Below are 144179 nucleotides of genomic sequence, written 5' to 3' on the forward strand. Positions count from 1 at the left end.
CTGTCCAGAATGATATGAATAACCCCGCATTTATGTCGTTTGCAAAGCGCTTCCGCAGCCACCAGCTCATGTCATCCTCAGAACAATCCTGAGAGTGGCTGTCATTTTCAGTGGATAAAGCAGCTCAGAGGGGTCAAGCCACTTTCTCAAAGGTTTTGATTGGGAATTAGCGGAGGACCAATTCTATCCCACACACCAAGTTGCTTCTCTTTAAAGACAAATAAGTAAATAAAATAAAGAAAAGAAAAACTGGAAGGAGTCCGGATTCCAGGTGGAGTTGGAAATCAATTAGAGCAGTTTTGTTTGCTTTTTCAAAAAAGTTTCTTCCCTTTCAACGCATCACCCTTCCCTTTTAAATTTAATTCCCTGCTAGTGTTTGAGTAAGGTCATTTTTCATTTTAGAAAGGTGAGAAAACCCATCCTCTTGTTAAAATCTCTCTCCCACACGGAAAGCCTCTGTAGGTGAGCTGGCCAAATCTCGACATGAGCTGCTGCTGGCAATGCCTCGCTGGGCAATATGAACCTGTTGTGGTTTTAATGACTGTAGTCTTTCCAAGGACCATCTTGTCCTTCGTGTGTGGATTCCAATGCACGACTTTTAAGTTGTCTGTTCCTGTAATTGACCGAAAGGTCTCAGCCCAGAAGGCAGGGATCTTCTGATGACCACGTGGCTGCCCTTCTCACTGCGTCTAAACAGCCGCCACTCCCGCGTCTTCTTTTTAAAAATTTCTTAAGTGTTTGGTTTGCTTTTGTCCTCCACTGATTTGGACACATATGTCCTTCCTGGAGAGGTGTTTGAACCATTTGTGTTGCGGGTTTTGTTTTATGTTTTCCTGGTGTCCTGTCAACAGCACAGTGAGACTATAATCTTAAGAACTCAAAACATGTTGACACACAACTTAGTACGTGTTATCACTCATTATTCGGCATTTGACCTTTGCAATTTCATTTTATACAATGCCGTAATCGATGTTCTTGCTTTGAAATACTTCCTAAGTTTGATTTCTGTCTTGAAGGCAGTATTTTTTTTTTAATATACCCCATTCAACTATGTTCTAATAATACTCCCCCTCAAAATATAGTGGGTTTCTATGGTAGTTCATATCTATTTATGTGTCTGTCTGCCTATCTACCTACCTACCTATCATTATCCATATAAACTAAAATTGCTTACTCTGGGGGGGTGCCAGGACAGATTAGCCTAGTGTTCATTAGCCCCCAGAAGTAGTCTCCTGTCATATGGCCTCTGGCGAGGATCACATGATTATGTCGCCAAAGTGAGACAGCCAGTCATTACTCACTAACATGCTCAGCCTTTCATGGAGTAATTTTGCTGCCTCTCCACTTCTCTCAGACTTGAGAGAGTTAATAATTTAATATGTTTGCCAAGTACATTGAGTTCCCCAGAGAAAGTGTGTCATGTAAATATCTATAAATGAATAATTAAAGTTGAAGCAGATTACTTGGTGACTTCTTCCTTAACTGCCCCATTTTGTTAATGAGGTGTTTTGAAGTTACAATCTAGTCTTGGTTTCTTTCCGCCGCCTTCTCCTTCTTCCTTTTCTTGGTTTCTCTCTGTTTAATTCTTTTTCCCTTCTGTCAATTCTATCAGTGCCTGCCATATTGCGAACACTCGGTCAATCACAATGATTTAGCGCCAGATCCGTAGGTAAAAGCCTTCATTAACTTCAACGGGCGTCATAAGCTCCTCAGAACATGAGGGTGAGATTAATAATTAGATAATGATTCTCATGCGCCTTGAAAATGAGAAGCCGGGCTTATGAAATGCTGAGCACGGCATAGTGACCGGTAGTGGAGAAAACCCTTGTTAACTGACCCCTTTTCTCTGATCTGCTTCAAGTAAAACAAGACATTCTGATGCTCTAAAAATTAACATAAATGAAATCAAATCCTTCTTACAACCTCTGCTTCTCTCAGGGGTCAGAAGGAAAGAAAGGAGGCTGCGATTGAACGGCATGGTTTGGAGGTTCTTGGGACTAATTTAGATCATGTCTGAAGGAATGGCATAAGTGTGTTGATTGAATGTTGACGTCCAAATCCTAGTTATTCCTTTACCGAAGATTAAACCTGCTAAACCTGACCCAGTTTATTTACACTGTAATCTTACTTCAGAGTGTGAAAGATAAAATGAGCCACTCTTATCAATTAATAGCTGAAGAAAAATGTAGATTTCAAGTTCATTGTAAGAGCTATTTATTCTAAAGCACTAGAGAAACGAAGAGATGAAGAGATGCTCTCTATTATGCTGGGGAGTAGGGCAGTGGGGGAGAGAGGGGGGGTCCCAAAGATAATTTTTTTCTTCCTCTCTTAAGAGTTTGAATTACTGTGCAATCTTGGATTTTCTAGTGACCTGTGTTAAAGCCCTAGGGCTAGAGCAGACCTGTAATGGATCTATTTCTGAATTGTTCAGCAGTATTGGAGTTTAAAACAGCAGTCATGGTACATGCATATAATGAGGACAACGCTTCCCCGTGAATCCAGGAAGCTACTGGTCACAGTGCTGCAGTCTCCCAAAGTACAGAGAAGAGCAAGAGCTTCCTCAGCCTACTTCCAGAAGACACAGGAGTTGCTTCAGGGATGAGACAAGGGTCAGTAAAACACTCTACCCGCACCCCCAAACCTCCCTGCCCTGCTTTGCCCACCCCCACTCCCATCCCACTTTCCACTATCAGAAATTCACTTCTCTGGATTAAGGTATTGTTCCACGTTCAAATACCTCTGGGAGGTATAACACATTCTCTTTACTAGTCATTAATAATTTAGTGTTCATACCGCAGACATTTGTCGTTTGTTGAATTTATCCATAACAGGAATTCATTAGAGTCAGGGAGTGAGCAGGTGTGCTGGGGTCCAACGCTGCCTTTCTGCAGGTAGCAACACTCCTCTAAACCTCCACTGGCATGGCTGGAAAAGCACAGGGACAGACCGAGAGACTTCCTAAGGCGCTTGCAGACCCAGCACTGTCTCCTCCTAAGACAGCTGTGGGAACGGGCAGTGATGGGTGGGAATGCCTGAGAGAACCAGAGACATGACGGAATGAGCACTGAAACTCATCAAAGGGCGCAGGGCCTTTGATCGGCTTTGTATCAACCCGAAGCCTTGGGTCCAGTTTCCAGAATTCAGTACAGAGCCTGGCACACAGCGGATACCCTGTAACACTGGATTCAAAAGTACAGGAGAAAGCACAACACCTACATAGTTCTCTAGGGCTGCTAGAACGAAGTGCTCTGACCTGGGTGGCTCGAAACAACAGAAATTTAGTGTCGTATATAGTTCTGGAAGGTGGAAATCCAAAATCAAGGCATTGGCGAAGCCATGCTCCCGCTAAAGCCTCTAGACAAGGATCTCCTCTGGCCTCTTCCAGCTTCGGGTGGTAGCCCAGGCGCTTCCTGGCTCGTGGCAGCAAAACTCTAATCTCTGTGTCCGTCGTTACAGGGCCGTCTTCCCTGTGTTCACTGCCATCCCTCTGTGCATGTACATGTCCAGATGTCCTTCCTCTTATAAGGGCTTCACTCATATTGGATTAGGGCCCATCCTATAATCTCATCCTAACTTGGTTACATATGCAAAGACCCTATTTTCAAATAAGCTCCTATTCACAAGTACCAGGAATTAGAATACAGTTCATCCCATAATTTACAATGAACTGGTATGTGGGTGTGAAAGCTCTTGCAGATTGAAAAGTGTTTACGCAAATGTAGGCCAAGGACCTCAGTCTGGTCCTTTCTCCCAACCATTAGGCTACCTACCCACAAAGAGTTTTCAGCATAAGGACTATGAAGTCCAGTTAAGGGCTGTGAAGACAAATGAAGGGAAAGATTACAGAAAATGAGGTCAAAGGCACAAAAGGACAAAGTTTACTGTCTTCACATGGTTGCCTGGACTGTATTCAGACCCCAAGTGAGGTGACCTCAAATACCCATGTGCAAACCCAGACATCCTAGAATGAGACCAGCAGGCAGGTGATGCCCATTCAGCAAGGCCACTCTGGAGAGAATGGAAATCACTGGTTCACACTTGTCTTTATGTCTCTTATTATCATAGACGCGGAAGGTCAGTTAATGAAGAAAAGCTTTAGTAAGCACCAGCAAGGTGCTAAGCATCACACTATCCAGAAGACAGATATGGTCCCTGACCTCCAAGGCTCAGGTTCTAAAGGGCACAAGGACAGGCATGTACATACTGGGTTCGCCAAAATGTGCACTTGTTTTTTTCTGTAAGATGGCTCTAGTAGCACTTAGCTGTCTTTAACTTCATTTGAAACAATTTCGTTAGATTGTATTGTGACAGTTGTCATATCAACATGCATTTTTAAAAAACTTATCAAAATCAGTGAATTTTTGTGTAGCCATTTTAATACTGAAGATGGAAGAAAATACGCAACATTTTTACCATATTATGCTTTATTATTTCAAGAAAGGTAAAAATGCAACTGAAATGCAAACAAAGATTTGTGCAGTATATGGAGGAGCTGCTATGACTGACCAAACGTGTGAAAAGTGGTTTGCTCCACGGATGCCCCATGGTCCGGTAGAGTAGTTGAAGTTGATAGTGATCAAATCAAGACATTTATTGAGAACAATCAACATTCTACAATGCAGGAGATAGCTGACATATTCAAAATATCCAGATCAATAAAGTTATTGGTGCAAATGAAAAGTGTGTCTTTTATTTTATGGGAGAAAATATACAGACTTTTTGGCCAACCCAATATTTTATGTCTTTCTTTCCTTCCTCTTTTTGGGGGTTACCACCAGGGAAGTATTGCATTCTAGTTGATTAGGAACCACAAGTCTAAATTTCAATTCCAGGCTGAATAGTAATTTTTTCCTGAAGGTTTGAATAAATCATCCAGTCTGCTTAAGTTTCAACTATATTCAGCATTTCTATTTTAATCACTAGTTTGGGCTGCTTAGGACTCTGGAGTCACCAAACCCTTTGTGACTTAATTTGGGATGAGAATTAGGAATGAGGCAGAAGATGCCCTGAAAACCAAACAGGAGGAAATGTGCTTGAGCTACAGCCTGAAAGATCTGAGTAGATGCGAGGGACATTTTCTTGTTAGTGACGACCGCAGTTCTTTGGTTGGCAAAACTGTAATTTTGGTAAAGGTAAGAGAGATTTTCATGGGAGGATGATTGTTTAGTTTTCTCTCTGATTAGACTGCAAGGAGGTGAGTCAGATAAAACTATCCATTCAGGGAAACCATTGTATCTTAAGATAATAAGTGCATATAATCCATCCTGCTCCCCTTTTCACTTTGAATGCCAGGAAGCTCAGAGCTAACTATAACATTCAGTTAAAATATTGATATTAGTCAAGGGCACTGTTTCATAGTTAGTTATTGCTGTGAGCATACTACCCCCAAACTTAGTGGCTCAAAACAACAATTTACTTTTATCTTTCACAGTTCTGTCAGATGGCAGGACTCAGCCGAGCAATTCTTGCTTGGGGAGTCACATGCAGCTTCAGTCCAATGGTGGCTGGGGATGAATCACCTAAAGGTCCAGCTATGCTAGATGCTGAAGAGGGTTTGCTCATTCACATGTCTGGTCCCCAGGTTCGGATGGCCGGCGCGGCTGGAGGCTGGCCGAGTATCTCTCTCTCCCTCCACATGGTCAGCTGGAGCTTTCTCACAGTTCACACATGGCAGCTGGCTTCCCCCAGGGGAAATACCTCCTTGAGGGTTATCATGGGAGATGTGGTTCATGGGTGGAGTCTATGCTCCCACAGGTATTTATAAACATCCTTCTATTCTCTATGGTGTTATCAGGAGTGTATTTTCTTTGCGAGCCTTTTTTGGAAGCAGGCAAGCATGAATAATATACAAGCGGTGTTTTACTTTTGTCTAGGGCTTGATAATTTACCATGCACCTACCTATGGTACCTTATCTGGCCTTCACGCACCATGGAAATGGGCAGATCAGTGGCTTTATCCCCATTTTCATAGACCTGGAGGCTGAGGTTCGAAAAGGATCACTGAGCCGCCCAGGTAGCGTAGTCGGGAAGTGCTGGGCTGGGCCCTGAACAGGTGTATCAGATATGACAGTATGTCCTCAGCACCTGGCAAAGCACGGATAGAGACCTAGGTCTAAAACCCAGGTGGGATTCCCCCACGTGCTGCACACACCTGCCTGCCTCTCCACCACCCCGTTTCACAGCAGCAGCTCAGGGCAGTGGTGTGAGCTCGAGTCCTAGAGCGAAGTGCCTACTCCAGACTGGCCCTGCCCCCTCCGGGACATGGGTCTCGGGTCTTTACAATGACTCAGTTTCTCTACCTGTAAAATGAGGCTGCTGTTGCTGCTGCTGTCATAAGGATTGAATGAATTAAAGGAATACTTGCTAAGGACTTTAAAAAGAAATCTCAGGAAAAGCTGTAGAGAGAAGTAGCTAAGAGAACCCTGGTCTAGCTTTACCTTTTACACGCCTTTCTTGATTTTATACGGCCCTTGCTAAGCATCCATACAGGTACAGATGAGGTTGGCATTTCATTGTACTTGATATTGCATATTAGCGATAGACTGAAGGCCCTAACTCAACATCAGTGTTTGCCTGAGCATCCTGATGTCAGGGGCAGGATGCCGTTATATAACACTCTCAGGGCTTGTAGGCACAACTGGCATTCCCCAAGCTGTCACACGCACTCACTCTCTCTCCTCAGTTATTTAGAGTGACATTCCCTCCCTCGGTGCCCTGCCGCTCTCTCCTCTCACTCCCTGTTGCAAGTGGATCTGCACACTCACAGCCAACTTCTCTTCACTATACTCCTTTTCACACACACGTTCTTCTCAACGCACTCACCCAAAGGTTTCCTTCCACCTATGGACACACGCCCTGACCTTCTGCCTTCTGGGTAACTTCCTTCCTCACACCCTCAATATACAGATCTTTCTGTGATCACTGAACCTGAAATGCCCCCCTTCCCATCCCAGGTCCCACAGGGAGAGCAGGAGAAGTCTCTGCAGCCATGCCCAGCAGGGCAGGATGCAGACCTGTGTTTAAATGGGGAGGCTGTGGACACCTGGCTGCACCTGCCCAGGGGTGGTCAGCTCCCAAAACTCTTTATTAGTGACCAGAGAGTGAACTGCCCTGCTGCCCACCTGGACACAGCACAAAGAGCCCATGAGCAGGCTGGAGGGCATTTGATAGCCATGGCTTGAGGCGCAAGTGCTCCGGGCACAAGACAAGGCTTGGTGAAGGGAAGCTGCCTGCCTTTTCCCACCTCAGGCCGGGGAAGAAGCGAGCTGAATATACACCTATTCAGAAAGGCAAAGAGCCAAAAATAACCAAGAGCAACAGCATTTCATCTGACAGGCCCAGGAATACAACTTGGAGCACACCGGGGCTACAGAGACAGTGAGTCTCAGACCTTTAGCATTCCCACAGAAACACCCAGAAAAACTCTTAGGTTTCACAAGAGCGCCCATTCCCTCCTTGCTACAGTTTCTCAAAGCGAGGGCCCTGTGGCCCATAGACTAAGAGAGTGCAGAGCCAGACACTTGAGGCTCAGAAGATGGAGTTTTTGGACCAGGACCTGAGGATGGTATCCAATAGAATACCATCCTCTCTGTAAGGAAGAAAGAAATAGGAAGTGATGGATGAATATGGAGGATGCAAAACAGACTGGCAGTGGGTATAAGGAAGGGAAAGCCAGGGTGTCCTGAGAAAAATGGAAGCACTGAACATTATGCTTGGCGTGTAGGACGTAGCTAGATCCCGAAGGGCACCCTGGGCAGGTAAAAAGGGCCACAGTCTTCCCATCAACATGGAAAGTGTGTTGTCTGACAGCAGTCTTCTCTTCTATTTCTGTTTTATTCTCTTCTATTTTGATGTAAAAGGCAAATGTCATAGTTCATTCATCTTTATTCCGAACAGCTGAAATTGCAGAAAGGGAGGAGGGGGGCGGGTGAGAGGGGAGGGCGCCAGGATTCCTGAGAACAGTGACCGTGGGAAGAGCATGGAGGAGACGACCATGAATTAAAAAGGAAAAGAAGGAAGATAAGACGGGAGACAGGAAGGAAGGATGGAAATAAAACTGGAAAAGGAAGATGATATTTCCAATTTTACTTAGTGAATAAGAACTTCTACACACAGCATGAAGGGAATACACAGAGCAGATTAAGGAACAACCTCTGGCCCCTGTCGGTGTGACCCAGTTCGCTGGGCAAACCAAAAAGTCACCTGTTCCATTCCCAGTCAGGGCACATGCCTGGGTTGCAGGTTTGGACCTGTTGTCAGGGCCCGTATGGAAGGCAACTGACCAGTGTTATCACTCTTGCATTGGTGCGTCTCTCCTTCTCTTTTCCCCTCCCTTCCCCTCTCTCTAAAATAAAAAATAAAGAAAAAATTTAAGAAACCACCTCCGCTTTCAAGGAGCTTAAGGTCCACTTGCAAGAGGAGATGAGGCCAACAAACTGACCGAGATGTAAAGCAAGATCAGCCAGTTGCCACATGGGCCACAGGCAATGCTTGGAGGAACAGAGAGAAATGACCAATGAAGTTTGAACCTGAGGTCATGCGGGAAGGCTCCCTAGAGCTGGTGGCTTTGCTGGGGCCCCAGTCATTTATGCAGGAGAGACATAGGAAGAATGAGCATTCCTTACTCACAAATAGTGCCTTCCCTTCCCCTCCTGTAACCCCTAGAATTCAGTTGTCTCTGCAGGGTCACATCTCTGTACACCACACATCCTTAGTCCCTACAAATGCAGTTTCCAAGTATCAGCATGGACAGTGACCGTCCAAAGGGACATTCCCAATGCTGCACATCAAAATGAGACTAAGACCAGTTAGGAGTTTTTCACAAGCAAATTACATTCAGCCCCAAGAACTGTCTTTTTTTCTGCTATTAGGTCCTTCCTCATTTTTGGATGGTAGAAATGCCCTGACTTTTTAAAGAAATAATATTGATAGAAGATACTATAAGTGTATCTGGGGATTGTTTTTGCTTGTTTAAAGTTAATAGTTGGTCAACTACATTGGTCCCCAAGATTTTACTGATTTTAAACCATGTTTGCCTCTAAGGATTACAGGTCTAAGATGTCATTCAGTGCCCTTGTTTCTCCAGCCCCTCCCCCTCCAGGCTCTGGATGCTTCTCCACTGAACTTCCATAAGGGAGTTCACCATCCTCCCTAGGACCGCGTTGCCTTTGTCCTCTTCCTCGTCGAGGTGTGGAGTTCAAGGGGATGTGACAAAGTGACTCACTTAGGGAGTAATGAGAGACACCAGATTAATACAGTGTCCCCAGGGGCATTCACATTTTAGTGGAATATTAAAACTTAATTCACACCAATACATTAGAATGGTAAAATTTAAAGTCCTTCTACACATCAATGGGAAAGCACGATATTTTTAAAATAAAGGGCCTTCTTCTGAAATCTGACCACACCCTTTAAATTACTGACACAAGTGGCTAGAGAGGCAAGGGCAATAACATTCTGTCTTCTGGATCAAAATGTCACACTCCGCTGTGAATAGAAATCCTGACCTTCTCTTCCTCTGGCCCTCTCTAATACAGAATTAATCAGTCATCCTGCCACCCCCTGCCCTGGACCACAGAGCAGCCTGCAGGTGACTTTTAGAGAACCAAATCATATTTTAGTCAGTTTTCTGCATTCCTGCAGCTCCTCGATCCCATGGAAAGGGATGGTCCCGTCACCTCTGGGTTCCTGGGGCCCTGGGTGGTGCCTGAGCACAGTAGGAGTGCAATGGAAGATGAGAAAGTGAGAGACTGGATATGCCAGGTTAAAAATAGCCCAGTCCCCTCTCGATGGGGGGGAGGGGGCGGCGGAGCCTCCGCATTGACTACAGTTAGGTAAATTCAAACCCTTAAAGCTCACAAGGCTTGAAAGACTACAATTCCATGAATCCTGATTACAAACAACCTAAGGGAACCATTCAGTTCCCTGAAAACCAACCAAGTCTGTGTGCAATGAAGGAGAGAAACTCTGCAGAAAGGCCCACGAACACCAGTGGGAATCCCACGGCTATGTGAAGCCCCATTCTCCCAAACTGGCCAACAATTTTCCTTCCACATACATTAAAAAGTAGAGTTTCTATTTTGGCCTGACAGAAAAAATATGGACATGATCTTGACTGAAGTCCCCAAATCCTTTATCCGCTTGTGCACTTGATAGAATAAATGGTTTTCCACATCACACAGCAGTATTTGAATTCTTCGGGTCTGCAGAAATGGGACAGGGCAGTGGTGCCATCTGTCCAACAAGGAAAACCTCAAATGCTTTCATGTGGTGACTGCTAGGTGTGAGAGGAGCAGAAGTCACCCTTTCCTATAAGCCAGTGGTTCTGGAAATAGGGTCTCTGGATCAGCAGCACCAGCATGACCTCGGAGCTTGTTGGGAAGGCAGCTTCTCAAGCCCCACCCAGGACCCACCGGCTGGGAAATTCTAGGGAGGTCATTCAGGCTCCTGTGTTCATAAGCTTCCCAGCAATTCGGATGCAGGCTGGAGTCGGAGAACCACGGATATATGGCGTCCTCTGGACCAAGAAGAGCCTGACCCAGGGCCACAGCCCTCAGGTGACCTAAAAAAACCTAAGGGATGACTCAGTGGAGGAGCTGAGTGTGGACAGCCTTGTGAGATGGCTGAGGGTGTATCCAGGCCCAGGGGATCCCGAACTGGTCAAACCCAGCCCCAGGCATCCCATATTCACCACCAGTCCCTTCCCATGTCTTTTGTGACTTGACCCACTGTGCTAGCACCTCCACAGGAAAGGGCTGCGTCCTCTCAGACTCCCAACCTATTATTAGTTCCAATCCGCGCAAATCCACCAGGGCCAAAGGGAAGCTTTTGCTAACTTTCCAAGGTGGGTTAGCTCTTCCAGAGCAGCAGCCACGGGCCCAAGCAATCATCTGAGCCGTTAGGCACAGCTGTGCCCTTCCCTGAGCGCCAGGGCGCGTCTACAGTTGGGGTTCCCGCTTTGGGCTGAGGGGCCTCTGGACACAACCCTGATCAGCAAGCAGCCAGTCCCAACCTCAGTCCCTAAAGCCAAGCTGTGCCTGGATTTAAAAAAAGAGAGAGAGAGAGAGAGAGAGAGAGAAAGAAAGGGGGAAAAAAGCTGTTGGTGCACTTGAAGCGCTTTACCCTCTCTTTTGGAGCTTGAGTACAATTGCATTGGCCTAATTAATTCATTTTCTTTTCCGTCCAAAGTGGAAACCCGGGCACATTGATACAAATGAAATACAAACCCGCTTTGGTCGCCGATACTCTGGACAATTAAAACAAAGAGCACCGCGGCTGGGGCGGCGGCAGCACCGCACAAAACCCTCGGGAAGCATCCAGAACCGGCCGCGACCCAGCAGGCAGGGTTCGGCGCAACCCGGACTCATAATGTACCAGCAGGGAGGCTGCCCCACCCCTGCAGGTGGACAGGTGGAGGTTGGCTGGGGTCAAAATCCATCCTTAAGGGCTGGAAGCTGGGTCGCTGCGTGGCGCAACTCCAGGGGGCACACTCGCCCGGCGCCCAGCGGGAATGGCGCCCTGGCCAAAAAAACAACCCAACAGAACCCATTGCACCGGCGGGAACTGGGCTGCGCGCCCCGCAAAAGGAGTGGGTGGGATTGGGAAAATGCCGGAGGGTGGAAGAGAATGAGATGGGGAGGGAGAAAAAGAGAAAGTGAAAAATGGATGGGATTAGGAAGAGAGGAGAGAGAGAGAAGGGGGGAGAGGGAAAAAAGGGAAACGGAGGGAGGGGAGAGGATCGCCAAAAGGAAGAGCGGGGATGGGGGGCGGGGGAGGAGAGGAAAGAAAGGGAAAGGGGAGGCGGGCCCGGAGCGGGGCCACTCGGGCGGGGGAGCGGCGGCCGGAGGGCGGGCCCGGGATTCATCCCCACCTGCTTGGGCGCCGGCTGCTGGGAGAGGTGGAAGCCTGGTGGCCGGAGGGAGCGGCCGGGAGGCGGGCTGGGCAGGGAGCAGAAGGGAGGGAGGGGACGGGGACTGGGAGGCGGGGAGGAGCCGGCGCTCGGCTGGGGCTGCGGGGGCGGCGACGGCGGGAGCGGCAGTGGCGGCGGCGGGTCCGGCAGCGGCGGCGGCAGGTGGCCCCGCGCGCGGCGGCCGGCCCGGCCGGGGGCGGGCGGGAAGGTGGCGCCTCGGGCGGGGGCCGGTCCCTGCACCAGGTGACCTGTTCCGGCCCGGATCCGGGCGGCCTCGCCATGAAGCGGCGCGGCGCGTGGCTCGGGCGGCCGCGGCAGCAGCAGCAGCACCAACCTCTGCCGCCCGCGGTCAGCTCCCGGACCGTAGCCATGGCCCCCCCAAGCGGCGGCGTCCCCCCGGACCTCGGCGGCCGCCCTGCGTGCGCGCTGTTCCTGCTCTGCTACCTGGTGAGCACCGGACCCTGCCCGGGTCCCCCCTTCCGCGCGGGCACCCGGGGACGCCAGTGGAGGGGCTGGGGACCTCCGTTACGCGGAGTGGGTGCGGTGTTGCTAGTTTTCTCTTTTTCCGGGCTGCTGTGCCCCGGGCGCTCCCAGCACCTGGGATGGGTACCCGAGGCGCATAGAGCAGTGCGTGGACCGGACTTGAGGCGCTTCGCTTTCTCTCGTGTCCCTTCATCTCCCTTCCAGACTCGCTCTAGACCCGAGTCAGATTTCCCTCGAGACCCGGCCTGTCCCCCACTCCACCTGGGATCTTTGCTAAACCGAGTTCCTACCCCACCCCGCCGCTCTCGGCTCTCCAGCCCTCTCCCTACCGGTCCCGGGCTTCCTTGACAATCTTCTCTCAGCTCCTATTTTTCTGGTGCCCAACTTAGCCTCTTGCTCTCCACGAACGGCAGCCGCCTCGGCCCTCCTTTGAGTTTCCACCCTGTCCTCATTACCCGGACCCTTTTCTGCCAATGCACCTGGCGATGAATCTCGCGTTTCCAGCGCGCTTCAACTCCTTCATGGTCACTCTAGCCAAGTTGCGGATGCCAGAAAGAAATCTAGTTCTTAACACGCTTGCCGCCAGAGTGATGACTTTAGCTGCGTCTTGAACATTGTCATTTCTGAGAATACGCTTGGGTTATGCATGTCGGTTACAATTTTCACACTTTTTGGCTTCTGCTTTTTGTCATCAACTAAATGGCAGTAACCTATTTTTCAAAACCAACTCATTTAAAAGACCAGAGTAACTTAGATCCTCAGAAAAAGATGGGAGAAATATCTCTCAATTCCTTTGATGGCTTTTCTTCCTTATGCTTTGAGTCCTAAACAATAGTAAATTTACAGAAGGTAACACCCTTCCTGTCCAGCCTACCTTCTGTTCCAGGATCCTGCAGAGACCTTGGGTTATCTCGCCACATATAAAACCGTACGTAAATGAAATGGAAAATGCTGAATCATGAAACTGATGTAATAGGAAATTCACAGAATGAAAAAAATTGAGCAGTGTCATTGTCCAGAATTATTTTCATTTATGTGGCATTGTCATTATTTGGAGTGTTCCTTCTCAGAAGCTAAAAATTGCTTAGGAGACACTTGCAGAACTTAGAGTTTGATTCCAAGGAAATTTGCCACCCAGCCCAAGTTTCTTTTAACGTTCTTTACTTCTTGGATGCTTGATTTCTTGAAGCAAGGGAGTGTAAGAATGCAAATTGTATTTCTGCTTTTGCATGTACCTGTTGAGCAATCCGTGCTTTTCTTAATATTTTAAAATCAGCCAGTACCAAATTTTGTGGTTGGATTTACTTCATATTTTTCATAAGGAGTTGTCAGTTAACATGAATGATTTTTTCACCCAAGAGATATTATTATTTAATATTTATGCCACAGGGTTATGGCACACAGGTTCATAAATAAAACTGCCATAACAAATGACAGGGCTCCAGTTTAAACAGATGGCCCTGTCCACAAGGCACTGGTTAGCCACACAGGCAGAAATGATGTAGTAGAGTATTGGGGAAAACATTAATGTACAGGTGGTCTGGCAAGTTCCATGTAGAAATCTTAACAACTGGCAGAAAGGGACCACTTCTTGACAATTCCAAGAAATGAGAGTAACAAGAGCAAAGCCTAGAGGCCTCGTGGTCTGTGGGAACAGAGACAGATGGTAGACCGGGTATTAAAGTTCCAAAGTTCCTTACGGATCAAAGGGGGTGGTCTAAGAGAATATCACAGAGAGGGGGAAATGACACTGTCGGGTAGACCAGAGTGAGGTAGAGAAGTGGTGAGGTAGGACTTCAAAACAAAAAGGGAGATTATAGAAAATACCGTCGTGTTGGAAATAACTAGAGCATGGATGAATGTCTTGGCAAAGGGACGGAATGGCTTTTGGAACCAACACGGAGAGGGAAATGTCATTGCTTCCTGACTATGTGTGTTCCCTTCAGATGGGCTTCAGATATGCTGCTGTAAAAGAAAGGCTTTGATAATCAAGAAAGCCATTTTTGCAACTGAATGAGAAGCTTTTGCAAAACCCAAGGAAGCAAAAGTGTGACTTGGAAGGTGGGCTTCCCCTTTTTTTCCTAAAGGTCTAGCTGCTTGCTATGGATTTTGCTCTAGAGGTTATGTGCTGTCTGAGATCCTGCCATTAGGTAAGGAAGGCTTCTTGACCTTGGAGAGGTTTGACCTGAAAATTGGGGGAATTATAAGCACCTGTGTGGAAAACATGACTCAACCAAGAAAAAAATCATAGTTGTTTGCGTCTTGGTCATCAAAGCATACTTCTTAGAGGAAATGCGATCAGTCTGTGGAGGGGGCATGGGCAAGAGGAGGGTAGAGGTTGAGCAGAATAGCTAGGGTCTCAGGAATATGTGGACACTAGAGGGAGAAAGTGACCCCCTAATTTGGAAGGCTAAATAATAACAGTAATAGTAACAGTGCTAAGTTGTTTATATGCATTATCTAATGCTAATTTTAGCAATGACCCTCTGAGGGAGGAGCTATTATGATCCGCATTCAGGTGAGGTAACTGAGGCTCAGAGAGGGTAAGTAAGTTGTCCTGGGCCACATAGGTAGTCCCACCACTGAGACCCAAATCTATCTACTTCCAGAGCCCCAGTTCTTAGCTATGCTAGCTAATTGCCTTCTGGATTTTGCTGCTTGTAACCCATTCTCCCCGTGCATAGATGTGTGGGCCATTAGCAAAGCTTTTGCAATTAGCAGCTACTGTGCAATTGGCCAGGATGTGAGGTCATGTCTAAAGTACCCTAAAATACACAAAGCAGGAAGCACAGGCCGTGGAATAGAAGCAGGATGTTAAAGAGGAAAAAAAAAAAAAAGATTAAACCAGAAGGTATTTGCCATCCATGATGGAGAGATAAGAGAGTGGGTCTTTATACAGTCCAGAGGCAGCTGGTTGGCGAAGTTTAGCACTTGAGTTTGTATCAACGTGTGTCCAAGTGGAGAGCTGAGTGTGCCCAGGAATCCATTCCAAAGCCGATTTTCTGTGATTTGTGGACCAGGTCCCAATTTGTGTTGTCCCCACCAATCTGCTTGTTCACAAAGCTGGAGGTTGAGAACGGCTTTCTGAACAGATGCCTTTAAGCCCCTGCCCTAGTGGGAAGCATGTGTTCTGGAGCCAGAGTCCAGAGGCGATGGGTTCCTCCTTCTCCATTGGCTGGGACAGAGTAACCTTCCGTTGCAGCCCAAGAATGTAACTGTGTCTGTAGCTAGGATACTGCCAAAGCATGAATAATTGTGACGAGGCCTGAAAGATAAGTCACGGAATGGTGCCAAGCAGATTTCTGAAAAGATGATCCTTGGTTCTAGCAGCTGCCAGAAAATTCTGAGGTCACCAAAGGTCAAAATACAGAGAGCTTCCCCAGAGAAGGTGAGGGCCTCAAAAGCAAAAGGTAATGAGATTGATTCCCCTGAGGTCACTGGTGCCAAGCAGTGTGGTCCACACAGGATTTGCTCTGCCCAATAGACCAACCCCTTGCCATTCTCTTAAATCATTAACTCTTACCTTCCTCCAGACTTGGCTAGAACATCCTGAGGCTTCCCTAGCCCCATCTGTAACAATGACACTCATAGAAGGCAATTTTGTCCAGTCTGAACTCTGGTCTCAAAGATATAATTTTTTTTTTTAAATGAGAAAACAGATCTCATAATGGCTAGTATTATTGATGGTGAGCCGTAGACATTTGCACTTGTTAGACAACAAGAGGACAATGCCGATGTATGTGAGGATCACTGGCAGGTGGTGGTGGGGACAGTCTTGTGTAGACTTCTCTGCTGGCCATTGGTTTTCCCTCTAGAAGTAACCATGTGAGTCACACAGGACCTGGACAAGCAAAACAGAGTAAAGAAGCCTCAGTTATCCAGCTTGCACAAGAGTGATTATGAATATTTGAAATACAGAGATCATCCTCAAACATGACATCAGCCAATAGCTTCCATGTTCATCCTGACCAGAGCTCCTAAAATCTTCCACGCGATGGTGTTTCTTCTTGCCTTCTGATCCTTCTATTCTTGTTGGTAAAAGTGTAGGAGCCATGAATCGGCTGACCAGAAGACGTAAAGAACCCAGGCATTTCACAGAGAAGATGGATAGACTCTAGTAGATCAGAAACAGAGTACAGTGGATTCAGTTACCCTGTTCATTGGCTCACCCCATTCCCCTGAGAAAGGAGCTGAGGGGCAGGAGGACTATGCAGGATGTGAGGAATGGCTGAGGAGATTCTGACTTGGCAGCTCTTGTCTCCCATCCTCACCTGAAAAAGAGCTGGGGAGGTGGTTCCATGTGGTGTGTGTGTTTGTGAATTACATCTGTCCTCCCCAGAGATAAGGTGTAGTGACCCCATAGAGTCTTAGCCATCCCTGCCCACTTCAGGATGGGAGTAAGGCAAGTCCTGAGACTCCCTCACCTGTAGCCAGAAAGTGGTGAAGGTGTAGAGGTCAGTGGGTGAGTTGAGGGTATCATTTGGGGTGTTTCTGGAAGGCAAGAGGAATACCATTGCCGACTTTGGACTTAACAGATGTGGATTTGAATTTTTGGTGCTGCTGGTTGACCTTGGGGAAGCTACTCACCCTCTCTGCCTCCATTTCATTTCCTCAGCTGGACTTCTCTGTCCCTCACAAGGCTGTTGTGAGGATTAGGTCTGAAGGGAAGAGTTCTATGAAGTCGTGTGTGAAACGGCAAGGCTGGACTTGAGTGGGAAGGACTGCACCTGTCCCAATGCCCAGCACACAGGAGCTACTCAAAGAAATCAAACCAAACCAAACCATGGTTACCTTCATATGATTTGAATTAGAAAGAAATGGTATATTTAACCATATTAAAGAGGGGAGAGGCTCCAGCACAGTAGGAGTATTTATCATTACTGTGACGGTGTATCCCTAGCCAGCTCTCAGGTTTGGGAAGTGGTACTTGGTGACTAGGAAATGTTACCCAAGGCATATCTTGATTTTGAAGTCCATATTGATACCATCACCCATTCTGCTTAATTGCATGTTTTGTTGACATAAACAAATTTATGCTAGTCAGCAGAAATTGGAAAAGTAGGCTTTTTAAGCCAATACAATTATCCTTTTGACCTATGGAAAGTTTGAGCCAGCCAGTTTGGAGAGGAAGCCCTCAGGAGCCAAGGTTTTCTTAGGTGACCGATGGGGCAGAATGGGCAGGGATGAGAAAAACAGACAGTTGGTTGTGGTTTGCATATCAGACGTACCCACGTACACATGTAAGTGTGCGTGAACTTCCCATCGTAAGATGTGAATGATTTAAAATTTTCCAATCTCTGTCCCTCCTTAGATCACAAGTGGATCATGTAGAGAAAGGAGCCAAGTTTTCTCAGCTCTTTAGAATAAGGGGGGGTTATTTGAATAGAGTTTCTTCCTATTGATTTTGTTTAAAGAAATCAGATGCAGTCATCCTGAAAGAAGTTTAGGCAGTATTGATAGATTTTTTTTTTCCCCCTCCATCCACAAGATGCATAAATTCATCTGTTTCTAAATTCCCAGGCTGAACTGAGTGCATTGAGATCTTCAGTTTTGGGTCTTTGATCATGAACATGCATGAACTGACCCATTTCTTTTTTTCATAAAAAATTTCAATAAATACACAGTTACACAAAGACAAAGGAATCTGTGTTCTGTGATTGTGTGTGACACTAACAAACTTGGCTTTGATTAGGGCTTACTTCTGGCCGAAACAGATGTTTGAGGGCTCGGACGTCTCTCCAGAGCTCAGCTTTGCTGTGTGTCGAGCAGAGCAGTAGCTTCCGAGGTGGAACATCTATCTATGTGTCTGCCTAAATGGCATAACCTGAGGGGCACAGAAGTGTCCCCCACCCCCTCCAATAACCTGCTTACAGCTGCAGTGCACTTGGCCTTTGCATTTAAGGCACTGTTTCCAAGAGGCTGGCATAGAAATGCATATATGTGACATTACTGCAGTATTTTGTCATTATCACATTAACATGGGTAAACTTGCCAGATGAACAGCAGTCCAATGGGGGTGGAGGGAGAAGACATTTTAAAAATTTACTTTATATTTTTGGTGTGGAGAAATGAAAGAATTCTAGAATATAGGATGGTCATCTGAAGGTCTAGAGGGATTGGACAGCTGGGAGAAGTTCACCCCATGGAGGGTATGGTGGGTGCCAGAGCGTCACCTTGCCTGACCTCACTCATGGGTCCCCCACCTCAGCGCTGACCCCCAGGGGCCCAGTGAGATGCTGGTGGGAAAGAGCTCTTCCAAAGGAGGTTGTGGAGGCTGGATGGAAAATAGAGAATTGTCGAGCCTCCCCTGCCCCCCACACAAAAGAACTTGTGAATGTCAGGAAAGGATGGTAGGGTAACTCATGGTTGGATCAAGTCCTTTTGTTTATACGCAGGGTCACCAGAGCACCTGGTAGAAATGCCCATGCCCAGTACTTTATTTCAGCAAGAAACACCAAAAACCTATGTACCAAGCCAAGAGACACAGCAATGAATACGACAAGAGTTCTGATCTCACAATTTCTAAACACAGGAATGTTTGGGTAGCTGTTAGCTTATGTGAATGCAACCTGGCCGGTGAAAACACCTCTGAAGGTTGGACACGTGTGGTGCCTAGAGCTGGAACTCTTCAAGTTTAATCGCCTTGTTTTCCTGGCAGGAAACAGCTCATAGCCACACACATGACTTGATCCAGGAAATCGACTTCAGCTTAATCAATATTTAGAGTCTGATGTGTTGATAATCGTTGTTGGTTTTGTACATAACAGGTAGCCGCAACTCACAATGTAGCAGCTGCCCGCTGGGTCGGCTCCAATGCGCGAGCTGCCAGCTCCCTGCACTGCACAGGTGCCCAAAGGACTGAAGGTTGCAGCACCTTCTTGAGGGATTTAGTTAGACCCGTCCTCCTTGGGGCCAGCACACCCCCCCATCATACTCAGAAAACACCGCCCAATCCCTGAAGGTTTTTCTCTAACACCCTAGCTGTCACTCATGTTTTTCCCACTTCTCAAAGAATCTTTCTCAGTCCAGGCAACTCTTTCTCTTTGCCCAGCCTAGCTCCAGCTTCTCATCCCGCTTAGATCCTTCTTGAAAGAAACAACAGCAAGATGCCACCACCACCACTAGGGAACCTTAGCAAAATAACAAAGCAGCCCCATCAACTACACATGTGTGAAATCATGCCTCATTGGGTGATTCATCTCATTTCTCCAGAACGATAACTCCTTTAAAAGTGTATCTTCTGTCATTGTGTGGTCTTCAAAACTCTATCTAGAACAAGAGTTTGATCATCTAGAACAGTGGTGGGCAAGCTATGGCCCACAGGCCCATCCAACCAGCCCCCAGTTTTCGTAAATAAACTTGTGCTGGATGACAGCAAACTTAGCCGCTCACAAGCTGTCTATGGCTTCTCTCGATACCACAGCCAAGGTGAGTAGTTGCAATGGACACCAAGGGGCCTGAAAACCTAAAATATTTGCTGTGTGGTCCCTTTTGACAAAAAAACCTACTGACCTCAAATCTGGAATAGTGCCATCCAGTAGGAATATGATGTGAGCCACAAATACAAGCCACATATGAAATTTCAAGTTTTCTCGTAGCCGCATAAAAAGATAAAAAAATAAAAAAACTGAAAAAGGTGGAATTAATGGTAGTAACATATTTTACTTAACTCACTGTATCCTGATATCCCTTCAGCATGCAGTATAAAAATTATTAATGAGATACTCTGCATCCTTTTTTTTCTTTTTTTTTAAGATTTTAATTATTTTTAGAGAGACGGGGAGGGAGAAAGGAAAAGATGGAGAGAAACATCAATGTGTGGTTGCCTCTCATGTGCCCCTCAACTGGGGACCCGGCCCGCAACTCAGGCAAGTGCCCTGAGTGGGAATCGAACTGGTGACCCTTTGGTTCACAGGCCAGTGCTCAATCTATTGAGCCACACCAGCCAGGGCTGCATCCTTTTTTCATATCGAAGTCCCGTGTATATTTTACACTTCCAACATTTCAATTTGGACCAGCCATATTCTGAGTGCTTAATATGACTCCTGGCTACTGTACGGGATAGCACATATCCAGAATCCATAAACTTTGGCTTTCCTTTTACTGCACTTTGAAGCAGGTGAAAATAAAATGATATCCATATAAGTATATGGAGGTTCCCTTTAAAGCAATTTCAAGAGAAGGCCCTGGAGAGGGTGTGCAGTCAGGTGTCCTGTACCTTCTCCCTTCTCATCTGTCACCACCGACCTCTGCAGTGATGGAAAGTTGTGGGCCGTCAAGCAGAACTGAAACCTTGCTCAGCGCGCTTCGCTTCCTAGCATGGAAAAGTGGGCTGGTGCGTTTTTAACAATGAGATGTAACTATTGACCACGATTATTACGAACTGCACTTTGCAATGAAACCTAGTGAAATCGAATAGCCCCTCCCCCAGCATCCTGGTTTTCACTGGTGTTCCTCGCATCAGCAATAAAAATGGGATTAAAAAAAGAAAATCAAAGTGGAGAGCTGGGCCTGGGTGACTGTGCACAGAAAGAATGAGGAAGAGGTTTGAAGTCATTCTTTAAAAAAAGAACACAGTGTGATATTTAATATACCACAAGGTACCCCGGACCCTGCTCCCCACTGTCTCACTAACTAAGCACATGTCTCCTTCCTGTGAAGCAGAGCGTCAGGGTGTTAAGAGTGAGACGTGCCAGCCACCCATCAGCCGCTGTTCTGGTCCGGCTTCCACCAGCACCAGCTTCTCTGGCTTCTGCTGAACTCTGCTATGGGCTTAACCAGCTTGATTCCCCTTTAGAGAAGGGGGCTGCACCTTGGCACATCTGCCAAGGGAATAAACCGATGCTTGTGGACAAATGCTTTGTGTATCTATTCATGAGAAAGCAGAATTCAGCCTGGAGTCCTCAGGCAGCCGTGAAATGGCAAGTCTGCAGTCTTGCTGTGGTGTGCTGTGGTGTGGAGAACATGGACAGGGGAGTCAAGAAAAGGAGCCGGGCTTTTGCGCTTGCTTCTGCTAAAGCACCAGCTGGGGCATGTGGGAGACTGTCACCTTCTTGTTATTCCATTGTCCAAAACACGGGGTGGGCCAGCTCGTCATCCAGGGCTCGTCCGCTCTCACAGTCTCTACTCTAATTATAAGATTATTTTTATATTTATTTTCCCCCTTGTAATTTGGAAGTATAAGTGAGAACATAAAACAATTCAACCTCTCTCCGAGGGGTGGACAGTTTGGATGTTACATATTCCTTCCCACGGGTTTCCCATCACTAACCAGCAACAATGGCCAGCCCCGTAGTCTCCCTCTGCAATTTAGAGAAGCTTTATTTTTCATTTTTAATTTTTTAGGACTGATGCCTCCCTCCCCACCCTATTTTTGGGGGAATATTCATGTACTACAGAATTCAAACGATAAGTAGGAATGGCCAGAGCAGGTCTCTCTCCTACCTTGCCTCCCGTATGTGTCCTCAGGAAAATACGTATTTCTTTCTTTCTTTCTTTCTTTTCTTTTTTTTTTTTTTTTTAACCCAAATTGTACTTCTGAACTTTGAAGTTCAGGAGGAAAAAAACACAAAAAACTTTAAAGATCATTCCATTATCTGTGCATGAAGATCTTTCCCGTGTCAATAGCTGTATTGTACTCCAAGAGCAGATGCACTGTAATTTATCAAACCAGCCCTGTCTTGACGGGAATTTAAGTTTTCCATCTTTTGCTGTTATAACCAGTGCTGCAGGGAAAAGCTGTATATACATGACTTTGCACAAATTTGAGGATATTGTAAGATAAAGTTATAAAGAGGAGTTATTGGGCCAGAGGGTGGGTGCGTTTATACTTTTGCTAGTATTGCCTGATTGCAGTCCACTGAGATCACGCCCACCAGCAGGGCGTAAGAGGCCAGGACCATGTGTTGTTGGGCTTTTTGATGTCTGTGACTCTACTAGGTTCAAGATGGCATCTCAGTACAGTTTCAATGTGCATTTCTCTTAATACGAGTGAGAATTTACTTGCCAATGAATTCTGTTGTTTGCTCAGTTCTCTTGACCATCAGCTTTGTTTCTGATGGACTGTGTCATTGCTTTGAAAGAGAAACGCGATCCCCTTTGACAGAAACGTTCATTGATTCTTTGCCGTCAGTAGAATAAAAGTCAGCATTGTTTGGGCAGGGATCCAGTGTCCTCCAGAACCAGGACCTGCCTTTTTTTCAACCTCATATATTTACATCCTTTTGTGTATTTTACCCCCTTTCTATTCTCTGGCCAAACCAAGCTGTTCGCTTGCCCCCCAGTGCACCTGCGTTTCCTTGCCTTCCTGCCTCTACTTAAGCTGTTCACACCGCTTGCTGTATCTCTCGTTTGCTTCTCTAGTTAAAGAACTTCTCTTCATCCCTCAAAGCCCAAGTGATATACCATTCCTTCCATAACACCTGTCCTAGATTCCCCGGTCAGAAATACTCTCGCCTGGGGCTGTGCTCCCTTAGGGCTGGTTTATAGTTTAACGTGCTGCTGTTTGTAAACATGATTCCTCAATACCTGTTCTCCTGTCTTAGCCACCTGGGTCTCTCCTACAGCCTTCAACCAGAAGTGAAGAAAGGATTCCTTATTTCTCTCTTCATTGGAGAAGACTACAATGACCTTTAAAAAAAAATTTTTTTTTTGTAAAAATATTCGTAGCATAAAATTTAACCATTTAACCACTTTAAGTGTACAACTCAGTGACATTAAAGTACAATCACAGCACTGTGCCACCATCACCACCATCTGCAGACTCTTTGCATCTCACAGAAATTAAACTTTGTGCCTATTAAGAATAACTCCTTTTTCTCCTCTTTTTTCAGCTCCTGACAACCACCAATCTACTTTCTGTGTCTATGAATGTGACCACTCTAGGGACCTCACATAAGTGGAATCATACAGTGTTTATTCTTTTGTGACTAGCTTATTACACTTAGCATAATGTCTTCAGAGTTCATCCAGTTGTAACATGTGTCAGAGTTTCCTTTTTCAAGGCTGACTAATGTTCCATCACGTGTATATACCGCATCTGTTGATCCATCTATCCGTTGATAGGCTCTGGGTTGTTTCTACCTTCTAGCTATTATGAATGATGCTGCTCTGAACATGGGTGTGTGTCTATGGACATGTCTCTCTGAATCCTTGCTTTCAGCTCTTTGGGGTATAGTAGACCCAGAAGTGGAATTGCTGATCATATGGTAAATCTCGTTTAATTTTTTGAGGAACCACTGTACTGTTTCCCACAGTGGTTGCCCGTTTTACATTCCCACCAGCAATGCACAGGGTTTGCTTCTCTACATCCTTTGCAACACTTGTTATTTTGTGTGTTTGTTGCTATAATAGCCATACGAATGGGTGTGCAGTGGTCCCAGGTAACCTTTTTGCGGCTGTGCTTTGAATGCCTGAGTCACAAAGTCAGATTGAGGGGATCTCTCTTGGCACTCATGCATCATACCCAAAACATTGCCTTGACTTCATGACCAAACTTGACAGAGTTCTCCTGGAACCAGCATCCCCATGGAGATCGCTTGGTCATTTAGAGAACTAGATAAATAAACAGGCCAATAAAATCTTCCCTGGCCCATGTTTGTGCCATCCATGGTGAAAAAATCAGACGACACATCCCGTGGTCCCAGCCTGCCTGTGCGTGATTTGGAGCAACATAAACCTCCTGCTGGGCCATCTATCACTCATGCTGGTTTTGGCACAGAGCTTACCGGAGAAAATGAGGCCCGGGTGATGTCCCTGTCAGGTTCCCTCTTGGGTGCACTTTGAACTCTTCTCCCGCCCTCTGATTTGGCTGCCTCTCTCCAGCATTTGAAGTCAGGACAATAGTTTGGAAATGTCTGAAGTCGGACTGTTCTCTTTTTCGCTGGAAGGCAGATGCATTGTGACGGGATGTGTTATGAACTAGCTCCTCCATTTGGAAACCAACACTGGAATGACTGCCACATAGTTTCAAAGTCACGTTCAGATCAGCAGATGCTACTGAGTCTGGGGAGAGAGTTAATGTGGCCTAATCTTCATTTGTGTGTGTGTGTTGGTTTTTTTCCAATTGTTCAGTAGTGGTTTCGACATCCTTTATCTTCTGCATTTATTGCTTTATGGAGATGGATTTTTTTTTATCCTGGGAAAATCATGATTCGCATGTCTGTTAATACGATAATTTTTTTAAAAATAATTTGTTTATTTATTTTTAGAGAGAGGGGAAAGGAGAAAGGGAGAGAAACATCACTGTGTGCTTGCCTCTCACTCACGCCCCCAACTGGGGACCTGACGTGCAACCTAGTTATGTGCTCTGACTGGGAATCGAACCAGTGACACTTGGCTCGCAATTATGATAATTTTTTAATCCTTATCTGAGGACATATTTACTGATTTTTAGAGAGAGGGGAAGGGAGGGAGAGAAACATTGATGTGAGAGAGAAACGTCAATTGGTTGCCTCTTGTAAACACCCCGACCAGGCCCCAAACCCGTAACCCAGGCATGTGTCCTGACCAGGCATCAAACCCGTGATCTTTTGGTTTATGGGACGACTCTCCAACCAACTGAGCCACATTGTCCAGGGCAATATGATAATTTTAAAACTTCCTATACATGCTTTTTCTTTTCAGAATTTTGTACCATCCTGGGGCCGGCAGACCTCTCTGACGACGACGGTGATTCCCAAAGCGGAGCAGAGCGTGGCTTACAAAGACTTCATCTATTTCACGGTCGTTGAAGGAAACGTTCGCAACATTTCTGAAGTCTCGGTTGAGTATTTGTGCTCTCAGCCTTGTGTGGTCAGTTTGGAAGCCGTCGTCTCATCTGAGTTCAGAAGTAGCATCCCTGTGTACAAAAAGAGATGGAAGAACGAGAAACATCTTCACACAAGCAGGACACACCTAGTCCAGGTGAAATTTCCAAGCATCATGGTGTACAGAGATGATTATTTCATCAGACACTCCATATCCGTGTCGGTGGTGATACTCCGAGCCTGGATTACTCACACATACAGTGGCGGAGACGTGAATGTTAAATGGGACGAAAACCTGCTACATGCTGTTGCAAAGAATTATACTCTGCTGAAGACAGTCCCACCTTTTGAACGCCCTTTCAAAGACCATCAAGTGTGCCTTGAGTGGAACATGGATTATATTTGGAACCTTCGGGCAAACACGATTCCCCAGTGTCCTCTTGAAACCGGTAGGTCATTTGCCTTGCTGGGAACCTGATCCTCATTTCTTCAGAGAGCCTGTATTGTCAGAGAGGGGCAGGAGAAAATTCTTATATTAGCAGTGGGGGAGACAAGGAAAATGGAGCCTGTAATTTTAGACTTTGGGGACGAGAGGGGAAAAGTAAAAAGGTGAGGAGAGGAGAGAGAGAGAGAGAGGACAGGACTGAAGATGAAAGTGAGGGAGGGACAGAGGGGCCACGGAAGGGGGACCTTGAGGGATTGGATCTGCTTTAAGTTGGGAAGGAGCATCAAGGCCACGAAACAAGCATTGGGGAAATCTTCCTCCCATTTCCCCTCCACAGTCCCTCCCGTGTTAGTTCTAGTACAGCATTGCGGCCCTTAAGTCCTGGCTCCTCCGCTTCCTCTCTGCCTGTGTAATTTTGGAACTGTCTGAGCCTCGGTTTTCTTCTCTGTAAAATGGGAATAATAAACAACAGTTCCCTCAGGGCAGCGTTGTGAGAATTAAATGTCATGGACTTTGCTTAGCACAGAATCAGCACTCAGGGAAAACTAGCCCTGATGATAGATGATACGGTCCGAGCTCTGCCTTTTATCCTAAATGCCCTATGGTCACAGCCATCGAGGGATCCATATAGGAGGCTCCCGGGGCCTTCATCCATCTCCCTTATGCACTGGGCTTGGAGCTCTCTGGCTGTCTGCCCTCAGAAGGAGGGGGTCTGAAGATCTCTCTGTTGATGCGGGGAGGCACCTTGCTCTGTGGATGCTGAGCACCTGCCAGCTCTTCTCCTTGCCTTGCAATGGGGAGCCATCCTGGTCATGCTCTCAGGAACCACCCACTTCTGGTAGTGTTTCCCAAAATATGGCACCGGGACATGTAACAAAATCTTCTAGGACTCCTGTTGCAAATACCAATTCCCAGGCCCCATCCATTAACTACTCAGTCAGGATCTGTGGGAGCAGGGCCCTGGAATCAGCATTTGCCCATGCCCATGACTGAAGTGCCCTAAAGCTCAAGAACCGCCCTGTCAGGGGCAGGGCTGGTGGAACTTTGATCTTAGAAGTACTGTGGTCAGACCACCAGGCAGGCTTGGTGGGTGGAGGACACCCATGGGTCTATGATAGCAGACCCTTCTGCAGGAAGGGCATGACATCTCCTAATCTTCAAGAGAACTGGCTTGGGGCAAGGTGCCTTAAGTATACGGGGAAAACGATGCCAGTGAATATTTCCTGGGGCCACCCCAAAACAGCCCCACATATAATGAAAACTTAAAGGCCTACCCAACTACATACCATCGCTAGGCAGAAGCCACTTGCCATAGAATCAACACATTTGGCATTGAAAAAAAAAAAGCTATTTTGAAAGAATCATAGATTCATTGGAAGTTGCAAAAATGGTAGCGAGTCCTGCGTATCTTTCCCCCAGGGTCTCCTAATGGTGACGTCTTCCGTAACTAGAGTAGGGGACCCAAACCGGGAAACTGACATGGGCCTAATACTGTTAACTCGACTATCAACTTGATTGAGATTCTGCCACTTTTTACAGGCACTTCTGTGCCTGTGTCGTGTTCTCTACAATTTCATCCCACATTTTGTTTTAATAGCTGTGCTCTGTGTCTGGCTCATCCCATGTTTGAGTGGTGCTTTAAGTCAGAGATATCCAGAAGCAGAAGGCAAATTCCTTTCCTGTGTGTGCGCGTTGGGTGGGGAGCGGTAATTAAATGTCTGGAATCGCTGAGCTGCATGCATTTGGATGATCTGTGTGCATCCGTCCCTCTTCCAGGCCGAAGCCGTGCTAGCGTCCGCCTGGAACACCTTCCACACAGGGACCTGATGTGTCCAGAGGAGGGAAGCACAGGGCACACACAGCCACAGTTTTGCTTTGCCTCCTATTTTGTCAGGGCTTAATGATCCCATTTCATGTTTGGCCAGATCACATATTTCTCATTAAAGAGTGGCTGAACTGCGAGCTGGAAATTTTCAAATGAAGTCATTTGGCTGAGTTCTTGGGGCACCTGAACATACCCTTGAAATGTTCTTTTTTTTCTTTTTTTGTCCCTTCCCATATTCACAGGGCTCAGGGTTCCTCCCTATCTTCAGACCATTACTTTTGGGTCGAGAACCAATCTTAACAGAAACATAACGCAGAGGAAAACCTTTTCTAAGCGTGAGAGTCACTGAAAGTAGAGGGGAGCTTTGTGCCACCTCAAAACCAGCTCTGCTTACACGGCTGTGATTTGTTCCCTCTCCTTAAAAGACAAATCAAAAGAGCGTCGGCCGCAGCCCTGTGGGAAGTGTCCACGACCTTTGTTCTTGACATCGGCTGTGAGGTGGACAGAGGCCAGGCCTCTGGCTTGTTCTTAGCGGGGACTCTTGATGAACAAGAGTCAAGTCAGAACAACAAGATGGCATTAGGCAGCCGTGGGGGCGCCTTTCATGTCCAGTCCCCGTCTGCAGCACTCACTGGTAGCCGGTGCAGAAGAACGTTTTCTGTGTCAAGTGCCTGGTATTCTACAAGGGACCCTCATCTGAACTGAAGTACTGCCTGACTTGCTTTCATTTTCTTTTTCCTTTATAAAGTGAGCCAAAGTCCCTGTGCACAGAGGCTCCGTGAGCTCGGCGGGAGTGGCCGTGTGACAAAGGCTAAGTCTGAGGCTAGGCTCCCAAGGCAGGGCTGTGTTCCTGCACACACACCTCTGCGCCCCACCCGCTTTGCCTGGGCTCGTCCCAGGCCAGGTTGGGGATCTGATTTTCAGAAGTGCAGTAGTAGACTTTTGTCTGGCGCTGCTGCATAAACCTCTCCCAGGTCAGAAGTGGGCAGCCTCTCAGGACACGTGTGTGCCCTGGCTCGGCCACCTGTCCTCCTCTGCACCTGTTCATGCTGCATTCCAGGTGCGTGGGCCACAGGTGGCCAGGCACACTTTGCCTGTGGCTCTACTTACTGTTGTCCGTTTCCTTGGGGGAGGGGACTGGGCCTGAGCTGTGGTTCCTCACCTGTCACACATGTGCCTGACTGACTCATAGGTGAACTCACTGAGAGAAAGAAATCAGCCTCCAGTCCAGTAACTGTAGGCCCGTCAGACTTCTCTTCCTGGCCCGTCCTGTTGTGAAAGGCCAGCCAGTCCTGCTGGCTCTGTCTTCAGACGAGAGCACATGTTCAGTCGCCTCTCACCACGTGTTGCTGTCATCTGGCCTAAGCCACCCTGGTCTCTGTCAGGACTCTGTCTGCAGGTAGCTGCCCAGCTCTGCGTCCTCCCCCACACAGCAGTCATTGCAAGCAGGTTACCTCAGCTCCTGCAGGCAGTCACTTCCACAGCTTACAGAAGGTCATCCCGTGTCCCATATTGTGGCCTGTGGAATCTGTCCCTGTCCCCTTCCCGGCTCCATCTCCTGCCGTGCTTCTCTGGCCCACCTGATGTAGCCTGTTTGCTCTCCTGTAGTGTATCAAGTTCATCCCCACTTTGGGCCATTCGCGTTACTGTCCCTCCTCCTGAGAGTCTCCTCTCTCGGCTCACCTGTCTTACCTCACTTCTGCCCTCGCCAGATGCGACTTCTCTGACCATCTTATCTAAGACAGCAGCCCCACGCCGGCCACCCCCATGCCATCGTTATCACCTTTATTTTCCTTCAGAGCCTTAGTGTCACTGAACGTTGTCGTTAACTATATTTAATCGGGTTTTTTGTTTTGTTTTGTTTTGTTTTGCTGGTTGAGTGTCTCCGTCCTAGCAATGCAAACCCCATAAGGCCAGGGTCCTGGGTGTGTTGCTCTAGTGCCTAGCACAGCGCCTGCCTGTGTCAGGGGTGCAGTGCCCGTCCACTGAGTGATGAGATTGAGTAATAAATGCTCTTAGCCAAGGGCAAGGACCTTTCTGTTTCTGTGTCTTGTGCTTATGTGTGACCGTCACACTGGGACAGCATCGTCCCATTGCTGTGTTGCCACATTAGAGAGCATGTGGGGGTAGCTGGTGGCTCTGGGCCTTCTCTGGAGTGCACACACGTGTGCACGCGCATGCACGCACACATACGCACACTGCCGTTTCCCAGGTAGAGCCCATCTGGGCTGGGCTGGTTAAGGCCGCAGCCTCCCCATCAGCGACTCTCCTTTGCAGCCACTCACGAGCTTCCCTTCACCCTGTGTGCCTGCCCTTGTGGCCCGAGTCTGATCAGTTTGCTTCCACACCCCTGTGCCTTGGCTACAGTAGGTCCTTTTACCGGGGATAGCTGCTGTCCCTGACTCCCACTCCCCACCAACATCTCCCTACCACTGCCACCTGCCTTATCTGCCTGGCAAAAATTATACCCTTAGTCAGCAGCCAGCTCAGATTTCAACCTTTCCCCAACGCCATCTCGAAGCCTTTTGTTCCCCCTATTTTTGATCCCCACGATCGTAAACTAACTCTCTGCCCTTTGGCCTCCCTTGGCCCCCTATTGTTACCCACCATCCCATATGTGTGTCATATTTAATTCAATTAAACAAAGATGGATTGAGCACCTACTATATACTGATTTCTTTACTAAATCTGGACGCTCAGAGATGCAGACATGATCCTTCCCCCTCTTTAGGTGGTTATGCGGGAGGTAAATACAGCTGCCAACGGGAAGAGCCACTTACCATTACTGCCAGGCACTGTGCAAAGTGCTTTTGGTGGGTGTCTGATTTAGATCTGCCCAGTGTTCTAGGTCATATTTACTTACAGAGGGGAATACTTACTCAGAGAAGTAGGGTAACTTGTCCAAGGTCACACAGCTATCCATGATAGAGCTGGAGTTTGAACCCAAGTAGTTTGGTTCCCAAATGCCACACTTAACTATTAGTCTGTACTGTGGGTGATGCCATGAAACTATTTATTTAGTTCATTAGCTCATTGAGAAACAGTTATTGCGTAGCCTTTATGTGTTAGGTGCTTTGCTAGGCTTCTTCACAGAGGACGTGACATTTGAACAGGGAGTTGAAGGCTGAGTAGAGTTTTCTCCCCCCCCCCCCCCTTTTTAAAAAGTATTTTATTTATTTATTGTCAGAGAGAGGGGAAGAGAGGGAGAGAAACACTGGTTAGTTGTGTCTCACACTCCCTCAACCAAGGACCTGGCATGCAACCCAGGTGTGTGCCCTGACTGGTTATCGAACCAGCGACCGTTTTGTTTACAGGCCAGTGCTCAATCCACTAAGCCGCATCAGCCAGGGCTGAATAGAGTTTTCATAGTCAGAAAAGGAGCACAGGGAAGGGTGTCCAGGAAGGAGGGAAAGCATGAGCCAAGGCACCCAGAGGAGGAACCGCAGCCTGATGGGGGGGCTCCTTGGACGTGAGGGATGGCAAATAGGTTTCGTCTTGCATGCCGACCCAGAGTGATGGGTGTGGCTCCCCGGAATGTGGTGTTGAGAAGGATTCTGAGGCTGAGTTTGTGCCTAGAGAGAGAGCCACGTGGATTGATCACCCATGTCTACCACAAAGTGGGAGCGTAGTAGCAGCCCTCGAGCTATGTGTTTGTTCAGGTAGCATCTCAAGTGGAGATGAGCAATTCAGGAAGTGAGACTGGAGAGGCAGGTGGGAGCCCCGCCGAGATGTGTCGAACATGCTGTCCTAGTGTTTCGCTCTATGGCCATTTTTCTAACCTTTCCTCTTAGTTCAGAAACTGGGGGACGTGGCGGTTTCCTCCTTTTCTGCTCTCTTCTCCTTTCACGAAGAATTTATTCTCATCTGCAGACCTGTTGGACTGGAAGAATGATTTCTTAGAACAAAATTCCATTATAACAAACTAATAGAAGATTAAGTCAAATATTGGAGCCAGATTTTATCTTTGCAAAAATATCAGTTTATGCAGCAGGACTATTCAAATCAATGACATGTTGAGACTTTTTATTATTATAAGAACTATATATTTGGCGCTTTTAGGAAAAAAAAAAAGACTTAGTTCCTTTTTTACCCCCAGTTAATCACAGAAGTCTGAATTTTTCTATAAGAACACTAATTAATGTCTTGTATCTACACTGCCCTTTCCGATTTTCAGCACACTTTTGCCATGCATGTTATCTCATTTAAGCCTCATAACATGGCCAGGGGAAAGGGTTTTATTTCTCATCCTCTCTTGCAGAGGGGGATGCCAAGGCTCATGGTGCTTGTTTAACAGAAGTCCAGGTTTCCTGATTCCTTTGACTTTGCTGTTTCAGTCTTTTATTGAAACATGTTAATACGGTTCTAACCCAGGTTCTAAATGAGAAGAAATGCCATTTTTTTAAGTTGAATTTTTACCCATGGGAATCATCCTGTTTTCCTCCCCCAGTGAACTCTGTCTCTTGGAAGCAGACGGCACATTCGTGGAGGCCCAGGGCAGGACCACTTCTGAACGTGGGCAGCTCCTTCTTTCTGTCTGCACAGAAATGCTCAGGAAGGGTTGTGCTCCTCCCTTTTAGCCAGAACAGTAATGCGTGTACCTGGTTTAAAAACTTCAGATCGTGTAAAAGGGTTCATGCCACCCCCTACCATACTCTTCTAGTGCCATTTCTAGAAGTGAACTCCATAACACTCATTCCTTGTGTCTCCTTCCAGAAAGTTCTCTACATCTATACACATTATGTTGATGGCCTCTTCTCTTCATACACACAAGGGAGGACACTATAAACTCTGTCCCGCGCTCATTAAAAGTACAGCAGAGGTTTTTCTATGTCAGTACGTGCTACACAACCTCATTCCTTTCGATCGCTGCTTAGCATTCCATGGCCCAACCGCCTATAACGTAACTTGTCTCCTGACGGTGGTCATGCAGCTCGTTTTTAGTCTTTTACTATTCACAACAAGCTTTGGCCAAACATCTCTGTACATGTATCTTTGTGCACACAAATAAGTACGTCTGGAGGAAAAACCACTGGGAGTGGAATTTATTTAATTCTTCAGACTCTTAGTACTGAATATTCTATAGACTTTCTTAGTCACTCGCTTCCCTGCCTAGCATCTTTATCTTTTGGAGGGAAACTCTGACCTAAATCCTACTTACTAGAGAGTAGAGTGTTTGTTCTCAGTCTGTGGCTTTAAGGAAAACAAAACTCACTGTCACCACTGTCCTTTTAATGTTCTGTGTTTGGAAAGCATGTTGAGTTGCCTGCATCTAGCTTTCCCTTCTCCTGGTTGGAACATCTTAACTTGTCCTCTAGGTTCTGTTTATAGATTTATTGTCACAGTTACTCCTTGCAACAAGACTATCTTTAACTTCTCCACACACAGGCCGAGGAGCCCAGCTGCATCCTTGTGACACTCTGACGCACACCGGAGCAGGGCTTTGTTACGTGGGAAGGGGACCTTCCCTGGGGCGGGTGTCTGTGTCAGGGCTCTGATCGCTCAGCCGAACTGGCCGATGGATGGGCTGTGTGACCCTCCCAGGCACCTCACTCAAGAGTGATATTCAAAGTACCTAGCAACCAGAAGGGGAGGGGGGCACTCAGCCAGTGTCCCCAGGTGCTACCCCCAGCACTGAAACAGCATGGTGCTGGAGGTCCCTGCTGAGCCAGGCTCCACCCGGATGGAGAGGCCAGGGGGTAGGTGGCGGTTGGTGGGACCCTGGAGGTTCAAGGTCGCACCATTCATTGACCCAGTGTGGACAGATTTCCGTATTTAACAACCAGTGTGGCGTCACAGGCGCGTGCCCGCTGAACATCAGCCCCAGTCCTCAGGGAGGCCTGGTGGTGTGGGACGAGGTTTAAGGAAAAGCTCGTTGGTCTCTGTGAGAGACTCTGGGTCTCTCGGAGTGGATGAAGAAACTACTCAGACACTCACCATCTGAGGAAAGAAGGGAGGAGGTTTCCTCTGAGGAAAACCGCCCCCGTTTCTTTATTAGCCAGGGTTTTTATCCACTTTCCACACGTGGAAATGCATAAGGAAAACATGCAGCCCTTCCCCAAATGGTAGGGAGTGAAAGGGAAATGCAGATCAATACAGGGTTGAAATGTCCAGGTATTTTACACAAGGTCAGAAACATTTCCTCTTACTTAATCAGTCTGTTCTTCACATTTTACTGACAAGGATTTGAGGCTATTCAGAGAAAAACAGAGCAGGTTCCCTTTTCCTTAAAAGCCACATTGTATTTCCATTCTATCTTTAAAATCCCCCCTGAGGGTAGGATTCACAGTGGACATGAAGGATAAGAAACCTGCTGGTTAAGACCCAAGTTCCCTTTTTTGGGCGGGCTCCACACAGTGAGTGACAAAGTCTTTCAAACCATGCCTGCCTGTCTCCCACAGGTCTGTAGTGGGACACCAGTTCTGAGTCATACCTGGGTGTCTTATGAGCTATAGAACCTTCAGCAACACCTACCACTTTTCCTGCCTCCAAAGGGAAGGGTTTGCACCATGTGATTGATATCTAATGCCGCTTCTGGCTCTAAAAACAGAGGAAACACAGCAAAACAGTCAAGGGGGGGAGTGCTGAACCTGAACTTTTCCTGGCATTTTATGTTTGTGTCATAATGATGCCTTTATCCTACCTAACTTTCTCATTCGGGAAAAGCCAAAGAAATGGACTTGGGGAAAAACCTGAAAGGAAGAGACTATTATTTGGCTTAGGTAGCGTGGGGCACATTGTAGAACTGTGGAAAGTGTTGGGCCAGAGAGAGGCTCAAATCCTGGCTTGGCCACTACGATATTCATTTGTTAGTTAATTCATTTACTCACTCGCTAAATATTTCTGGAGCCTCTCTCGAGTGCTGGGCGCTGTTCTGGGCTTTGGGAATGGAACAATGAATAGAGTAATGTCCCTGCTCTCTTAGAGCTTACATTCTGGAGAAAATTGGGCAAGCCAGTTCACCTCTTTGGACCTTGGTTTTCCTGCCTGTGGATTTTTTTTTTTTTTTTTTTTTTAAGATTGTATTTATTTATTCTTAGAGAGAGGGGCAGGGAGGGTGAAAGAGAGGGAGAGAAACATCAATGTGAGAGAGAAACATCGATCAGTTGCTTCTCACATGTGCCCTAACCGGGAACGGAACCTGCAACCCAGGCATGTGCCCTGACCAGGAATCGAACCGATGACCTTTTGCTTTGCAGGATGATGCCCAACCAACTGAGCCACACTGGTCAGGGCCTGCCTGTGACTGCTTTCTTGCTGATTGGCAATGGTTGTTATTCCCCATTCTAGTGCCTAGGAGAGCCATCACTAACCAATTATAGCACTCCAGGCAGCAACAGTCAGTTACTAGAAAATAAGCCTGTATGTTTTCCTAGGCTAGATGAATTCTGAAGTCCTCTCCTGCTACAAAATTTTATTCTCATTAATTATTTCTAATTAAGTGTAAAACTATAACACGGAGGGAAAATTGCAGTAGAACTCCTAATCATAGAACTCTTGAAGCTACAAATTTCACAGGAAAACCACCATCACTTTGGTCTTGTTGGCTACAGAAGGTATATGTTCTTGTAAATTGATTTTAGATCTTTGGGTCTTAGATTTTCCCTACACTGTCCTTTGCTGCAACTTCTCCTGCTCAACTTGCTTTCCTCTGATCCCCAAATAAGGGAGAGGCTTGTCAGCATTCACTTTTCATTCCTTTCCCTTTGGAAATCTCCTTTACGAAGCCTCCCTTTACGGGAGTCAGGTTGGGCAGAATCGAATCCTGCTCATATTGATAGCTGCTTCTAATGCACACCGGATAACTCAACAGCAATCGCCAGCACAGGGCCTCCTGGGAGGTGGGGGCTGACATGGCCATCTGGTCTGTTCTGTTCCACTCAACACCGCAGAAGCCAAACCAGGGTTGGGCTGGTCTCAACCTCTTGGTGACTTTTTTTCCTCCCAGATTCCAAAGACACACTTGCAGTATTTTCATTTGTAATCCCCTCTCCCAGGCCCCGTTATAGGCCAGCAAAGGCAGTGTGCCCAAATTGAGCTCAAATTGTAAAGAAAAAATGTTTGAAGTGTTTCTATTGGCAGGGATAACGCCACCCTTTTGAGTTTCAAATGCATCTCTACATAACAAAACAAATAGATCTGTGGGCCCTGGGGAAAATTTGGCTTACTTAACTCTATTAGACGTATACACAGAAGTCTGAGATGCTGTAAACTTTGCTCCTGTGATTTCCAGGTGATAATGAACCAGAGGTACCTCTCTATATAATAAAACACTTTTTTTCTTGTAGAGAAACGAGAACTGGGGCATTCCCGTAATTTGTGCCCTTATTGGAATTTGGTAACTGGCACAGAAATCAACCCTTCCGTCTCCAAGAAGCCCAGGGAAATAGATTATTTCTACCATTTAATCATGGACGTTTAAACCAAGGAACATTTTAAAGAAGAAGAAAAGTGATTATTATTGCTAGGTTGAGTTCAGTGAATTCGTTTCTCTTTGGGGGGAGGGAGGCATAGGAAGTAAGAAATTGACCTTAGCCTTGTTTAAAGCCATAGGTATTAAATACAGTCGGAATAACTCAGTTCTCTCTTTAAAATGTGTTATGTACACCCTCTTTTCTAGAGCTTACAGAATTGGTCCACATTTGCAAAATAAAAAGGAAGGCTCTTTCTCTAGTTTTAAGGGGTATGGTTATTAATATTTGCATATGGTATTATGTTGAGTATAGAAGGAAAGTCTGCACAGAAAGAAAAGAAAACTCTGCAAATTTATGAGCCTGGATTCTGAAACCAAACTGCTTGCATTTGAATCCTAGCTTCACTTTTTATTATGCAACCTTCTCTAAGACTCGGTGTTTTCATCTATTAAATGGGGATAATAATAGAACCCATCTCGTAGATTGCTGTGAAATTAAATGAGATTTTTCCTGAAATGTACTTAGCATACCGCCTGGGCATAGTCTATGTCAGTGGTTCTCAACCTTCCCAATGCCGCGACCCTTTAATACAGTTCCTCATGTTGTGGTGACCCCCAACCATAATTAAAGCATAGTGATTAATCACAAAAACAATATGTAATTATATATGTGTTTTCCGATGGTCTTAGGCGACCCCTGTGAAAAGGTTGTTCAACCCCCAAAGGGGTCGCGACCCACAGGTTGAGAACCACTGGTCTAAGTGTTAAATAAATATGAATTATTATTTTGGAAGCTATCCTTCTGTTTCTTCCTCTGTAAACTGGGAATAATAATGAGGATTAAATGAATTTATATATATTTTTTATATTCAATTACTATTTTACAGTAGTGTGGACCATAGTGTGTGCTACTGAAGTGTTAACTTACTCTTACGACACAAATTTAAATGCTTTGCTTCATGTTAGAAAGGCAGCATGTAAAATGGTTAAGTACATAGAAGAAGGTGGGCTTGAATTGGGCCCGTTGGATCTACTGTGTATTAGCTGTGTGACCTGCGGCAAGCTATTTTACCTCCGTAGGCCTGGGACTTCTCTGTAGAATGGGACTAATAATAGAATCTAGTTTATGGAGTTGCTATGAAAACTAAGTGGGATCGCTCTGTAAAGCGCTCAGTACGCGTGCCTGGCGTACGCATATATTCCATGTTCAGTACGTGTTTGCTAATATTTGCAGACTGTGTCATTTCAGTGTTTGAGGGCCGCTAGCAGAGGGTTCTGGAGAGAATGGGATTTGGGAAGCAGTGCTTTTCTGGAGATAATTGAAAGGCAACCGTCTTGTTGTTGGCAGATGTGGTCACCCTCCTGGGCTTTCTCTATGCCTCCAGTGGAGAGAACACGGGCATTGTGAAGAAGTTGCCGAGGTTTCGGAACCGTGAGCTGGAGGCTACCCGACGCCAGCGGGTAGATTACCCTGTGTAAGAATGGACAGACGATCGGGGCTGGTGGGGACATGCTTTTATTTATTTATTTTTTTTTCCATCTGAGGCCCAGAGCAGACTGGTAGAATCCCTTAACAGGATAAACCTTCTTCATATGCTTTGAAAAACGTTGAGACCTACATGGCTGAGGCAGAATTTGTGGACCTGAAAACCCCAGAGCATTCTTGAGTTATATTCTGGTGCTTAGCAATCCTCAATGTGCCTAGGACTTGCCCTGTCACGGTCCCAGGAAGGACACCAGATGGGGCAAGGTGTTGGAGCCTGAGGCTTTTGCAGGGCTCCCAGTGTGGCCGGCCAGCCAGCCAGCCAGCCAGCACAGACTGCAGCCTTTGCCCTGTCTTTTCTGTCTTGCAAGACTGGGTGAGCTGCTGGAAATCTCAACCACATCTGATCTTCGTTGATTTCAGCAAAACCCCAGTATATATTTCTTTTTCCCTTCTGCTGAATTAAAGATGCTAAAAACGGTTCCTGGTTCACCTCAGACTGGATGGATTTAGCAGAGTGATTTAATTCTTCCCATGCTGCTGGCTGTAGGAAGATCTTGAGTCACTTTACTGAGCGTATGTTCTTGCTAAGCTTCCTTGTAATAACTTATTTTCATGAGCTTGCTCAGCTGGGTGGGTCAGGAGGGAGCTGTGTGGCACCATCTGTCTGAGTATCTTACCACTGATTTGGAGGCCACATGATGAAGCCCAGAATATTCTACAGGACTTATTTGGTTATATCCCCAAAGAACCTGAGGCCACTGCCACTTGAACCCCAAACTGGGAATTGGTTACTGGAGTGATAGAAAGAACTCTGCATTTGTTTTGACCTTGATTCCTCTTTCATGAGCAAATTGCAGTTACTCCCAGTGCCTCATCTCTGAGCTGCTGGTCACTCACAGTGTACGACGCAAGGCAAGTGCTCAGCAAATATTTGCTGAGTGATTGATGGAACATATATCTCGGCTAAATCTGTCCTAGTTAAGTTGAAGACTGTTACTTTATTCTCACTCCACAAATCACAGGTATATTATATCTTTTTTTCAACTAAAATAGCTCCAGACCAGAAATGGAACAATTAGATTAGTGGTTCCATATTGATTAGCCAGAACTGTGATATTCAACCTAATATATGCCTTAAAATAGTGTATATGTGTCCCAGTTAGTATATAGTGGTGCCATTTGCAGATTATGACTTTTTTTCTACCCTACCCTTTTATCTTTGAAAGAAATAAAATTGCTCAAAAAGCCCTAATTATGTTTTTTTCTTTTAATCATCGAAATTAGAATAGCTTCTTATCAAATCACCTATTAGACTCCAGATTTTCATTCTGTGTCTGGCTTTATAAGCCTTAATCACGAATTCAAATGGCAGGCACGTGAGATTCTCCGAGGGGTGCAGAAGCAGAGTTTTAGGTGCCAGGTTGAACGTCTGCTAGTTTTGATGCTTAACTCCTGTCTTTTACAGTTACTATAACTACCTTTGTCTCAAAAATCAAGCTTTGCGAGCTGATCTCCCATGATGAACACGAAGGCATATTCATCCCTTCGTTGGAAAGAAAGCAATTTACTTGGTCATTGTTAAACTATAATTACCTGTTCTTGGATGATATCAATCTGCAGAATTTTTTCCCCCTTGCTCTTATAGGTTTACTGTTTCATTGTGGCTTTATTTACTCCATTATTGCAAGGCCAATCTCTGCGGGATTCTGTACTTTGTTGACTCTAATGAGATGTACGGCACACCTTCTGTATTTCTTACTGAAGAGGGTAAGTATGAAACAGAACCTTAAAACAATATATTGCCATTTTGTATGTCCTGTCTATGGGCAAATAATGTCTGAACAGAATAAGGAAGATACTGTCCACATGGCAATTTAGTGAGAGTGATGGTTTTCAAATGGGGGCTTCAGATTAAACTTTTTATTTTTTTCCTGGAAGCTTAAAATAGCTGTATTTTTTTACAAAGGAATGCATTTCTGTGATTTTTTTGTTTTGCTTTGTTTTTGTTTAAAGGAAGAAGGAACATAATCTAGTCTGGTAGCTCCTTAGGACAGTGGTTGAGAAGGTGTAGCCACTTCATTCACTCCTTGTCAGTTTCACGAGGTTTCATTTTCCTTTTAGGCCACTTGCATATCCAAATGCATCTTGTCAAAGGAGAAGACCTTGCTGTCAAAACTAAATTCACGCTACCTTTGAAGGAGTGGTTTCGCCTGGATATCTCGTTCAGCGGAGGCCAGGTATCTATGTGCACTCGCTCCTCCATCAACCATGGCCATGTCCCCATGTCCAGTTAAGCATTGTTGAAAAGTCAGGAAGCAAGAAAATCTCTAAAAACAAATTTGTGGTAAAACGATAAATGCTTTACAGCTATACACTTTTTCAATCAAACTTTTATAGATGGAAGTTTAAATCATAAGACTCCCATTCCATTTAATTGGCTTTTATAGTGCTGCTTTCGACCATATTGTGACTGAGTAAATAAAATAGCCAGCTCTATAGCCACAGTTATCTGAAGAGTTCAGTGTTTTTCCCTTGGTGAGAGAGGCTTTGTAGAGATAAATGGTAAAGCAGCACCAGCCAGGTTTATATAGTGTTATCGATCTACAACTTTATTTTTTCCAGGAAATTTATTAGTTAGTTGAGTTGAGAAATGGTTTGCTGTGTTTGGTGGTTGAAACAATTGCTTCTTTTTGGCATAAACAGGCAAATGATAATTAACAAACCTAAGTGATAATTCTGGTGGGACGAAGGGTCTTTATCTACTTTGTGCTATAAAACACTACGCATAACTGTTTCAAACTGTCATAACACAGATTTTATGGATTATAGCAAATCTGTTGTTATAATTGAAGGCAATTCCATTTTTCAATCTACACAATGTCAGTCTGCTCCTTTTTCTCTGGTGACTTCATTTTCTCATCAGCTTTTCCTATTGATTTGTGATTTTCCAGCTACAAAACTGGAAGAGACGCTTTGTTTGTCTTGTGTATTATTAGATAACACACAGACTTCCCTTGGTGGGTACGTTTATCATGTTTCCTTTTTCTGAAGAGAAAAGAAATCAGGTCAGTCTTTGTTGCTTTCCTGAGAAGAGTGTGTGAAACGGTAGTGGGAATTGTTTGTATGTTCGTTTGTTCCCGTAACGATGTTAGGGGACAGAGCTGTGCTTCGTGTTTTAGCTGCTTATTTACATGACGATTATGATGGCATTCTAGCCTGGTTGCTGTTTTTCTCTTAAGAAGTCAGCTTAGCCGTGTCACTTAGACAGGTATGAGATCATCAGAGCAAATCCAAGATCTTATTTGGCACCTGCTGTATGCAAAGCACTATGCTCAAGGAACTTAGAGACTATTTAGGGAATTAACATTGAGCAGGTGAAGGAATGTCATAAAGTTAGCTTCATTGCTGAATGATTCATACGGATTCAGAGAAGAGAGACAGCACTTCATGCTGGGATGCTCGGGGGAAGGTTTCAGAGAGAAGGATCCTACGGATGGGCAGAATTGAGAAGAGAGCCGGGAGCATCTTAGCACATCACTAGGTAGGGGAGAGGATAAACCAGCTTGACCTTAGTAGAAATTTGCAGACTGTGGAACACTAATCGAAGAAAAAAACTGTCTTCAGGGCTAGAAAGTGGAAAATCTTGAATATCATGGAATTTAGATTTCTACTTGCAAAGCAGCGGGGTGTCACGGAAGCTTCTGGAGCAGAAGAATTGTAAATCAAAGTAGTTCTTTAATTAAAGAGAGGAATTCAATGGCAGAGCACATGATCTGATAAAGCAGGAGGGAAGAATTACGCAGACCAGATGGGGTAGAAAGAAAAGAGATTTTTTTCCATCCCATCTGGCCTGCCTAAAAAATATAGGTCCCAAAACAATACTTAATTGTTTTTCTGCACAAAATCCACCTCTGTGGTGGGACTACCGTATTCATTGCTTTGACAAATTGACTGACTTAACGTGAGTGGCTGGTTTAGAGAAACAACTGGTTTGAGTCACTTCCTTCATACTGTATATGGCTGGATTGGGTTTTTAAAAATATTTTATTTATTTGTTTTTAGAAAGAGTGGAAGGGAAGGAGAAAGAGAGGGAGAGAAACATCCATATGTGCTTGCCTCTTGCAACCCCTCAACTGGGGGCCTGGCCCACAACCCAGGCATGTGCCCTGACTGGGTATTGAACTGCTGACACTTTGGTTTCCAGGCTGGTGCTCAATCCACTGAGCCACACCAGCCAGGGCTTAAATTGGGTTGGTTCTTACAGGTTAGTTTGTCTTTCATAGACACAGTGTTGCAGGCACACCTTTGAGAATCTAGTTGGGCCAGCGCTTGTTTGGCAAACACTGGCTCTGGCCTAGCCTTGGGAGAGTGAAAAGAGCCCCTTAACGGTAACCCAGGACACTGAGAAGAATACGTGACAACTAATGACAGCTAATAATATCTGGGGCAAAAACATTGTCACCATCGAAATGACAGTGACGATTCTCAGTGCTTAGGGAAAGAGGGTGGAAAACAGTAGGGCTTGAAGAAAGTTCGGCACCAATCGTTTTTTTCCTCCCTACGTCTCTCATGGAATTCGAGTAAAATTTCAGAAACTCCTTGTTTCTTACACGTTTCCTTGTCTTTCTACGCAACACACTTTGAAGCGCAAATCTACCAAATGAACCGCTGGCTTGTCATTTGGAAATATCTGAAACCCACTGCTTTATAGGTCTTTTTTACCACAAATCACTTGGAGAAATTAAATGTATTAAGTCCAATATACACAGGGTTAATAAAGTGTTGATTCTGTTTTTGCCAAAACCGATCAAAAAAGTCTGTGCAGCACGCTCTGAGCAATGTATACCCAGGACTGTATTTATGATATGGGGCGTTGAGGCATAAGTGATTCTTTTATCTCTCTCCCCCCGTAGATCGTAGTAACCACCAGCCTCGGACAGGATTTGGAAAGATACCACAACCAGACCATTAGGTAAGTGATTGAAAATGTCGTTGGTGTGGCGGAAGGTTAAGGAATCTTCATGCCTTAGACGTCTACCCTAATGTCATTCCCACAGCTCCTTGCTCAGCTTTTCCAGCATGGACTAGTCTGCCCTGTGGCTGGTCTTTGTACTTTTTTCCCCCTTTTTACTGTCCGCAAACTCCCCTGTTTCCCTCATCACCTTTTTTTCTAAGCCAGAGAAACGACTTCTCTCTCCAGATCTCATTGTAAATTCTTTTCTTTCGTGGCACTTCGTATAATTCATTTTCTTTGAAAATTATCTTATACAAAGGACTCTGAAAAATAAATCAAAATATTAATGTTGCTTATTGAGAATAGTTGGTAATGTTGGCCTAGCATAAAACATAAAAGCAGACAGTCCTCATATTTATGTTTATAATCTAAATTTGAAATGTATGCAACTATTGATATTGGTGTAACTTTTCATCTTTATAGAACTGTTCTCTACAAGAGGTACAGAAACTGAGAATTGGGTTTCTTGCCTTGTATTTCATAATTTTTTGAATTACCTTCTTTATCCCTGTATAATAGTGGGTTTTATAGTGGCAGAACGAGAGATACCTCATCACAGCTTGATATTACACACACACATGCGTACGCACACACACACGCACATAAGCAAATGCTTAAGGAAAGTCTAAAGAACAGAAACAAAAATTACTAGTTTCGTGTGTATAATTTTTTTGAAATGTATCAGGACTTCTGGGCACTTCAGCTAGGCTGGGGTTCAGGGGTCATTCCTCCATCCTGTAGTCATTTGACTCCACCAAGCACAAAGCTGCCTTTCCAAATAGGCTCCATTCACTCATAGTCCCCTAACAACCCACATTTCCTTGAAAACCAATTATTACAGAATGGAAAGCAAACAGGGGAGGGGCCAGAGGAATAAAAGGGCAGACACTCAACACCCCCCCCCCCCCCCACCGCCCCCGCCCCCATCCCCGCCATTTCTGTTTACTTTGAAGCCAAGCTGATTCCTTTTAGCCCTGGGCACATAGAATAATTCTTATTTTCATGGCTGGATTAAAGGATTAGAGTTATACAGAAAGGCTAAAGAAGTGTCCTTCCTTAGCCTACAAAGAAAAGGTCAGTGGTAACTTGATAGCTATATTGTAGCGTGGACACCAAGCCCAAGATCAGCAGAAGTCTTCTAGTGCACCAAGTGGATTTAGACCAAAAGAAGTGGACAGACGGGAGTGTTATTGACAGGTAACTGGCGGCTGTGGGCTCTTCTCTGAGGAGTTTGAGAATAAGAAGCCCTGGGAGTTTGCTTTGGTGAAACAGATGATTGTAGCTCTTTGGAAAGCCCCTGAAGTGCCTTATTTCACAAAGGGGACCCCAGAATTTAAGGGTTTGCATTTCAGGGTATGGAGTCTAAAATAATACCTTCCCCTTTCTCCCTCGACACCCAATTCCAGCCCCAGGACATCTATGACAACCAATTGAATTTCATAGGCTCGCTTTCTTTCTTTCTTTCTCTCTTTCTTCCTTCCTTCCTTCCTTCCTTCCTTCCTTCCTTCCTTCCTTCTTTCCTTCCTACCTTCCTTCCTTCCTTCTTTTCTTTCTTCTTTCTTTTTCTTTTTCTTTCTTTCTTTCTTTCTTTCTTTCTTTCTTTCTTTCTTTCTTTCTTTCTTTCTTACTTTCTTTCTTTTTTTCTTTCATTCTTCCTTTTTCTTTCTTTTTTAATGTGAGAGCTTCCTTTTCTCCTAAATCCCAGAAATCTAGAGGCTAACATGGGTGAATAGTGGTTGGAGAGATCACAGTATGATCCAGGACTGGGATCAGGGTGAGGTGAGAGAGGCAACCATTTAAACAACCCTTTAGGATTGTATCAGTTTTCTGGGGCTGCTAGAACAAAGTACCATAAACTAAGTGGCCTCCATAACAGAAATGTATGGTCTTGCAGTTCTAGATACTAGAAGTCCAAGATCAAGGGGTTAGCAGAGCCCTGTTCTTTCTGAAGGCTCCAGAGAAGGGTCTGATCCCAGCCTCTTTCCCAGCTCCTGGTAGTTCTTTGACTTGTGACAGCATAACTCCAGTCTTCGCCTGGCGTTCTCCCTATGTGTGTGTCGGTCTTTGTCCAGATGTCCTCAAATTATAAGGACACCAGTGATATGTGATTCAAGACCCCCCCAGTATGGCCTCTTCTTAACTAACTACATCTGCAATGACCCTGTTTCCAAATAAAATCACATGATGAGGCCCTGGGAGTTCAGGCTTCTACATATGAATTTTCAGGTGGCACACAATTCAATTCATAACAGTAATCATGATAAATAACATTTACTGTACTACAATATTTTTTTACAGTCAAAATTAATGTAAAGAATCCATGATGGAAAAAAAAAATCACCATGTTAAGAAAAGACAAAATCAGTATGGTCATAGAGGATGGCAGAGATGAGGACTGACTTCCAGGGACATGGCAATTCAACATCCCAGTGAAAGCATTGAGGTGACTCCTTACCTGGTGATCTGGGCAATGCCCGGATTCAAGGTTGCCCTCACCACCACCTCAGCGGCCCTTCCCCGATCCCTGGAACCTCCCCCATCAACAGAATGACTAGAGTTCACACCAGGCCCACTGGGGTCCCTGAGGTTAGATATTTGGAATCCCACTGTCAGAGTGGGCCAAGGCAGTGAACTAAATATCCCAGATGTTTGTAGGTGATCCAAGGAAAACCTTTTAACCTCCTTTGTATTTGTTCTCAAAATGCAGACATAATGGTAGCAGCTCTCCCACAACGTTGGTATAGGAAGATCAGTAGCTAAGTGCTCAGAAGTGCAGTGTTATCAAGAATGAGAGGCTGTCAGCAATGCTGCTGACAGGCAGCAACTGCAGACCTGTATGGCACTGAGTTCCTCCATCCGTCTGTTTGTCCGTCCATCCATCCATCCATCCATCCATCCATCCAGGAAATATTCACTCACCCGGCGCATCTGCCACATGCCAGGCACAGTGCTAGACTCTTGGATTAAATACAGTCAATCCCTGCTAAAAAGTCTTGTGGGGGAGATAGATCTTAAACAAACAAACTCACAAATAAGTATAAATTACAAATAAATATAAATTACAAATTGTGGTGAGTGCTGGGAAGGAAAGGAAAGAGGCAGCCTGAGAAGATGACGGGGCCAGCATTTAGAGCAGGTCCTGAGGGAACGACATTAAAGATGAGAATGATGCGAAGTGAAGGGGACAGCTATTTCCTAATTCTGAGTGAGGTCTGCTAAACAATGTTGCCTATCGTCCCTTATTTCGGGCTGCCGGTACTCCACAGTAATAAACCAGGACACGCTCCGATGTCCAGATAAAAGACAGTGTGTCAGCGTGTCAGAGGTTTTCGAAAGGGACCATCCTGGGCTTTGGAAGAGTCTAGCTCAGCTTTTCTGTCAGCAAAATGGATGACCATAGAGCGGTGTGCACAGGGCAAGGAATCACAGTGATCTTTGTGCAGCCACTGAGAATTTTAGAGGAGAGAAATGTTGGAGACCATCATAGAGAGATCTATTTGGTTATATCCTGAGAACGAGGAGAAAAAGCTATAAGTACAATCCAGTACCAAAGGGACCAAGTAATTTATTAGTCAGTTGAAAACCTCAGTTAAAGCAAAGAGCATTTAAAAATGATCCGTATTTTGTTTTAATTAAAAAGTAGAAATGTACATTCCCTTGCCAGTCTTTCTACATAGAGCTTTTCCTTTGAGTATGAATCTCTTGATTGACATACTCTCTGATCTCCTTGCATAAAGAGCATGCAATCTCTGTTTCTTCCAATGAAAAGAAAGTGAGGATATTTGTGAAGTGATCAGAGCCCAAAATCCATCTAGATGTCTTCACTTACTTTTTCCAAACAGTTGTCTTAATTCCATGACACATTTTTTAGTAACCATTTTTTACTGAGTATACACGAAGTATTCGACTCAATTTTTACAGAATGAACAACTTCTGCCCCATCCAGATTTTATTGGGTAACATAATATTTAATTAAGTTGTACGAGTAAATGATCATACAGTTGGCATTAACAACAGGTTTGGGAATAAACACATCTTAGTCATACTAAGCATGTAACTCAAGAGATGGCAGCAAAAGTTCAACATTGGACTAGGTTAGTAATAATAATCATAAACTATGGAGCCTGCTATGTGCCAGGAACTGTTCTATGCTTTGTTTAAATACTAGTTCATTTAATGCTCACAGCACCTGTAGATAGGTACTGGGATTCTCTCCATTGTTAAAATGATAAGGCTAAGGTTCCAGTAAGCAAGCAGCCAGCATGTTGTGGGGATTGGCCATTGGGGGAGCTCGTAGGTTGGTTAAGTGGAGTTCTGTTAAGAGAACTTCCACTGCAGAAACATTGCTTCCTCTCCACTGAGGGCCAGCTATGGTCTCAGGAGGATGGTTCAAGTCTTTCCAAGGTCTTGAAAAACAGAATCGATTCACAGCTCTGAAAGAATAACTTTGAAGTTCCACCTGAAAAAGAAAAGGGTGGGGGTGGGGGGAGACCATCATCTCTTCTCCTGGCCTTTCAATTCCGAGATTCTGCAAAGAGGACTATCAGGAGATGAAACCCTTTTTTCCACGTGAGGCTGCCTTTGTATAAAGCGTGTTTCTAAGCATTCACTCTCGCTGCCGTCAGTGGGTGCTATCTGCAGGTGCCCGTTCCGTCACTCTTTTGTCTTCTTCTCCAGACAGGTGTACCTGCTGAGGGTCAGGTTCCTTGCTAACAGTCCGTCCATCACCTCTCCTGGGATGACCCCGGATTGTTGATCCAACAGCTGGTAGCTTGCTCTGTCCCCACAGGCGTCACCCTGGCCCTTTGCCGCCATGGCCCACCGGACTCTTGGCCACCTGCCTGATGTTTTGCTCTCTTTCTTTCCACGCTCATCTGCCCTCTGTGCTCCCTGGCTCTTTGTTCTTTGCTTGGCTTCTCACCTGATGCTTGTCTTGGCCCCACCCCTTGCCGTTCACATATGCTCTGATCGCACCTTCCTATTTTAATTTTTAAATGGTTTAAAAAATCAAAATATATGAAAAGGTATAGTTAGATGTCTTGCTTCCATCCCCTCAGCCGCTCCCCACCCCGTGCTGTGGGGAAATACTGATCTGTTTCTTGTGTGTACTTTACAGTTTTTATGCAAATACCAAATATATGTGTACACATACATATCCATTCTCCTCTTTCCTAGATAAAAAGTATATCTTTTATTCTGCACTTAGATTTTTATTTTTTTCACATAGCAGTGTGCTTAGGAGATCTCTCCAGTATTCAGAGCCCCATGTCCTTTAAAAGCTGTGCAGTAAAAAAGCTCACAGCCAGGCCCATTGGAGGGGTGGGGGTCAGTCTTCACTGCCAAGGCACCTGGAGTTTTCTCATCTTTGGTGAATGTAATCAATGCTGCAAAGAACAACTTTAGGCATTTTATTTGCGCTAACCCAGTTTTCCTTCCATTTTCCTTCCTGATCCTTTGCGTCTTGCAGGGCAAAGTGGACTTGCAATCATCACCTGTGCTGACCTCTTGTCATTGGCCAAGACCTTTGACCTTGCTGTGGCCTCCTCCTCCTCACTCTGAATTTACATAATTTTACCTAATAGGATATGTTTTTGGTTTTCCTCCACAGATACTTTCTATCCATTCAACATTTTTTTTTTTTCCTTTTAGAGCAAAATAGTTACAGGTATTACTAGCAATTTCAAATAATTTTAATGATTCCAATTTCACCAATCTCAATAGCCGGTCCTTTTTGACAGTGAGCTGGGCACTTGGCTAGACATTTTATGTCTTTCTATTTCACTTAATTTTTTAAACAATCCTATAAGTGAGAAACTGATTTACTAATGAGAAAACTCACTCTCAGAGAAGTTCAGCAACTGGTCCAAGATCACATAGCTGGTAAAGAGCAGAGTTGGAATCCTAGCCCAACTCGGCTGTGATCCCACAACCATCTCACCTAGAACTCAGAGTGAGGGGTGGATGGAAATTTGGGATAAGTCAATGAGCGTCAGTAAAAGGGTCTCTTTTAAAAAATCTGGTTGGAACATGAAGGATTTGTGTTTTTCTGTAGCTTCCGGGAGGATTTCCATTATAATGACACTGCTGGTTACTTCATTATTGGAGGGAGCAGGTATGTGGCCGGCATCGCAGGGTTTTTTGGACCCCTGAAATACTACCGTCTCCACACTCTGCACACAGCACAGGTGAGCCCAGGGGATCGAGGTGAAGTTTGTGGGTGCTCATGGGTATGTGGCTCAGGAGTCTGGAACCCTGTGTAAGCAAAAGATTTATTTAAGCTGGATCTCTCATCGGCTCTGTCCTCAAACATTATTAATATTGAGTCTTTTCCCCTAGCTAACGCGATAATAGATTTCTGTTAACGTTTGGTTCATTTAGTACTCATAAAATGGAAACCATTTACTTCCTCTGTTTTAATAACCACTGGCTTAATTATAGAGTAGGTTTTTATCAGGCTGTTGCCTATCCAGTGATTAAGCTAATGAAAGGAGAGAGTCTTAGTTATTTGGTAAAGCTGCTTTTATATGCTGTTGTTTAAAGTAGCAGAAGAGGAGCCGCTCTAGCAGATGAGACTCTTGGTTCTGTTCACTGCTCCCTCGCTCCCTTCAGAATCACGGGCCCCGGCTCACACTCGGGTCGTTGGCCTAGAGGGCTTTGTGTTCAGAAGTGCATCTGCTGTCGATGGGCTCACATCCGCCCACAGGTGGAACTGGCCAGGCCTTCCAGCCAGTGCCAGTGAGCTGCTGCCCGGGGAGCAGGGCTGCCCACAAAGGACCTTCACAGTGGTGGCTTTTCTGCCTGGCTCAACAGATCACTGGATACCTGAACAAGGAACAGTCTTTCATTCCTGTGACCCTGGGGGGATTGTTCTGGGAAAAGCAGGAGCCACTAGACAAAGCCACTGTGGAAAAATGGGAATCCCTACCACCCATAGGTGCATCTTAGTAACCCTTTTGAGAGACCTGCTACTTATTGAGTACCTACATGCTCTTACTGTGTGTAATGTACTTTAATATTCTGTGTTCTATTTTACAAAAAAAAAAAAAAAATAACTGCTTGTTACAACCCACTGAAATGATTTAAGACCCTCAAAATGGGTCACAATCTGCATTTTGAAAATCAGTGAGTTGAGATAAGGCCTCTGTTCTTAAGGAGCTTCCTTATCTCTCTTAGGCAGATAAGTCATGAAAGAATATGGTAAGTGTATTAATTGAGATGGGAGCACAGTGTTTGGAGCGCTGAGGTGGGAACAAGGGCAAATAGGTGAGGGTGGGCTGGAGTCTTAGGGAAGCTGCCCTGAAGCAATGACCTTGAATTTGGCTCTTGGAGGTTGAGTAGGAGGCTGCCAAGCCTGAGAAGGGCTCCCAGGCAGCCAGCTCACTACAAGCTGACTTAGCATCCCTTGAGGATTGAAGGGGGGATGGATATGATTTTCTGGGGACAGCACGCAGTGGGGGGTGAGAAGAGGGTGGAGGCCTTGTCTCTGAGAAATCCTGACATTTAAGAAGCTCTGCAGAGGATATGGCACACAAAAAAAAAGTGAGAAGGAAGTGGCCAGAATCAGTATGTCCTTGAATTACACCCTCCCCTTTGCAAGTCCAGATCCCGTGATCTGAGTACGAACAAGGCAGCTGGTGCTAGTGCTATCAGTGGGATAAGGAAGTCAGCCCGAACACAGCCTCATCGTCATTGAGGGGTGTTGGATGACCATAGCTGTTCATTTGATTTTCTTGCCTTGTAGATTTTTAATCCCCTCCTTGAGAAGCAAGTCGCTGAACAAATCAAGTTATACTATGAAAGATGTGCAGAGGTTCAAGAAATAGTGTCTGTATACACATCCACAGTACAGCAAGGGGCTGGGAGCCCCGCAGCATGTAAGTATGGAACTTCAGGAGATCAATCCTTAGCTCTGTGCATTTGTGCGTGTCAATGTGTTTGGCTTCTTTCTAACGGGGTTAAAATGGAACATACATGACTTGACCAATGGGGAGAAGTATGACCCCCACAGGTGGATGCAAGTACAGGTGTGCCTTCCACCTGGATTCGAACACGGCCTGCAGCCACCAACAGCCCAACCTGCCTCCTAGTCTTAACCATGGGTGATTTAGTTTAAGAATACAAATGAGAGTGTTTTGAGCCTCGCATTTCATTATTCCCATTCATAATGGGGTCTTGGGCCAGCCTAAGAAAATAAAAATGAGTTGGAAAATAAATTAATCATTAGAAATGTTTCCCCGTCGGTGCACTTTTGTCTTGGACCATTAATATCTGAATATTAGCTTTCAGAAATGTTGAACAATGACTTTGTTGTTCAAGGCTCGGTTTTATTTTTTAAATCCTTGAAATCGACTCATTCTGGAAAACATTGGTAATTTGCAACAGAAGGGATGAATTTCCAATAGATTGCTTGCCTGCCTGCTCATATTTGCATAGACACCTGTTCACTCATGCAGGGTGTTTATCTGTTATAAAACTTGGTCTTGTCTTGTTTTGTCTTCCAATGCCCCAGCTTGGATCTGGCCCTTATCAATTTCTCTGTGCTGTGGATCTGCTTGCTTGGTATGGTGGCAGTAGAGTTAGTCACATATGTTTCTCCTGGAAGAGAAGTTCCTGCGGGGCCTTTGCCATCAGCAAAAGCAAATTGAGTATTTCAGCCCTGCCCACGTATCTCACCATCTCCAGAGCCAAACTTCCTGTTTCGGGCCATGGAGGAACGGATGCGTCTTGAACATACCCCGGTCCAATAGGGTTTGCGTAACACAGTCCCAGGGAGTGATTAGAGATGGTGATAGGTAAATGTGGAAAGGCAGCGCTCCTGCAATTCAATTTAAGAATAGGCTTTACTGGTCCCCAGCTGCGGCTCTCACCGCTGAGTCATCCAGAAAATACGATGCTGTCAGAGAGGGGGAAGATATATAGGAACAGGAATATCCTGACCAGGAAAGAAACTGATTTTGATAACTGATGAAATTTTAGGAGAGATAGCCTGAGTTGGAAGCCCAGCCTTGCATGCTGATCTATTTGTGGGCATTGGGAAGATTTTGCTAACATCTACTGCCTGCCTCCCTGGGGGTCCTTGGGCTTGGCTTCTCAGCTCACACTGCCAACAAGATGGCCTAGATATTGGCCTCCTGGGGACCAGTCCGAGGCCAGCTGCTCATTCTGCAGAATTATTCAACAGCCATCAGCAACTTTGGCACATTTCCCTTGGACTTGGCTTTGAATTTGTGACCTCAAGGCAAAGGCATTGGACCAATTTCAAATCCCTGATGCACCCATACTCGATAGCGTTCTTTCTGACCTCTTATTTCTAGCTCTGTTTAGGAGGAAGGGGTGAAGAGAGGTGAGACTTATGCTCCCCTTTCCTGCAGGTGACCTGCAGAACTCCTACCTGGACCTGAGGCGCAGGTACGGGAGACCCTTGACGTGCAGAGCCTTCCCCTGGGAAAAGGAGCTAAGAGCCCGGCACCACAGCTTGTTCCAGGCCTTGCTGGAGATGGGTCCGCTGATGGGTAATTGTGTCTCTGCCTTGCATTTGGGCGCCGGTTTGGAAGGCTCCCTGTTTTCCCACTGTTTCGCTCGCCCTCTTTGGTGATTTATTCCTCCAAGTTATTTTTAACCCTAGTTTTCTAGCTTAACTTTAAATTTAAATTCTGCCTTGTCCACAGCCCTCAGTATATCTATGCACATTTCCAACACTAAATACGAAATCTTATATTTAGGAATTGCTTGAGCAATTCTTTTTTTTTTTTTTTAAGTTAAATTTTTTTTTTATCCTTACCCGAGGACATTTTTTCATTGCTTTTAGAGAGAGCGGGAGGGAGAGAGAGAAACATTGATGCAAGAGAGAAGCATCGATTGGAGGCCTCCTGTGTGTGACTGTACTGGGATTGCACATACCCAAATGGGCCTCATTCGTGCCCAGAATGGGCATCAAACTATACCTTCTTGGTTACTGGACAATGTTCCAACCACCCGAGCCACACCAGCCAGGGCTCAAACAATTCTTTAATTAAAGCCAAGGCCACAAGTGGACAGCCTACAGCCAGAGCTGGTCCCCAAATGTGGTTGCTTTGGCACACGCATTGTTGCCAATTAAAAAAAAAAAAAAAAAGTTACCAGTATCAAAAACCCTTGTGTAACAATGCGAATTTTTAGCTTTTCTCGGAAAAACCCAAAGACCTGGCCACCTCGCCTACCTGGAGGTGAGGGGTTGGCACAGACCTGTAGGGCCATCCATGGCCTCTTCTGTGTGTCAGCACCCCTGGCCTACCTCTTGCATGGCGCTTAATTGCCTGGCCCATAGGCCCTTGAACTCGAGACCCCTTATTTAAAGTTCACTTTATGTAGCATCTTGAGGGTCTTCCCAGATGTGGCCAGCTTCTCCCGTTGCAATTTGGCTTCACTTAGTAATTAAGTACACCCTGTAAGGCTGTGAGGTCGTTTGAAACCACGTCTGTTAGGAAGAGGAGCGACGCTGGAGGTGTTCAGCCTGGGGAAGGGGATACAGAGACGGGATGATGATAACTACCAAAGTGGTCAGAGGCAACCTGTGGTGTTCCTGGTTTACAGCTGGATGCCCGAGTCAGGGCATTGCAGAAACCGAGCTCTTCATGTAAGAACTTGCTGAGAATGGCCGTGTTTGATGGGATAGATTTCCATTGCAGATAGTGACCCCCTTCACTGTCCTGAAAGAATTCAGTCCATACGAGATATTTCATCTTTTGTTCATTTGATACTTGCCGAGTGACCGCTTAGTTATTTGGCTAGACTTCAGAGGTAGGTAAGACAACACAAAGTCCCTGCCCTTGAGGGACAGACTTGAAAGCAAAGAAAAAAGGTAACACAGTTGAATAAAGGCTGTGGAAAGAAATAGTAAAAGGAGGGAATGGTCAGTTTTACCTCAAAGACTGAGATGTTCAGAGAAGGCTTCCTGGAGGAGGTGATGCTGGGACTGATTCTTGAAGGGTCAGTAGGTGTTTACCAGATAAGTAAGGTGCGGATGGGTATTGCAGGCCGAGTAGCTGCAGAGAACAGGAGAGGGAGGGGCTGTGCTACCTAGTGTAGGCATAATGGGCTTTATGAGATTTCTGATCATATTTAAATGCAGTTTTACGGATGGGGACCATGAGTGAATCATTTCCACAATTCTTTTTTAAGTAAATACCCCCAATGGAATGTTTTCATGTTCTCTTTCCAGCTCAGAAGTTTTGTCTATAAGAATTTAGAATCATTTCTTCTCCATGGAAGTCTGGAAATGGAATTTAATTAAAAACCCAAATCATGAGCTCCCAAACCCCAAGACTTCCTGGGCTGCGGTGCTGTGAACCTATCCCATCACAGCCTGGCTGTCAACACTGCTGACCTCAAGCCCCGACTCTGCCTTCACCTCCTGCTTTTCTAGGTTACGGGCCCCTGTCCGTAGGACGGGGGAGGCCTCTGCAGAGGTAGGGCACAGAGTCCTCACTAACGTTTATCTCCACTTGGCACCCTGCCCTCGCTTGGGGCTGTCACAGCGTCCTCCTGCTAACCCCAGAGAGATTGGTGTTAGACATTGTGTGCATTTTCCAACGAGGCTGAGAGAGATGCAGAAAATTTGATTTTGTAAATTGAGGGTAAAAAAGAATTGCATCTTTTCTTTTAACACATATTTCCTCTGGTCTGTAAAAAAAGAATAGTAGTAAGACTGACGTGCCTATGTATCCATTCCTGGTTTCTCAGAGACCCTTCCTTCCAAGTTCATCTTTTTATTTTTTTAATATTTTATTTATTTATTTTTAGAGCGAGGGGAAGGGAGCGAGAAAGAAAGGGAGAGAAATATCGACGTGTGAGAGAAACATCAATTGGTTGCTTCTCACACCCTCCCAGTTAGAGACCTGGCCCGTAACCCAGGCATGTGCCCTGACCAGGAATCAAACCAGCAGCCTTTTTAGTTTGCAGGCTGGTGCTCCGTCCGCTGAGCCACACCAGCCAGGGCCCAAGTTCATCTTGCTGTAAGTGCCTGGCTGGCTTTGCAGTGCCTGGAACAACTCTAGTTCCTAGGAACTATATTTGCATTATTTTCTCCTGCTGCCCTGAGCTGCCCAGTCTGTGGACTGGCAGATGTTTACTAAAGTTCATCCTCACCATATTTCATTTTCTTGTCTGAGATAAGCTGCATGAATGGGTGCAGTGTCAGATGTTTGAGGCTTGGAATTCTCGCTGTAGGAACCGGGTAGGCCCAGTCCCAAGGATAAGAAACTGAACCATGTGAGGAATTTCTTAAGTCCCTGACATCACAACTTCCAGTCATTCATTCACTAAACAAGCATTGACCGAGGGCCGCCTGTGAGCCAGGACAGAACAACAGTAGGGCTGGGCTTCTTTACACTTAGGCAAATATAAAGAAGTTATTAATTCTCCTAATTTCTACAAAGGGAATTACTTCGTGGAATTCGCTCTTCCTTGCATTTTTGTGGGGGTAGGAGTGTGCAAGACAGTGTGAGACAGTGGCCTGTGACTTCCGGTTCTTTGCGAGTGTCATCTTTTTCCTTGGCAGCCTCTCCTCAGTGAGACGGCGGATGCCACTTCCAGGCCGCCCTGCACGCCCGTTTCAGGCTGGTCCTCCCCACGCGGTGTGACTTGAGGCAGATCATCTGCTCTTGCTCTAAGCCAACAGCACACTTCAAAGGAGCCGTGAGAACCTTTCAGGGGGTGGAGAGTTGGAAGCTTGGGCTTCCTCAGCAACCAGCAGAAAGGTGTGACAGTGTCCTCTGCATTCCAGCCAGGCCAGGCGAGGTCAGGAGCAGTCTGTCCCCACTTGCCCATGTTCCCAGAGATGAAGCTGCATTTCCTCCTCCATAAGAGAATCAAGTACAGTTACAGCCTTGCTCTTTAAGGACTGTAATTAAAAATATATACATAGTTTGCGTGGGAAAATACAAATAACATACAATTCTCCATTGTAGCTATTTCTAAGGATTCTGTTTAATAGTGTTAAGGATGTTCACATTGTTGCTCAACTGATCTCTAGAACTTTCTCATCTTATAAAACTGAAACTCTGTACCACTGAACAACCACTCCCCATCCTGCCCCCCAGGCCCTAGTACAACTGCTACTTTCTGTCTGTGAACTTGAGTATTCTAGATACCTCATGTAAGTGGAGTCACACAGATTTGTCACTTGGCATAAAGTCCTCAGGGTTCGTCCATGGTGTATCAGAACCATCTTCCTGTTTAAGGCTGAATAATATTTCATTGTATGTATAACACATTCTGTTTATCCACTCATCTATGGATGGACATTTGAGTTGCTTCCACCTCTCAGCTATTGAGAACAGTGCTTTTATGAGCATGGGTGTACAGATAACTCTTCAAGACTTGGCTTTCAGTTTTTTTCACTATATACCCAGAGGTGGGATTGCTGGATTGTATGCTAATCCTACCTTGAAGTTTTTGAGGAACCTCCATAATGTTTCCCACAGTGGCTGCCTCATTTTGGATTCCCACCAACTATGCACAAAGCTATAATTTCTCCACATCCCTGCTAACACTTGTTATTTTCTGTTTTTTTTTTTTTTTTTTTTAATAGTAAGCCTCATGGGTATAAGGTATAACTCGTGTTTATAACTTACATACTGGGCAAAGTCTAGTTTCATGGCAATTAAGAATAATGCTGTCACAAAGTGACAGGATATCTAGGGAAGAGCTTCAGGGATAAAAAGATACCATCTGGGTATGGGGGGTGGGGTTGCCCCAGTGGAACTCATCTCACTCTGGTTTGCATTACAGCCATCGGACCCGCTATGTGACTCTCACTGGCTCAGGTGCAAGGTTGTTGAGGGCAGTGCATGCAGTGGAAGCATCCCACTTACACTTCTATTCTGCACAAGGCCTGCACAGTGCCGGGCATACGTTAGCTGCTCAGTTATCCATTCTTCTTCCATATGATCCTACACAGCATGTTTCTGCTTCATTTCCTCAAAGAACATACCCCCGCCTCCCTGCCCACCCCCCAACCCCTGCCCTGGCCCATGCTTCTCAGCCCACCTGCCCTGCAAACAGCCTTCAAGTCCCAACTCAGATACCGTCTCCTCACGGTGTCTTTCCTGTCCCCCGAGGCAGCAGGCTCCATCTCCCCCGCTATCCTTGCCATTTGGTAGGTTTCTCCTTCACGGTACCTGTCTTCCTGCTGTGTAGCTGATGTGCCTGTCTGACTCCACACTAGAGCTTAGACAACAAGAACAGGAGCTAGGATTTCTTTGAAGACCCTCAGTAAGTCTTTGCTGAGTAACTGAATGCATGCTGAATGAATAAGCGATCCCATTGTAAGTACTAAAAAGTCTTTGTTGGGTCAGCGAGTCTCTCCAGGACCATGGAGTTTGATTCTGGGAGACCCAAGTACAAAGATTAAAAAAGTCTTTGTTGGGTCAGTGAGTCTCTCCAGGACCATGGAGTTTTGACTCCGGGAGACCCAAGTTCAAGGTCTGCACTAGCCAACCATGACACCCCTCCAGACTGAAAGTTCTGTTGGCTTATTTGCTTTTTCTCTCTACTTTTCTCATTTCTTACACCCTCCTTAGCCTGTTACCTCTCAGAAGATGCTGTCCTGGCTCCGAAAACACGTCTACAAACATAGTTCTGTTTCCTGGGACACTGTTCGCCAGCCCCCCCTGGCAAGGAAAGGAGATCAGACTCCTTAGCTGGTGCACACCCATTACAAAAGAACTCTTGAAATGTGACCCTTGAGGTTCTTGCTTTCCTGTGTCTGCAGTCTAGTTGCTGAGGTAACAGGTGCCCAGGTGTAAAACAGGTAGAACAGCCCCTAGATAAACAGCGCCCACTGTTGGGTGCCCCTGAGCACTATGCTGGGCCCTGGGGCGACCATCGTGAGAAGCATAGAGCAGCTCCTACACAGCCCTCTGCCAAGTGCTTGGGAATGCGGGGAAGGGAGGGCCCTGACATGTTGACAGCTGATCCGCTAGCCTGGTGTAAAATGCAGCTGTCCTCTCCGGTGGTTCCCACTCTGAAGTACCGTAGGACTTGTTCCTCACCTCCCACAGTTGGCATTCCTTTGGACAGAAGGTAGCAGCGTTCCCTGGGGCAGCTGGCTATGTGCGATGCATGGAGATGGATGGGACAGAACACCCCTTCTGGAGCCTTCCAGGGCTGCTGCCCTGCCTCCCAATTTCCTTGCTGGCATGGGGATTCTCCGGTGCTGCTCTGTCCCCAAGTTCACCACTGGTCAGGTGCTGGGTAGCATCCAACAATAGACCCCACATTCAGGTCTTCAGGGGGACCGTTATGGTCGGTCACCCTCTATGTTGTTTCCTGGGGAAACCTCCAGGTCTTCAGGAAAATGTCTCCTGGCAGAGCCCAGAAATAGCCCTATTAGCGTTGGGGCTTTTCTGGCGCTAGGACGGTAGTATTTCAGTTGCATGCTTTCTCACTCTGTAAGAGGTGTGCGTGCTATTTCTTTTGCTCCCCTGTCACTTTTTTGGGGGGGGTGCGGGGGGTCAAAACGGAATGCTTTGAACTCAAAAATCCTTTGAAAGGGGTTCTGGCATCCAGGGGAGGAGGTGGTGGGAACTGGGCTGGTAAAAGGCCAGAATGACAATGGGAGGCGGAACTCAGAACGGGAGCTGATTGTGGAAGACCTGAGGAAGGACGCAGAGACTGGGGCAGGGGCTTGAAGAAAGGGAAGGACAGGTGAGCTTGCCAGCCCCTCCGGACACCTTCCCTGAGGCCACAACTGCTTATCCCTCTCCGCCCCTCCGCCCCCTTTTATCCTGCACTGGGCATCTCTGAGCCCACGGGAGTTGGTGACTGGCCCCAGGAAACCTGAGGTCTGCCAGCAAATGGTTCTGGAAAGAAGGCCGGGTGAGGGGATGGGCTCACCCCCCAGGGCTGACACCATCTGTGTTTACCTCCAGGGCCAGCGCCTGCTGCCTGCCTGGACATTGCTGTCCCCTTGCCGTGGAAGGGGATGTTGGAAGGGGATCCCGAGGCCTGCTGGCGGTGCTGGCTTTACTCTCATTTGTTTTTAACTCTTCTCATTTTTGCCGACAATTGCAGTGTTCATTTGGAGACTCTGAAATGCAGAGAGTGGAAATTATGTTACTTAATGCCAGGATACTGTGTCCTTTAAGCGCTATTTTCATTGTTGTTCATTGCAGAACCATCTTTTTAAAAAAAATATTTAAGAAAGCATACGTTATAGTTTTTTTTTTTAATTCCCAGAAGGACAAAGAAAGGGCCATACTCTTCCTGCTGAGATAATTCCTGATGACAGTACTGAAAGCTGGGGAGGAAGGGACAGAGGGAGGGAGGGAGGGAGAGAAATTCTATGTACAAAACCAGAAGATATGCACAGTACCGAAAACTACAAATAGTTTACTTTTGAGATAGAAATAAGCCACCTCCTTAGGGTCTCTGGGGAACTCAGTAGGGCTCACCTGACCAGAATGCAAATAAGGAACATCCTGTGGTTTTTTTTTGTTTTTAACTGGTAAACTTGGTGAAGATCTTTTTCTGGTAAAATGACATTTTCTCCTTTCACTTTTTTTCTACTTTCAAACTTCTACTTTGGATGCATCACACCTTGAAACTAAAAATGACTTTCTTATTGATGTTCCCATTCCTCTCACAGGAAATGAGTCTGTCTGTCTCCTGAATTCTCAATCAGAGGCCAACGCCAGCACCTTCAGCTAGCGGCTACCTTCTCATTTTCTGCTTTTTCTTCTCTTAAGGATGTGCATGCACGTGGCAACCTGTTGGTATTGCTGTGACAAAGAACAAAGAGGGAAAAAAAAAAAACCAATGCTGGGCTCACCGGAAACTAGTTAGGATTAATTAACGGTGCTGATGCCTGTTGTTCCCTTAGCTTCTGAGGCAGGAAGAGGAAAATGGGAACATGTCTCCTCTTTCTATTTTGTTTGTTTTTCATTACACCATTAATCTCCATAAACAAGGCATGTTTTTCGTTTACAGATCGACTAGAAAAAAAATGCATATGCTAAACCAGATGGGGAAAATGAACAGTTTCATTAAACTGATTTTAAAATGATCAGTTTTACAATATCACCCGTGACATTGTGGCTCTGATTTTTGTGCACAGTTATAATTTGAACTTTAAAGATGATGCAGAATGGAGTTGTGCCCTGGTTGGGTAGCTCAGTTGGTCTCTCTCCCTCTCAATTAAAAAAAAAGAAAAAAAGAAAAGAAACAATTTTACTTCATTTTTAAAAATATTATAGTCACTAGTACAGAAAATTGTTTAGAGTCTTTTGCAGAGAAAATACTGATAAGTAATATTTGGGGTGGAGAGTTCATTTTAATATGTAAAGGAACTAATGAAGGCTTTTCAATTAGCCTGCATTTTAGTCTACAAAGTATCTTTGTGCTAATGCTTAGAGCTTTGTGAAGGATTTCCCTTTTGCTCCTTCTTCTGCAGCTACCTGGATAGTCCTGCTAATGATTTCTGGGGTTCTGTGCCAGGGGTCAGCAGGGCAAGTGTTTCATTTGGAGCTTCATTTGGTTTGGAGTCTCTTTTCTCCTCTGAGCCCACAAAGTCCATGTCCGTGGGTACTCAGGCAAAACTCATCACTTTAGTTAGGGGTTTGGCAGAGCACGTGAGGCAGGGATGAGTTGTTAACAAAATGCTAATGTTGCCTTGCTCTGAATGTACAGAGGGGCCATCTGAGATCATGTATATTTCAAAGCAAACACGTGAATAAGCGGTAGTAGGATTTATTCTGCAGCTCCGTCGGCATGCTCAGGCACACGGCATCCAGTGAAGATTCATATCCTGTCCAACAGTTGAGTAGGATGGAATTCTTCTCTCCACCATGCAGAGGGAAAATCCAAAACGAGGTCTCCAGACTTCTGGGGGAAGGGGATGTTGTTATTCAGATACATCCCAACGGATGGGCAGAGAGAAATGTACAAGGATGTCCACTGCCCTGATGTTGGTTATAGCAAAACCACTGGATACAACTCAGGAGTCTAAAAATAGAGGACCAGTTAGAACAGCAGCACCGCTATAGAATGCAATACTATTGAGGCTTTAGAAAGAATGAGCTTCTGACAACCATGGACAGATACTCATGAGATGCAGTTAATTTTTAAAGGTTGAGGGTCAGAATCTCTAAGGGCTTTGGGGGAAGAAAATGTGTATGAATATATGCTGAGAGATGTGGATATGAATTATTGTCTGTTCAAAGGAAAAGTCTAGAAGCACGCACACCCAGCTTTTAACAGTATTTCTCTTTGCTACTAAAGAAGGATTGGGAGAATAATTTTTTACATTATAGAATTATTTTGCTACTCCTGACATGAAAGCACGTTGAATTGCTTATTTATTTAAAAATTCTTATTTTATAATGGTTCTTCTTATAAAAATACCCAGAAGCAGCAGCATTTTCTCTAAATCTTCATTAGAATAATATATTCTGCCTGTTTACAGCTCATTTTAAATTAGTGAGGAAAAGTTTAATGGAGTTTATTGTACTTTTGAAGCAAAATGACTACTTCTAATGATTAAAAAGGGCCCTCTTTAAATCTTCTGGGAATAAATAGGTTTTGAGAGGGAGAGAAGGATTGGGAGAGAGGGAACTTCTGTTTTTATTTTATACAAATCAGCTTTTTTTTTTTTTAACCAAAAAACTGTTATTTCTTTAGAGATTAAAAAAATACAGAGAGAGGAGTAAATTCCATTCGTTTAGTAAGGTGTCGTTTTGTTTTTTCCTTAGCACCTACCACCTGGGATGGAGAGAGTAAAGGAAGACCCAGCTGCTGTCTGGGAAACTCGAGAGGGCTGGGTGAGGAGTTCCAGGAGCCAGGAGATGTACTTCTTAGCCTTGGGTGTAGAGGGTGGGGGATGGGCTCCGTCCCCACAGCTTAGCAAAAAATGGCACGTGCCGCCTCTCAGGGGTAGCCAGCCTGTGTGTCCAGAGGGACTGGTACCAATTTCATCTGTGGATCCCACTGGTGTCTGCATTAGGCTTGGACTTCTGCAAGTGAATGGCCCTTAAAGAAGTCCGATCTCATATCTTCCCATTCAAGTTTTCCCGCATTGGAAACTTCCCTCTCTTCATTCCCTATGGAGTGCTCATAGAATAAATCTCTTATTGCCCCCCCGAATGTTGTTAATAATATTTTAATTTTGGATAGAATGAAGAAAAATCGAAGAAAAATGTTGGACCTAATTTTTAGGCAGCTAAAGTTTTAGTCTGAAATAAATTAACCATATCTTTTTAAATGTAAATAGTATCTGTGTGATCCTATGTGACCTTTTGTAACAGAGCATAGAATAGAAAGTAAACATTCATTGTCTGAATTAATAAACAGGATAATGTTGACAGACTTTAGAAGACTGTAGCACTTACAAGATAGGGTCATATAACTGGCTAGCTTGGGCTTAAAATGTTTATCATATTTAGGGAGGATTACTTAAAAGGAAGTATCATGCAGCTTAATGCAGCTGCGAAAAGAGGTGTCTACCTTGGTGGCCAAGGTACTTATTGAGACATCTGGTTGCCTGTTACTCAGGAGGTAAGTGTAGCCAATTGAGTGGCAACTCTGGGTTTTGTTACCAGCAAAGCGGGATTCGGAGCTTGGCTCAGCCACCTGCCAGGTTTTGTAACTTAGAGAGTTAACTGACCTCAAAGCGGGATTCGGAGCTTGGCTCAGCCACTTGCCAGGTTTTGTAACTTAGAGAGTTAACTGACCTCTCCGGGCTTCAATCTGTTTTTCTGAAAACAGGAGGACGCTAATAACAGTACCCACCTCGTAAAATTGTTCGGGTGACCTGACATAATTTGCCTAAGACACCTAATGCAGTATTTGGCATTTTGTAAGCCTTCAATACAAGTTGACTCATTCTTGTTACTGTATTTAGAAACTGGAGGGAAATGGATAGGAAAGCATCTCAAAGTAAGTTTCTTTTGCTCAACTTTTTAGAGCAGCACGTAGGAACTATTTCTGAAATAAAACACTTTCTTCGGAGAGTCTTAGACGGAAAAAAAGTCTGGAAGTTTCGGTGGTCCTGATTTGGTGCCGAGCTACACGGAGTAAATTACTCTCTCGAGACGCTGCCTCAGCTAAATAAGGCACATCCTTTTTCCCAGGGTGCTAGGCTGTCATTTGGTGCCAAAGGAAGAGCTATTTACGGAGTGACTCTGTGGCATCCCCAAAGGGGTTGATTTACCTCCCCGGAAGGGGGTGTATTTCAAGGCACTGCAGAAGCATCCATATTAATAGCTAAGGTGATTTAATTGGCTTTTCCCTCCTCTTTCTAAGCCCACGTCGATCCCATGGTAATTAATTGTGTGGGCTGTGAATTGTGTTATTTACAGTGCCAAGGCACCAGAATGAATCTGTTCTGGAAATCGGCGGGATGATATTTGAAAAGGCTGTGAAGAGACTCTCCAGTGTCGATGGTCTTCACCAAATTAGTTCTGTCATCCCCTTCCTGATGGATTCCAGCTGCTGTGGCTATCATAAAGCATCCTACTACCTCGCAGTCTTTTATGAAACTGGATTAAATGTACCTCGGGATCAGATGCAGGTAGAGTATTTCATGGGATTCAGGGATGTCGGTCACCCACGTTGTATTTGCCGAGTCATGCCCTCATGCCCTAGGTGGAACTGGACAAGTTCATGATCCTTTAGAACCTGTCCACTCAAGAACAACATCCTCGAGCTGTGTTAAACATAGGCTCCTGCTTTCAGTTTCCCCTCCTAGGCTCGGGGACGTGAGTGGTATACGCTAAGGAATGGTTTGGGCAGGGCTTACTGGAATTCCAGCCCTTTAAGAATTGGTGCTTCTTACCCAATACTTGTAACTTCCCTGACTATTGTCCTATGCCTTGTTAGCTAAGTCAAGTCGTTTGGACTTCTAAGCCAAGTATTGCCATATCCAGCCTTCAAAATAAAAGCTGTACCAGACGGTTTTGGTTTTGGTTCTGGATCCAAGTTTATTATGCAACTTGCATAAGATTTAGAATCACATTTGTGTAAGTCCTGCTAAATGGTCCCTGATCACCTTGTTTTCAGCTTTGTTCCTCCTGGGTTTGGAGAGTCCTGCTGTTTAGACATGCCCAGGTGGCTCCTTGTTTCTTCTCATGACTTACTTCTTCATGTATGGCTCTGGCTGAGAGAAGCTCATGACTGACAGCATGCTATCTGGAGTCCCTGAGGCAGTCCCCACAAAGGTGGAATAGTCTAGAAGATTCTAGCCCTGTCTCTGCCACAAAGTGGCTGGTTGGCCATAGACCAATGACACTGCTTCTCTGGGTCTCTATTTCCTCAACTATGAAATGAGGTTTTTGGACCAGCCGATCTCAGAAGACCCTTCCCAGCACTAACATTCTGAGGGCATGAGATTGGGACATGACCCACTTTTCAGACCACCTGGACGTAGATGACATGGCTGAAGTAGACCAGGGACCCATAGAATATTCAGTGGGCACATGAAGGTACTGTGAGAGAAGTCAGGGGAAGGCCCCCATCGTCACTGAAGAAGGGCAAAGGTTAAAGAATTTCAAGCTATTAGACATTTAGAAGGGCAGATAGCTGGGAATCTGCAAACCTTTAGAAAGCTGCCATGCCTTCATTTCTAAAGATATCTAAAAGGCTTGTTAATGTGTTTTGGAATGACCAAGATCATTGTATATAGGGATGAGGGCCAGATGACCTTCCAGTGGTTGGATTTTATAACCCTTACCTCTAATCTTGTGAACACTGTCCATTTCTCCCTAACAGGGCATCTTGTATAGTTTGGTTGGAGGCCAGGGCAGTGAGAGGCTGTCTTCAATGAATCTTGGGTACAAACACTTCCAGGGTATTGATAACTATCCTCTGGACTGGGAGCTGTCCTATGCCTACTACAGCAACATTGCCACAAAGACACCCCTCGACCAGCACACGCTGCAAGGAGACCAGGTACGAAAGACAGATGGGAGGAGGTGGTTATGGCCCTGTTTACCAGGACGTCCTGAATTTTTATAAAGTGTCTACACCTGCAGCTGCCTAATCCTCTGGCCTCCAGAGAATGAGCATCACTGAATGGAGAGAAAAACTTTCTTGCACTCATCAATTCACATTTCCTGTCTGTGCTCTCAGGCTGAATGTAGGAACAATCCTCTATCTATTGCAGGAAAAAACTTTTCTTGAATGGGAGGACTTGTATGCAAAGGACAGATTTTGATTTTGCAAGAGAATGTGTACCAGAAACACAGGCGTCTTGTCTTTGTTCCACGACTGTGTGATGTGGTAGATCTGGAGATGTTAGGGGGGATTGAGTCAAATGGGGGTGGGGGGCATTAAACCAAGGGCTCCTATCGATAGGTAACGAGCAAGCAGGGTCAACGATATGAGGAAGCAAACTCCATTGTACCTCTATTCCTACTGCTGTATGCTTTGAGAAGCGTCTCTGTCCCCATCATGAGAGTCTTGCTAGCACAGTGCTCCCAGGTGATGGACAGCGTGGGATGTTTACACTGACTCCAGCCTCTAACTTGCAGGCTCCTAAATCTTTCTGACTCTTTGGGCAAAGGTATCAATGGCTTACATCTACTCACAAAACATAATGTGTTGCATTCCACCAGCCGACGGTTTGTTTCCAGACTTGTATGGATGACAGTGAATGAAAAGGTACAAGTAAAGGAGACTGTAGGGATAAAAGGGAACCTTCCTGTAGAGGATGGAGTTTTGTATCCAGGGAGTAAACCATGACGTGGTTAACCTCTTGGAATGTATTTTATATACCCTCTTCCTCCAGAAAGGATTTAATATGTTTTGATTGTCTTCCCATTTGAGGTGGTCGAGTTGAAAGGAAGTGCAAGCGGTTTATACCAGGAGTCAGCAACGTTGTTGTTTTTTTTTTCTCTCTAAAGGGCCAGATAGTAAATACAGGCTTTGCCTATACAGTCTCTGTTGCAACTACTCGACTCTGACAGAGACTGGGCACAAACGAAAGGGGCGCCTGGGTCCACGCAGCCACAGATAGTATGGAAACTGCTTTGCCAGATTTGGCCTTGATCTAGCCTATGAACTCTTTGATTTTCCCTGCTTGTGCTTGGAGAGCCTAGGGGCAGGCCTGGCTAGGTCAGGATCGTGGAATATTAGGGTGAGCAGCTCATGGGGAGCCAGGCCTCTCACTGTGCCCGAGCGTGGCTCCCTGATTGCCCTCGGAAACCCAGTGCAGAAACCACGTGCTTTGATGATTGGGAATGGGTAGTTTCTGGAAAAGAGATCTGCAGAGGCTGCTGTGTGGTTATGAAATAAGGGACTCAAAGATACATTAAACATGAGTCAAGCTATAAACCACCAAGCGGCGCTTGGTATAGATATCCTCATTCCTTTAGAAAATGATTTCTTTTGAATAAACTTACACGTTCTTCTCATCATCGTATGTAGTCCCTCAGTGTATCTGTGACCTCCCTTTCACAGGGATTAATTTAATTGATAAAGATATTTTAAGTTATTCTGAAAAACATTCATACAGAATCAAGCCACCAAATAATATTGCCACTGCTCTGCTAAGCCTGGATGTGTTAATGATGTCCTATATGTATATATTATACTTTTAAGAATTCTAATTTAGCATAAATTAGCAACAGGAAATGGTATGTTGCTAACAAGCTCCTTTTCTTTTGAAGATGTGACACATGAAATGTTATGATTATGAAAGAAAATGTTTAATTGGTCAGAACCAGCGAAGTTGAATAGCAAAGATCCATCTTGCAGCTGAAAAGTCGTATGATTAAGAACGCCAGATACAAATTACACAGTTAGAAGAGTTGTATCATAGCTCATTTTCTTAAGAATGTGTAATTAATGGCTGCTTGGGAATCTAAGCAGGTGTCATGCATTGACATAAATGTCCTTTTGTTGAGAAATCTATTTCACCCTCAGCACGAAACGGATAAGGAGATATGGAAGGCCGGACCTCTCATTAACAAACCGAGAATCTGTCAGAAGTTCTTTTCTTGATTCTTGTTTCATTTTCTCTTTCATGTAACACGTAATTGGCATCACTTCATCTTCTTTATTAATAATCTCACTTCACGGCACTTCTTTATGATTTCGTGGGGCTGCTCCAGGTTAAAGAGGAAGAAGATGCTCCTGGGTTTTGTTTGTTTTTGTGGCTTAATCACAAATGAGTTCCTCTCATTCTCTCCACTTGTCAGAACTTGCTTTTTCTGCGGGAGTTGGTCCACAGCCTCCTCTCTACTCCTGCTAGAGGGCAGGGGTCTCGCCTCCTCCACACACCTTGTTGTAAATGTCCTCCAACTCCGATGACACTAAAGCCTTCTCCAGCTGAGCTATCGCTCACAACCCACAGCTGCACTCAGAACATACTGCACGGGAAACCCAGCATTTCCTCCCCTCTGTTCCCCACAAACGCCTTAACTGATGGCACCGTTTTCCATGCTGGCGACTGGGGTGTCTTCTTTGATCCTCCCATTATCCTATCAGTGACAGTCCCGGCAGCTTTCCATGCCAACCATTCTCTTTCCATCTTCATCCCTGCTGCCCCAGCCTGCACTTGTCTTTCATCGTCTCTCCCCTGCGCTGCTGTGACAGCCTCCTGTTAGGGGCTGAATTGTGTGCACCTCCCCCACCCTTGCAATTTATTTATATGCCTAAGCCCTCACCCTCCCTACCTCAGAATGTGACTGTATTTGGAAATAAGGCCTTGAAAGAGGCAATTCAGTTAAAATGGAGTCAGTATGACTGGTGTATGATCAGGGCGCAGACAAAACCGACCGAAGGAAGACCATGTGAGGACACAGCAAGAAGGTGGCCACCTACATGCTAAGGAGAGAGGCCTCAGAAGAAACTAAGCTGCCAACACCTTGATCTTGGACCTCAAGCCTCCAGCACTGTGAGAAAATAAATGTCTGTGGTTTAAACCACCCAGTCTGGGCTATTTTGTCATGGCAGCCCTAGCAAACGAATATACCTCCTAACTGGTCTTTCTGTCACCAGTCTTGTCCATTCCCATTCTCTTCTCATGGAGGCCACAGTGGGCTGTTGACAATGGAGCTTCTCAATCTGGCTATGCATCAGAATTAAAGAACAGGTCTACACAGGCTCCACCCCGTAGTCCTATAGAAGTGAGGGTGGGGCCCAGGCATTTAATATGCACATGTGTGTATAAGTGGGTGTGTCTGTTGTAAAAGCCCCTCAGATGATCATATTGTGTAGCCAGCGCTGAGGAGGGCTGACCCAGAAGCACTCAGTCCAGCTTGTCACTTGGCAGAAGAGATGCTCCATGATCGGGTTTCTCTCTGCGTCCCCAACCTCAGCTCTCAGCCATCCCTGCCTGGCGTGCCCACCCTGGAGAATCTAAGCTTCTGGCCACACCTTCCAACCCTGCTGGCTCTCCTCTGCCTGTTGTTCCTTCTCCACTCCCTCTAGCCTTTCCCTGCCTGCTGACCCCTCTTCCTACTTGAAGAGAAGGCTCAGACTTCCCCTCCTCCTCCTCCTGATCTCCCCTTTGCTATGAGGCCTTGGCACTGGGCACCTCCCTGCCATTGCTCTTATCACAGGGATTAGGTCAAAGATCCGGCTTCCCCCGTAGACTGTGAGCTCTGAGATAGGCACCTTGTTTGTCTGTTCACATCAGTGACCCCAGTGCCCAGCACTGTGCTTGACATAGAGCTGCCACTCAGTGTTTACCAATGGGATGACGGGCAAGCCTGGAGTGCAGTGCATCCAGTCCAGTGATAAACAGGGTCTTGTGGACCCTGGTGCTTTGTGATGTGACTAGTGCCTATCGTTGATGGCCAGGACCCAGAGCATTGGCTGTCAACTCTGCCTCCCTTGTGTTCAACACCTCCTCAGTATGCACACCCCCCATTTGGGGAATCTTGGGTACTTGCTTTGCTGACTCTTTATGTTACTGCCGATATTCCCCCATTCTTACTTTAAAATTTCAACAAAGAATACATACACACCCATCGGGAGTCAACGACTATACCTGGTTTTAACACACACACACCCCTCCACCCCCCACTCCCTAGGCAGGTCCCAGAGGAAGTTAGTGGAGGTGGGTAGGCGGCTGGAGTGTAAGCTCTGAAGCGGCCCTGCTCCTGAGTTCCCAGTGCTGGCTGCACTGATCCACTCTACAGCGAGCGCAGGGGCTCTGGAACAGGGAGCACTGCTGAGGGCCTCTGCTCCCCAGCTGCAAAGTTAGAGGGTGTTTTCCTTCCTGTCTTCCATCCTCTTTCTCTGTCTCTCTCTTTCCCTCTTTCTTCCTCCCTCTCCTCGCTCCTCTCCACCACTCTATTTCCCTCCCTCTCTGCTTTCCTTCTTTTTTTCTTCTCGTCCTTTCTTTCTCTCCCTTCTTTACATCCTTGCCTCATAGTCTCCTCTCTTTCTCTCTCTCTCCTTTCTCTTTCTCCTTCCCATCGAAACAGTTAAGGAGAAGAACAACAACTCAAAATCTGAATTCTCCAGTTGAACAAAAGACTTCTAGCTGAGAATTCCATCGTGGGAGCAGCTCAAGCTTCAGCTGTTGCAGGCTTGCCTCTGGCGATCGTGCCCCCTGGAGGTTGAGCTGAAGCACCACTTGTTGGCCATGCACTTGGCAAAGAGTTAACAAGATAGAGTGGCCTGTGTCCAGGCAGGATTCCAAGGCCTTCTTGCTAGAGGACATCGTGGGGAAGCTGGTCAGAGCTCTGTCTTTGGACTCAAGCCGACCTGGCTTCCAGGGCCAGTTCTCCAACGTGACCTTGCGTTCATGGTTTCACTTTCTGCACCTCAGTTTTTTCTTGGTGTATAAATTGAGGACAATGATATTTGGGTCGCAGCCCTGTTGTAAGCACTAAATGGGGGCGGTGTGGGGAACAGTTGTTAAACACCCAGCGCATAGTTGGTTTCAATAAAAGTCATGGGCATTATTATTCTCACTGTTGCTCTTGGCTTGGTGGTCTCCCCAGGTGAGACATCCGGCAGGAATTAATCCCCGCTGGGTTCACACTGTCCCCAAGTCTCAGTGCCCTAGTGCCCCTGAAAGGGACCTCTGACTCTGCATGGCCACAATGGGGAGGGTGGCCGAAGGACCTCCTCAGGAATGGGTTGTAGGCTGGAGGTTGTGAATCTAAGTACTTTTCTTAACTAACAACAGAGAGGTCTGAAGGGAAATCAGCTCATTGTTCTCTGTGGCTTCTTTCCCAGTCTTGCCCAGATCCAATTTTTTCACCATCTGCTTGCAGCTGCGCTGGCATGGGAAGCCCTTGCTGGGACCCCTTGCGGCCCTCTTAGGTAGAATTCATTGTGCACGAGACAGCAGGACCGGTTTTCTGATATACAGTCAAAATTTATACTTCAAAATGAGTCTTATTTTCTTCGGGGGAGCCAAAAACATTTTGTGAACTTGCTCTTCGCGTTCGTCTGGAGTGCCTCTGAGCCCGTTCTTGTTCACATCCTCAGAGTTAACATGCCCTCTTCTTTGCAAGGTGGATTTAATTTTTGGAAATAGCCAAAAGGTATTTGTAGTGGAGCCGGCTAAATGAAAAGGGTTAGTCATGCAGGATAATAACACTTTAGGATAAAAAAATAAGGTTATACTTAGAAAATATTGATTTGCCTTTTGTGATGCTGTGTATAATCTGACTCTGAAATCAGAGGCACAGAAGTTGACTTCTGAACAAGCTTAAGTGATAGAAGTGCAAGTGGAATAAATTTTGTCCTCCTAAGGCATAATATGCTTTTATAGGAGGAAAAAAAACTCATTTAGATACGTTGGATGTGATACATTTGTTTAAAAAAACTTTTAATCTGATGATACAGTGGCTGTCCCTCGTATTTCAATTATTCATATAGTTTTCCCTTGAGCAATTTTTGGTTGAAGAACAATGTCTTGGTTTTTTGCGTGCCTATATCATTTAGATGTTTTCTATCTGCCTTTCTTCCATCCCTTCGTCTCTCCCTTCCTCGCTCCTTTCCTTGCTTCCTCCCTTTTTAGGCCTATGTTGAAACAATTAGACTAAAGGATGATGAAGTACTCAAGGTTCAAACCAAAGAAGACGGAGATGTCTTTATGTGGCTGAAGCATGAAGCTACCCGAGGCAATGCGGCAGCTCAGGTAAAAACACAGTCCACTGTCTTGGAAATTCTCCATTGTGATAGACCAGGTTATGCCGTGGTAATGAACTCCTCCAAACCTCAGTGGCTTAAAGCAGTGCTGCTTTATTTCTTGCTCCCAGGACCTGTCCGATGGGGGTTGGCAGGGGCTGTATTGTCATTGTCCCCTAGGAACCCAAGATAATGGAGCCTTCATCAAAATGCATGTTTCTAAAACCACTACATCAGGATGACGGCTGCTAGGCAGGCAGAAGAACCAGAAATGAAAAGAGAAAGAAAACGAAAGAATAAACTCATTGACAAGAACATATTTCAAACACTTTAGTAACAGGTCTCCCACCTTTTGTAGAGGCTTCCCTAGCATTTCAGGGGATACTTTGCTGGAAGGTGTAAGTATTTGGTAGAGTTGGGGTGGGGAGGGAAAAGAAGGGGTTGAGAGAAGAAGCAGGAAGAAAATCAGGGGCCCACATGGGGCCAGAATGTGAACAGATGTTGTCTCTGGCTCCGTTCTTGGGCATCTGTCCTTAAACCTGCACACTTTCTAGTACAGGAAGGAATTCCAGTGCGTAGTTCTGGAAATGCCAGGGCAGAGCCCCTTTCTGGGTGCTCCAGAGTCTGCATGAACTTTCCTAGCCATGGACACTTCTTTCTTCCTTCATTCAGCTAATCTTTGTTGAGCGGTTTCTACGAACTCTGCTAGGGGGAGGCCAAGGGGACGAGGGCAGACAAATCACACCCTGAGGCTTCTACCCTCGGAGGGCTTCCAGTCTTGAGTGTAACTGGAGCTAGCCATATGGACAAGTGCTAGGCCAGGAGATAAATGCCGGAGAAAGACGCCCTGACTGATATGGATGTGCACAGACCTCTACGCTGTGCACCGGGCCAGGAGGACGGGCAGTACCTCTCAAAGAAGGGGGCTTTGGAGGAGAGACCGTTGTGGTTGTCTTCATCCAGCTTTGGCCCTGGGTGCAGTTGATTCACTCACACACATGGACATATGCCCACAAGCAGGCAGGCACACACACACACACGGATGCGCTGTTTCTAACTTGCGCTAGGGACCTGTATTTACACAAGTCCATCTTTAGGGCTCTGGCTCAGGTTGGAAGATACACATGTCTACCTCATGCTTGGTTCTCAATGTGTAAACAATCCAAGCCAGGTTCATCCTCCTACCTTTCAAAACCTTATGTTAAGCATTACATGGGAAAGTCATTATTCTAAATTGCTATTGTCTTGAAGCAACGATTGGCCCAGATGTTGTTCTGGGGACAGCAAGGTGTGGCCAAGAATCCCGAAGCGGCAATTGAGTGGTATGCCAAAGGTGCCCTGGAGACTGAGGACCCCGCGCTAATATACGACTACGCCATTGTGTTATTCAAGGTAAGAATTGCCCACTTGGTGGTGATGCTGTGTAGTTCTTACCAGACTTCCCGAGCAGTCTCCTGGAGGCATGCAGTCAGACAGCGAGTCTGGAACCAAAGGAACTCAGTGTACCCCTCCGTCCCTCTTAATGAAAAGGCATATTTGCTGAAAAGGCAGAGTCAGAGGCGGTCCCCTGGTCTCATTTTTAATCATTAGTCTTAACGTTTGGCACCTGGATTTTCTTCGTTTTTGTAAGAGCTGTGGCATTCTGCAGGAGACACCCATATTGTATGCAATGATACATGGCTGCCGGCCCCCAAAGGTGCTGCAATGTTGCCACCAGGCCGTGTTGTCATGAAATTACAGCTTAAAGTGCATGTTTGGGCTGGATCCCAACAGTCTCTCTTCGTCAAACAACCATATTGATTTGAAGCCAACAGAAGAGTAAGGGGGGCAGGTGGGAAGAGCATTAGCCCGGGACACAGCATGGAGTCCAAGTCCCTCCTCTGCTGTGTCCTTGGAGTGATCTGATCCCATGGGACAGTGGTGATGACCACACACGGAATGAAATAATATAAGGAATGAGCTGTGAGAACTATAAAACATTGTTTTATACAAAATAATAATAGTTCACAGTGATTGACTCGGTGTTTATTACCTGATTTACATGTATGCTCCATTTAATTCTCACAGCAACCTTGCAAGGTGGGCACCATGGTGTATTATTACTGCTATTTGTGTATATGGTAACAGGGGCACAGAAAGATTTTGTAACTTGCCCAAGGTCACACAGCCAGTACATTTCAAACCTGAAACCGAGACCTAAGCAATCTGGCTTCAGAGGCCGTGCCGTTCACTCCCAAACACAGGGATGTCAATACACCAATCTTGGAAAAGTAAAAGGCTGTTGGCTCAGGTAAGGAAATCCTTAGACCCTGTGTTCATGCCCACAGAAAGCAGCTGCCCCCACAGAGCAAGTGTCTTCACACAAAGGCACGGATTCTTGTGGCCAGACCCATCCCCAGAACCACAGCTGTGGCCACTCACTGATTAACAGCCATGACTTTTGCTATGTTTCTAACCTTCCAAAGCCTTAAAACCTATTGGTTGTTATGGTTTCCAAATTTATAGCCTGGGCTTTCTCTTTCCAGTTGTCAAATCAACATAGAAATGGTTTGACTCTTAGCCATATGCCAATGCATTCATGTATTTGTTCAATAAACACCCGTTTAGAGCTGACAGAAATGCCAGACTCTGTGCTAGATGGAGGGACATATGGAGGCATGAGCCACATTCCTTACCTCGGGGGACCCATACACGGATGGGGAAGACACGACAGGGACCGGCACAGAGGAGAGGCACCTGTCTGCTGGAGCTGGGGCTGGCCATCCCCCAAAGTGCATGATTCCAACATTACTTCTGCCCACCAGGAACTCACAATCCAGAGGGAGAGGCAGATACACGAATAAATTACTCCGCAGGTGACATAATGTTTCCTAGGGTCTGATGTCCTAAACCTTGAAGCTTTTTTGATTTTCCTACATCTTAACTAAGTTATGCCTAAGTGGGATGAAGGAAGCCCTTTATTAGCCTTTAAAGGAAGATTTTTACACTTCTGGCCAGAAGGTCTCTCTAAGTATATTCCATGTGAAAGAGTCCCATGCAGAAAACGGGCTTTCCAAATGTGAAGAACAGAAATGTGCGCTTGGCTTACTGTATTGTGTGGGCATTCAGCTTATTGTGCTCAAAAATGGCGCCACGAAGGTGGCAGTGGTTTGTCCACGACAGGCAAGTCCATCCCGTTTCGCATCCACATGAAGATGGAGCTTTGACTTTCATTACATAGCTGTCCTCAATGAATACATCCAGTGTACATTACTGGGCACTTACTATGTACCAGGACCCTATATTTCTCTCACTTAACGACTTCCAACACTACTCATATCTGGGCATAATGTGTAGTCTTTATGCAAGACATTATCCCTCTTCTGATTAAATAACAAATATACTGGAAAATCCCTGACCTGGAAATCAGAGTCTCTTGAGTTCTACTTGCAGATCTAACCACGAGGTTTTGGGTAAGTCAGGCTCTTGGAGTCTCAGTTTTATTTCTTCAAAATAAAGAAGTTGGAAAAGATAAACTTTGGGTTCAACATTCTGGGGTCCTGGTGCTTTACCAGAAATCAAAAAAGGTTGTCCCATTGACACCTCCGGTGATTCCAATATCCTCATGTCCTCTTCTCTCTCCTCTCCTTTTCTAATTAAATGAAGTAATGGTGCACTTCTGAAAAATATTTTCATCTACTTTGCTTCAGCTCATTGGTTCTGTTAAATAGGTAAGTTAAAGTCTAATAGAAACTTGGTGTCTGTGATTTAACCTTTAGCTGGATTCACAGTTTTATTCTGGGTCCTGAAAAATATAGAATCAAACATTCTGCATGTTTTCCGTATCCTGCAAGGAGGTTATGAGTCGTTACACTATCTCCGCATAGAATTGAAATGTACAGAGGAAAATATAGCGTGGGGATTATAAGTTTGGACTGTGGAGCCTGCCAGCCTGGGTTCAACTCCTGCCTCTACTTCTCACTTACTGTGTGACTCTGGGCAAGTTTCTCAGACCTGAATGATAGCAGCACCTTGGCGGGGGGTTGTGAGGATTAAATAGGACAGTGCTTGACCCATGTTTAATTAACACAGGAGTTTTGACTGGTGCTGTCTCATATCCTATAGAGCTAAGTATTTAATCAGAATTAAAAGCTGGATTCATTGCAAAGCCCGCTCATCTTAAAGTACATGTGACCCCATCAACCACTGGGTCTGAAAACAGGACTTTATGGGGCACGTGGAGGCGGGGGAGGGGTGTATCATAACAGACTCTGAGTGAGTTTGGAGGAAGCAGTGATTTTCAGCTGGCTCCCCTTGCCTGCCATCCTCATTGTCACACCCATGTCATGAGACCTTAAGGACCCTCTCCTGCCCTCCTCTCAAACTTACCCTTTGCCCACATGGTCCTGCTGATATTCAGTGTGGCCCTTCGGAGTTCCTCTCTTATGACAAGAAACCCAAAGCCATTTTCTCACTGCTGCTGAAAAAACTTGATTTTTGCCAGAGGAATCTGGTCCGTTTCTGCCTGACAGAATCATTATTTCAAAGGGGTCCTAACTCCTTCAGAGGTGGTTCTCAAGCTGGTTCGGAAGCCACACTGTTTCACCCTGGGGGCTCTGGTGAGGACCCAGGAGGCTTCAGACAACAGCCTAATAACTCTTACCTGTGGACACAGATAAAGCTTTATCTGATGGCAAATTAGATAATCCCCAGCGAAACACATCCAGGAGGGCCAGACTCATTTAACCTTATTCACGGCTTCTCCCAACAACACCTGTGGGTTGACGGGCATGGGAGTCCCTCGATAAATAGGGACCTTTGTCTGGATGCTAAGCCGAGGGGCTGAGATTCGTTGCCTCTGCTCCACAGATACAAGCAAAATAATAATGATGATGATGATAATGATCATGTAAGAGCACTGCTTATAGAAAATTTTCAGATTCAGCTTATAATTAAGAAGGCCTGGGTTTTATTTTTAAGTATTAAGCACAGACCTATCTGTGTGATATTTTTGAGTGCACACTAGGTTCCTTTTGTTTGTAATCATTGCTGTTTATCATTGTTTAGGGTCAAGGAGTAAAAAAGAACAGACGGCTTGCCTTGGAGCTGATGAAGAAAGCAGCTTCCAAGGTAACACTTTCGCATATTGTCAGAGGAAAACATTTATACCACGCACACACACTCCAGAGAGTACAAGGCCAGCATCTCCCTAGGAAGCCCCACGGCAGAAACGCAGTGGGGAGGACCAGTCGCCAGCATGGCAACAACAGTCTTTTTAGAGCTACGCACATGCAGAAACCCACGACAATGGGGACAGCAAAATTCAAAAGCTGGATTCACCTGCAGTCAATAGAATTTGGGCCAATTTTGTCTGAAGGCTAAAATTATAATCAAGGCTGCCCTGATAACAAACCGCGGGGGCTCCTTGAAAGTAAATGGATATAAATGCCATTGAATTAGGAAAACTAAAAGCCTAATTCCGTTAAAGGTTAACCCTGCCATGTCCGTGCCCAATTGCCTCTCTGCACTTGAATAACGGGGTTGTTTATCAGGTTTATTACTTGGTTTAAAAATTATTTTGCTTTTGTCACTATTTACTCTTCAGTGTTGTCATCAAGCCAGCTATGTTCAGTATAGCACTACAGAATAGAGGTTCTAATGTTGCTTATGAGGGGATACACATACACACATACATATGCATACGTACCCCTGTGTGCAAACACATGCCCAATGCATGCATATGCACACAGGCACACTCACATGCATGCATACAGATTTGCCAATAAGTACCTTCGTAGGCACCATTGTAATGTTACAACCTTAGCAGGCCCTTTATAACCAGCCCTTCTGGCTGTTGAATGTCTCTTCATCCCCCAGGGTGCCCTATCACAGACTCCTGAAGTCACCAGATATTTTTCTGTAGTACTAGAAGTTGGAGCATGGACTGAGGGAGCCAGGAGGCTTTCCTCCACCCATGTGGTGTCGGGAGGGCACATGACCCGGGAGATGGGGACCCACTGGAGTGCACACCAGCTCCTGACCGCAACACAAATTATAGGGCAGAACGAGAAAAGCAGCTGAATTTTGGTCATGGAAGGCATTGGTTTCAGAGCACCCAAAACGGCTCGGCTGCGGGGTGTCCTGGCAGGTGTGAAATTTGCATCTCTTTAGCCATTCCAGTGGTGAATTGGTGTCTGGTGTGCTTTATTTCTGCGTGTATTTTTAGCAGGGCTTCGATGAGTATTAAGGCAACTGCAGTTTTATGGCCTGGAGTAGTCGCAGCCTTGGAAGTGCTCAGTGATTCTCATTCACTGGGTAGGGAGTTATGAAGCCCCTGCTCCTTATCAGGCACTGTGGTGAAGGTGGCACAGAGTTTCATTTTTGGAATCAGCCAAAAATCACTTGGAGGCAAACCTGGTGACCGAGAAGTCAAATCCAGAACAACACGGATGAGTACTTCAGAAATAAAACAAGACTTCTTGGCAGGGTTCCTGAACCAGGCCCAAATGCAACTCCGAAAGGAGTTCTGCAGACGTTTTGAGTGTTGACAGGGACATTTGCATGAGCCTAGGGCTCTAGAGTTGAGCACAGCGAAAGCCATTTGGATGTGTGCACTCTGTGCGTTTGTTCCAGAGCTGGCTCTTGCCTCCTTATGGTAGGGCCTGGTCTGCTACGCCATTGAAACCTACTCATTCTGCAAGACCTATCGGGAGCCGGCCTTGCACCTGGTACTGGGCAAGGCTCAAGAAGAACGCTTCTATGAGCAGATCCAGGGCACTGACTCGTTCCCTGGTGTCAGCTCTCTCGGGGGCCTACCAATCTGAACCCTCCTCTGGATCCCCAGGGTGTTGGATTTGGGTTCCATTTTGTTGAGCACCAGCATTCAAAGGGTGGCTTCCGTTCATTTGTCAGATACTTCTTGAACGCTTACTCTATGCCAACCGCTAACGTTGGTGCTTGGGATACAAAACAAAGGCCCTTGCCCTCATGTGCTTCTGTCTGAATGGGCTTTGCTAGTTTTGTTACCGATGAGACGACGAGGTCTCGGTTCTCGTCTTCCTGAAGGAAAGATTTCGGTCAAGAGACAAAGTGTGGCAGAGCAAGCAGGAATTTGGCCGCAGCAGAAGCACACTCAGGACAGTGAAACAAGGAAGGGCTTAGCATGGAAGAAGCAACAGGAGAGCCTGGGTGGGGTTGCTGTCAGCTCACTGGGAAGTCAGAGACAGGGGGTTAGCCAGGGAGGAGCTGCCTGCTGCTCCCCTGGTTGCAAGTCTCATGGGGACCCTTAGAGTTTAGGAGATACTTGCCTGTGGGGGAGGAAGGGAATGGTGTGCAGGTTTGCACTTGGTCCTTGGTCTTGAGGGTTTTTATATCTCCCTTGCAGGTGGGACTCTTAGGGGAGGCCCCAGGGGAGGTCTCAATCACATATTCATCAGTTTTCCAGGTGTGTCCTTTCAGGGTCCTGGTCTCTGCTGATGGTTGGCACCAGGGCAGGAGGTCATTAGTCAGTGCAGCTGTTTCTGAGGCAGCTGTGGCATCCCTTGTCTGGTTTTGCTGCTTTTTTGGGCCTGGAACTGAAACACAACTGAGACCTAGATGTTATCCTTAGGGAGGAAACATCAAGGGGGCCTCAGCTTTGACAAGCAATATGCCGTCGGGAGGGTCGAGCAAGGGACGGTGACCCTGGGGGCAAGGTCCTTATTTTCCCAGTTTTGCCTGTTGCTAGGCACCTGGGGCTTTCCCTGCTGGTGACCCTCTGGACCTGGCAACAGTTTCTTCCTCCTGGGCTTCCTGGCACGTGGATTCCAACATAAAGACTAGGAGGTATAGCCTTTAGGAGCTATGAAGATAAAAAGGCTGCAGGCTGGGATCTGGTCCTCCTGTGAAAAGAGAAGAGAGTTGAAAGAGATTTGGCTCCACACCGGGGCTGTAATTTAACAAGCCTCACAGATGCGAGGGCCCAGATTGCCTCTTCAATCCTTTCTCCCTGCTTGCTCATGGTTTTGTGGGTCTGACAAGAAGGGAGGAATGAGCGTTGTAGGCCCAGGTTGGTGCGCACACCCCTGCAGGGCACCTGAGTCTTTGGCAGGTGGACTGGAGGCTGTCAGTGGAAGCAGGTGGGTCACCTGGGGAAAGCAGAGGAGGCCACCTGAGAGTGTAAATCAGCGAAGACAGGAGGCTCGAGGCTAGAATCACATAAACCAGCCCTGCGCTGGCACCAGCCCCAGGTTCAGACACAGTTCTGAAACCCTCTTCCCTTCTCCACACCTTCCCCTTCTGCCTCAGCCCCGAAATGGGATGCTAAGCAGTCACAGATCACCTGTACTTTGCAAGTAGGATGTCACCGCTGCTTCCGTCAGAGGATTTATTGGTGATCAGGACAGAGCCATCAACATATGGGCAGACAGGTCACCTAGACAGCGTCCCCGCCAGGGCAGGTTTCAGGCCGCCTGTTGCAGCTGAGCGCTCATGGGTGTCAAGGGCACTGTTGATAGCGCAGGACAATAAGAGGCTTTTTGTAGACAAGGGCATCAGGTCAGAGACCAGAGGAGCTGAGTGACGATTTGGGGCCCGCATCACAGCTGAGCTGGGGGGCAGGAATCCCAGCAGCAGCCGTGGGAAAGCCACCTGGGAGTGCTCTGGGATGGGCTCATGTGTTCTAGCACTTAGCTTTCCTTTAATGCCATCTGCCCCAAAAAGAGACAGACTCTCACAGAATGCTTTCACGACAATTGATTCTCTAGGGTTTTTTTTTTGTTTTGTTTTGTTTTTAAGTAATTTCTTTCTTGTTGTTCTAAAATCCAGGGATTGCATCAGGCAGTCAATGGTCTGGGATGGTATTACCACAAATTCAAGAAAAATTATGCTAAAGCGGCAAAGTACTGGTTAAAAGCAGAAGAAATGGGGAACCCAGATGCATCGTATAATCTTGGAGTCCTGTATTTGGATGGTGTTTTCCCAGGAGTTCCTGGAAGGAATCAAGTGAGTAAGATCCGAGACACACTGGGCCGCTGGTCAGTCGCTTGTTCAGGAAGGAAGTCTCTGCCAAGGTGTACTGTGTGTCTCGCCCAGACAAGGCCCCTATGCAGACCATGTTCTCTGAAAACGGGAGGATCCAGTTGGGAGGATGAGAGAGTGAATTTAGCCAGGTGCCAAGTGTGTGCTAATTGATATGACTCAAACGGTTCTGGAAAAGGGAAACGCTGAAAGCCAAAGCAGTCAGGAAGGCTTCGTGGAGGAGGGAGGCTGGAACTAAGGAGGATGGGGAGATGATACAGGTGAGGATGAGTGAGAAACCAAGAGGCAGTGTAGAGATCGATCTTCCTGGAAGAGAGCTGCGATCAGATAGGGTAGCCTGATACGAAAACAGATTTAAAAACAATGAAAACACCAGCGACAATCTTTAGTGTTTGTTGAGCACTTCCTCTGTGCCAGACACTCACAAAGGGTTTATACGCACAGTCCCACGTCAGCTTTACTATCTCTGGAGCGTTATTATAAAGGGACTATTATCAAGTCCATTTTACAGAATAAGCAACCAGCGCTCTGAAAGGTACGGAACTGAGCATCATACACTTAGTGGAGCCAGGATCTGGGTCTCAATGTAACATGGAAGTGCCTCATTATTAATAATAATATTGATGGTGAGAATAATCTGAGCAGCATTATGTTTAACAAAATTTATTGATTGCCCACCCTATGCCCAGCACTCTCCCAGGTCCTGGGGATATGGCAGCAGACAAAGTAGTCTCTGGTCTCAGGAAGCGTACATTCCAATGGGGAAGAAAGGCAGTAAATTATTAAACATAATATGATGATGTTGTGGGGAGATATCAAGTAGAAGAAGGAGGACAGGGAAGGTAGAGATTGGTGGATGCTGTTTTATAAGGGAGATCAGAGAAGGTCTCTAAAAATGTGACATTGTAATAGGCTCCTGAAGGAATCTTCTGGATATCTGGGAGAACATTCCAGAAAGAGGGAACAGCCAGGGCAAAAGCTCTGAGAATACGCTCAAGGAACAGCAGGGAGGCCCGAGTGGCAGGAGCAGAAAGCAGAGGAGATGGGGAGGTGGGAGAAGTCAGGGAGGCAGGTGCCCGGGTCCTTGTGATGGCTCCGTGGCTCTGAGCAGGATAGGAGGGACCACACAGCTCTGAAGTGGGTGGGTGTGTTTTAAAAGACTCCTGGATACCAGGAGAGATGAGGCTTGCAGGAGACAAGAGAGGGAGCGGCGGGTTAACGCATTGAATCCAAGTGAGAAAGGCTGGGCCATATCATAAGACCGGCTGAGATGTAACTGGATTCTGGATGTATTTGGAAGGACTAGGTGATGGGATTTGCTGATGATTGGGTATGAGGTGTGAGATGGGGAGAGGAGTCAGGACAGCTCTGGAGCACATGGCATTTATTGAGATGGAAAGAATGGAGGAGGCATTTATGGGATGGGCAGCAGCAGACCTGAGGGTAGGGAATCAGAAAATTATTTTTCATGAAGCACCGTACTCAACCTGAAGAATGTATTTTCTCATTTAATCCTCCCGACCACCTCCCATGCTTGGTACTATCAGTTGCCACATTTTCCAGTTGTTGCAAAAAACAGAGTTAATTTCTCAGGTGGAAAGATCAACTAACATGCGCAAGGTCACTCGCTAGTAAGGATTTGAACCCAAGACTGTCTGATTCCAAAGCCCATGCTCAAAAAATGTTAGCCCTGGCCCAGTAGCTCAGTTGGTTAGAGTGTTTTCCTGATACACCAAGGTTGTGGGTTTGATTCCTGGTCAGGGCACATTCAAGAATCAACCAATGGATGCATAAATCAGTGGAACAACAAACTGATGTCTCTCTCTCTCTCTCCTTTCCTTTCTCTTTCTCTCTCTCTAAAAAAAAAGTTCAGTACCTGTCTAAGTGTTTCACTTTTTTCCCCTCTCCCTCTCTCTGACTACATGTGTGCCTGTATATTTTTATGCATTGTAAAAACCCTCCCACATATCTGGGAGCATGGATTTTTATTGTCATTTTCTAATTCTCACCTTCCTGCTGGGAATGCAGTTTTTGTGCATGGGTTTGAAGAAAGGTCCTCAGCAAGGTTAGGAAAGCAAATGCCTGTATTTTCACCTGGCATGACTTCTGAGGCCGTTTTCTGTCTTGCTGGCAGGGGTTACATGAGCATGAAATGAGATGACAGCGATATTTGTAGTTACATGTTATCTAACTTGCTGGGCAAGCCTCATCCACAGAATAGCTGTGGCCAAGGTTATCGCATCCAGAGGCTGGCTTCTGGGTCTGGCTGTCCTCCTTGAACCTCTTGGTTTTCTTCAAGGTATCAGAAGTTATAAACCCATGGTAATATGTTGGCTCTGCTGAAACCAGCCCAGCCAGGAGGACTCCTCATGAAAGAGGGTGATGTTTGTTCCTCTCTTCTCTTTACAGACTTTAGCTGGTGAATATTTCCATAAGGCTGCACAAGGCGGACACATCGAAGGGACCTTGTGGTGCTCTCTCTACTATATAACAGGCAACCTGGAGACGTTCCCCAGAGACCCCGAGAAAGCTGTTGTGTAAGAATCTATCAGATGTTGTCTCTGAAGGGAAAGCCATCTACAGTCATTGCCCCTTCTCCTCGGGGAGTGTGTCCCAAGACCCCCAGGGGATGACTGAAACCATAGATGGTACCAAACCCTATAGAAACTTTTTTCTTATATATACAGACCTTTTCACCTAAAGGAAGCCATTAATGGCTTCTCTTTGGCATATCTGAATTGCCAACATTACCACCCTTGTGCTTTGGGCCATTATTTACTAACTGGTTTTAAAAATTATTCTGTATCCCATTTCACTAGCTTGTTTTTTATATATATACATGTATATATACATATATGTATATATATATAATATAAAGTATATTTTATTGGTTATGTTATAGTAGTCCCAATTTATATTTTTTTATAATATTCATTTAGTGGTTGTAAACCTGAAGATTACAATAGGCTAATTCATTATTACTAATTACTATTTTTAATAATTAAGAATAATTATTCAAAATTACCCTCCAGGATAAATTAGAGAGCAGAAACAAAACAAGAAAGCATTATTTTAAAAAATCAGTGAAAATGTTTTAATGAAGTACCAGAATTCTTGGTAAAGATGATTATTTCCAAGGTGAAGGAATGAAGATGTACAAATGTATAGTGACAAAGTACTCACAGGATGTAAAGTACAGCACAGGGGATATCATCAGTAATATTGGGTTCACTCTGTGCGTTGTCAGGCGGGTACTTGAAATATTAGGGGGACCACTATGTAAAGCATATGATTGTCCAACCACTATACTATACACCTGAAACTGATATAAAATAATATTGAGTGTAAAGTGTAACTGAAAATAAGATTTAAAAAAATACCCAAACAATGTTATAAATCCTCATTCTAAAATAAAGGTAGGACAAAAAAAGAAATTAATATTAATTACTATACAGATGTCCAAAAAAGAGGATCTTTTCCTGTATTGGTGGCTGTTGTCCATTGGGAACCTTTCATTTCTTTGTTCCCATAAACGGACAACCCCTCAGCATTGCTAAGCTCTCAAAATGCATCTCTCTTTACCTTCTTAACATTCAGTTCTGGTTTGTTGCTCTGTAAAAATTCTAACAAGCCAAATATTCCCCAAGTGGGGTTTATTGAAATCATATAAAGAAGAAAGCGATTATTCAATTTGCCACAGTTTGGATATTTTTCTCTTTCCTTCCCTTTTCAGATGGGCAAAGCACATAGCTGAGAAAAATGGCTACTTGGGCCATGTCATTCGTAAAGGCCTCAACGCCTACCTGGAGGGCTCATGGTAAGCTCGGGCCCCCCGTTACCGCGAACTCTCTCAGCCCCTGCCTTTCAACCTGCTACTGTAGTCTTATGAGCTGGAGCTTGAAATGCAACCAAAAAAGCAATTTGCAGGGAAATCACGGCCTCTCAGTAATACTATTCAGATACTATTCAGAGTATCACAGACTGATTGGCTGTTGATTGGAAAACATAGCATTTCCATGTTTAATTATACACAAAAATTAATTCTCTAGAGGGAGCATCCATGTTCATCAAGTTGAGAGACATGTGAATGTGTTGACTTCTCTTCCCTTCAAGCTTGTTTCTCTCGGTTTTAAAGTCTAAACGCAGCACAGGGGACTTAGCCGACCCTCTGCTTCTCGCTGGCACGTCATAGAAGGTCCAGGATTTTCACTGTGTCTGAGGGAAGAAGAGAATTAGGGCTCAGGCTACGCCCCTCCATAGATATTTTACTACATCTTCTGTGGCCAGGAGCCTGAGATTATTGCAGGACGTCACACACAGGACCTCTAATGTCACAGCCATACAGACTCCCCTTCCTAACCTTCTTCTGATGGAGCTAGCAAATGTCCCCTGTGCTCTATGGGATGAAGGGCGCCCCATGACCACATGCATGACCACTTCAGATCCCCCTCCGTTTGCTGTTACTTAATTTTACAAATAAGGGCACACCTCTCCACACTCTACCTGACTTCATCTTTTTATCTTCTTCTGTCAGTTCTAGCACTCCATCTTCCTTTTCCCTGGGGCTACCTTTTCTTGGCTGGTTTATTGCCTAAATGATCTGGGTATTTCAATAATAACTACAAAGACTATGCAAATCAGCACATATTTCTTCAGAACACTGCCTCAAAGACATTAGACCAGACTTAACATCGATCATACTCTGATCAAAACCTTAATTAAAAATTTTAAATGTAAGTCCAAAAGAACGCCGTTTTCCCCTTCGGTCCATGGGTGCCCACGTAGTCAGCAGAGAGCATCTCGGCGGAGAGTCTTAAATCAGATAGTGCAGGCGAAACGAGCTCAATGAAAGAGAGCACCACATAAAAATGTGTATTATTAACGTCCTGTGAAAGTTTATCTGTGGCCTCACTTTGCACAGTAGGAAAGAATTTTTTAATGAAATTATTATTTTCTAATTGATACATCTTATAATTTTTGTGCTGTTTTATCTTGCAAAAATCCCAAATTTGACTTTATTCTCTGTTCTCACCTTCCAAACTTCCCACCCTTTGCTCCTCACAAGCTCCTTAGAGGGAACTAAACACTCAAATATCAAAGTGACTATATGTGAGGCTTTCCCAAAGGGAGAGCATGTCTGTAAATAGCCCCCGACACACACACACACACACACATGTGCGCGCGCGCCAAGAGGTCTGACGCTTTTTCCCATAAAGAGGATCTGTCTGTAGCTTAGCTTTTCTGCCTTACTTTTGAATTTAACATCACTTTAACATTTAAAAATTTGCTGTAAAAGTCAAGATGATTTAAAATTTTTGTGGCCTGCTGTCTTTCTTAGAACATTCAGTCATGAGAGATGATTTTTTTTTTTCCAGTGGAGGAATTAATTGTGTCCTGCCCTGTGAGTTTGGGGTTTGGATTCGGCTCAGCAGATTTTACCAAGTCCATCACATATGGGGCACCTTGCCGTAAGCTGCAGTGGCTGCCAGCCAGGAGGGCATGGGGTAGTTCGCTGCCTCATCTCTTCTTCATGCTGAACCTCCTGCAGTTCCTCAGATGGCCTGTGTTCTGTCTGACCCCCGGGCCTTTGCACGTGCCCGGGAGCCTCACCTAACTTCTTGTTCCTTTTGGTCCTTCCATGGGTCATGATTGCTCTTTACTTGTTGATTGCCCTGTGAATTGTATCCCAGTGCCAGCACCTAGTAGCACCTGGGAAGTGCTCAAAAACTATGGAGTGAATGAACTTAAGGCAAAGAGAAGAAGTATAACTTAAGCGCCATGAACAGTATATGAGGAGGAAGAGATGCTATCTGGTCTGGGGGACTTAGGCCAACCTTTGTAACGGAGACCTTAAGGGATGCGTGGAATGGCCGCTTAGCCCTATAGGGATCAGCATGTCTTGGGAAGGGGATCACAGGAACAAAAGCAAAGAGGGGGGGGGAAATTCTGGGAGTGTCTAGAAAATTTTAGGCTACCCAGTTTGCCTGGAGGGTAAGATTTGTAAAAGGGAGTGATATAGAACAAGACCAAGGAGGTGCTATTTTGCGGAGTTTTGAATGGAAGGTTATGTCCTTTTACTTACTTTGTGGAGCAGCAGGGAGCCATCGGTAGTTCTGAGAGAGGGTAGTGACATGACGGAGCTGGTTCTGAGAAACGTAACCGAACAGCTGAATAATGATGAAAAGAAGGGAGAGCCTGAAAGAATCCAGGTAAAAGGAGCTGAGCGTTGGAGTGGGTGAAGTGGCATCAGCCAGTTGGTTTGTTTTTCTCTCCTTTTGTCATAGAGTAGTTGCTATATATGAAAACGCGATATATACATAAGTTCTAAAGCATAACAATGAAATGAACACCTGAAACCTACCATTCTACTTAAGAAATTGACCTCTTGGAGCCCCGTGCATTGTATGTCCCTCCCAGATTACACCCTCTCCACACCCCCAGTACCCAGAAATAACATCGTCTTGAATCTTGCTCTTTATAGTTTTTGCTATTCACGTGTATATTCTTGAACAAGAGGTTTAGTTTGGCTTGTTTCTGAGGTTTCTATTATTAGAATATTAGTATACATGCTTCTTGTCACTTAACATTATGTTTTTGAGATTCATATATTTAGACGCATGTCCCCGTAGGTCATTCATTTTCACTGCTATCATATACCACAATTTACTTACCAGTTCTCATATTAACACATATTTGGGCTGTTACCCATTTTTTTTTAATCCTCACCCAAGGATATGTCTATTGATTTTAAAGAGAGAGAAAGGGAGAGGGAGAGGGAGAAAGAGAGAGAGAGAAGCATCAATGTGAGAGGGAAACATTGACCAGTTGCTTCTCGTTACCACCCCGACTGGGACCGAACCCGCGGCCTTATTAGTTATAGGATGATGCTCCAACCAACCGAGCCACCCAGCTAAGGCACCCCCCCCCCTTTTTTTTGTATTTAAGTACAATGTGTCCATGAACATGTTTATGTATATCCTGACCCACAGAGGAGGAGTTTTTCAAGAATGTAAACTTAGGAGTAGGGTCACATGTTGGACTTTACAATATAATGCCAATTATTTTCCAAAATGATTTCACCAGTTTTACTCTCCTGCCAATCCTCTGTACATTTCTGTTTCTCCCTATCCTTGCTAATCTTGATGCTGGTGCCAAAATATTGTTCAAGATAAGTCTCAATCTGAAGTTGAGGCCTTTTCATATCAATTGGGAGAAACATCTAGTACCCATTACAATGGGAATTTTTTGTCAAAATATATTTGAGGCTGAGTGCTTTCATCTCTCTGAGCCCCCAAACCTGCCCCAGGGGTTAAATAGGAAATAGAAGAGCATGGCCTCCCATAACATCTCTTTTCTGGGTACCATCTATTTTGCTGTAACAAAACTAAATCATCTATCAATGTCCCAAGTCCAACCCCTTTTTACATTCTTTGTGAACCAATTTATTCTGGGCGTTATTTTCAAATTACACATGTCAGTTTGATGAGCTTGTGCTTTTCTGTGTTGCTCTAAGATTTATATGGGATTGTTTAAAGGAGGAGTGTGTTTGAGAAAAAGCCTTTTTGCTGTATCGGCTTAATACTGAAGATAATGTTGTCATGCCTGAGGCTGTCCTCGGACACCGGGAGAAATCAGCTAAGGAGAGGCCAGCTGTCATGTTCTATTTCTCTCCGCCGTCGCCCTGCATGTGTTTTATCTGTGAACTATGTGTTTTATTGTCCTTTGTCTTAAATGCACCCTGAATACTTAACCCAGGTGTTTGCCCAATTATGGTGGGCTTGAGGCAAGATAAGTAGGCGTGCTAAGTTCCAGTTGAAAGAGATTCACCTTTTGGCAGTAAAGCAGGAGTCCTGGGTTCCACTGGGACCCCAGGATTATTTTCCATCCTTCCAGTTTGAGCTGCTTCAGGCATTGTTAGAAAGGAGCACTGAGAAAATAATATAATTGTTTGAGAATCTGCTCATAGGTCGTCAGATTCACAGATCACAGCCAGCAACCCAGGAATTGGTTATGAAGCATCACTAGGAAAGTTCTGTAAATGTATATGCTGACTTTGAGGTGGGAGGGTAGCAGATGTGCCCTTAATTTCGTTCTTTACTCTAAATTACCTCCTCTCTGCATCCACCCCACCTCCCCATTAGAATGACTGTCTGGGGGACAGTTGCACTTGAGTGCATTGGAAATAAAACTGGAAGCTTGGGTTGGCTTCCTAAACCTGGAGGAAATTTCTAGGAGGGCAGTACAGTTTTATGGCTTGTTTTGGGGCATCCTGCCCATAGCAAAAGCTGAGAAAATGATTGTCCCATAAATATAAGTACAGAAATATCTGTAATTAATACTTTCAGGCAGTTTCTGTTGAAAAGCAAGCAAGAGCCATATGCTGTGGATAGGGTTCCCGCAGAGGTGGTGTGTCTCAGAAGTCTTAATAAGCTGAGCAAGTCTGGTCTTCAGTGTTGAACCCTCGCCGATAGTTCACTCTTCGTTATATGAAAATAGATGGCGGTAAAAGCCGAGTGCACCGGCCCCTGGTGATTGCTTCTGCAAGATGGAAGTCAGAGGTGGATATCTGTTCAGTACTTCTATTAACATCGATGTTTCCAGGCATCTCTTTTTGATGGATTACAGTGCTTCAAAGGAAATGCACAAAGATTCTATGAAATTTCCTCCTGGCTTATACAGTAATTGGACAGTGAAAGCCTCTCTGTAAAACCTGTTTACCACATCCCTCCACCACCACGGAAGTAACTTCAGAAACGAGATAGTGTCTTTATATAGTTTATCATAGTGACTCTGTTTTACAGGAGGGTCAACCTCATGCCCCTGACCCCTGCCACAAATTCTAATAGTCTACTACTAGTTGACTGCTGTCTCAGGAAAACTCATTTTGTTACATTTTAATAACCAAAGTCGCATAACATGCAGTCACAGTGGCAGAAGGAGCCAGCTCATTCATCTTGGGGGGAAACTGAGGCACTGGTGCAAGCCTGACTATCTCGGAAGACACTTGAGATTATAAGCCCTTTGGAACAGAACCTTATTGTGGAGTGATAGGGACTTTGTGCTGGCCCTTTCACACATCCTCAGTCTCATCTGAGATTTCTTGTCGCCAAACATGATTTTCGCAGGCCACGTAAGAAAATGCTTGTGTGTCTTTCGTGCTGTTGTGGGCTTGTTAGCTGACTTGCCTTTGCAGGGGACACTGCTTAGCCAGCCTCGTGTCGCTTTAGAATGAGTCATGGCTAATTGGTTGGCTGCCTTGGTGTCTTGAAGACCAAGAATCAGCTCACTCAGCAGCCATGTGGCCCGTGACCTGCAGTATATCTGAATGAAGGTCTGCCGTTCCAATCTGACTCCCCGGTCACTTCTGCCTGCCCCCAAGGGATGGCCTGCCAGAAGCTGCTCTCGCAGTGCAGCGCAGGTGATTTCAGAATTTGCTTCCCTTAGTCCCCCTAATCCAACCGTCCCCACGCTTCCTTAAATCACTTCCTAGGTGGAGTGAAAATTAAGAGAGACTTCTTAATGTCAGCTGCTTAAAGTGAAAAAGAAGCTCTTGAAACAACTTTTTATGGTTAAAATAAATTTTTACTCATCAACTGGGTGACACAAAGAAAATAGAGAAAATCAGATCAGTCAAAAGTAAAGAATAAAAATGACTTGCATTCTTACCGCCTAGAAATAAGTACTGTTAGCATTTGGGTAGATAATTTTTGTGCATATATTTATCTGTGTATGTCTGTATTCAGTTTTATTTCTGTTACACGAAAATGGAATTGCACTTTTTTTTATCCTGTTTATTTTTTTCACTGAATAGATAATTGTGCATAGACATCTTTCTACATTTTTGAATAGCCTTCTACCTCATTTTTCATGGCTTCATCTGAAAGTGGCTACACCATGGGTTAAGTTAAATGGTCACTATTTCAGATATTTAAATTCTTACCAGTCTTTTTTTTTTTTTCCCGTTCATATAAATATCTCTGCCATGAACTCCTGCCACAGAATCTTTATATGTCTCTGATTGTTTCTTTAGAATAAATGCTCACAGGGGGAACTGTTGAGCAGGTGGCCTGTGCATTCTGAAGACTTCCCACATGGAACCATTGCATCAATCGCCTGCCCCCCCCCCCCGACCCCCCCACCCCCACTAGCAGTAGTGGTAGGAATACATGTATATCCATTCCCCGAGCTCTTGCCGTGGCTGGTATTTATGAGTGCCGTGCCAGCCAGCCTTTCAACAGATGAGAAGTGGTGTCATTGTTTTGCAATATTCAGTTACTAGTGGTGTCGAACTATTATTTATTCAGATGTGTTTCTGGCCCTTGCTATCAAACCCCTTGTAAACTGCCTCTCCTTTGCCAGACTTCTAATGCACCACAAAAGCTCAGCTTTAATTAAGCTTGTTCAGAATCCTAAGCCCCATAAAGCCTTTCACAAAACAGAGGACTCGAAGGCACAAGACTTTTTTTTTTTAAATCCTGCCATCTCCTCTAAGAGGGATGGAAGGATTTGAGAACCTAGCTGACATACCATTCGGCCAGTAGAGGTAGCTGTTGTATTAACTAGCTCTGAGCCTTATCTGTCAGTTCAGCCTTTAAGAGAGAAAATAAATCAGCGCATGCAGTATTTTTAACAACAGTATTTATTTAAAAAAAAAAAAAAAAACCTCGCGGTTTTGTGGTTTTTTAAAAAACTGCTTATTTTGTGCCCTTATGTTTAACCATCAACTTCTCTGTGAATATTAGTAAAAGCCGCTATATGAAATTTATTATTAATCATCTATTTTTAGGCACGAAGCGTTGCTGTATTATGTTTTAGCAGCAGAAACTGGAATTGAAGTGTCACAGACAAATTTAGCTCACATCTGTGAGGAGAGGCCAGTAAGTAGATGCTTTCTTCTCAGAACAGAAGCTCTGAGGTTAAGGATGATGAATTGGCGTTTTAGGGAGTCGGAATTAGTCATTCAGCAGAAATATTAATGAATTAACTTTTTCTCCCCTTTCACCCCCTTAGGACCTGGCCGAGAGATACTTGGGTGTTAATTGTGTTTGGAGATACTATAATTTCTCTGTTTTTCAAATTGATGCTCCTTCATTTGGTATGTATAGAGAAACTGGTACTAAACTGAAGCTTTGGAGGCTTTTAATCTTTGTTAACAGGAAACATATAACGGCTTTGTGTGCGGTATAATATTTCTAAACAATTAGGAGAGAGTGAAAATTCTCTGCTCTTAAGATCCTGACTGAACTCTGCTCTCTGCCTCACGCTGTGGACGTCTCCTCGCCCATTGGCCCTGCTAGCCTTGACCCACCAATTCTTGAGTCCGTGAGAATCCAGGAGAGAAGGCTATTATGGAGAGATTCTCTGAGCCAGTGCCCTTTGCCCCTCAGACAGGTTCCCTCTCTTCTTCTGCTCTGTTCTGTATGGTAGGGGCTGCCCCTGGGAAGTTCAGTTCCCAGACTCCTTTGCTGTGGGGCTTTTGGTTCGTTTCAGTCAATGGGCGGCTCTGGCGGGAAATGGCAGGATGGGGGCAGTGGAGGAGCCCAGGCATTTCTGTCCTCTCTCCACTCCGTGCTGTGCCTCTGCCAGTGGCTGCGTAGCCATGGTCCCAGCCTGACCGTCCACACTCTGTGGCCCCAGCTGAGCCTTGGCCCAGGGGTGGCAGTAGCTTCCTGCATTGCTGATGCCTGGGATGCCGTTTGCCTTATCATCTCTTCCAATACCCTGGTGGCCCTTTCCCAGTGTGGAGATCTCTCTTTTGAACTATCCGACATGGACTCTTGGTCTGAATGGATGCTGAGTGACACGTACATTCTTTCTCTTTTCTTTTCTTTTTTAAAGATTTTACTTATTTTACTGTTTTAGAGAGAGGGGGAAAGGAGGGAGAAAAAGAGGGAGAGAAACATCAACCAGTTACCTCTCACACACCCTAATCAGGGGGGCCTGGCCCACAACTCAGGCACGTGCTCCTACTGGGAATCGAACCGGCAACCTTTTGGTTTGAGGGATGACACCCAATCCACTGAGCCACACCAGTCAGGGCAATACATACATTCTTAAACAAAACGTTTTTCCTCAAAAGAAAAATAAAATATATGGCTTAAGTCAAGAAAAATCTCTAGTCATCAAATCTAGGCAGCAAAATTTCAGATGTGAAATAAAGTGCCCCCCAAATCCTTGACCGATCGGGCTGCGATCCTCACAAATTGATCTATTCAGGAGAGCTACCAAGCAAAGCAAGAAAATGTGTCTGGAAATGTGCGTACTCAGCAGAAAAGCCTTTTTTTTTTCCCTACTGACACATGAAAAAAAAAAAAAGAACAAAACCCTAAAGATGTTCTGTATTAGGATTCTGGTAGGAAAAACTCTCAGTCATGGGAATGAGCCTATCATTTAAAACATTGTTCTGAAATAAAACCACTTGACAAATGCATCTGTGCCTTTTGTCCTGCAGCATATTTGAAAATGGGAGACCTTTACTACTATGGCCACCAAAACCAGTCACAGGACCTTGAGTTGTCTGTACAGATGTACGCCCAAGCAGCGCTGGATGGAGACTCCCAGGTAAATAGCAACAGCAAGAACAACAGAAATGAGTTCTTGGTGGTGCCCATTTGTGAGGTCGCAAGGCCTTGAGTTCTCACCAGCTCTCTCTTTATATGCTTCCCGGATTACAAGTCATTTCTCATCAGAGTCATCCACAAGTCCCTCACAAAGACCCTGTGAGGACACTAACCATAATGGCAAGCCTTGATTGAGTGCCTACTCTATTTCCCCATGAATCTCACAGCAGTCTCGTGGGGGTGGGGACTAGGAGACCCAGTTTATAGTAGAGGATACCAAGACTGACAAGGTGATACATTACTCAAGGCCAAACCATCAGTTAGTAAGCGAAGCAGCCAGAGCTTCTGGCTCCAAGCCCAGGAGTCTTTCTACCAGAATCCGTCAGATGAACTCACCAGGTAGAAACTCAAGAAATTGCAAGTATGGTCAAAATGGAAGTGCTCTGCTTGGGTGGTTGGGCCAACACTTCAGGAATAGGACTCCACTCTCAGTGACTTTTTAAAAAAAAATGTATTTTGGAATATTTTAAGATTTATGGAAAAGTAGCAGAAAGAATCCAACGGAGTTGCTGTATACCCTTCGTCCGGCTTCCCCTGATGTGAATATCTTGCTTGGCCACAATTCCATTATGAAACTACAAAGTCCATGTTGGTTTAGCGCCATAAAGTACACTTCCAACTCAGTTGGGACTTCACTCGTTTTTCCACTAAAGTCCTTTCTCTGTCCCAGGAGCCCACATTGAATTTAGTTGTCATATTTCTTCGGTCTTCTTCAGTGTGGAACAGTTCCTCAGTCTTTCCTTGTTTTTCATGACCTTGATACTTTTGAAGAATGTTAGCTAGTCAGGTATTCTGTAGGATGCCCCTGGATTTGGGTCTGGCTTCTGTTTTCTAGTGCAAATGAGATTATGCCTTCAGGGCAAGGTGAGCACAGAAGTGACATGGCCTTGTTGCATCCTAGGAGGCGCACCTGATGTCTTGTTGGTGATGAGCTTGACCTCAGTCACTCAGTTAAGGTGGTTACTGCTGGGTTTCTCCCCTGTAAAGCTAATATTTTTCTTTCTATTTAGAGATACTTGGGGAGAGAGTTTGAGACTATGCAAATTATTTTACTTCACAAACTGCTACTACTAATTTTAGTATCCTTTGATAGATCTTGCAACAATGAGTGTACTAATGATGAGTCTCTAGTTCTCTCATTTCCTCCGCATTTGCTAATCAGAATTCTCCCATGAGGATCTCAGGGCCATTTTCACAATGAAAGTGGGGATAGTTGTTACCCTGGTAGGCAACAGGTTTCTGGTGCTGTGCTTTGGGATTTGATCACAGAGCAAACATTGGAAACTGATCCCTGTCGGTCTTTCTTTCTTTTTTTTTTTTTTTTTTTTTCAGGAGGTCCTACATCAGAGTGGTTCTTTACCTGGATTAACATCCCTTATCTCTATCATTTCCTAGCGATTTGTATATGGCAAGTCACTAAATCACTGAGTCTTCATTTTCTCATTTGTAAACTGGGAACAATAATAACAACAACCTCAGAGTTTATGAGATATTTGATGTAAAAGAACTGAGCCCAGCAATGGCCATCATCTATTCTGTTATTATTTCTTCTGGAATGAAATACGAATTGGTGCTAAAAGAATTTGCTGTAGAGTCAAACTCCCTTAGATGATATCTGTTCATACTAAAAATTAGGTCCAGACCCCCCCTTTTTTTTTCCAATCTGATTTTTATCATTTGGAAAGATAATGTTATAAAAACATTAAAATATAATTTTAAAGAAAAAAGTTAGAGAATGCACTCCCCATCCCATGGCAGAGGCTTTATTCCTTCAGGTCTGCCGGTTCCCTTCAGTTCCTGCCATAGGCCAGGCAAGGGTACCTCTGTAATGTTAACTACTGTGCACACACCATTCTTTTCACAAATTGTAGGACTATGTACATTTTATTGCACAGTTGATGTAACTGTTACTCTTAACCACTTCTCGTATTCTGCTGAGCTAATAGACTGTAATGTATTAAGGTTTATCTTATTGGTAGACATTTATTATTTGTTTGCTAATTTAATCATTGATTTGGCACATTTATTCAGTCCTGCATGTCTGAGACAGTGCCTAGTGGTGAGAATATAAGATTAAAAAATAGACAGTATTCCTTGCTGTCATGGGATTATAGCCTATACAGGAAGATGAGGAGGCCTTTTCCTGTTGGATTGTAATTATAACTGGTGCTACAATGAACATTTTCATATTTCCATCTTTTAGCTCCATTTGAATAATTTCTTTATAATCTAAGGGAGAGTATTACTAAGTCAAGCAATCTTACTGGTTTTATGGCTGCCTAATAATAATTTACTGCTGACTGGCTTTCTGAAAGCGTTTTCCCGTTAATACATCACCAAGCAGTGGTTAAGTGTAGGAGGGTAACTGAAATGCTGTCCACACTGGATGTTTTGATGACTTCATTTTGCTAATTGAATAATTTGAAGTTGATACTTCTTTGTTGTTTTATATTGCATCTACTTGATTTCTAGTGGGGAGGGACACTTTTACATGTACTTATCTATGATAATTTACTCTTCATATGTTTATGTGAAGTCGCTATACTTGTTTTTTGCCTGTTGATTTGTTGGATATCTGATACTTTTAAAAATTTAAATCACAATTAGTTTTTTTTTTATACATATACCTAGTAAATAATGAACCTTAAGCTATTACATTGCACATAAATATTCCCCTAGTCTATTTTCTCATTTATTTTAATCTTATTATTTTTCCATTCTTCAGAGGCTTTAAATTTTTATATGGTACTTTTTTTTTTCTTTTCTTGTACTATAATAAGTTTTAAGAGTAACTTCTTTTCAAATCATGGAGAAATACTCTATTTTCTGTATGTGTGAGAGTGTCTTAAAGATACTTAATGCTGCCCTGGGTGGTGTGGCTCAGTGGATTGAGTGCTGGCCTGCGACCAAAAGTTCACTGGTTTGATTCCCAGTCAGGGCACACGCCTGAGTTCCGGGCCGGGTTCCCAGTTGCAGACGTGCAAGAGGCAACCAATCAGTGTATCTCTAACACATCAATGTTTCTCTCCCTTTCTCCCTCCCTTCTCTTCTCTCTGAAAATAAATAAATAAAATCTTTATTAAAAAAATTACTTAATGCTTCCATCTATATAGAGGTTATTTGGAAGCATGGGGGAGGTTAAGACTGGAGACTCTGGACCCTGTCTGCTTTTGTTTGCATCCCAGCTCTGCTCCTCTCTAACTGTGTGACCCTGAGAAAATTCCTTAACCTCTTTGTTCCACAGTTTCCTCATCTATAACATGAGGAGCATAATAGTAGCTATCTCAATTTGTTGTTATGAACATTAAATGAATATGTAAAAACCAGAGCAATGCCTCACATAGCGTAAGCACTCAGAAGATACCAGCTGCTATCATTTTGTCACGATTATTGCAATGGATGTTTGTGAGAGTCCTGGCATACACACCCAGACGGATGGTGATTTTCACTGAGATTGCTGTCAGTGGCAACTGAGAAGAAAGACCAAAAGGAGAATATGTCATTAGAACATGACCATGAACTCCTTGGAGGGCAGCAATCTAGTGAAATTCGCGAAGCCCTAATGCTCAGTAAGGTCGTCTCTTGTTTATTTCTTGGTCTGGCCACACACTCAGCTTATGATGGACAGTGCATCTCCTCCAGGTGGTACAATAGCTCCTATCCTTGATGAAGCACCTCTGCTGCCGGGCTCCTGTGTTATTTTATTAGACCTGCACAGCCCAGTGAAGCAGATCTTACCTCTGAGGGTCAAGAACAAGGTGTATAAGAAAGCCGAGAGGAAATGTACCAGAAGGGAGGTCTGTGCCAAGAAGAATTGCAAGACTCCCTACATCAGAATACCAGTCATCAGCACCCCCAACCACAAAAACATTCTGTTAGATTCCTGACATGCTGAGGGTGGCCCAGGGCATAGTCTTCAGTGATGGACATGGCCTTCGACTCGGCATTCTGGTTCTGTTGGTGACACAGGGCACGTTTTCCAGTGAGTTCTGTTTCAAAGAGTGAGCAGGAAAGGACAGATCCCCTGGTTGACTGGCTTCTGAGCAGATGGGACCCAGCATTCTCTGAAAGCCTCCTGGTTCTCCTGCAAATAAATTTCTCAGATGCATATATTTAGGGAAACAATTCATCAATGAAGATGACAAAACCATCTGGCTCTAGGGACTGAAAAAAATATCTAGAGGTTGTAAAAGTTTACATTCTGATGAAGGGAGTGTGTCTGGGTTTTATTATAAGGAGTTGATGAAGTTGCTTTGTGGCTTGTTTTCAGGGATTTTTTAACCTGGCTCTGCTAATTGAGGAAGGTGCTATAATCCCACACCACATTTTGGATTTCTTGGAAATTGACCCAACTATCCATTCAAATAACATCTCCATCCTCCAGGAACTGTACGAAAGGTGAGTTCAGAGCCTCTTTACCACTGGAATCTGGAGGAACCCAAGTGGATGCTGTTGACATCTTGGTTAAAGTTAGCCTGACTCTTATTTTGTAATGTCACTTGTTATAAAAAGGGCTCAGGTCTTGTTTTGATTAGCGAACACTCAACTGGACCCAAATTTACTTCTGTTTTCTAGTTTCTGAGGCTTAAGGTACAGAATGAACTTGATCCCAAGTTAAGGTGCTTACTGAGGTTTTCCACAAGAGGGAGAAAAATAATGGGTCTGATTAGACCACACTTCTGCAAGACAGGGAGGCATTCTGACATCTGGACTTTGGACAGACACTTGGACAGAGGTATTGCTCTGCCAGCTTCTATGCTTCGTGGACCTCCTTGACCTGTTGGCTTTTTATTAAGGACAGAAGTGACCTTTTCCTGAGCCTTCTGGCAGGATCCTAGCATGTTAGGGCAGGCCTGAACCCCTGAGAACTGGCTTTCTTCCTTTGTCTCTCATCCCAAGTGTGCCCCCTTGTCCCCAAGCAGAAAAGGGCAGGTTTGAGGATCTGAAAATGCTGGTCATGGGTAATGCCACCAAAGTTTGCTGACGTGTCGAAGTGCCCTGTGCTCTGTGTCTGCAGGTGCTGGAGCCACAGTAGTGAGGAGTCCCTCAGCCCCTGCTCCCTGGCCTGGCTCTACCTTCACTTCCGGCTCATCTGGGGTGCTGTCCTGCACTCTGCTCTGGTAGGTACTGTCTCCTGCCAGACCTGCCTTCGTGGTCCTGGGCCCTGTCCATCATCTGACATGTGCTCCTGGTGTTTGCAGACCTACTTCCTGGGAACCTTCCTGCTGTCTGTGCTGATCGCCTGGACCCTGCAGTATTTCCAGTCTGTCTCAGGTAGAGATTTCTGAAAGGCCAGGGCAATAAAAAACGTAGCAGTCCTTTTTCCTTACCAGAGAAATTACCCTCTCCCTCCTCATGTCCTTGGCCATGCTATTTCCTTTTGTTAGAATGGTCATGGGGTGGGGTCCTTCTACAGGCCGGGCGTATTGTAAATATCTGGCTGATGGAAGACCCTAATGACTATTATGTATTTCAAATTAGGCAGTTTTTTTTTTAACAAGAAACTTAAGAAATTGAACCTAAATGTCTTCTCCCACTGAAAATATCTGCTAGCAAAATTCTACCTATGTGTTCCTTAAAACCCACCTCCAAGGCCCCCTCCAGCGGGAGATCTTATCCTATTTATTCCAGCCAAAGGATAACAAATCCAATAGGATAATAAGCAGGCACCATGATCAATAAAAATACCCAGCCACACAGATTCAGAGGAAGGGTCTGAGGAAGAATGCAAAGTAAACATTTATTTTAGTGTGGTTTCCACTAGTTACTATTATTTTTCTGCACTAAGGTAGGGCAGTAGTTAAGAACATCTATTTGGGCTTAGAGTCCAAGCTTGGCTACTAATTAGCTATGTGACTAGTAGCGAGTTATTTCACCTTCCTGATCCTCCAATTTCTTATCAATACAATGAGGTTATAATAGGGATGTTAAAAGGGTTCAGTGAGCCCTGGCTGGTGTGGCTCAGTGGATTGTGAGCCAGCCTGTGAACCAAAGGTTGCTGGTTTGATTCCCAGTCAGGGCACATGCCTGGGTTATGGGCCAGGTCCCCAATTCAGGGCACGCGAGAGGCAACCACACATTGATATTTTTCTCCCTCTCATTCTCCCTCCCCCTCTCTCTAAATAAATAAATAAATAAATAAATATATATATATATATATAAATAACTGTTTAAAAAAAACACATAATACCCAATGACAACTGTAGTTAAACCTTAGCTCTTATATGTATTTGGCATGTGAAACCTTCTCAATAAATATTAGCTGTTACATCTACCTCCCCATTAGAGCATAAATTGAGGCAGAGGAAGACCTGTCATTTGTGATCTCACACTTAGTAGGTGCTCAAGTTTGCAAACATCTCTCGTGGAGGATTATAGTTTCCCACCATCTGGGATGGCTGCAAAAGGACGTAATCGCTCATGAAGACCAACAGGGACATTTGCAAATGGATCCATTAGGACTAGACGTGGCATTTGAGCAGATAACGAAAAGTGAAAGGAGCCCATTTCACATCAGATCCAGTGGCGAGGCAGTCACTGTTACGAGAGGCTCACACAGAATCATTCCCCTCTGACGCACCTGAGGAGAACAGGAAACCAGCAGAGGTGCTTCCAGGTTGGATGCCCTGTGGTATATCCACTTATAAATTTTCCCTCATGCAAATTCTGCCCCATCCCAAAATTTGTTGCCAGGTACAGCCCGTTTATTTTGCATCTTGTCAGTGTTTTCCATTTCAAATTATCTTTGTCATTTCTCCTCTGTAGAAATATTGTTATGATTATTACAAATGCAATTCCGTTAGAGGAGCTGAAAATTGTCTTTATGATTTTATGCCAGCTGGTAGCCATGAAAATTCATGGGCTGGTGGAATTGCTTTTATCAGAAGTCGTCTCTTTTTCCTTTCCCAAGTCTTCATTATCAGTCCCTCCACATTCCCGTCTCCTTGTCCCTCCTGCGCCTTTGTATATTTGCCCTTCCTGTGTATCCTTGGCTCCTTCACACATTTTCTTCATGTTTTTCAAACTCTTTCACTTGCTTCTTCCTTAACAGCCCTCCCTCTCTGTTGACCAGCCTCAGAGAAGTCTGCAGGCAATCTTAAAAATGATTTAATTCTCTGAAGAATTGGGGCCAAAGGGATGAAGTGGCCTGCCCCATAATCACAAAATAAAGCCCAAGAAAGGATGTAGGGCAGCAGAATTTTAAACTTTTCCAGTCTCGCCATACTTGAAAACATTCATTATCACTTCTCTCCAGCCTATTGTCCCCTTACATAAGAAGTACTTTGCAGCACATTTTTGGTGCCCGGACACGAATGATAATTAACTTGCCTACATAGGTATTTTTTTAAAGGCTGCCCTAACATAAATATAAAGGAGAACTAAAAAGAAACTAATTATCATAAAATAATATCTTTTTCAATATGTAAATTCTAGCCCCACGCTTCTTAGTTTTAATGTGCTTATGAATCACCCAGGGAGCTTGTTAAATGCAGATTCTGATTCAGCAGGTCCGGCGTGGGCTCTGAGATTCACCATCTCTCACAAGCTTTAGGGTGGTGTCCACAGCGCTGTTCCGTGGACCACACTTTCTGTCATAAAGGCCTAGCAGTAAAAAATGTCCACATATTCACATATTTCCAAAATGTGCCCCACAGTGGTGCCTACCAGCCCTGTTAGAATGAGAGTTAAGTTAAAATATATAATAAATTATTTTCACATCTTTCAGGTTGTCAACCTAAGTGCAGGTTGGCAGTGCTTTCAAAGTAAGAGGGTGCTATTCCATCGGCGACGGGTGGGGGCAATAAAGGCGCAGAGAGCGAAGAGAAGCCACTGCAGGAAGCCCCTCAGAGGGCATTTACCACTGGCGTCTCCCCGATGAGCAGGTGCAAGGTCCCTGGCCTGCCCCGTGGGAAGGGGGAAGGCGCAGTAGATGCCGGCGCAGTAGCCACGGCATCGTAAAGCGAGCACAGCAATGAAGTGGGACTGGATGTGAGAGTTAGGAGCCCACCTTAACAAGTGTTGCATAAGGATTGTGCTGTTGATTAGGTAAGGATTGTGCTATGGATTAGGGATCTTGGTCATTCTGTGATTCGCATTTTTTTAGTCAGTTGTTTTTAAAAATGAGTGATTTACGGTCAAACCTTTACCTTGAGGTATCCATCCATTTTGCGTTCAGCTCCGACTACCTTCATTTCCCCCTGAGCTTATCTGCTCTGTGAGGTATAGTCCACATGTCACTTGCATTTGCTACATTAAGTTGTCCCACATTCTGGAGGCTGGCAGTGCAGGACAGTAGCCGGCAGCACAGGCTTGTAGTCGGACTACACGGGCTGTGTGACCTTGGGAAAGGAGCCTACCTGTGCCTCAGCTTCCCATTTGGTAAAACAGCAGAAATAGTATAGCTACCTCCTACTGTAGTTGCGAGAACCATGTAAGACAACAGATGTAAAGTGCTTAGTACTCCGCCAATGTTAGCTCTTGGGAAGTAATGTCCTAGGGGCATGTTACCTGCTATGAAAGCAAGCTGACACCAGGTAGTGCCTGCATTAAGATACTCAGTTTACCTCTATAACACACACAATTACCAGAGCCTGGCATGTTTTCCTATGTGGGTAGACTCTGTCTAAAACATAAGATGCTTTTTAAGGCATCTAAACAAAGATTTTGAGCAGTCTATCAAAGGCACCCATAAAGGTACACAAAAAATATCACACACCTCTTTTATGACCTTTAAGGGAACTTACTTTTGACTCAGCTTCCCTTCCACCAGGCAGCTCAGTCTTTCTTGAGGCTAATGCCTCCCAGGGGAGAGCCCAGGTCCCTGGCTCTCAGGTAGCATTAGCAACACTCATGTGTCACAAGTCTGACAGTGGAACATACACAGTGTCCCAAGGCCTACATTGTCGCTCCAGGTCCATTGGCTTTGCAGCTTCTGGGTCACCTAGGAGTCCCATTGTCTTTGCCAAAGCTGACCACCATTAGCCTTTTTTCTCCCAAATCTTCTTTTCTCAGATGGTTGAAAATGCAAGGTGAGCGCTTCGCTGATGGTATGGCCCACGGCTGGGCTCAGCCACTTTCCCAGGCTCCAAAGAGCTCCTTTTCCTGGTTTAGTGCGTCTCTAAAGCACTCTTCCTCTCCCCTCTGTCAGGGACGCCAAGCATAATTGCCTTAATGGATTCAGGCTTTCAGGAAAAAAAAACAAAAACAAAAAAATCCCAAAGCAGAGTATGTCTAAAACCATCTTCATTTCTCCCCTGCCACAAATCTCCCCTGCGACCAAAAAAAAAAAAGCATGAAACCTGGCTGTCTGCCTGAAGGAAGGTAAAGGGAAGAAGGGGAAAAATGTAAATGGCCTTTTCAAAGGAAGAGTCCTGCCTAACTAGTATTAGCGTAAACTTTGTGTCTAAATAGAATATACAGTATAGAATGAGATTTGCAGAACTACCAGCTGCTCAGTATGACAAGTAACCTTTTAAACCAATGTCACCTACTCAAAATATTCATAATTTAAGCCAACTCATCCTTTCTGCCTAAGTGGTTAGCCTAGCGTAAGAGGAAGACGATATACACAAGATTAATTAAACTTTTCCCTACTCTTTTCCTGTCCTCTACATTTCTAATTAATGAGGTTTCTACTAAAATTACAGTAAAATGTCATGAAATGTGGTGCTCATAGAAGAAGCAGTAGCCTTCAAGTCAGAGCCATTTAATGGTGAGGTTTCACTTTTCTCCTGTCTCATTACGCTTGGCGTCCTCCCAGTAGCTCCACTCACAAAAAGGGTTTAAATGACAGGATTACATATTTGTCCTGGGCCCTGCTTGACCGAGAAGCCCAAAGGAAGGAGGCTAGATCTTATTTATAGCAAACGACTTCCAGGGCTCTGGAAGTCCTTTTGGACATTCTACTGTCTCGATACACCCAACATGTTCCCTCGTGTTCTTCCCCATATACGCTCGCTTGGTGGACTGGCAAGCCGATGTTTCTCCTACAGTGGTCCACAATGGGGGTTGGCAAGTTTTTTTCTGTAACGGGTCAGATAATGAACATTTGGGGCCTTGAGGCCCATCTCTGTCACAATGACTCAACTCTCCTTATGGTGCGACAGCAGCCATTGATAATACATGAAAACAAATGGTATGGCTGGTCACCAATAAAACTTTTCAGTGGACATGAAAATTTGAATAGCATGTTTCTCACATGCCATGAAATATTACTCTTCTTTTGAAAGAGTAAAACGTCAGACTTAAAAATGTCTGAACCATTCTTCAGTTGTGAGCCACACAGAAATAGGCAGGGAGCCACATTTGGCCTGTAGACTGCCGTCTGTCTACATGACTCAGAGCCAGCTCTTGATTGTCCCCACTAATGTACAGAAAATGGTCCCCTAAGCAGGAAGTAATCCCCAAATCACTTATATTTGGCTCTGGGATATACTCTGTAATTTTTTAAAACAACATGCCCATTTTCCTGGTTACCTTGATTTTAGTCCGGTAATCAAATTAGCACACACTCCAGGTGAGCACAGAAGAAGAGGCCACTTGAAAATCATGACAGGCAGTGGGGGGCTTGCCCAGCGGTGGAGGAGGAGAGCTCTTTCCCACGTGGGTAATAACGAGCTTACTGTAGAAACATCAAGCATTTTTATTATGCTCTGACAAGAAGATTTAAACATGGCAATGCTGATTATGCATTCTTTCTACATTTACACATTGGCACTTTTTTGTTTTAATCAGAAAACTGATTGCTGATTTATCTCGTTACCATGGTGATTTAAACATTTCCCTGAGCTTGAAAAGGAAAAAAATGAATGCCTTAGTACTTCATTAACTTACTTCCTCAGAGCTCATCAGAAAGATCAATTTGAGGGCCCGAGGGCCAAGACCATCTCATCTAATCCCCCCTGTTCACAGATGAGGAAACCAAAGGCTACGAGATTCAAGCATTTCAGAAATGAAATTCTGCTCTTCAATATCTACCCCAAAGTAATCTCTTGGTGGTAGATAAATGAGACTTGACCATAACAGGTCTCTGGACTCCAGCAAATGATCTTAGTACCACATCACTGGGCCTCCTACTCCCTGCCATGGTTAGATCACCTGCCAGAGTGATGGCTGTAACCTAGAAATGTCACATCATTATGTATGTAACATCCTCGGCCCCCCACCCTGCCACTGTCCTGTTCCTTCAGAACAGTCTGGATTCACAAGATCTTCTGCAGGTATTGAAAGGGATTCCTGGGAGAGTTCCTTTATGTATCCTGAAAGGCCAGAGGCTTTGCAGCCCATTATTGAATTTCTTAGAATGGCCCCTTGAAGATGGCCATAGGTACTTGGAGTTGCAACTCTTGAAGGGTTTTTCTAGAAGTCAGAGTGCCAACATGTAGTGGCATCTTCTTAAAGTCAAAACATTTCAGGATGGACATTTGAGAACCTTTAAAAATGGTCCCACCAACTGAAAACTGTGAAGGACTCCAGGGTTCCTGAGCTTAATTAAGATGACTGGTTAAAAGCAAGCTAGCAATTATTTGCCCAGACGATGGCCATTGTGTTGGCATTTGTCACCCATTCCTGAAGACCACTACCCTCATTTTACACATGAAGAAACTACAGCTCAGAGTGGTTAAGTAACTTGCTTAAGATCGCTCAGAGCCATTTGACTTTTGGTCTTTCTGGCTTCAAAGTTTCTGCTGTTTTTTTAGGTGATTGAGGCCTGAAAGGGAACTGTAGATATCCCAGAAACAAATGCACCAACTTTATCCTCGAGCCTACAAGCCATGCACCTGAAATTAATAAATCCTAACATAATTCTATAGTAAACCAGGTCACTAGTGGTAACTAACATTTGTTGAGTACCTTTGCCTGCCAGGCACTGTTTTAAACACTTTAAACATTAGTTTATTTAAGCCTAACAGGTCAACAGGGGTATAGATATTTTTATTTTCCCCATATTTTTAGGAGAGTAGGAAACTTGTCCAAAGTCACATAACTGGTAAAGGGCAGAGCAACCAGGTTCCAGAGCCCACAGTCTTATAACCGGGACCCCTTGTGGCCTCAGTACTGTTGGCATTTGCAGTTGGCGTTTGGAGCTGGATCATTTGTTGTTGGAGGAAGCTGTCACTTGCATTGTAGAAGGCTCAGCAGCATCTTTGGCCTCTACCTACTATATGCCAATAGCACCCACCCTCCAGAGTGACAACCAAAAATGTCTTCTCACATTGCTAACTGCCCCCCTGGAAGGCAAAACTGCTCCCTTTTGAAAACCACTGACCTAAACTATAAAACTATATAAGCCTCCGTACATTTATGGTGGTCCAACTGCCTACCGAAAGGTAGATTGATAACTAATTAAATCTAATAATTATGCTTTCCAAAATTGTACACATTTATTGAAATAAAATATTTAAACCAAATTTGGTACATCATCCAAATGGAATAAGAATGGAAATCAAACCAACACTCCTTTCTAATTGATTGGTATAATTCATAGCTTGCATTACATCAACACCATGGGGGGAAAAAGAGATATGACCCCAAGAACCATCGAGCAAAGAGTTGTTTTTTGTTTTTTGTTTTTGTTTTAATTAAAACATTTACCTGGAAGTCACAGCATAAATGTAGACCTTAGAGCCCCCACAATGTCAGAACCATTATATATCTATTCCAATCTGTCATGTTAAAAAGGGGACACCAAAGTCTAAAGAACTTAGATAATGGTCCAAAGCTGCTTATCTAGTTAGTTGCAGGGCCACTAAACTAGAAGCACCTCTCCTGGCTTGCTAGGGTCTAGGTGTGGTTGTGTGCCCCGTGTGTGCTGTTGTGAATACTCACCACCTGTTTGTGTGTGTGTCTCTGCAGCCAACAGTTTCAATCCGACACCAGCTGGGGCCTCCCCGGACCCCACCGCTCCCACTGCAAGTCTAGCTATGACTCCAGCTGCAGATGCCTCTGCTCAGGACCAGCCCACAACCACTAATAACCCAGAGCCACGTGGGTGAACTGTGCACTCCAGGTCTCTCCCATGAGAGAGAATCCTTTTAACAGATGGTGTTGGAAAGCTGGGGCCACGGCACTGTACTGATAAACACCTTGAACGTCTTGTCAAGTGGATGTGAACTTTGCACTTGGTGTCTTTTTTCTTTCAATCGAATTACGAAGAAGTACGCAGAGCAGACAGTGGTATTAAAGGCATTTCAAGCAAATACAAGGAGCATCCTGATCCTAGGGGCATGTTGGGGAGGTTAGCAACATCTGTGATGACCATTCCTGCTGATTCTGTGTTTTGGGAGTCATACTTTGCCCTGCAACATATCCGAATCCCTGTATACGGGACAGATGTTAAAAATCTTAGCCCCTTGTTCATTCCCTTCTATTCAATAACAGAAAATTGTGACTTAAACCAAGTTAGATAATATCCCAGTACATGCGTTTGCCACAACCTTGCTCCTCAAAGTCCAATCAACAGATTTCAATTTGACTTCCAACACCCAGCAGTTCTAAGGCACCTTGAAATAAATAGGTTGTGGCTGGAAGTGCAGGGACGGTGATGGCTTTGTAAATTGGTTTACAGTTTTCTCCTGGGGTTTTTCTAGGGTCGTAGTGCTTCCAAATCATTCAATGACATTGTTGGACATTGGTTACTTTTCAGCTGCAATCCATAAAATAACATTTAGAAAATTTTTAGTATTTAAGTGTAGCCTTCTCCACGAATTACCCATTAGAATAGACTGACAGCAGTGGGATATGCAGGCAAAAAGCCTTTAGTTCACAATCATCCCCATTTCTTATGCCTGCCTGAGTCCCTGTAGGGTGTGTGTGTGTGTGTGTGTGTGTGTGTGTGTGTGTGAAAGAGACAGACAGACAAAGAGGGGTAGGAAGGGCAGATTGTGCACTGTATGCTGCTAAGGTAGTAAATAAACTGGTGTTGCAATATTGTGTGTCCAAACTACTCTTTGCACTACTTTATTTACAGTAGTAAATAAAAATTATTTTTATAACATTGACTCCCAAGAAGTGGCTTTTTTTCCCTTTTCCTAGTTGCTGTTGTCATTGGATGAAGTGCTCAGGTTTATTCATCCCCCTGAGGAAGAAAAATAAAAGTCCTTCTAGAAAGCTCGGGATCTGATCCGGCGATGTTTGCATGGGATCAGACATTGCTTCAGGGTTTCTGGCTGCTCTAAGGCTGGATTCATATCAATTCTGGGTTAAGTTTACAACCTACTGTGCTCTGTGTGCTCTCGTTTTATAGCAAAGCATATCCTCCCTGCTTGTGTGCAAGCCAGAGCTTGGAGCTCTGGATTCAGATTCTGGTTCTGTAACTTCCTAGCTCGGTAATCCTGGGTGAGTGATTAACCCTCTGAGTCTCAGATTATTGTTTCCTAAAACAGGGGTAATAAAATTCACCTCCTGGGCTTTTCATGAGGCTTAAACGAGATTATGTGTGGAAAACTTTCAGGTGAGAGCCCTGACTATGGTTGCTTGTTCTCGTGAGAAAGAAATGTGAGAGGCCAGGCCAGGGCTCTGTGCTGTGCCTGGATCCTCTTTTCATAACAAACACCCCATTCCTCCGTCGCTGGGATCATGGGCTGCTGGCAGCCACAGCTACAGCCCGTAGTGAGAATGGCCATCGCTATGGGGACCTGCCCAAGGTTACAGCCCTGCCAGAGCAGCTCATGGCCAGTGGCTTGCTGATGTAGGGCAGGCTTCCTCAGTCTCCGCACTATTGAGATCTGATGGCTCCTGGGTGGGGGCGGGGGTTGTCTCTTGCATCTTTAGCAGCAGCGCCCCTGGTCTTTACCCACTAGATGTCAGTAGTGCACATCACCTACCCCACCCCAATCCCCGAGTCGTGACAGCCAAACAGTATCTCCAAACATGGTCAAATGTTCCCGGGGGGGGGGGGGGGGCAAAATCATACCCCTTTTCACCTTGAGAAAGACCATGTGCAAAAACAAAGGCCCCTTTCGTCACTTTGGGACAGCCCTGGAGGACCATCTCAGACCCGGGATTCTGCCTGGTGGCAACCTCATTGTAGTTCAGTTTCTCCCTCTGCCCAAGTCTGCCTTTCTCATTTTCATATAGGACTTCCTGCCACTGCTCACACACAACTTAACTGGTCTGCTGGGGCTGATGTAACGAAGTACCAAGCTCCACAAACGGAACTTATGTCCCCACTGTTCAGGAGTCTGGAAGTCTAAGAGCAAGGTGTTGGCAGGTTGGCAGAGCTGGTTCTTTCTGAGGCCTCCCTCCTTGACTTGTAGGTGGCCGCCTTCTTTCTACATCTCCACATGGTCTTCCTTCTGTGTGTCTGTGTCCCAGTTTCCTCTTGTCAGGACACCAGTTGTACTGAACCAAGGCCCACTCTAGTGACGTCATTTTACCTTAATTATCTCTTTAAAGGCCCTGTCTCCAAATACAATCACAGTTTGAGATACAATACTGAGAGTTAGGGCTTCAACATATAAGTTTGGGGAAGACACAATTCAATTCATAACACCAACCTTAAGACACCACGGGAAGCTGGTTCAGGTCAAGAATACAGACTTGTGGCTCCGTCCTGATCTGAGACAGTTGTCTGAACACACTCACCTCCATTATCAGACAGCACAGGTCCCACAGGATATGTATGGGAGGATGGTGTTCATCACGGTTCTGTTCGAAAGGACAAGGAGATGGGCACACTGGGCATCCCAGTAGGAGACAGGATGCAGTAGGTGAATGTAATGGAAAAGGATGCACCAGTCAAAAGGGAAGGAACTAGACTTGTGAGTGGCAACATAAAAAGATGTTAAGGAATACATTGGTAAATAAAGAATTAAGAACCTGGATCAGATCTATATCTCAATGCTTTTTATGTAAATTAAAAGTCAAACCTTCAAACAATATTATATACAACCAATAGCTGTCAACCTTGGCAATATTCACATTTGGAGCTTCATAGTTCTTTGTCGTAGGGTGCTGTCCCACACACTGGAGGACACTTAGCAGCATCCCTGGCCTCTCTCTATTAGATGCCAGTAGCATACCCACAGTTGTAACAACCAAAAATTTCTCCAAACATTCCAAAATGTGCCCTGGGAGGGGTGAGGGTGAGGGTGTGGGGAATTGCCCTGTTTGAGAGCCACAGGTTCAAATTTTATATCAGATACATTAGAGTGGCTAGTTCGGTTTTCAGAGGCAGGGATGAAGAGAGGGACCGTGTGAGGAAAGGAAAAATATTACAATAAAAGAAGATCAGGCTCTTGCCCACATGGTAATGTTAGGCCTGAACTGAGGAGCATGATTGACCCTAACTTCCTGTCTAATGCTGTTTTTAATTAATTGGCACTTTCAGGGATCTTTATCCCTCTCTCAGCCTCCTGCAACATGAATCTGGCTCATGTACCATTAAGGTACACTGCTCAGTGCAAGGTAGATACTTGTTGAATCAATGAGTTTAGCTGTCTGATTCATGAAGTTCAAGTTCTCTGCTGAGCTGATCAATAGACGCGGAACCCAAGCTTCGAGCAGTGCGCTGGCATTGTGTGAGAACCAGGGGATGGCAGAGGTAGGGGGTGCACCCCAACACTGGGAAACATCAGGAGTATTTATAGACCCTCTTCCAGAGGGGATTTCCTCATGAGCAGAGGAGCCATTGTGAATCAGGTATCAATATGAATGTGACCTCAGGATGTTGAAATCTGAGACATTAGATTTATATTTCACTTAGTTTTCACAATACCACGGCAAGTAAGATACAGATTTTTCCATATTACAGATGAATAAACTATTGTTACCAGCATACCAAGTAACAAGCAATCATAAAATCTCAGTGGCACACAGCCATAAGCATTTATTTCTTGCTCAAGCACCTGTGGGTTGGCTGTGGTTCAGCTGATCTAGGCTGGCCTCAGCTGGGCTTGGTTCCAGGCTGTGGGGTGGGTCCAGGCAAGCTTTTTATTCTTCTGGGGACAGCAGGCAACTGGGGAGTGTTCATATCGAATGGGATCAGGATATGCAACCCGAAAATATGTCACTTTGGCATAAGGGTTATTGAGAATCATCAGACACAGGAAGAATTTTCTGCCTAAAAGCAGGGAATAAATTTCCTTTTGTGTATGTGTTCCCTCCTCTTCTGTACTGGGAAGAGAGAACAACCCTTATCATCAGAGATGGAAGTAGGCACTGAGATAGTCTACATAAACCAACCTTACTAAATTAACCCTTATCTTCCATTAGTATTCCCACATGTTTCCTAGTTTCTTTCCCACAATTTATCATTCCAAATCCCAGACCCCCTCACCTTTGTAAAAATGGTATATAAGCTCTTGAGTCTAATTACTTTTTTGAGTTTCTCTTTTTCTGTGAACTCCTGTACATGTAAAATATTAATAAAAATGATGCCTTTTCTGTTAATCTGTCTTCTGTTAGTTTAACTCGTAGGCCACCATTTACTGAACAGAAGAGGGTAGAGAAGTTTATCTTCCTGAACAATTTCACAGCAAAAGTCTCAAAAGCCCAACTGCACAAGCATTTTTGAAACCTTCACTCACATCACCTCCGCCTGTGTCCCATTGGCTAAAGCAAGTCACATGGGTTAGCCATGTGGGCAGGAAAGCTATTCCTTCTGTGTTGGGGGTGGGGGTTGCTTTCAACTTCCATTTGTCTCACACCAAAGCAGTAGCTCCTTCTTCAGCCTTAGTTGACTGCCCCGCCTATGAATTCCCTAGCTCACTGTCTTTAGCATTCAATGAAGTAATTAGTTACATACCTTTGTCCTGTTCAGGTCTTCATGCTTTGGTATTGACTTTGTGTCCCCAGCGGGATTGCTGATTTCTTAAAATGGGGGGCACTTCTAGTTGCTCAGGACCCCTGCACAATGTTGATACAGAGAAGGAGCCCAGTAAGTAACTGTACAAGGACCGGTCGTGTATGTCTGTCCTACCAAGAAGCCTGCAACAAGAGCCACTGGGGATATTCTGGCAGATTACATGACGCAAGCCCGAAAAAGCTGAGCCAGGAACTGTGGCCCACGGCGCTGGAAGCACTTGACAGGTCCTCGTTATTTCGGAGGATATTCCACCAGCAGGTACAGCTGGATTAATCAGCACGGTATCCTCCTCGCAGACTTAATTAGCAGCTCTTGTCAAAACCCAGCTTCTTGTGAAAACCAGACGTAAAACACACTCACACACACACACACAACCTGTTCCAAGCTTATATCCTTATTTTTAGTTATGCTTCATCCAGGTGTGGACCAAAATCTCACTTTCTTTTTTTTTAATTGAGCTATAATTGACGTACAGCATTGTGAAGTTTAAGGCGTACAATGTGTGATTTGATGACACTACACTTATACTGTGTATTGCTATATGATTATTACCATAGTGTTAGCTAACACTTCAGGGCACATCAGAGAAGGAAAACTCTGACTCCAAAAAACCTCCGCAGCCTTGCGGCATACCTCTTCAGGGGAAAGGCTAAGGGAGTAAACCCCGACAGAAAATCCGGAGCCGGAGTCCCTAAGGCGGTTTGACGTTGTAGTCAACACCGGCAACTCCTGCGGCGCACCTGAAGCCAAGCTGTATTGACTCCGTCTTTCCCTTGGACCCTTCAGCTGCGAAGAGAGGGGGGGTCTGCTGCATGGGCAACAGCAGACCCTCCATATCACCCTGCCCAGGCTCTGTAGCTTCAGCTTCACTGGAGAGGACACTCCAGCGTCATCACAAGATGTCGATTCAACACGGGAGGAGACAGATACCATGTCACTCCCGAGTTGGACTGCACAGCCATTCTCGGCGGTGCAGATAGACTCTTAAGAAGCTACACCATCGTCTCTCGAGACGGATGGCTGCCGACGACGAGCTAACACTTCCATCCCATCACTTAATTACCATTTCCTTTTCATGGTTAGAACATTTAAGATCTAGTCTCTTGCTCTGGCCAGGTAGCTTGATTGGTTAGAGCGTCATCTCGATACGCCAAGGTTGTGGGTTCAATCCCTGGTCAGAGCATGTACAAGAATCAACCCATGAATGCTACACATGGCTGGCTCTGTTCAGTCCCTCAGGCAGGGGGCAAGGGGCAGCAGGTGTGGGGGGGAGGGCTGGTGTGACTAGTGAGTTTCAGTGGTTTGAATTTCTAACAAAACTCCTGTTACAGAGTGGGTGTCTCCAAAAATCCCCAGAGCCTGTGGGTTGGGGGATGGGGAAAAGGGAATAGCTTTTAAGACGCCTTTGCATGACTATGGCTAGTAGCTTAGGGTCTCAGTTATGTAAACGGCTTGGTTCTTCCAAGGCCTCAAAAAGATGAGAGGGGTTTTGACCATGGAATGGTGCAGAAAGGGCACACAGAGCCTGTGCAAGGTTCTCTGAATGGTCAGAACTGGTTACTACACCCACTGCATCAGAAGACGCAATACGGGGTTTAAAAATAGGCAGCAGACATTTTAGCTGAGTTCTCCATGCAGTTTTGAGAAGAGGAGAGAAGATCCATGCGGCTTTGAGAGGAGAGGAGAACACCATGCGGCTTGGAAAGGAAAGGGAGAACTCCATGTGGTTTGCAAGGAGGCTGGGAACTCCACGCGGTTCTGCATTAAGAGCTGGAGGGCACTGCAACACAGGCAAAACCTCCGCAATGAGGCTCAAATGATTGGGAGCTGCTGGTAAAGCTGAGCTGTATCTGGGAAGGAGGAAGACTGTATCTCTGACTTTTCTAAAACTAGCCTGGTTTGGCAGGGGGAGGCAGAACTATGTGTTTGTGGGTGTTTTAAAGAAAATAAGACTTAATGGCGGAAATCCGCAAATAATCTAAATCTATGTAGCCATTAAAGAAACAATTCTTTTTCTTTTCACCAAACTCCGGTATTGAGAGTTATGCTTCTGGCGGCGGGCAATCGGGCCCCTAATACCTGAACAGCCTGTGGGTTCTGTTACAATCCCAGTAATTGGCCAACAGGGATGAAGCTCCATTGCAGAGCTCAGCAGCTGGGGCCTCACTGATGACCTGCTCCCTTGGGGCCCTTCGTGACCAGACACTCCTCCACCTGTTGCTCTCACCTGGAAGGATTAAAAGCAGAAGCAGTCACGAGGGAAAGGGTAGATCTTTCTGGAGTCCTCTGAACCCTCAAGCTTCTGCACCTAGAACTTGTAAGAATCTAGAACTTTCAGAAATGAGTGAAAACTGACAGCTCCAGGTTAGAACCGCCTCTGAATATCTCCTGGGAATCTGTTCAGGGGAAGAAGAAAGATGAAATTGACTCTTAACATCATAAATTTTAAATAAGGGAGTCAAATGATTCTCAAACAGGCACTGGTATTCTATAAAATATGAGTATCTAGTTTACTGAAGGTCTATGTGGGTTACTTGAGTCATTTTTGGCTTGTTTTCATTTTTTATTACAATTGAACTGAAGTTTGTTTCCACTCTTTAAAAGAGAAGGTGTGGACTTTGAAACCATATGATCTGGGCGAAAATCCTGGATTTTGCACTTTTTAGGTATCTGCCTTAAGCAGGAAACTTAACATGTTGTGCCTCAGCTACCATCTCTGTAAAATGGGGATGAGAGTAACTACTTCACTGGCTGCTGCAAGAATTTATGAGAAAACAAAGGCTGTGCACCTGTCTGAGTGTCCCGCATACAGTAAGTACTTAGAAAGCATTAATCCTCTTTCCTCTTCTCTTAGTTCAGCAGCAATTCTGGTGTGATGTATACATTACAAACACGCAGTCCTTCCTAAGTGTTTTTATTTACAATCTCAAGTTCATCGACTATCTCGAATTAGAGTGAGGTCTTATTTCAGTTGAGGATTTGCTGCAATAGAATGTGAATAGGTTTTGAAAACTGTAAAATATTATACTATAATCACCAACTTGGATAACGTTCTTCCTAGTCAGGAATGTTAGAAAAGCAAAGTAAATTACTCAAATGATAGGAATCACATCACCTCGTTTGTGCAAAGGTTGTCTTGCCTGTCTGTGTGTCGCGTGCACAGATCTCTGATTTGGGATTTGAATGTTACCACAATGGTTCGCATTACTCATTCTTCTCATTACATTTTATAAATCAAATAAATCTGAAAGGAGCACTCAGCTCTTGTTTGATAAATCACATAGAGGAAGCAGTGCCCCCACTTATAAGGAGGCTTGTGGCTCTAGAAATTTTCTTCCCCATCCTTTGTTGGACATGCTAAGCAACCTGTCCTGGTCGCTCCCCTTGTTTCCAGACGAGGGCCGGCTGGTGCCTGGCTGTTCTTTCCCTGTCTTTGTGCTTGTTCCACATAGATCAAAACCACAAAAGTAAGACCACCCGATGGCGAAAGAGCAGTCTCTTCAACAGTTGGAGCTAAAACAACTGAACTTCCACATGCCAAAGGATTAGGTTAGATCCCTACCTCACCTCACATACAAAAGTTAACTCAAACATAGGTCAACAATCTTGAGTATAACAGCTAAAACCATAAAACTCTGAGCAGAGGACTAGGGGTAAATTTTCATGACTTTGGACTTGGCAATGAATTCTTAGATGTGACACCAAAGCACAAGCAACAAAACAAAAAACAGAGTAACGGGACTTTATCAAAATTAAAAACTTTTGTATAGTCAAGGTCATTACCAGGAAAGTAAAGACAAACTATGAATAGAAGAAAATATTTGCAAATCACATATCTGGTAAGAGTCTAGTATTCAGAATATATAAAGAACTTTTACAATTCAATAAAAAAGGCAAACAACTGCCCTGGCTGGTGTGGCTCAGAGGATTGAGTGCTGGCCTGCAAACCAAAGGGTTGCTGGTTCGATTCCCAGTCAGGGCACATGCCTGGGTTGTGGGCCAGGTCTCTAGTTGGGGGCATGTAAGAGGCAAACTGATGTTTCTCTCCCTCTTTTCTCCCTCCCTTTCCCACCTCTAAAAATAAAATAAATTAAAAAATAAAGTCAAAGCATAGATATTGGTTTAAAAAGGGGGGGGGGGCAAACAACCCAATTAAAAATGGGCACAAAGAATTTGAATAGATATTTTCCCAAAGAAGATATACAAATAGCCAACAAGCACATGAAAAGGGGTCAACATCCTTAGTCATTAGGGAAATGAGTTACCACTTCACAGCCAGTAGGATGATTATAATTTTTTTTTAAAGGAAAATACCAAATGTTGATGATGTGGGGAACTTGGAACCGCCATATGTTGTTTGTGAAATGTAAGATGGTTCAGCCACTGTGGAAAACAGTTTGGGAGTTCCTCAAAAAGTTAAATGTAGAATTATAACATGACCCCATGATTCTACCCCCTTGGTATATACCCAAAATAACTGAACACAAGGACTCAGACAAGCAAATGTACATGTATGTTCACAGCATCAGAACTTACAATAACCAGGAGGTGGAAACAGCCTAAATAGTCATCCAACAGATGAATGGATGGGCAGATTGTGGTACAAACATACAATGGAATGTTGTTTGGCCATAAAAGGCACTAATACATGTATGTCACAGTGTGGATGAACCTTGAAAACATTATGCTAAGTGAAAAAAACTCAGAAACAAAAAGACATTATTTCATTTGTGTAAAATATTTAGAATAGATAAATCTGCAAGGAGAGGACACAAATAGGGGATTGTACAATGGGGAGAAACTGCTTAATGGGTAAGACGTTTGTCTGACTTTGGTGAATGGACATGTTTTGAAACGAGATAGAAGTGATGGCAGCGCAGCATTATGAATGTGCTAAATGACACTGAATTTGTTCACTTTCAAAAATTAATGTTATATTGCAGGGATTTTGTCTCAATAAATGATTATTTGTTTAAATCGTGACAGGGCCCAAGCCATTCTTTAATAAACAACCCATCTAGCAGGAACACAGAGGTAAGCATGCTCTTCAGGAGGCATGGCTATTTCTTTTCATCTGAAAGTTAAGAAGGACAGTAGTTCCTGCCTCCCAGAGCATGAGGGAGAACAGATGAGTTAGTCCAGGTAACATCCTTACAACAGGGCTGTGCACCATGTAAACGCTCCCTGCACATTATCTGTCATTACTGTTAATTCTTGCCAAGGAACCCACTAGAAAGCTTCCTGAAAAAATTCCTATGCAAACCATTTCCTCTTTTATTTCTATTAAGATTATAAAAAATCAACAGCCTGTCATTTGAGAAATAAAGGTGGGATAGAACTAACCCGAGTGCACCTGGTATCAGTGAAATCTACCCTCTGGTACTTTGCAAATATGACCACATTCATTTTTCCATCTTCTGGGTAGGCGTATAGTCCGCATTTTGCAGCTGGGGAAACTGAGGTTCAAAGAGGTTAAAGAAACTGACCCTTCCCTCCCAGAGGGTTAATGGTAGATCCAGAAATCAAACCCGGTCTGGCATCTACCAAATCTCATAAGCTTCCTGGTTCACTGCATTGCTTCTCCTGCTCAAAGCCACTCTCTGGGCCAAGCCCGTGGGAGACCCACGGGAGAAAGGGAAAGCTCTGCAGGCTGCGCAAACCCTGCTGCCTGGGAGCCCAGCACCGCTGACTTTCTAATCAGCCTCAGCCGCATCCCTGATGCCTTTCATGATACATTAATCCCAAGCACCCGACTGGGACCTGCCTGATGTGGCCTCGCCTCACTGTGTCAACCTGTTGATTTGAAAGAAGTTCTAACATATGGGCCTGGGACATCTGAGACCCCTCTCTGTCACGGCATCACCTGCACTGGAAGAGAAGCTCCTATTCGTGCTGGCGTGAGAGGTGAAAGATGGAGGTATCTGCCCAGATCACCCCCTGAGAGGGTGCTAACGTGCCTCTGCCCTCTACCACCCCCAGCATCCCAATACCTCGCCCACTGGATCTAGAGTTGCCTGTGTCATCAGCAATCAAAAGGTGGTCAGAAGCTCTGATCAGGTAGCTCAGTTGTTTAAAGCATCGTCACAATTTGCCAAGGTTGCAGGTTCAATCCCTGGTCAGGGCACATACAAGAATCAACCAATGAATGAATGCATGACTATGCAGAGCAACAAACTGATGTTTCTCTCTCTCTCTCTCTCTCCTTTTCTCTTCCTCTAAGATCAATAAATAAAAATTTTTAAAAAAATGGTGGTCAGAGCATGGAAAAACAACCTCAAGCTTATCAGCATATGCTTTAGTAGTTCAAGGCCAGGGCCAACCATGAGTTGAGGAGGTGTTTTCTCCCTTGCCAGAAGGTTAAACTGGGGATGGGAGGAAGTACAGATATTTTAATACTCAAGTACAGGACTTCAATACTGAAAGTTACAGCCTCCTAGCCAACCTGGGTCTACTCAGGGCTGATGGCAGATCTCTGTCCCTGGACACAGTCTGGAAGCCTGGGACACTGATACTTATCTCTTCCCTAATATCGTCGTCGTCGGCAGCCGTCCGTCTCGAGAGACGATGGCGTAGCTTCTTGAGAGTCTATCTGCACCGCCGAGAATGGCTGTGCAGTCCGACTCGGGAGTGACAATCCCTGCCACACTTGTTACAGGTGAAGGCAGATGGCCGTTGTTGCTGCTGTTGACGCTGCTTCCGCCTCGATCTTTTCTGGGCCGCCTCCTCGTTGCGCGCAGCCTCTGCACGTGACGTACCTTGCCTGACCGCGAGCCTCCAGGCTAGGCGGTCGTCTGCTTGAACTTCCCATGTGTTGAGATTGATGGAGCATTGTGTCATGTCCTTTTTGCAGATGTCTTTGAACCGCAGTTTTGGGCGCCCTGTCATCCTCTTGCCTTCTGCTAGCTCGCCGTAGAGGAGGTCTTTGGGGATACGGCCTGCATCCATTCTTTTGACATGGCCGAGCCACCTGAGGTGTCTCTCACTAAGAACTGCATACAAACTGCTCATGTTGGCTCGCTTCAGCACCTCGGTGTTGGGGACTTTATCCTGCCAGGCAACATGCAGGACGCGTCGCAGGCACCTCATGTGGAAGCTTTTGAGTTTCCTTTCGTGCCTTGCGTAGGTGGTCCACGTCTCGCTGCCATAGAGGAGAGTGCTGAGTACGCAGGCTTGGTAGATGCGCAGTCTGGTTTTCTCAGTGAGGCTGGAATTGTTCCACGCTTGCCGGTTCAGTCTGGCCATAACTGTGGCTGCCCTGGCGATTCTCCGGTTGACCTCCAAGTCGACTGACAGAGAGCTCGAGATGGTGGACCCGAGGTAAGTGAAGTCGTTGACAACCTCCAGGGTGTACCCGTCGATGGTGATGCATGGGGGAGTCCCCGTGCCTTGAGCCATAACATTCGTCTTCGTCAGGCTGATGGCTAGTCCGAACTCCTTGCATGCGTGGGAAAGGCAAGTGACTAGCTGCTGGAGTCCCTCTTCGGAGTGTGATGTCAAAGCTGTGTCGTCGGCGAAGAGCATCTCACGGATGAGCACCTCTTTGACTTTGGTCTTGGCTCGTAGACGGGCCAGGTTGTAGAGCTTGCCATCGGATCTGGTGTGAATGAAGACACCCTCGCTGCAGTCCTTAAAGGCGTATTGGAGGAGCATGGAGAAGAAGATTCCGAACAGCGTAGGCGCGAGGACGCAGCCCTGCTTTACTCCGCTGCTGACTGGGAAGGCCTCAGAGGTTGCGCCGTTGTAGGACACCGTGCTGTGCATGTTGTCGTGAAAGGACATGACCACAGCAAGCAGATGTGGTGGACAGCCAATCTTCCGTAGCAAGCTGAAGAGACCGCTTCGACTGACCAGATCAAACGCCTTCGTAAGGTCGATAAAGGCGAGGTAGAGTGGTTTATGCTGCTCGTGACACTTCTCCTGCAGCTGGCGTAGGGAGAAGATCATGTCCACTGTTGAACGGCCAGCTCTGAAGCCACACTGGGACTCTGGGTAGACGCGGGAAGCAAGGGTCTGCAGGCGGGCAAGAGCGACCCGGGCGAATACTTTGCCGACGACGCTGAGGAGAGAGATGCCCCGGTAGTTGTTGCAGTCTGAGAGATGCCAACATTATCTTCCCTAATAATCCCTTCATATAATGTCACTGAGACCCTAACCTCTTCCTCCTACCCCCTTGGGTCTTAGGGAACCTGGCAGGCTACTGGAGAGCTTGCTTGCTTTTTCCTAAAAGCTAGAGAACCTGGTTCTCAGGTAAAGGGCCACACACCTGGAGGAAAATAAAAGAGATTATAGTCTCATCTTTGAGTCTACGGCCCAGATTTTAAGGAAGCATCTACGTGACCTGGGGTTGGCAGCCGCCTTCATGTTTGTGCCCCAGGTGGCTCTGTCACCTCACCTTGGCCTCACCCCTGTTGATCCTCAGCCCCACTGCTCAGCAATCTACACACAGAGGGCTCCTTGGATTCTCTGGACAGGCTCTCATGAATCCAGCCCAGGAGCCTGGTGACTAAGGTCAGGCCAATTTATTTCCATACAAAGTCGGCCTATTTCAGGCAGCTATAGATTGCAGAATGGGGGAGGGCAATAATAGTACCACCAAAGCCTTACTGAACTTCTGTGTGCCATGCAGTATAGTAAGTGCTTTACACTCAGTATCACACACTATCCCCATAACGACCCTTGGAGACAAATATATGAACACAGTATCCTCATCGGACCGAGGAGGGAACTGAGATTCAGTGAGGCTGAAGGATCTGCTTAGAATCTTGCAGCGACCTCCGTCCAGGAATCCAGATGTAACCAGCAGGGAGACTAGCTTGGAGACCACCGCGAAGCGCTGAGGTAAGAGATGAAAGGGTTATGACCTCCTGGGGCAGTGGGATGTGGAGGAGGGACAGGATTTGACTCGCATAGAAAAGGAAATGGATAGGCTGCTGACCCTGGCTGAGGATGGGGGTGCACGGGAAGGAATTCACAACAGCGCCCAGGTTCCTGGCTTTCTCCGCCAGGTTGGTGAGTGATGACTGTCACAGCCATGGTTCTTTGGGACAACAGGAGCTGATATCAGAAACTAGGTGCTCATTTCTGCTGAAAAGAATTAACAGTTCCACGTGGGCTGCTTAATTTGGAAGCCCCGGTTATGGAAGGAAGGGATGAGGAGTGTCAGAGGTGTTTTTACAGATTTAGCAGGCGACCTTGGTATAGCCTTGTGGACCTTCTGTCTGGAGCCACTTCTAAATAATTCTGAAGTCTTTTTAGGCTATAAAGGGGAACTCGTGATTTCTCAGGGTTTCACCATATCCATTAGGATCAAATTCAAACTCCTGGGGCAGAATGTAGGGCTGTCTTTATCTTTATCTGAGCCAATTTATCTGTGGGCTCCAAGCTCCTGGCCTTATAGCCCAGCCCGGCTGCCCTGCAGGCAATTCTTCAAATGTTCTAAGGTCTCAGCTCCGTTTCCCCCCCCTCCCTTCCCAGAGCCCTTTCACCTGTCTGATGTCAGCTGAGGCTTCAGTGTTGTGTTCAGGTATCGCCGCTTGGGGGAGCTCTTCTCGCCTCCCCACCTCCTCTTTCCAAAGTATTGGGTCCTCTCACCTCTGCTTCTCAGAACCAACAAAATTTGTCCTTAAGCCTTACCACCACCAAGCAAGGCGTGAGATGCTTTCATGATGAATCTCAGCGTTTTCCTAAGTGTAGTATTTATATGGCTGGGGGCACGTGAAATGTTTCTAAGTAGATCTGAATGAACTTTACAAATTGTGATAGCTATGCCTTTGTTTTAACGTTCATGAAGGGGAAAGAAGCAGGACTCACACACACATCAAATCCACAATTTCACGAATATTGCCGTGGGACAGTGGGTGGCAATGTTATGAACTATAGTTGACCCTGAACATCATGGGGGTTATGGTCACTGAAGTCCACCTACGATGGGCCCAGGCAGTTCAAACCCATGCGGTTCAAGGGCCAACTGCGTTCTGGGAATGTGGTTGGGAATTGTATGCTGAGGGCCAACGTAAGCTATACATGAATTTTCCACTGCCTGGAGGTAAGCGCCCCTAAATCCCACTTTGTTCAGGGGTCAACTGTAATTGTAGAGGTGGCAGGGAGAGGTAGCAATCATTTTAAAAGGCGTTAGCATCCTCTCCCTCCCAGGAGCATGCCCACGCCTTTCTTCCCTCTCAGACACGCGTCTCTTAAACTCTAAGGACCCCCACGAGACTTGCAACCAGGGGAGTAAAGAGCAGCCACAGCTCGCCCTGGACTGATACCCTCCCAGAACCTGTCCCCAAGGCCCCCTGTCTCTGACTTCCCAGTGAGCCAAAGCAGCCCTGCCCAGGCTCTCCTGTTGCTTCTTCTATGCTAAGCCCTTCCTTGTTTCACCATCCTCACCTTTAATAAATGTACTCTCAAAATATAAATAAATAAATAAATAAATAAATAAATAAATAAATAAATAAATAAAAGAGAGATGAGAACACCAGAGGTTTGAGGAAATCTCACTTAATCCATACAACAGCCCTGGGGAGGAGGTATCTTTACATTTGTGAGATTCAAGCCTGCAGGTCTCAGAGGTTCCGAAACTTGCCCCAAGTCACAGAAGTCTTCAGGAGGAGACAGGGTTTGCTCTCAGTTGGGCTGACTCCTCCTGCACTCACACTGGCTTTGTCTGTCTGTCTGTCCCTCTGCCCCTCTCTCTCTCTCTCTCTCTCTCTCTCTCTCTCTCTCTCTCTCACACACACACACACACACACACACACACACACACATCCCAGACCCAGAGCCCTTGCCCACCCTCAGAAGAATTTGTAGAAGTTCTGCAGAAAAAACAAATGTCTGCAGGAGTGATGTCCAGGGCAAGGTTTGCAACGCACTCCCACAAGCCTTTACGTTTATTTCTCCCAACGCTCTTCGGAAGAAAGGATTGTTACAACCATCCCTGCTGCCCGGCTGCGGGCACTGACAGCTGAGTCCTGCCATCATGCTTAGAGTGGGGTCACACTCACCAGACTGCCACAGAGGCCCCAGACCTTGGGGTGGGGCAGGAGGCTGGGAGGTGGAGAAGAAAGGGAACCGTGGGACCTGGCAGAGGACCCTAACCTTTTTACTGTGAGCACCTTTCCCTTCCAAGCTCAGAGCACAGGGCTAAAGCCAGAGGAAACTCCTGTCCTTGATGAGCAATGACACTCACTCAGGAGGTTTCTCTGGAGTCAGAGGAACAACCTCCTGCGTACTTAGATATTAGGAGATGAAACTTTGGCCTTGAGCAAGACTCCCAGGTCAAATCTAGTCTCCCAATTGACAGACTTCCTGGTGGGGTCATTTTTGGAGGGTTTTTTTTTTTCTTTTTCCTTCATTAGATTTTTTTACTAGTGACAAAAGAATTTAAATTCATAGTAAAAATATCAGAAGGAGAACAGAAAAATATAAGTATTTGCATTTTTCTTATACTGTATATGCATATACATGTAAAACATAATATAAATGGAGTCACTTCAAAACAGAGTCAGAGCCCTGACTGGTGTGGCTCAGTCAACCGGGTGTCGTTCTACAAACAGAAAGGTCACTGGTTCAATTCCCAGTCAGGGCACATGCCTGGGTTAAGGGCCAGGTCCCCAGTTGGGGGTGTTTGAGAGGCGACTGATTGATGTACCTCTCACACATCAGTGTTTTTCTCCCTCCCTTCCCCTTTCTCTAAAAACAAATATATATAAAATCTTTTTTTTAAGTTGGGTGGGCTGCAAAATTTATTTAAAAAAAAACTAAACAAAGTGGGAGTTGCCCTCCTAGAGGAATTGCCACATGCACATCATGCCTCAAGCCTCTGGGATGTTAAAACTGGGCAAAACAACCTTTGATCAGGACCTAAAACAGCGCTGTATCCCAAACAACTGTCTGTTACAGATATCGGACCGACAGTTAAAGGCAGCCTTTAGAATTCGGATCACTGTGTTACCTTATCTGTACCTACAGAAAGGCCTTCCTTAGCTTCTTCACATCCATAGAAAGTCCTTCCTTCTAATCCATTTCTCATAAATACCTCTTGCCTTCACCTGCTGATCAGAACACAGGTTTCCACCTGAATCACAGCTTCCCAAATAGATATTGCTCATCTTAAATGCTTAGTGACTCTCACTGGCTTTTTACTTAGGTTATCATACATCTAAATATATATAATTATAAAAATATAGCATAGATAAATATATGAAGACATAAAATACATACATATAAATTTTTAAAAAAATATTTCTTACTACCCAGAAATGACTTGAGACTTGTGTGTATGTATAAGAAAATGGAGGATAAGTGGGGGTGGAGGAGGGGAGAGAGAGAGGGGGAAGGCCTGGTGGGCTGTGTTTACACTTTGCCGGGGCACAGTTCTTATAAAGCATGATTTGATGATCATCTGCATCGGAATCACGTTTTCCAAACATTTGTCTAAAACCGCCCATTTCTGGTTCTCAGCCTACTTAAACGCAGTCGCTGGGATGAGGCCTGGGGTTTGGCATCTTAATTGGTTCCGCAAAGTTGAGAACACACCTGAACAAGTGGCTCACAGAAGCCATCCTGGGATAGGGGCATGGTGGGGGCTGCTTTTTGTGGTGGGAAAACCTCTTCAAAGCTTATCCCCAGGGCTAGCCTGGACATCTGCAGTTTTGAAGGAAGAGTTTCATTATTCTGTGCAGGAGAAGGCTGGTGTGCCGCCTTTGACCTACTGGGTTGTTTGCTGATCTGGGGTTTCTTCTAAGGACACCCCAGATACAGAGTGTTTGTCGATCCCTGGGCCTAGGGGGAGGAGGAATCTAAAGGAGGCTGAGACGGGCGGCAGCTGGCTGAGCACCAGGGAGATAGCCAAGGAGAAAGCCAGACATCTGCCATGTCCCAGAGTGCAGAGTTCCTGTAGACATGCACTAGCGGGAGCGCAGCAAGTCTCAAAGCCAAGGCCAAGTGTGTTACGTCTGCAGCTGAGTACGCTGGGGCACTGACAACCGCGAGGTCATGCTTTCCTTTCAAACCAGAACTTTCCTTGAACAAAACAAAAGAAACCCTATGTATCCTTCCTCACTCTCACTCCCTTACCCTTCTGTTAGTCACCTACCAAGGCTGAAACTGATGGTGTTGAAGCAAAGGGTGGCCATGGTTCCTTTTCCTTTTACTCTTCCTTACTCATCAGTAAGGTGAAATATTGGGACAACGTGCAGAGCAAGAAGTGAAATCAAAACAAGTTAGTTCCGTGCAGTGTTCCTGCTGTTCTGAAAGCAATGAAATACATGTATGAGCTCCAGAATATTAATGGTGTGATTTTAGTGATTCAGCACTTAAAACAGGCATCACACAATATGAACAGAAAATTCATGCTAATATTAAATTTTACTTAGACTAGTATTACAGATGTTCCCCAACTGACAATGGTTTGACTTATGGTTCTCTGACTTGATGATAGTGGGAAAGCAATAGGCCTTCAGTAGGAACCTTACTTGGAAGTCTGAGCTTTGATCTTTATGGGCCAGCGAAATGCGGTTCTCGGGCCTGGGTAGTGAGCCAGAGCTCTGCCAGCCACGTGACCATGAGGGTAAATAACCAGCATTCTACAGTGCACTGTGTTGCCAGCACTTTTTTGGAAATTGTGTTGAGCACATGTCAGGTAGGCTAGGCAAAGCTACGTTAGGTGTATTAACTGCATTTTCAACCAACATTATCTCCAACTTACAATGGGTTTATAGGGCCATCACCCCATCACAAGTCAAGGAGGATCTGCAAATAGCAATTTCTAAGGAGACAGGTCAAGACAGACCATGGAAGAAAGGAAAGCTTTACATCTTTAAAACCTGTAATCGCACTTCCCTGCTTTTGACCAAGAGCTCCAACAAATTACGTAGCCGGCCCTGGCGGTGAGCAGTAACATTAATGACCTCAAATTTTTAGGAAATAGATCCAGGAGGCTCTTATTTCCCTGTACTTGAAAACAAAAAGCTTCTTTTGGGTTTGATTATCTTTATTTCTCCCTTCCCACAACCAGTTTAAAAAAAAAAAAAAAAAGATACAATCAATGCAGGTACAAAAACCCAATTTTTAGAGCACAAAGAGCCCCGCCCAGGTTCGGCTTATGTATTTACAGAGGGAGGCAGGCATGGCTAACAGAGGCATGTTGAAAAGCCGGTATTACAAAAAATACAGACAGTATTTCTTTCCTTTACATTTCCAAATGAAAGCCCAAAACATATTGTGCTATTTACTATATAACTTACAAAAAAAAAAAAGCACTGTACAGGTGCACAATTATAAATACGGAGCATGAATGGCTTTTAGGGAATTTGTATCTACATGGGAAAAGGTCAGGGGAGGGCTTGGTTTGGTACCCCAGCTGTTATGATGGGAGCATAGTGGCACTGCCCTCCGCCTACCCCAGACCTGGTTAAAAGCTCACTCTCCAGGGAGAGCTGGAGGCGAGCAGTGGAGAGTAAAGGGTACATACAAGGGGCTCTAGAAGGCAAGAAGCACACCCTTTTGACCCACCAACACACAAGGACCCTCCTACTGCCACTTGATGATCAAGACTCTGTGGGAGTCCAGCCAGGCCCTCACTTCCACCCTTGGAGAAAAGTTAGGAGCACTGCAGGCAACAAGAGGGCAGGAAATCAAGTCCACCTCCCTATGGGAATCTGGGAGAATGTTTGGAAAGAGTGTATGGATGTATGGATGTATAGATGTATGGATGGAAGCTGACCCAGAGAGTCATCTTGCACAGACAGAAAGGAGACAGGTATGTAGAATTGTTCCATGCTCAGGTGTTTCCAGGGACTCAAGTTAGTGGCAGTAGAGGGGACTCAGAATCTGAATCCAGAAGACTCAATGGGGATGATTTTAATCTAAGAGGGGCACTAGGCTTTGGCTATCACGGTCAATTTAACTTCCAAAATTGCCAAATTAAAAAGAGCCCTAGGCCTTTTCAGCAGGTAAAGCTCCCCCCCCCCCCCCAGGCTTGCCATTGCCTGATTGCCTAGCTCCCATCCTCCATCTGCCCAGTTCAGGAGCAGGACCACTCTCCCCTTAGGAGGTTGGAGCAACAGATGAGCCAAAATGCATCCTGAATCTCTCTGTGGCTCCCATCCTGGAAACCTGAGGGCACAGCTGGTAAAATGTTTGGATTGGCCATACCTGCCAAGGTGAGGAAATCTCGTCAGGAAATTTGGGGAGCACTGGGAAAAAAAAATGCCCACACTTGTGTTCTCCGAGGTCTGTTCCCCCCAGACTGGGCTGGTTTGGGGCAAGGATGCCCAAGAGGCAGCTGCTCTGGGTTGAAGCCAGTCTTTGGTAAAAGGAGAATTTTATCACAAGAAAAGCATGTGTCCAGATGTGTCTTTGAGAATCCCTGACAAATTCCTCCCTTGCTCTCACTGGCCAGCCCATCTATGTGCAGGCATGGGTGGGTGTGGGGATCGTTTTCCTAGCCGGGTCTCTTTGTCTAATTCTCTTTCTGCACCTCCTGGGAGTGGGAGAACCAGGGAGCAGGGGCAGACACAAAATGACCAGTGCAGGTTGCTACATGGCATGAAGGGGAATGAGTCAGAGCTGATGTTAATGCCATTTCTCAGCAAAGTGGAGAATGGGATGCAGAACCAGGAGAGAGCACGTGAGACTTGGGGCCCACCTCGGAGCAGCCCCTACAAGGCTGTGCTGCTGGAGATGGTGTTTGTGTCCAGGGCATTCACTTGGGACTTAGGGGCCCCATCCTGCGCCTCTGCCACCACTGCGGTGCTGCTGAAAGCCTCAGGGGGCTTGATGTGGATGTCTGGCACCTCGTCCTGGCCCCGGCAGCACCTGCAGCAGCAGCAGCCCCTGGGGCAGCAGAGCAGACAGCAGAGGCGGCAGCAGGCGCGGCAGCAGCAGCAGCATGGCTTTGTGTAGCAGAGGGTGCCCAGGGAGATCACACGGTCCCAGGGCTTCAGCGAGTGCATGCACAAGGGCAGGAAGTTCCAGGTCTGGAGCACCCTGGGCAGGATTCGTGGGCAGCGGGACTGCAGGAGCTTAAGCAACACCACCAGAACGATCACAAGAATGATGGGCACCCCCACACCCACCAGCACTGGCCACCCAGCCAGCGAGAGGCCAAACACTGTCAGTGGGACCAGGAAGAAGAAGATGACCAGGTAGAAGACGGCAAACCAGCGGTACTTAGCCGAGGTGTTGCCCAGCCCCTTGGCCAGGCGGATGGGCAGACGGGTGAATGGGATTGGGTACCACAGCAAGATGCCTGAGATGTTGAAGAAAAAGTGGCACAGGGCGATCTGAAACACAAGAGGTTAGACAGGTGAATGGTCTGGGGCGTGGTGGGGAGAAGGGGCGTGTCACCTAGCAGACATCGACAGGAGAGTCGCGGGTCTTCCTTGTCTCCAAAGCTCGGCACAGATGGGACCTGTATTGCATGAGGACCTGCAATGTGCCTGGAATTGAGGGGAGGTCGGGAGGGGAGGTGACCAGCTGAATTACAGCTCAGTTTTCAGAGCCTGAGTCCTTTAGGCAAACTCTAACAATGAACTTCATCAGTGTGCCCACCGCTAGCCTATGTCTGGGCGCTGCTGTTCCCAGCTGAGCAGTTAAGGGGTGAGGGGCAGAAGGAAAGGTTCACAGGATAGCTGGCCTTCTTGGCTCAATGCCCCATTGTAGGGAGGGGAGACAGAAGGAAGGATGGTGACAGCAGCCTCAGCAGCTGACATTTATGGGTTCACTGTGGGGCAAGACAACTGTCCTAAGCACTTCATGTGAATTACTTTAACCTTAAAACAATATCCTGTGAGGTGGCTATTAATCTTGTCCCCCAATGATGTAAGAGGAAATTGAGGCACAATTAGGTTGCTGTCTTCCCAAAACCAGACAGATGGACATGGTAGAGGTGGGTTTCAAACCCAGGTAGCTGTAGCTTGGCTCCAGAGGCCATACACCGTCCTATGTCCTCCCACTAGGTGCCAGGCATCATGCTAGGGAATTTGAACCAGCTCCACCTAATACATTAGCCACTGGTCATGTGTGGCAACTGAGCACTTAAAATGTGGCCCCTTCACATTGAGATGCGTTGTAAGTGTAAAATATGCCCTGGCACCTAGGTGATGCAGGCAAGGAAGGTCCCCCTGATTCTTCTTAATGCCAGGCCCAGGCTGAGTTCCCCAAGAGGAGGGTGGAGGGAGAAGTAGGGGGTCTGTGCTTCCTGAATGCTCTTTCTACTTCTATCAAGTGGCCACCCCACCTTGGTTTAAAGAAGCGCCAGTGATGGGAGCCTCCCTACCTCCCTGTCTCCTTGTTGATTCTCCTCCACATCAGTTTTAGAGAAAAGCTGGGCTCTTATTAGATAGCATCTGCTGGCAAGACTATGGCTGAGGTTGTATTCCACCCACAGAGCCCCTGCCCTGGGAACATTTCCTGACCTGGAGGGAGCTCCTCAGACGATTGCCTGGACTGGCTAAGGCAGCCATAATAGCAGTGGTGGTGGTGCCGATGTTGGCGCCCAGTGTGAGTGGATAGGCCCTCTCAATGGTTATCACACCAACACCTGGGGTGAAATACAAAGCCCATGACATCAGCCCCACGGGATGATGGGAGATGGTAATGGTGCCCAGAAGGAGAAGCCAGGGAGAAACTCACCGATCAGTGGGGTCAGGGTAGATGTGAACACCGAGCTGCTCTGCACCAGGAAGGTCATGCCCGCCCCCACGATGATAGCCAGGTAGCCAGTCAGCCAGGCAAAGGGAAAGGGAAAATCTGGAAGACAGAGGAAGAGATCTGTCACCATCCTTCTAGGGAGGCCTGGGGGTGGCAGGCGCACAAACTAGCAGAGGAAACTTGTCAGGAGGGAAGGCCTCTCTCACAGCTCTCTGGAATTGAGCTGGCTCTTTCTCAGGACCTTGCAAACAGGCAACGGAAGCTTGTTCTTGCTCCCCAGATCCCACCCATGACACCAAGAAAGATTCCAAGGGTGAAATCTTCTGTAGCTTTTCACATCTAAGAGACAAACATCTTATCTACTTATCAGATAAGAGGCTGAAGGAGCCCTGGCTGGTGTGGCTCAGTGGATTGAGTGCCAGCTTGGGGACCAAAAAAATGCCTGGGTTGTGGGCCAGGTCTCCAGTTGAGGGTGTGCAAGAGACAACCACACATTGATGTCTCTCTCTCTTTCTCCCTCCCTTCCCCTCTAAAAATAAATAAATAAAATCTTAAAAGAAAAAAAAAAAAAAAAAGAGACACTAACAGAGCTCCCTGAGGTGGCAGCAGTGATACCATCCCCTAGAAAGCCCTGAGTGGGGGCAGAGCACCTACCAGTGTTCATAGTCTTCTTGATGACAGCAGCTACTTGCCCCTCAAGCACAGAGCCCAGGAGCTTGACAATCATGATGAGACAGCCACAGAGCACCAGCAGGGAGATGACCAGCAGAATGATGCCAACAAAAATGTCCGCAAGGTTGGCATTCACAAAGATGTGATGACCTGAAGAAACCATGAGAAGTCCTTATCAGAAGGACACGGAGTCCCCCCAAGGCTAGATTGTTACTTAGTCCCAAGCTTATTCCTTCTGTCTCAGAGTAACGGAATCTTGGTTGTTAGCCATCAGTACCCCCAGTGACTGATGCTGTGAGTTCTACTCACATTTGGCAATATTTTCCTGATGGGTCACGTTTTTGATGGTCCAGGTGTGGAAACCATCTGTCCAACAGAAGGAGGGGGAGGTGCAGTTCTCAGTGGAGGGGACAGTGACATTCATCTGAGTCTGGATGGCAAACATGAGAAATGGCATGTATCATCCATAACATTCATTTTTGGTGTACACCTGTAAGCACGATGCATTGTATCCGTGGGTCCCTCCATAAAGGGGAACAGAAGCAGCCAGAGATAAGCCAAGAGACATGAAAAGAATGCCAAACAGGAATAATGTATCTGTGGTGGGTGGGGTAAGAGACAGTCTCTGTTCTACTGCCTCTGTCTGTCCATCCAGCGTTCAAGGACTTACTTCTTTATGGACTCTCACTGACCAGTTTTGATTTTTCAGAAGTCCCCAATTTCTTTCCCTTTCCCTTTTATTTGCCCACTTTGAATGAAAGAATTTGCTTTAAGTACAGATGTAAAAGTTCACCCTCCCCGCAGTATTCCTAGAAACTTACCACATTGGTCAAAGTTTTGCACCAAATCTTGATCAGACTCTTGTTTTGAGCTTCTGCATCACTCATCGCAATTTGGTTGATGACTTTTTTATCTAGCTGAGGAAGGCAACAGACAGAAGAGAGTCAGCACAGCCTCAGAACTGACGTGGGAGGGACACGCAGGGGCCGCTGTAAGCAGAGGCTCGGAGGATGTGAGCAGACAGGCCCTGCAGAGGTGAGCTGGGACGCACCCCATCTGCACTGGCAGTGGGGAGCCCAGCACCTAGACATCAGCAAGCGCTTGACAGATCAATGAATGACTGTGTGAACAAAGGGTGAGCTGGTACCTAGAAAGCATGAAGATGTTCTCTTCATGACTGAAGGACATGGAAAACCAGAGTTGAGAGTGAAGGGACGAGGTCTAAGCTGACCCTTTCTCCCCAAGGCAACATACACAACAAAGCCTTTTCATTTTGATACTGTGGACAGACCCTGGTGCCCAAAGGCATGAGATGGAAGGGAAGGGCAGTAACCTTTCTATCTGGTGAGAAGTAGAACAGTGCTTTGCCAGTGAGGTCAGCAGTGGGAACAAAGTGGCCCCAAGTGTCCAACAGGCAGTGCCTGAGCCTTGAGAGGCACTCACCACCTCCCCCTCCCCCAACATGACATGCATGTTGAAGCCAAGAAAACAAAGAAGGCCAGTGACTCTTTAGTGCATCACCAATTCCGTTTCCTGTGGTTTTTTTTCGGAGGCAGCCAAGCACCAGTGTTTCTAGATCCCTGTCCATCCCTGGCTGAGTAGGGTGAAGTGCACGCAGAGGGAGTTCGTGCTTTTCCCTTCCAGAGGACGGCCAGGTTACCTGGATGATTTGCTTTGTAAGGGGATCTGTGATAACTTTCAGAAACGCCGGGGCATCTTCGCCGTTTTCTAAGTGGAAGGACTCCACAACCAGGTTGGTCAGGACCTCCAGGTAGTGGGTGGCGGCCTCCACAGGCAGCAGCACCAGCACGGACAGCCAGTTGAAGAAGTCATGGACAGTGGCCCCAGCAAACGCCCTGCAGAAGGGAACCCCCTCCTAAGCCGGCAGCCGGGCTGGTCCATGAGCAAGTGGGCACCAGTCTAGGAAGGCCAGCCTGTTTAAATACGCCAAACAGGGCTGAGCAAGGTCAGCGACGTCCCTATGTGCAGGCACCTCCAGAGAGCATGTGTTCCTATTTTATAGGCTATCCAGAGGCCAGAATTCGCGTAATAGTGAAAAGAACTCAAAACCTGGAATAAGAAAACCTGGATTCCCAGCCATGCCCCTCAGGGAAGTTACTTGAACCTCTTTGCCTTTCTATGTTAGTAAAATGGGACCTACAAGAGCCTACTTGGTGTCTTGAGCAGATCAGCTTAGCAAACAAACACCCTGAGAAATGTGCATTAGTGTTTCATCAAGGACCAAAGGGGGTGGGGGTGGGAGTGTTTGCTGCTCTCCAACCAGCCTGTTGAAGGCCATGTACCTGACCCACATAGTGCAACTATGGCATAGACAAGCTGAAAATGGCTCCTCTGCCTTAATATGTTTAAAAAAACAAAACAAGAAACAAACAAAAAAACCTGTCACCTGTCAGAAGAGAGGCCGGGAAACGTGCTTAATTTTCACAGTAACCTTTTGGGAGAAAAGGATTCTCTTTGCCTGGAATCCAAGCCGCCCCTTGTTCATATCTTACGCAGCCACAAAAGCTGCATCTTGCTTTTCATTTGCAGGCAAGTGAAGAACTAAGAAGACGTGGCATGGGTTGGGCTGGCCAAGAATGGAAGCTTCAGGTTATAGTTATTTCTAAGCAAAACAGTAAATCCTGACTAGCTGGCTCTGTTTTAACTATATTATGCTGCAGCTGAGCTTCTGGCTAGAACTTGCATTTGGGGAGCGCTGACTGCCGAGCACCTTTGTAAGTATTTACTGTACAATTGTGTTTACTCCTTTAGACGACACCGTGGTGATGCCGTTTTTATCCCCACTATGCAGATCAGGGGTCTGGTGAAGTATACACAATCCCCACCCTCAGCTGCACTTCACTGTGACCAGTAATAGGCAACCCAGGAATGACAAACACATTCTCATTGGTTTTTAAAAGGTAGTTACGACAACCTGGGCAAACCCAATGGCCTGATGGTGGCAAGGGCTGGTTCTGAGCCTCTTACCTTCTGAACACATTCCGGTCTCCTGCCTGCATGAGCGCCACAAGGGTGTTGGTGATCGAGGTCCCGATGTTGGCTCCCATGACAATGGGGATGGCAGCTCGCACCGTTAGCACTGGCGTGCACAAAACATTAAGTCAGCAAGCTAGCAAGTGTGGGAAGGCAGCCGGGCCAGGTTCCGGTGAGACCCAGGCAGGCTGACTCATCAGGCTAGTGATTCCTTATAGCAGTGGTTCTTACACTCTTAGCGTTCTGTGCCTTGCAGGGAATCTGATGAAAGCTAAGTTGGGTCACCATAGAAATAGTACATGGACCAAAAAAAAACCCAAACAAAACACTTAACTTTAGTACATAATTTCAGAGAATCCACCGACCTGCAAGAAGCCCTTCTGTGGGCTCTGCTTTAAAAGTACCTTTCTGAATTCCTCAGATGCAAGGCCACCAGAAACTAATGTTTCCAGGCTTGTGTATTTATTATGGCAAATTTCTTTTTCCTACAAAATGGGTATATTGCTGCAATGTTATAGCACGTATAAGTAAAGAATTTTAAAGAATACCTTTTTCTAATTTGGCCTGGAAAAGATTCTAGTTAATTTTGGCTAAAATGCCGGTTTGGGCTGAAAACTCATATGTTCACACTAGTCCCACTCAGGGGGTCTGTCTCAACTAAGCCAAAACAAATATCAGTCAGGTTCAAGTTTAAAATATCAGCTCCCCAAGCTCAGTTGTCTCCAAACCAATGTGTGATGTGATTAGATGTCTTTATTCTTAGCACTAAACAGTGATGAAAATGCTGTCTTTGCTGTTCAATATGGCAGGTGTTGGTCACATGACTATTGACCCCTTAAAACATAGCTTATGCAACTGAGCAACTGGGTTTTTTAAGAGGTCTGTCCAGAAAAAGTCCAGCCATTGCTAATATAATGAGAACAGTTTGTATGACATCGGTGTAACCTGGCAGCCAAGGAAAGTGGACTGGAATGCACATGTGTGAACAATGATGACTTCACTGTACTAGTCAGTGGGAGCAGTAGATGCCATTGAGTGAGCATGTGTGCTGTGTGGCCATTGCATTCAAAGTGACTGAGTGAGTACAGCAATGAATCTGCATCCAATTTTGTGTTAAGCTTGAACATTCCTCCCTGGAAACTATTTGGATGATTCAGAAGGCTACAGCTCTGGGCAACTGGTGACTGGCAGCTTTATCACGACAATGTGCCCGCTCATGTATCATGTCTTATGCAGAGTTTTTTTTTGCAAAGCATCAAATCACCCAGGCGACTCAGCCCCATACAGCCCAGATTTGGTGCCCTGTGATTTCTGACTTTTCCCAAAACTAAAATCACCTTTGAAAGTGAAGAGATTTCAGACCATCGATGAGATTCAGGAAAATACAAGAGGACAGCTGATGGCAATTGGGAGAACTGTTCGAGGTCCCAAGGTGCCTACTTTGAAGGTGACTGAAGCATCATTGTCCTATGCACAATGTGTCTTGTATCTTCTTCAATGACTGCCTCTATTTTTCATAGCACATGGCTGGATACTTTCTGGACAGACCTCACATTTTAAATTAAACTCAATTAAGGGTAAGTAAAACGAAATAGCCACATACAGCAAATGGCTGCTGCACTGGACAGTACAGCTCTAGGTAATTCAAGTGTCAGGGTCTATTCTGAGGCGTGGCTACAGAAATAGAAACAGGAGGCTGCCTGTGCTCCAGAGTGGAAGACATCATAGCTGGACAAGATAGGCAGATAATGGTGACAAGCCTGGACACGTTTGGAGTCAATCCCCGGCTCCCAGCTGCAAAGGGAAATGCCTAGACTATGTCTGGGTTCTCATGGGCACCTGGACTCACATGAGGAGGCCACCATGCTGACGATGATGGACGTGGAGGTGCTGGAGCTCTGCACCATGGCAGTCACCAGCACCCCGATCACCAGCCCCGCCACGGGATTTGACATAATAGAGTTGTTGCTGAAGAACTTCCCGGCCATTTTTCCTGGAAAAAAAAAACCCAAAACACATGGCCACATGAGAGCGGGTTGGGTGGGCACTGAGTGCTGGAGTCTCCAGCCAGGGCTAAACTTGGCTTAGGGGTGGGTGGGGGTGGGGGGGAGCCCAGCCTCCATCCCTAGGGCATCTTGCTTCCTTGTGCATTGTCCCCCAAGCTGCCCTGATGCCATGAGGCATGCCCCACCCACCCGTGACCCTGTTCCCCTTGTGGCTTATCCTGCACCCTTCCATCCTTCAACCACTCCCTCTGTGAGCAAGCCCTCCTCTGGCTGCCTCTGATCATGAACCCCAGGCTCAACTCTGCACTTGGCCTGATGCCAGCAAATCTCCTGTACCAGTGCCTGTCTCCAGGGTTTATTCCCAATCCATAAGGTTTACCCTCCAGAAGTGGATTTTCTCGTGTATCCATCCCCTCCCCCCACCCCACAGCAGCCTGTAATTGAATGCTGGGAGTGTCATTTCTGAGTATGCTTATGAGACCCCCAATCCATTCCCCAATCCATTTTATGAAGACTGAAGCCCAGAGGGTGGAGGTGACTCTAAGCCAGTGCCCCTGAAAGTATCTGTATCCAGGAGGTGCTCAAAGTGCTAGCTACCTATCAGTGTTGTTACCCATTGCAGGTACGAAGGTGACCAAGCACACAGTGATTTCACTTAGGTCCTCCTCACACTGCACAGCCACACTCAGCCCTGGATAAAGAGTCTCCCAGGCCAGGGACTCCTAGTCCTTCTCCAGCAAAGGCCCAGCTTTGATTTCCATAGTTGCTCTGGCCTAAGAAGATTCTTACCCAATACTCCCCTTGGATGGGGGGCGAGGGGTAGAGAAAGATGGGATCCCTGAGATAGATCTTTGCTTCAAACAGTTTCCTGTCCGGGGTTTGTGGACAAACACAAAGGAGCGAACACTTGGAAGTGGCCCCAGCCTTGGAGCTGGTCACAGGCTCCTCCGGGCCTCAGTTTGCTCCTCGGTAAAGTACGAGGCCATGTGAGGCGGCTTCTGTTCCTCAAAGGCAGCTGGAGAGGGCTTGCTGAATTGCGAGGGTCTGAACCAAATGGGAACACCCCCACGCCCAGCCCTCTGACCCTTTCATCCGTACCTCCAACCAGCTGGAAGGCACTGCTGAGAAGATCCAAGGAGCACACGAACAAGTAGAGGAATCCCAGAAGCAGAATGAACTTCCCGATCCCTTGGAAGACACACAGGACCTTCCCTTTGGTGTCTCTCTCTGTGGGGACCGGAAAACGCACAAAAGCTTTACGCCTCTGAAACCCTGAGGAGTTTGGCAATGAGCTCAGAGCTCTCCCTGCCCCCACCCCTGCCAGGCAGCTGTGAGCTCTCCTGGCCAGCAGGGCCCAGAGGTGGTAGGTGGCTGTGGTTGCAGTTTCAAAGCAATCAACACTAGAGTCCACTTAGTTGAAATCCACGGTGAAGGGTCTTTACAAGATTCGCATTTGGGAGGAGGAGTTCAGGGCTGTCCGGGGACAAGCAGACCAGGCTCCATGCTCAGCTGAACCAGTATCACTGGAGTGAGGCAGTGAAGAGCACTTACCACCTGCTAAGTGCAAGGTCAGAGATAATGGCTCTGCTAAGCACCTTCTCAACAGCACAGACTATTTTCTAAAACGTGGCTGCAAGGTAGCAATCACAGCCTCCATCTGGGGCGGGCTTGGGCAATGCTACATCCTTGATGGTTATTTACTCCTTCTTAAAGTGGTTCTCCCCTCCTCCCGCCCAGTCCTGTGATCCAGACAGACCTTACTCCCTGCACCAGGAAAACAAGTGCAGCATTTGCTTGCCCAGCTATTCTGTCCTCCAAAAGCCTTCTCTGGTGCCCACATTTAGGTGAGGGGACCCCCTACCCAGGAGCTCTCAGAGCAGGGGGCCTGACTGCTCACAGCTGCAGCCACCCACTGACAGTACCCAGGACCTGGTCAGCACGCAGTGGATTCTAAGGAGCAGCATCATGTCTGGCCTGCTTAGAACCTCAGCAGGGGCACATTTGCTGAATGAATGAAAGAAAGAACACATGCTTCCCAATCATCACCCAGCATGTTGACTCTAAACCTCCTTGACTGTCAGGTGACAACCCTGGCAAGGACCTTGGTTGGAAGGGCATCAGGACAATGGAAAGGGAGGTGATACTGTCAAGGTGGTGACCTCAATCCCTGGCCGATCTCGTTTTTACCTGACCACTTGATACCCTGGTGCTTAAGATCGGGCAGGTCCCAGGGGTCTTCCAAGTCCGTGGGCTCCTTTGTGGGCTCCTCTATCAGTGCCATGGTGGAGTGTGATGGCAGAAGTTCCACCTTGGTCAGAATGATCCCGGTGTCATCTACCCAAACAAACAAAGGCCAGGAGAAATGAGGAGTCAGCCCTGTGTGTCCTGGGGCCCCACAGGAGGCCCCTTGGGGGCTGGGTGAGTGGCACTTACTTTTGTCCGTCTCCTTGCCTTTCCCATCACTTGTGGTCCCTTCGATGTATTTACTGGGGTTGGGCTGAGCATTTTCCACCTCAGGCCAAGGAGCCATGGTCTGTGGATGGGAAAACAGAGCTTAAAGGAGCAGCCCCTGGAAGGAGGAGCACTCAGTTGTCACGACAGGGAGAATCAGAAGCTGCAAGGTTTGGGGGAGTGGGTGTGCATTGCGCTTACGCCTTCTGAGTGTGGGCTCTTTGGCACCGTGTTACACTCCTCTATAGGCCTCCTTCAACCACTCACCTGGGCTGTCACTGAATCAACCACTTCTTCCACTGCCCTTCCACGTCAGCCTCGAATCTTTCCTTTCCACAACTTCTGTCTCGGCCTCTGTCTCGACTGTCCCTTTCAGTCAAGAGAGCGGATGCAAACCCATCCATCTGCATTGGTTCACAGTATGCCCAGTCCTCACGATCCTCTAAGGGGCCCCTGGTAGACTTAACATATATGCTCCTATACAGTCTACCTGCTTTACCAACCATCGGGTCTTCTGTGCAAAGCACAGCACACGGGACTTGGTTCACATCCCAGAGATGCCCCTTACTGGTGGGTGTGTACTTACTCAAGTCCCTTTATGCCTCTGAACATCAAGTGTTGGGTTCCCCATGTATACAATGGAGATAATTCTTATTGTGCAGGGTTATGAGATTAATGGTGATGTGTAGAAAAGTGCCTGGATTCAAGCAGGCATCCGAGAAATAGTAGCAATTATTAGTATGCCATGCTTCCTGGATTTATGGCCCTCTGTTGAAACCGCATTCGTTCCAGCCTTCAGTAGACGTCAGCAGGGGTCCTTGGAGCCTCTGGGCCCCTCCAAAAGCTTTCTCTTAACCCCACAGCCCTGATCCAGCTCTTCCCTCTCCTCACCTCCACAAGCCATACCCTTGCTACCTGCAGAGGAGCAGAGAAGGAAGAGGAAAGGCACCCATTTTGACAGTTCTTATACCCAGAAAGGTGTTTTAAATGCCCAGGCACAAGATGAGGGTTATGATCACACATCTGCTCCCTTGTTCCCCACCCCCTGTTGCTATGTTTGAGCTGGCTGTGCTGAGAGCCCTTTTGACTCCATTGCCAAGAGGAACTCTGGCAGGCTAAGGAGAGGAAACTTGTTGGCTCTTCTTAGACCTGGATAACAGGGAAATGGAGGGCCCCTGGCAGTCAACCAAACTGTACACACCTATTGCTTGGGCCTCTCCAACCCAGACCTGTTCTTAGGCTGCCTGTGCTCAGCCCAAGGACATCTGAAGTGGGGAGAGGAGGCACGAGGCAGCATCCTGCAGATGGACCGAGACATCCATACATTCTCTTACTAAGCAGTGGCCTCCAGGAGCAAGGGCAGGGGATGATCACTGGAGCCCCAGGACACCGAGTAGCCAGCCATATGCTAGAGTGTATTGTACCAGACACTGCCGGAAGCCTTGCGTGCAAATTAACCCCTTGACTCTCACGTGCACTCTACGAATTTTATACAATTTACTGTAAGTGTTTATACCTTAGTACCAATGTCAGGGAAAAATTGGGGCACAAGACCTAACTGCACACGACACCTTCAAGACAATCTGGACTCAAATAGTCTGACTCCACTGTTCTCAATATGCTCAAGTAATATTTTCTTATCCTGTGAAAAGATGACCAAGAGTTTAAAAAGTCCCAAGACTTTTTTGGGTACTTCTCTTGAGCTTCCGTCATCATAAGGCAAAACAGGCCTGAAGGAAACTGGTGGGAGGGAGGTGTGTGGGACAGGAGACAGGAAGGCGGTTGGCCTGAGTCCTGTTGCTGAAAGGCTTTCCTCTGGACTTGTGATAAGCACTGATAGGGTTTTAAAAGACAGCTACTCTTTCTTTGAACTAGGGCCCCATGACCAAACCACCCTCCCCGTGAGACTTTAATTTGTATTTATATTTTAAATAAATCCTGTCATTAACTTACATCTATATCAATTATTTTGAATTGCATTGGGGAGTTAAAAGGGCTCATTTATAAAAATCAACATTTAAAACACAGTTCAATCTTTTTGTAGTCTTCTTTTCGCATTTTTGAAATTCATTGGAATGAACTGACTCACTGGGACGTCCTGATTACTCCCTGCTGAAACTGCGCTTCTGTCCCCAGGGTGGAGGTGGGAGGAGGGGCAAGGAAGGTGGGGTGGAAGGTGGCTGCTTTCTTCCTTAAATTGAACCTGGGCTATTTTGTCGACTTTGTGTTTCACGGCAATCATCCAGACGTCCTTCTATCACTGGGGACTTCTCTTCATGAGATGGGTGAGAGATTTGGAGAGGATTTTGGAGGCATGCCTTCTCGCCACCAGTTCCCAGCGTTATAAAAGCAGGAGATTTTGATCAGCTAGTTGGCTGGCACAGAGATTCAAAGGACTCTTAACAATCTCAAACAATGGTCTCCTAGGAGGCACAACTTTGCAACAATATCCCACAAAGAACAGGTTAATGAATTCCAACACAGGATGGCACACACAGATAGCTCTTGGTGAGCCTCAACAGGGAGGGAGGATTCCCAGTGATGAAATCCATGAACTGCCTTCATGAAATTCACATGTTTGAGAAGGCTGCTTCCTTGCTAAGGAGGAAAAAGATTTTAACTCTGTTCACCTCAGTGCCAGCTACCCAGGGCAGATATCTGCTCCTGGGGATCTGAAGACTGAATTAAGTTAACTTCGTTCCATGAACCCCACTCTTTCTGGCCTGGAGGTTCTCACCCCCCCCCCAAAAGAGCTGCTCCTGTGCACGTCACCTGTGAGCCACTTCCCAAGCCAGCTGGCCTAGTACCCTCAAAACACTGAAAAACTGTGGGCTCTGTTCTCTGAAGGACAAGCCAGTCCTTTGCTGAATCAGGCCGCCTGCCCTAATGGGCCCAGCAAGTTAGGACTGTCTCTTGCAGTCACTTTGGATAAAGAACTCAGCAACTGGAACTCAGGCAGGGTGGGGGTGGGGGTATGCAGACAGCCACACAAACGTAGACTGTTCAGCTCAGACAAACCTCCAAGATGATTTTGTTCTTGTAGTAAGAGGCGGGAGCTGATGCCAAGGGTCTCCGAGACCTGCCTTGGGTCACACAGCAAATCAGTGACCAAACACAGTGCCTGGCCCTCCTGATTCCTGCGTGGTACTCCCATTCCCTACCTCACCCCCATTTTTCCTCCCAGAGCCACAAATTTTAAAACATCTATCATTTTAGAACCTCCAAGTGTGGCTCTTTAATAAAACTGCCAGAAGCAATAGTGTAGTCATAGGCGTTGCAACAGCAGTAACATCAAGGTGAAAAAAAAAATCTGAAAATTTGGAGGTTTATTATTATTTTTTCTCTCTTTCGCAGCCCAAAGCCAGCCAAGTTCCTTGAGGTCAGCATGAAGGGATATCTAAAGGAATTAATTAAAAGTAAATGAAGGTTCTTTCAGGAGTGAGAAGGGAGCGGGAAGCGCTCTTGCCCCAGAGGCGGCGGTACTCACCAGTGCTCTCTGCACAGGTAATGGGACCGAAGGAGGCACCCAGGTGGAGCGCAGTGGCCCGGGTTTATGTAGCCAAGGTGTTGCGCAAAGAGGCCGGCAGCAGAGCTATCACCACGCCCCTCGCACATTCCAGGACCGCCTGCCGCCGCCGGGGCACTGCCTACCTGCCGGCTTAATGAGCCCATCGTGACCTCGCCCGCAGCGACGAGGAACGGAAGGCGGCGGGGAGAAATCTCAGCCTTTCCTTGGCGTCCGTGCCGGCGCCTGGTGCGCCCTGGCCCCCGGCTGGCGCGCTCTCCCTTTGCCTCCACGCTGCGGGCCGCAAGAGATCCCAGCACATGGGTGGGATCCCCGTTCCTGCCTTCCCCCTTCCCAAGAACCTGAATCTTCTAGTTCAGCTCCTCTGGTGCAGAAAAAAGCCAGAGAAAAGCCAACTGGAAAACTCGGGGACAAAACCTTTCAAAACAAAGCCAGGATTGTTCAGTCTTTAGGATGCTTTACTAGCCTCGACTCAGCAGTAGACACTTGGAACTCTGGGTCTGCGACAGGACCAGGCTGGATGGGCCAGGCCAAGGACAGGGAGGGGGCTGCTCTCCCCGTGTGGGGGTAGTAAACAGTCAAAGGGGCCAAATATATGGCGACAGAAGATGATTTGAGTGGTGGGCACCCAATGCAATACACAGATCATATAGAAATGCATGCCTGAAAATTATATAACCCTACGAACCAATGTTGCCCCAATAAATTTAATTTTTAAAAAGAAAAACTGCTTCCCTAGCAGCTTGCTGGGCTTTGGTGAACCCCGGCCCTACTTCGCCTTCTGGTCCCCCCTGGGTGTGCCCTGTGTCGCCACATGTCTCTCCTCATCCTGACCGTGAGAAGACCTGTGCCGGGGAGAGCCCATCACCACGCTGATCCTAACAGCAGCCCGGTTATGTGCCCGGCACACGTGTTCTCCAATGCCCACACAAACATCTTCTTGGGCTAAGAGTAGCTCCCTTTCTAGTTGAGAGCTTAAAGGGGTAGGGGGGCCATGACATAGGACTGACTATTCAGGATCTGCTGAGCCGGATCTTATTCCCTCTGCTGTAGGGTCTTGGTTTTATAGCTGAGGCACGTGAGGCTCAGCAGCTTACTAGCTGACCCGCTGCCCACAGCTAATAGGTAGTGGAAGTGCCCCGTTGGAAGTAGGCAGGTATCCTTACGAAGCCAAGAGCTCTCTCCACCACCAGGGGAAGAAGTCAGGAGTGCTGCTTCCAGGAGCCTGCAGAGTCAGGGCCAGGATCTCCCTGTGGCTGAGCAGTCAGTGGTTGACCGTGCTGAGTCTGGGGTCACACTGGCTAAGATCAGTTCCCGTTCTGCCCCTTGCTTCCCCTGCCTTCACCTGCTTCTGTGGAAAATGGGAGTAAGGGTCCTTATCGGAGTAAAATGAGCCGCAATACACACAGCACATAGAACGGTACCTGGCACATGATGCGTACTCAGTGTTAACCATTCCGGTTTTCACCAGAACCTCTGGTGTTGGGAGATGAAAAGCTTGATTAGGCTCATCTAGACGTTTGTGGTCATTAATCCACAGCCTCCGCTGCTGGTCACATTGGTCCAAAGGCCAAGACACACTGCTTAGAGAGCAGGCATAAGAAATCAAGTCGTTCTTAGAGGGATAATGGTTTTGCAAGTGGCTGCTTGACTTGAAAGCCAGCCCTTGGAGAAGGCGCTCAGCCTCTGGCATTCACTGAGCTCGGCTCTGCCTCCAGCCCTGGGCGGGCGGGCTACAGACACACAGGGGCTCCCAGGGGCCAGCCTTCGTTGGGCATTCATTCAGACAAGCCTCACGCAGAAACGGTGGGCTCTGATGTGGGGCAAAGACCTAACTGCCTTCACATCTCCTCTGTCACTGCCAACAAGAGGCTAATAGACAGATGGAAACTTCAAAAAACATGGAAAAAGAAAAGTTTCCCTTTTATGTTCCAGTTGAAAAGGCAAAATGCTAGTTCAATCAGGAGGCCTTTTTTCAAACGTGTATGGATCTCAGTAACAGATCAGGACCAATGTTTGTTTGATGCTTGTTTTGGACTTCAGTTTTTGTACTACTTTTTGTACAAAGTGTCAAGGAAAGGTAGACTCAGTGTGTGTGTGTGTGTGTGTGTGTGTGTGTGTGTAGACTCTCTCCCTCGAGGGAAACACAGGTTGCTGCTGAATATTTTCCTGTCTTTATTCCACCTCAGACACAGCACACCCTCACCATTTTGTACTGTAAACATACAGCCTGTGTTCACACGCAGCAGCTCAAGGACTTTTATTCAGCACTTCTTTGTGCCTACTGTTGTCCTACAAGGCAGAATTGATTGAATTAATTGGTATCATTAATGGGAACTTGAAGCCCTCGCAGAGGTCAGCCCCCAGGCTACAAGACTGCACACCAATTAACACAGGCCCGGTCCCTCACTGAGCCCCTGGGGCCAGACATGCTCCCCCACTAAGAACTTGCATTTCTAGAGAGTGAGATGCAGACACTCCAAGTGGGACCTGGACAGCATCCTGTAATCAAATCCATTGATGTTTTTGCTGTAAAAATGTATAAATGTGGATACTAAGTAGAATAAATTTGATTTCAGGACAGGTTTGGCACTACCTGAGTATTTAAATTGCAGATTAGAGATCACGACTGCTATTTATTGCTTACTAAGTGCCGGTACTGTTCTAAACATGTTACAGCTGTTAAATCAGTAATCCTTATAATACTATGAGCTAGCTGTAAAGGGCAGGAGACGGGGCCTCAGAGATTACAATTTATCCCAATGTTACAGAACCAGTAGGTGGCAGAGTTAAGGCCTTAACCCAGTTACCAATTTCAGCCACACAATCAGTAAAGTTTTCACTACTTTCTTATCTGCTTTTTCTTATAGCGGGATTTGGTTGCCCAAAGGACATGTATGAGTGGAATAAAATAGTGAACCCAGAAACATACAGACATTTGATTTAACAAGATCACTGTAGAGAGTAAGGTAAAGATAATCTTCATTGAATGGCTATCCAAACGGGAACAAATGAGACGACACTCTTCCTCATATCACACACACACACACACACACACACACACACACACACACACATATCTAAATGGAAAAGGCAAAACAGGGCTTCTAGAAGATAAACAAATCTTCATGAACTCACAGGAGGGAAAGACTTAAACAGGAAACAAGATGCATTAACCGTAAAGAAAAGACACTTTTAAGAGAGTGAAAGGCAAACCAGAATGGAAGGAGGATCTGGTACACATAACTGATGACGACCTTATTCCAGAATATATAATGGATGGCTACATATTAATAATGGGAAAAAAATCCAGTCAAAAATAGTCAAGAGACTGGAAGAGTCACCTCACAAATGATAGTCCATAAACACATTAACAAGTGCTCAATATCACTATTGAGGGAAATGCAAATTAAGCCAGTGTGATTTAAACCCAGTGTATACACTTTCCCTTCCATCCATATATGTCTAAGAGAAATGTGCACCTGTTTTCACCAAGAAATACACACGAACACCTACAGCAGCATAACCCACAAAACAGCTCAGAGGTCCGTTGCCATTAGTAGAATAGAATGTTAACTATGAAACACTCATACAGTAAGCTACTATTATAAAATTGATATTTTTGTAATAAAAAATGGTCAGATAATATGTATCAATGAAAGTGAACAATGTATTTATTGTCGCACTGAATGAAACGGAGAAGTCTCATTTCACAAACAGAATGTTAAGTTAAAGTCACACAAACAAAGAATAAAGAAGCACAACAAAGCCAGACGGAAGGGTTTGTTTGGTTCCAGTGGTATGAAATTCCCAAACCAGCCAAAACTAAAGCTTAGTGTTCAGGAATGCATGCTTAAGTGGTAAAACTATGAAGAAAAGAAGCAAGGACTTGGCACAGAAGTCCGGTAGGGGGTCACTCTGTTGAGGAGGGAGTAAGACTGAGGGAATGCAAGGGGATTTCTGAGGTGTTGACAAGGCTCTTCTTGGTCGTGGTCATTTGCTTCGTAATGAATCCTTGAGTTGTACAGTACCAATCCTATGTATTTTTCTATGATTACCTCACTTTGGAACGGTTAAGAAATTAACGATATTGGGAGCAGTGTAAGGGAAGAGGGTAGGCTCTGGGTTATACCACTGAGTTTGAATTCTTGAGCCACTTGCTGGCTGTCCTGTGTTTCCAATTGTCACCATAGCCAGCGCTTGTATACAGCTTGCTCCATCCCAGATGTTACTATGTACACACCGCTTCTTCCTTTGCTGCGGAAGTGCTAGCAGTTAGGCCATTCACAGGCACTTTCTGAGTTATCACTATATATGGAGCACTCCCTGCTTTATCACCCATCATGACTATATTGCTATTTTGAACCTGTTGTGGGTTCAGAAAATAGCTAAGCTCATTCCTTTATCCATTCGACTAACTGTCATTAAAATTGTGTAGAGCAAGCCTAAGGAAACCTGAAAAGTCAATGAGTCTACTTCTATTCATCTTTGACTGCCTAGATTTAATATTTACTATTAAGTTAATATCTATAATTAAAAGAAGAACACTTTCCTACTACAAAGTGCTGGGCTAGGTTCTAAATAGTTGAGGCCACTGGCACTGAACTCCCACTTTATAAGAACATAACATATTAGGAAGAAGACTAACAAGTTGGGGCTGTACAGAGGGCCTGCTGTAACCAGGAAGGACCAGAAGCCCGGTGTGCCATTTGGACCTTGTGCGTCCATCATTCACCCCACCTTTGCTCTTGCCATCCCCTCTACTTGGCACATTCTCCCTGGTTGTCACAGGGACACTCCTCCTCCTGGTCATTCAGGTCTCAGAGCATCCCCCTTGCCCACAGCCATTGTCACCCCTTTTTTAGTTCCTTCATAGACTGTTGTATGACTTCACCAACCATAGACTTCCAAATAAATTGTTTCTTCCTGGGTTGAGGGCTTGGAATTTGGGGTCCAAATTGTTCCCTCAATATTTCACTTTTGACTGAAACATTTTTAACCAAGGGATTGAAAGTTCTTAGAATAACTATGTAACTTTTTATCACATTATTTAAAAGTAACAATCCTCAT

General features: G+C 45.7%; 2 protein-coding genes across 2 annotated transcripts; one reads left to right on the forward strand and one right to left on the reverse strand.

The window, feature by feature from the left end:
* Positions 1-12165: 12165 nt before the first annotated feature.
* On the forward strand, positions 12166-105928 carry SEL1L3 (SEL1L family member 3). Its single transcript, XM_090267007.1, has 24 exons — positions 12166-12355; positions 25016-25586; positions 37166-37292; positions 38949-39070; positions 39425-39540; positions 42217-42275; positions 48370-48502; positions 50059-50191; positions 51689-51829; positions 62651-62862; positions 64059-64238; positions 70273-70392; positions 71634-71774; positions 75429-75491; positions 79167-79343; positions 81789-81916; positions 83113-83196; positions 90166-90256; positions 90390-90474; positions 91831-91940; positions 96270-96397; positions 97017-97119; positions 97201-97273; positions 104855-105928. Exons 1-24 carry the CDS (start codon positions 12188-12190, stop codon positions 104992-104994), a joined length of 3405 nt encoding a protein of 1134 aa, XP_090123133.1. The 5' UTR covers positions 12166-12187; the 3' UTR covers positions 104995-105928.
* Positions 105929-125007: 19079 nt separating this feature from the next.
* Positions 125008-139143, reverse strand: SLC34A2 (solute carrier family 34 member 2). Its single transcript, XM_090267008.1, has 13 exons — positions 139071-139143; positions 135566-135665; positions 135320-135466; positions 134231-134359; positions 132976-133119; positions 131121-131232; positions 129793-129988; positions 128954-129049; positions 128442-128562; positions 128115-128282; positions 127443-127559; positions 127226-127350; positions 125008-126091 (listed from the first exon to the last, which is right to left on the reverse strand). Exons 2-13 carry the CDS (start codon positions 135660-135662, stop codon positions 125468-125470), a joined length of 2076 nt encoding a protein of 691 aa, XP_090123134.1. The 5' UTR covers positions 135663-135665; positions 139071-139143; the 3' UTR covers positions 125008-125467.
* Between the last annotated feature and the right edge of the window lie 5036 nt (positions 139144-144179).

This window comes from Furipterus horrens, unplaced genomic scaffold, assembly GCF_987537825.1.
Source record: "Furipterus horrens unplaced genomic scaffold, mFurHor1.1.pri manual_scaffold_2, whole genome shotgun sequence".
NCBI lineage: Eukaryota > Metazoa > Chordata > Mammalia > Chiroptera > Furipteridae > Furipterus > Furipterus horrens.

Bases quoted from the DNA above. Each gene is read 5' to 3' on its own strand.
- SEL1L3 (XM_090267007.1), top strand. From the start codon at position 12,188: ATGAAGCGGCGCGGCGCGTGGCTCGGGCGGCCGCGGCAGCAGCAGCAG. The intron at 48,503-50,058 runs GTGAGCCCAGGG...CTTGCCTTGTAG, and splicing joins ACACTCTGCACACAGCACAG to ATTTTTAATCCCCTCCTTGA. The intron at 96,398-97,016 runs GTGAGTTCAGAG...CTGTGTCTGCAG, and splicing joins CTCCAGGAACTGTACGAAAG to GTGCTGGAGCCACAGTAGTG.
- SLC34A2 (XM_090267008.1), bottom strand. From the start codon at position 135,662: ATGGCTCCTTGGCCTGAGGTGGAAAATGCTCAGCCCAACCCCAGTAAA. The intron at 129,989-131,120 runs GTAAGAGGCTCA...TCCCTTCTGCAG, and splicing joins GACCGGAATGTGTTCAGAAG to GGCGTTTGCTGGGGCCACTG. The intron at 128,283-128,441 runs GTGAGTAGAACT...TGGTTTCTTCAG, and splicing joins TCAGGAAAATATTGCCAAAT to GTCATCACATCTTTGTGAAT.